The sequence below is a fragment of the Hyperolius riggenbachi genome, chromosome 1 (genome assembly GCF_040937935.1).
Source record: "Hyperolius riggenbachi isolate aHypRig1 chromosome 1, aHypRig1.pri, whole genome shotgun sequence".
Lineage (NCBI taxonomy): Eukaryota > Metazoa > Chordata > Amphibia > Anura > Hyperoliidae > Hyperolius > Hyperolius riggenbachi.
In genome coordinates this window covers 596,624,693-596,748,810 of record NC_090646.1, presented here as the reverse complement: position 1 = coordinate 596,748,810, position 124,118 = coordinate 596,624,693, and the positions used below count along the sequence as shown (strand labels likewise).

The following is a 124,118-nucleotide window of genomic DNA, read 5'->3' as shown; positions in this document are numbered from 1 at the left end:
ATCTCAATGCTTCCCTGTGAGGAATAATTGTGTATAATGAAGTCACGTCTGCCGTAACTAGCAAACTGTTTTCATCAATTCGGAGCCCATTGGTGGTCTGGAGAAAATGCTTCGTGTCTTTCAACAAGTGGAGTAATGTCTGCACTACCGGCTGTAGGAACATATCTATATATTCTCCTATCCTTTGATTCAGAGATCCTATGCCGCTAATGATGGGCCTGCCAGGAGGGGACTGAAGATTCTTATGGATCTTTGGATTAATGTACATAACTGGGATCCTGGGGGCATCAATCATCAAATACCTAAACTCCGCATCTTTCAATATTCCCTGTACAAGGCCCCCCCCTCAGAATTTTTCTCAAGGTTTCTTTATACTCTCTGGTCGGATCTCCCCTTAATTTCCTATATGTAGTGCTGTCATCGATAATTCTTTGAATTTCCTGCTTGTATTGTTCTACATGTAAGACAACCACCCCTCCCCCCTTATCCGCCGGTCTAACAAGAATTTCCTTTTTCTTACTCAACTGCCTAACCTGCTCCAATTCCGTATTCTTTTTCTTACTTTGAATACCTTCAAGATCCTTGAGCACCATATTCTTAAAGTTTTGGATGGTTCCATCCCTAGTCTGATCAGGGGGATTGAATGTAGATTTATTCCTCAAAGACGTGTGTGTAAACTCATTAGGGATCCCACCCCTATTCATCCTGGTGGTGGGTCCTTCTTTGGATAGAAAATATCTTTTAATATTTAATTTTCTAGCAAATTTATGTACATTGATATATGCATCAAATTTATTCAAGCCTTGTGCAGGAGCGTATTTCAAGCCCTTGTCAAGGATCTTCATCTCTGCATTAGTCAGCCCAACCCCACTTATATTGAAAATACCTTTTCCCATCATTCTCTTCTTCTTTTCTGATCTACCTCCTCTTCTTCCTCGTCTATTTCCCTTTTTCGGGTGTTCCTTATATGATATTCCACGTCCTCCCAGTGATTTCTCCCCCCACCCCTCCCCCCTAAAAAATGATGTTGTACAGTCTCCTCTGCTTCCCTATTTAGAGGTTCATAACGATTATATGTGGGTGGGTAATATCCCCATCTCTCCCTCTCTTCCCAACTTCCCCTAGCTGGCTCCCTTTTAGGGGGACTGCGTCCTCTACTTGGCTGAAATTTCGGTTCATATGCAGTATGTTTGGGGTTAGTTCCTCTACCTCCCCTCACGACTCCCCTTCCCCTGGTGGGTCTCAGGCTTTCCCATCTTTCATCATTAGGGGCTCTGTGTTCCCTCCTTTTTGGTGAAAAAAACATGTTCCTCTCGTGATTGGGATTTCTATCAAGGATCTGCCATGAGTGGTGGTCCATCCCCCTACCACCATAATCTACAAAAGGATTTATGCGTTGCTCAACTCGATGTGTAGCCCCATTATTACTACCTCCTAAGTTCTTTCTCTTTTCCTCCTCTTCCTGTTCCTTCACCTGCCGTTTAGTCTGTTCCACCTGCCATTTGTAAGCTACCTTGTTTTTGTAATCCTGCCAGTCGTTCTGAAACCGGTTGACCCTTAGCTCACTAACCTCTTTCTCGTTTTTCTGTATGATTTTTCCCAGAGTACTGGCATTATCGATGAAACTCTCCTCAGTTTTGAAACCTTCCATCCTATCCTTAATTGCATCTATTTCTTTCCCTAATCTCTCCAATCTATTCTGTTTCCTTTTAGTCAGCAATTTTAGCAGATTAATACCACATGTGTTAAGAAATTCCCCCAGCTCTCTATCATTCTCATCATTTTCTTCACCATCATTTGGTAGAATATCCCATCGAAATCTTTTAGGGATAATACCTTCTGCTATGCCTTTTTTCAGGCTCGCTAAATCCCACCATGCATTGGTCTCTTTCAAAATGAGTCCTTGCAGTTGTTTAAACATACCATCCATGGTTACATGATTAGGATCTGGTTCCTTCACAAAAACCTTATCGAGGTCAATAATACCCCTATTTCTCATTTCAAACATTTCCATGACAAATCGAGTTTGCAGCACCACCCTAATACACTCAGACTAGTTAAAATTTTGGGGTTGGGGTGACTAGTGCGCTCCTCAGATAGTGAATTTTAGTTAATTGTAACCTTCGGTCCTGATTGCCTGGTGCGCTATGATCAACAGGGGTGTAGACCCTGAAACGATTTAATGTATACAAATGATAGTAGCGCTCAACAGGTCTTAGATATGTATCACCAATATGGGTCACTGAACCCCAGTTTCCCACTATGCAATTAAATTATATTACACATTTACCCAAGAACAGCACCAAAAATAGAATAAAATTGCATACATGTACTCTAATATCTTAAAAGGAAAACAGCCTCAACAAAAACCTCAAAAAGAGGTTCCACACTACCTATAGGGGGAAAGACACATTAATCCACTCTCCTATAAGTCTTTTCCTTAGGTTTTCAACATTCACAGTGATGCCTTTTCACACAGAACACCTATATCACATGAATTTTAGCAAAAGTCCTAGTTTACAAGTCCCAAATATAAAGGTTGCTTATAGTCGAGCGAAATTTCTACACCAACATGCTTTATCCTCATAGAGATAGTGGACGTGCTCACCAGATATAAATGCCAATCACAACAGTTTGCGACACCACAGCTCCAAACAGCTCAGAGCGGTTTTCTCAACTGCCACTCTGTACAGAGTGGCAGTTGAGAAAACTGGTCTGAGCTGGTTGGAGCTATGGTGTCGCAGTTTTTTGGCTGGCTATGAAGAAACTGATCTGTGAAAGAACATGGCGCTGGTAAGATGATGTGCCAAGCTGGCTGCAGTGATTAAGAGAGCAGTAGAGAGGTACAGTGAACCTGAAGACTGTGCAGAGAGAGAGGCAGGAAGAGTAATCAGCTGATTAAGAAGTATTCAGAGTAGAAAGCAGGAAGATAAGAGAGAAGATAGTAAAGCTGGAAAGATGATTTCCTGTATACAGTGAGACAGAATCTATAAAGAGAGAGCATGCAAGAGAGGAAAAGATAAACTTGTCACAGAAGCTACATTGTGGAAAAATGAATGTAAAGAAGGCTAATTGATCTAGGTATTAATGTAGGAACTGCTCCTAGCTCAAACCAAGTGTTCAGGTATTCTCTGGAGTTTATAAGCTGTGTAAAAGTATCCTAAAGACTTTTTATCTGTGAAGTGAATCAAACTGCAGCCAAGAGGCCTCAGGAGTCTATAAGAGAATTTAAAGAAAGTGTTCACAGTCTCTCTACTATATACACTGTCTATGTTATGAGAACCTTCCTGCAGTCATTTCTCTGAATTATATTTGTTCATATAAAGAAAAGTATACTTATCTGTAGAAGTGATGTTCTGAGTTCCTGAAAGAAAAATAAGTTTATTAGAGATTTTATTTGAAGCAGTTCAATGAATTTAAGTAGGAGTCTACCTGTATGGTAATCTGCAGTAACTTGGATGGGATCCTGTGGAGAAAAATAAGAAAATTGAAAGTTTTAATCAAATACTCATTCAATACCAGGTACTAAGGATTGCAGGTTTGAATCACACTTACTTACCTAAAAAAAAAACTCTTACACAGGATGTGTGGATTGTTATATTTCCTTGTGGTTTACAATTCTTGATCGGCCAACAGGAAAACAGAGCCTTTGTTCCTGGAAGCATTGAACATGGAAGATGTCTTCTCAGTTAGCGTGAATAAAAATGAATATATCTGCTTAGTTCTTACTATTTAAAGATGCATGCAGAAATAGAGAACTTAGTTAAACTAAAGCATGGACTGAGACTGAGCAGTGTGGAAAAGTGCTTAGTAAGGTGTTATTTATCTTTGCTGAAAAAGGAAATTTGTTAATGTGCTTTGTCACTGAACTTTTATTCTTTATAATTCAATACAAATATTCTTACAAAATGTAGATTTGTGTCCAGAAGACTTCTTTACAGTTCAAGCATTACAGAGGGGTTACAGGCCGTCTAACACCGCTCGGAGCCTGAAGTGGAAGCGGAGCTGCACCCCCGAGCAAGAGATGCACGCACATCCTGCGCGCGATCTCCTGCAAACTGCAGACCCAGGACTTGACGCCAATCGGCGTAAGGCGGTCCTGGGGCTGCCGCCGCGGCCTCGCCCATGGGCGTGGAGTGGCCTTGAGGTAGTTAAACAAAGCACTTTGTTCTGCTAGTCAGCTTCAAATCCGCATCCAAACTAGTGATCACAGTATCTTTTTTTACATTCCAATGTTGTTACAGTGTGTGTAAACAAAGTGTAACAAGTTAAAAGGAACTCTCTGTGCTTCAGATACACACACAGTTCAGAATAGCTCATTAAAAGATGTTAATATATAATAAAAAGCAGTTTAAATAAAATGCAATGACAGCTATTAGGGTACGATAAACTACACTTTGAAAACTTGTAATTTGGAAACAGACAATATTACTTATGCACAAAGCAAATATGATAACTGTATGAGTAATAAAAAGTAGAAAAACACATTTTTATTGAATGTTATGTCGGAGTTTCAGACCACTTTAAGTAATATTAGCCTGGGATCATGGCATTGGTTCAGGTTGCATGAGGGAGGTGAAGAAGAAGAAGAAGAAAAAAGGCACAGCTTTGTGGAACAGCCACACGGACAAGCCGGCTTTGCTTCACGAGAAGAGCAACAAATGAAAGCGTTCTCTTGTCTGATTAGTGTAAGCGGCATTTGGGGAAAAGCACTTGAAGCTGTCATCTCACAACTCTCACATGTAAAGTCATGTGGAAAATATCCGGCGTGCTGACATGGGGATGTAAAGGAAACAATGAAATTACATCTTACCTGCAAATTCCTTTTCCCTTACTCAACCGTGTTACAACATGGGGATTAAAAAAATATTTTCTTTCAGATTGTGTTGAAGTGTAAAAGGCTGGAAGCACTGAGAAGACATCAGGGGAACACATCCTAGACAGACAAGACAGGTTCCTATTCCAGAATTCTCAGAATATCTTCCGCCAGGCAGGGCTCACACTTGCACTCTTCGCGTGCGGTTTGCTGCTATGTGGGCAGTATGTAAGTTGCGTTGCACGATAATGTAATGTGTTACTGCATGCAAACACTCTGCCTGTTCAGCTGTAGGGGCGTATTCCCATTTCTGCCTTTTAAGTGAGTGTTATTAACCTATTGGGGGCGCGTTTGGGGGGTCAGGCAGCCGGATCCCCACTTTTGGTAGCTGGGCTGTGTGTCCCCCCCCCACCCCTGTAGCCAGATGTCCCACCTGTAGCCAGTAGCATTTACTCACCTCCCAGGCAATGAGCCGCAGTGGACCCCTCCGCTGCGGCCGACATCGCCGCTCGTACTGCCACTCAGTTCCGGGTTGCGGCTTGATGATGTCATCAAGTCGGGACCCGGCACTGATGTCAGAGCGATCGGGGATGCCGGCCAGAGCGGAGGGGAGCGCCGATTGCCATGGGAAAGGCAGGAAGGTGAGTGGATCCTCTCCTCCCCCCCCCCCCCCCCCCCCACCGCTGCATCAGTAACAGGGATCACTACGATATGCCGGCGATCGTAGTGATCACGTGACCAGGTGCCATACGCAATGGCTTCTGATCACTGAGGGGAGATGTCAGCTGTCAAATGACAGCTTACTCTCCCCTCTCGGGTGTGCACGATCGCGTTGGGAGTGGAAACGGCAGGCGGCGTAAATCCTACACCGCATCAGAGTTAGGTGGCCCAAGGGCGGCGTAGGATTTACACCAGCGGTCCCCAAAAGGTTAAACTTTATTTATAAAACATGTTATTCAGCACTGTTCAGTGGATAGGGGACTCAATACAACATTGATGTAACAATGTAGGGATAAATATAGCAGATGAGTCACTGAGTCCATATGGTGGCACAGAAGAGCACATGGGAATTAGGGCCCTGTCAAACAAGCTTACAATCTAAGGGGTGAAGGGACACTTAAGAGGGTTGGGTTGTATGTCTAATAGAGGGGGTGGAGCTATGGAACATGGCAGATAAGCAGTGGTGGACAGATGGGGCTTTAAAGGGAACCAGAGAGGAATGGGGGGTGAAAAAAGGAAAAGATTTCATACATACCAGGGGCTTCTTCCAGCCCCATAAGCCTGAATCGCTCCCACGCCGCCGTCCTCCGCTTCCTGGATCCACCGGTACCGGGCCCTTCACTTCCGGCGGACGCGGCCAATTGTCCGCATCACAGGGGCTCCCTCCATACCCGTACGCATGCGGCTGCGCAGTAGGCAGCCGCACGCGTACCTGTATGGAGGGAGCCAGTGCAGTTTCTAGGCTAAAATGCACCCAGGGCGAGTGTGTAAAAATTGTGCCCCCCTCCCCCAAGCAAGGTATGGGTGCCCGCAGTATAGGTTAGCCAGGTCTAGTTGCACTTAGTATAGGTCCCCCCAGTATAGGTAGCCAAGAATAGGTACCCCAGTATAGGTAGCCAAGCATAGGTGAGCCAGTATAGTTGCCCCCGCTATAGGTTAGCCAGGTAGGTGCCTCCAGTATAGGTAGCCAGTATAGTTGCCCCCAGTATAGGTTAGATAAGCAGGCGCCCCCCAGTATAGGTTAGATGGGTAGCTGCCCCCCAGTATAGGTTAGATTAGGTAGGTGCCCCCCAGTATAGGTTAGATTAGGTAGCTGCCCCCCAGTATAGGTTAGATTAGGTAGCTGCCCCCCAGTATAGGTTAGATTAGGTAGCTGCCCCCCAGCGTAGGTTAGATTAAGTAGGTGCCCCCCAGTGTAGATTAGATTAAGTAGGTGCCCCCCAGAGTAGGTTAGATTAGGTAGGTGCCCCCCAGTATAGGTTAGATAGGTAGGTGCCCCCCAGCGTAGGTTAGATTAGGTAGCTGCCCCCCAGTATAGGTTAGATTAGGTAGCTGCCCCCCAGCATAGGTTAGATTAGGTAGCTGCCCCCCAGTATAGGTTAGATTAGGTAGCTGCTCCCCAGCGTAGGTTAGATTAGGTAGGTGCCCCCCAGGATAGGTTAGATTAGGTAGCTGCCCCCCAGCGTAGGTTAGATTAGGTAGCTGCCCCCCAGCATAGGTTAGATTAGGTAGCTGCCCCCCAGCATAGGTTAGATTAGGTAGCTGCCCCCCAGTATAGGTTAGATTAGGTAGCTGCTCCCCAGCGTAGGTTAGATTAGGTAGGTGCCCCCCAGGATAGGTTAGATAGGTAGCTGCCCCCCAGCGTAGGTTAGATTAGGTAGGTGCCCCCCAGCGTAGGTTAGATTAGGTAGGTGCCCCCCAGGGTAGGTTAGATAGGTAGCTGTCCACCATAATGGAGGGGGGAGCCGGAGCCGCGGGGAGGGCAGCCTGACCTCTCCCTCCCTCTCCTGGGCCGCCCTCCGTGCTCCCCCCTCAGATGCAGAGCGCAGCAGCAGCCAGGGAGGGAGCGCTGTATACAACATACCTTCCTGCGTTCCAAGCGCTGCTCTCTCGCCGCCGGTCTCTTCCTCTCTGCCTATACGATGATACACACGCTAGTTCCGGCTAAACAGGAAGCAGCGTGTGTATCATCGTATAGGCAGAGAGGAAGAGACCGGCGGCGAGAGAGCAGCGCTTGGAACGCAGGAAGGTATGTTGTATACAGCGCTCCCTCCCTGGCTGCTGCTGCGCTCTGCATCTGAGGGGGGAGCACGGAGGGCAGCCCAGGAGAGGGAGGGAGAGGTCGGGCTGCCCTCCCCGCGGCTCCGGCTCCCCTATCCATTTCAGCGCCCACCTCCCAACAGCGCCCCGGGCGGCGGCACGGGCCGCACGGCCCTAGAAACGGGCCTGGAGGGAGCCCACTGTGATGCGGAGAATTGGACGCGTCCGCCGGCCGACTGGCCGACTCGCGGTAATGGCGGGACCCGGTATCGGCAGGTCCAGGCAGCGGAGGACGGCGGCGTGGGAGCGATCCGTGCGTATGGGGCTGGAGGAAGCCCCAGGTATGTATATTTGATCCTCTCTGGTTTGCTTTAACCACTTGAGGACCCACCCTTTACCCCCCCTTAAGGACCAGCGCTGGTTTGATTGATCTGTGCTGGGTGGGCTCTGCAGCCCCCAGCACAGATCAGGGTGCAGGCAGGGAGATCAGATTGCCCCCCTTTTTTCCCCCCTATGGGGATGATGTGCTGGGGGGGTCTGATCTCTCCTGCCTGCTGTGGGTGGCGGGGGGGGCACCTCAAAGCCCCCCTCCGCGGCGAAATTCCCCCCTCCCTCTCCTACCTGCTCCCCCCCCCTGAGATCCGGGCTGCACAGGACGCTATCCGTCCTGTGCAGCCAGTGACAGGACGTCCCCTGTCACATGGCGGCGATCCCCGGCCGCTGATTGGCCGGGGATCGCCGATCTGCCTTACGGCGCTGCTGCGCAGCAGCGCCGTACAAATGTAAACAAAGCGGATTATTTCCGCTTGTGTTTACATCTAGCCTGCGAGCCGCCATCGGCGGCCCGCAGGCTATTCACGGAGCCCCCCGCCGTGATTTGACAGGAAGCAGCCGCTCGTACGAGCGGCTGCTTCCTGATTAATTAGGCTGCAGCTGGCGACGCAGTACTGCGTCGCTGGTCCTGCAGCTGCCACTTTGCCGACGCACGTTATGAGTGTGCGGTCGGCAAGTGGTTAAAGGACAAATGAAGTGAGAGGGATATGAAGGCTCCCATATTTATGTCCTTTTCCTGGCTGTCCTGCTGATCCTCCTGTCTCTAATACATTTAGCCTTATGCTACATACACATTTGAAAGATAAATGAAAGATATCAGACCAATTTTACCACCTTCCATGTAGTATGAGAGCCATACTCTACACAGTCTATTCTATGGAGCTGAACTCCCCAACAGATAGAAATCTTTGCAAGATGCTGCACTCAAAGATGCTGTACACATGCAACAGATCAGTATCTGCAAAAGATCTGTTCCTGCAAAAGATCCATCCTTGCAAAATACATTCATAGTGTATGATATCTTCAGATCCCCATACACACCTTGTTTAACAGACAATCATCTGCAGATCAGATCCACCAGGATGGATTTTCAGATATGCAGATGAAGTCTGTTAAACAAAGTGTGTATGGGGATCTGCAGATATCATAGACTATGAATGCATTTTACAAGGACGGATCTTTTGCAGGAACAGATCTTTTGCAGATACTGATCTTTTGAATGTGTACAGCATCTTTGTGTGCAGCATCTTGCAAAGATTTTTACCTGATGGGGAGTTCAGCTCCATAGAATAGACTGTGTAGAGTATGGCTCTCATACTACATGGAAGGTGGTAAAATTGGTCTGTGATCTTTCATTTATCTTTCAAGTGTGTACACACCATTATGCTTCGTACACACTTGCGAAAACTATCGTTTGCAAAGAACGATAGTTACCAGACGAACGATATTGGAAAGATTGGTATGCAACGATGGGATGCAGCGATCATCATACAAATTTTAACGATCGTTCTCGCAGAAAAGAACGATCAGAAGGAAATGTTGCGTACATATTTATATAAAATAATAAAAAAAAACACTGACATGGAGTTACAATAGATACAAATATATGATTGTTAACTTGAAAACAAAGTTTAATTGAAATGAGCAATGTAACAATCTTTACGGCCGCGCTACAAAAGAAGTACTGAAGCTGGTCAGAATTCAACGCAGATGCATTGGCCCTTGTAACGATCGTTCTCGGCCGATGTCTGTACACACTATAGTTTTGTAACGATTGTCGGTAGATATGATTCGTCAGGTTGGATATTTCCATCTTCCCGATGTCGTTCTTTTGTCGTTCGTGTTAATGATCGTTGGGTAAAGTTCTTTCCCCGATTCTCGGCGGAATGATCGTTAATGAGCTGTTTCAAACGACCATAGTCGCCAGTGTGTACGCAGCATTAGACTCTGAACAAGCATGCAGATCAAATGGTTGACTGGATTAGCCACGTGCTTGTTTCAGGTGTGTGGTTCATATATTAGGGCTGGAACCCACTAAAGCTATTTTTTGAGCGTTTAGGGAGCAATTAAAACACTAGCGACTTCCCTAAATGCTCAGCTAATGTTAATGGATGGGCCAAATTCCACTGGAGCGATTGCGATTACCAAAATCGCAAATGCAGGACATGCAGCATTTTTGAGCGTTATCAATTTGCATTACCGTTTCTGCAATGTAAAGTATATAAATGCTGGCATAATCGCTCATGAATCGCTATACAGAGCGATTTTGCTAGCGTTTTAAAGCTACTGCACACTGTAAAATAATTCAAATTAATTGAAAGGACCAATCAGAATTAAAAACTTTAATCGCAAATCGCTGCACAATCGCTGGCTAAAAGCTTACACTTTTTAAAATCGCTACCAAAATCGCTAGAAAACGCTCATTAAAAACGCTAGCAATTCCAATTAGCAATAGCACTTTGTTAGGTTTCCATGCCTTAGGCCTGGAACTTACTACAAAACGCTATCCCTAATCGCAATCGCTAGCATTTTGTGTGAGCGTTTTGTAAGCGATTTCATGAGCATTTTTTGCAGCGATTTTAAAAAGTGCAAGGTTTTTGCCAGCGATTGTTTAGCGATTAGCGGTTTTAATTCTGATTGGTTCTTTCAATTAATTTTAATTATTTTACAGTGTGCAGTAACTTCAAAACGCTAGCAAAATCACTCTGTGTAGGTTTTGATGAGCGATTATGCCAGCGTTTATATACTTTACATTGCAGAAACACTAAACGCTAAAAATGCTGCATGTCTTGCGTTTTGGTAATCGCAATCGCTCCATTGGAATTTGGCCATCCGTTAACATTAGCGGAGGATTTAGGGGAATCGCTAGCAGGGTTGCTCGTAAACTACGCCAGCGCGAATCTACGCATCGTAGTACGCAACTACGCATCGTAGTTCGTAGGCGGAGTTTAAGAACTACATGTACGCATTTCCGCGTAGTCGTAGTCCCGCTATGCGTAGCTTCGCCCGCTACGCGTAGTTGACGTATGTATTGCGAAGTCAACTACGTGTGCGGTAACTGCATTTATATGGGTCATTGCGCATGCACAGAAATTTTATTGCCCTTTATACGCATACAATTCCGCATTGGATGTTGGAATGTATGCTTATATTAGTTTGTGTATGCGCATAGTTAGCAGATTATTGCGGAAATTTTTCCGCATAAGGGCATAAGCGGTCGCATCAACTACGCTACGCAATACGTGAAGCTTGCGTATTTTAATGCGTAGTCTACGGTATGCTAACGTAGCGAAGTGGCTGATTTCGGAGCCGTAGATTGCGAAGCGTATTTGCGTAAAAATACGCGTAGTTCCAGCGTAGCGAAGTTGGCTGACTCCGACCATCCCTGATCGCTAGCGGTTTGGATCGCTCACAAAATCGCTCTAGTGGGTTCCAGGCCTTACTGCAATCAAAAAGCGATCAGAAGGACTGACAGGCAATTGTTATTCCTTAAAAGGAAATAAATATGGCAGCCTCCTTATCCCTCTGTCCTTTAAGGCCTGCTTGAATGGAGTTTATTCCTTTTTTTTTAAAATACTTAAATCAGGATGTGCATTCACTGTAGTCATAAGTATAAGACTTATATATAAATATTTAAATATTTATTTGTTATAAACAGCTCACATATGTGATTCATACAGATAATCCATTTATTTACACATACTGTATTCTCCTCCAAAATAATTCACGGGGAAGCATGTGACTGATTTCATCAGGTGATTACTTGAAAGTCTCTGATCACACTCACTAACTAAAATGGAGGCATTTTATTATATAATAACGTTCAACATAACACTCTCTAAAACACACAGTTCTTCTTAAAAATGCAGGTGATTTACTTACAGTGGCTTGCAAAAGTATTCGGCCCCCTTGAAGTTTTCCACATTTTGTCACATTACTGCCACAAACATGAATCAATTGTATTGGAATTCCACGTGAAAGACCAACACAAAGTGGTGTACATGTGAGAAGTGGAACAAAAATCATACATTATTCCAAACATTTTTTACAAATCAATAACTGCAAAGTGGGGTGTGCGTAATTATTCGGCCCCCTGAGTCAATATAGAACCACCGTTTGCTGCAATTACAGCTGCCAGTCTTTTAGGGTATGTCTCTACCAGCTTTGCACATCTAGAGACTGAAATCCTTGCCCATTCTTCTTTGCAAAATAGCTCCAGCCCAGTCAGAATAGATGGCCAGCGTTTGTGAACAGCAGTTTTCAGATCTTGCCACAGATTCTCGATTGGATTCGGATCTGGACTTTGACTGGGCCATTCTAAAGCATGGATATGTTTTGTTTTAAACCATTCCATTGTTGCCCTGGCTTGATGTTTAGGGTCATTGTCCTGCTGGAAGGTGAACCTCCGCCCCAGTCTCAAGTCTTTTGCAGACTCCAAGAAGTTTCCTTCCAAGATTGCCCTGTATTTGGCTCCATCCAGCTTCCCATCAACTCTGACTAGCTTCCCTGTCTCTGCTGAAGAGATGCACCCCCCCCCCCCCGAGCATGATGCTGCCACCACCATATTTGACAGTGGGGATGGTGTGTTCAGAGTGATGTGTAGTGTTAGTTTTCCGCCACACACAGCATTTTGCATTTTGGCCAAAAAGTTCAATTTTGTTCTCATCTGACCAGAGCACCTTCTTCCACATGTTTGCTGTGTCCCCCACATGGCTTGTGGCAAACTGCAAACGGGACTTATGCTTTTCTGTTAACAATGGCTTTCTTCTTGTCACTCTTCCATAAGAGCCAACTTTGTGCAGTGCATGACTAATAGTTGTCCTATGGACAGATTCCCCCACCTGAGCATCTCTGCAGCTCGTCCAGAGTCACCATGGGCCTCTTGACTGCATTTCTGATTAGCACTCATCTTGTTCGGCCTGTGAGTTTAGGTGGACGGCCTTGTCTTGGTAGGTTTACAGTTGTGCCATACTCCTTCCATTTCTGAATGATCCCTTTAACAGTGCTCCGTCAGATGTTCAAGGCTTTGGAAATCTTTTTGTAGCCTAAGCCTGCTTTAAATTTCTCAATAACCTTATGCCTGACCTGTCTGGTGTGTTCTTTGGACTTCATAGTGTTGTTGCTCCCAAGATTCTCTTAGACAACCTCTGAGGCCGTCACAGAGCAGCTGTATTTGTACTGACATTAGATTACACACAGGTGCACTCTATTTAGTCGTTAGCACTCATCAGGCAATGTCTATGGGCAACTGACTGCACTCAGACCAAAGGGGGCTGAATAATTACTCACACCCCACTTTGCAGTTAATGATTTGTAAAAATGTTTGGAATTGTATGATTTTTGTTCCACTTCTCACGTGTACACCACTTTGTACTATTCTTTCACGTGAAATTCCAATAAAATTGATTCATGTTTGTGGCAGTAATTAGAGATCCCGAACCGTTCGCCGGCGAACATCTCTGAATCTATGGGCCTTGTACTACTTCCGGGTCGCTATGACCCGGTGTAGTATGCCTGCGCTGGCCCGGCAGTGCACGTCCTAGATCGTGCTCCTGTTGCCGGGGACTTTCTGCACATGTGCGTGACGTCATGAGTGACGTCACGCTCATGTGCAGAGAGTGCCAAGCAACAGGAGCGTGATATAGGACACGCACCGCCGGGCCAGCGCAGGCGTACTACTCCGGGTCATAGCGACCCAGAAGTAGTACAAGGCCCAGAGAGATTCGCCCAGCGGACGGTTCGGGCCATTTCTAGCCATAGCAGTAATGTGACAAAATGTGGAAAACTTCAAGGGGGCCAAATACTTTTGCAAGCCACTGTAACTCAATTAGCCTGTCCCTTCTGCAACTACTATAGATAGGGGCTCTTCTATAGAAATTCCCCTCAAGCAGAGTTCATTGACAAGCATGTTAATTAGGTGACTGATTTTCATAATCCTAAGAACACCCCACCGATGCCCAACCCTACTATCCCCTACAGCCGATGCCTAACCCTCTCCGCCAATAATATGGGTGTCGCTTGCTATATGTAGCTGCAGTTTGCATAGTAGGTGGCCCAGGCACTGGCTTTTTTATTGGGTGTCTACTGCGCCCACCAAATAACTTGTAGTAGCCACTAATCGTGGTGTACCTTAGATGGAAAAAATATATACATACCTGGGGCTTGCTCCAGACCCCTTTAGGATGATCACTCCCTCGCCGTCCTCCGCCGCTTGAATCATTCTCAGTTCGGCCCTGAAAGTCGTTCAGTCGGGGCCAATCAGTGCAGGAGCAGTCTGGCCGTGCGCTCCCCCGTCCCGCTCGCAATGAGTACTTTGAGGGCCAAACTGCGGACGATCCAGGTGGAGGATGACGGCGAGGGAGCAATCAGCCTGGAGGAGGCTGGAGAAAGCCCAAAATATGTATATATTTTTTTTAAATCCCCCCATCTCAGGTTCCCTTTAACCACTTAATTCTATCTGGCTGGATATATCCACCCAGATAGCCTGCCCTGCTGCCGCTGAGCTGGTAATGTGATCACGTGCGATTCCACCACCTTCCGTTAGTCTGGAGATCAATGAATGGGAGCACAGTTCCCATTCATTGATCTAAGTCCCCGTATGAAAGACCGACGCTGTCAACGAGATGGCCCTATCTTTCATAAATCCCCTTCTGCCCCATCCACGCTTTGCTTCCGCCTGCGAACTTTTCTAATATGTTTGTAGTAAAGTATATTACTGTTATTTTTTAAATAATGGGCTTGTAATAATTGATGGATGAAAAACTGAAAAAAATGCACCTTTATTTCCAAATAAAATATTGGCACCATACATTGTGATAGGGACATAATTTAAACGGTGTAATAACCGGGACAAATGGGCAAATAAAATACATGAGTTTTAATTACGGTAGCATGTATTAATTTCAAACTATAAGGGCCAAAATCTGAGAAATAATGATTTTTTTTTCCATTTCTTTCTCAATCTTCCTGTTAAAATGGATTTAGAATAAAATAATTCTTAGCAAAATGTACTCACCCAAAGAAAGCCTAAATAGCGGAAAAAAACAAGATATAGATCATTTCAGTGTGCTAAGTAGTGATAAAGTTATTGGCGAATGATTGGGAGGTGAAAGTTGCTCGGATGCATAAGGTGAAACAACACTGAACACTGTAGGCTGAAGTGGTTAACATACTGTAGGTACCTGTGGCGATGCCTATTTTACCCAGGCACCCAATTAACTGCTTCGAAGCAGCTTACGCAGATTTAGTTTTAAAGCCTGGATGTTATCCCTTGCTTAATGGAAAGTGCTAAAGCAAGAATATAAATTAAAGCAACCCATAAGCTATGTGAATAGCTATTTACATCTATCTCCATTACATTTTCCAAATCCCTGTCAGAAGTTCGATTGACCCTCGTTGTTCAGATCCCTTCAATACGTTTATATGGCATGGCTGTCTTTCTCCTCTAACCTGTCTGTGTGCTGGAGACAAACAAGCAAGAACACAGACAGAATGCTCAATAAGTATTTCCTGCATAATCCACATGCCTCCTGGAGCTGTGTTTATTTAGGTGGAGTCTGTGTTGACTGTTTTGCTTAATATCTTATTAAAAAGAACATATTTCCAGACAGTTTCTGGTTTCTCCTTCTCTGCCCCTTAAACAAAGCCTGAGAGGTGTCTCCATCTTTACTGGCCAGGTGCAGGAGTGAACATGTGCGGCGCTGGGATGGTCCTGTGCCTGGGCCGCAACACCTGCTTCACCCTTTCATATGGCATGGGCAGTCATGCTTATATACATTAAACACTGAGCACTACTGTGCATTGCTTTACATGTGCAAAGGATAAGTGTACTGACAACATAAATATGCCAGATTTACTGCAAACTGCCCCTTGATCAGTAATGGAGCAGCACAGTGGCGTAGTGGTTAGCGCTCTCGCCTTGCAGCACTGTGTCCCAGGTTCGAATCCCAGCCAGGGCACTATCTGCGCGTCCTGCAGCTGCTGTGAAGAGGTAGAAGCACGACAACGGTTCCCCTGGTAACAGCGATATACATTGACGCTACAGAAAGCCACTGTACTGCTTCTGCCTCTTCACAGCAGCCGCAGAACGCGATGTTATGACGAGGCTCACATGGAGTAGAGGGTGCCGGCGGGAAGTCTAATATATGAAGCGGCAGCCAGCGAGTGGCAGCCACGGGGAGGGGGGGGCGAGAGGCAGGGCAGCTATATTATCTATACCGGGGCAACTATACTAGCTATACTGCTGCAACTATAATAGCTATACTGGGGCAACCATACTAGCTATACTGGGGCAACTATAATATCTATACTGGAGCAACTATATTAGCTAACTATACTGAGGCATCTATAATATCTATACTGGGGCAACTATATTAGCTAATTGTACTGGGGACAACTATACTACCTATACTGTGGCAACTATGCTACCTATATTGTGGCAACTATGCTACCTATATTGTGGAAACTATTCTATCTATACTTTGGGGGCTACTATATTACCTATACTGGGGGCAACTATACTAGCCAGTGGCGTAGCAATTGGGGATGCAGAGGTAGCCACCGCATCGGGGCCCTTGAGCCAGAGGGGTTGATTTTTTATTTTAAGGCTTAGAACATCTCCTCACTTGTACCATCCTCAGTTCTATTTAATGCTTACCACACCAAAATGCATACAACCACCCCTGAGAATAGTGATGCTACAAAGCAAATTATGACATATTAGGAGAGTGGACGTTTCACAAAAGTAATATATAAAGCAGGATAACACCATGTATTGGTTAACTTAAAAGAAAAAGAATATTGTATATACTTGCATATAAGCCAAATATCCCCCCCCCCCCACACACTCCATACACTCCTCAAAAAGCCAAATGCAGAGAGCCTCCTGTGTGTGATGCAGAGTGCCTCCTGTGCATGTGTGTGATGCAGAGTGTATGTGACACAGAGTGCCGTGCTTGAGTACTGTGCATATACTGTAGTTACATCTCCTCATTCCAGATGGCCACCTTCCCAACTCCTGTGCAGCTCTTGTCGCTAGAGGTCCAGAATTCACTCTTTTGTGGTCTCCGGGAGCTATCTTCCCATTTCTCTTGCAGTTTTGTACTTGCAGTTCTGCATCCTACATGGCGCGTCCACAAGCGCACTGCCAAAGCATATGAAGTCGTGAAGTCATGCGCATTACACTCCTGGCCACAAGCCTACGATGTGGGACACGGGCAGCTGGGCCTGCGCACTGATGCCTGACTCTGGCAATCCGAAAGAGGCTGCCGGGGGCATTTAGGTAGGATCAGTGGGGCAGAGAAGAGAATCGGGGAGCAGTGGGGCATCAGGATAGCTTCCACTACATGCCTACTCCCCCCATTTTTTCTATTTAGTATCAGAATCGCCAAGTACAACGGGGGTTGTGCCCGGAATTGTTTTTGGCTCATACAGGGTCGGTGATGGTACAAACACATATGTGCGATGGTTCAGACACATACAATCAGGTACAGTATAGTATATAAGTAAGCATATACAAATATATATATGGCACATGACTATAGTGAAGGACGCATGGGGAGGTCTGGAGTGCTATGCGAGGGGAGCAGCCACATCTACCTGCAGCGCTCGCTCTGCTCTGCAGCAGTTCAAGATGCCCCGCAGTGTCCTGGAAATAGCTAAACGATAGAATGAGGAAAGAAAGAAAAGAAAGAGAGAGACAGAGCAAGAGGAGAGAGACAGAGGCAGAGTCCCTCTAGGGCTGCAGATTGAAGCTTAACTTGGTATCCTTTAAAGAGAAGATGAAAAATTTATCTCTTAGGAAAAACTCGGAGATAAACTTAATTGCATATTGGCCACTGTATCATTTTGAGTTAGCCATGTTTGAGTAAGCCCCAAGAAGGTAAAGATATTGGTGATGAACAGATCATGGGTGTGGGACAATAGGTTTACTACGGAGAGAGCATTCCACACATTTGGCATGTGTAAATTCCACACCTATTGTAGGGTTAGGTTGTAGTAAAATACCGGTAAAGCTTACCCATATTTTACTATCAGAACTACTGGTAACTAGTAGAGTATCAGAGATTTTACAGATATTCTAATAGTGGCTCTAACTAGTAGACTATTGTTAACTTTCCTGATACTGTAATAGCGGCTGTATCTGGGCGCCCTTTTTGCCAGGCGCCTTTTTTACATGTACACATTATAATAGCATGGCAAATCTGTTGGCAAAAACAAGGAAGTTCTGATGGTAATTCTTCTTCAAGTGATCTTCTGGATCTCTACAACAATTGACAGGAAGAGCAGAATGCTGCTGGTCCTGTACAACGTGCAATATCAGTAATGTTATTATAAAATTAACATTCTTGCCACCTTGAAGGTGAGAAAACTATTCTTGCAAATTCACGCTCTGAAACCTAATAAATCAGGGATGTCTAAAGTTCAGCCCAAGGGTCAAAGCCCACCAAGCCTTTTCTGGTGACTCTCAAAGCTTTCTACAGTTGTTAATTCCATGTGGGTGAAGGCCTAAACTGCAGTGCCGCATGCAGGGGACCCCTTGTGTTGCCACTCTGCCTCCCCGTTGGCTCTTCTGTAGATTATTAACCACTGTAGTAACAGCCACTGATTAGCAGCCACCACTGTGCCAGCAGCAGTAACAGCCACTGATTATCAGCTGCCACTGTGCCAGCAGCAGTAACAGCCACTGATTAGCAGCTGTATACAATGAACAGAGGCGCCAAAAGTATAAGATTAGATTAAATGAGCTTAAAAACCAACTTAAATGGCAAAATTGAAGGAGGAAGTGGTGGTCTTACCTCCCTCAAGCAGACACGACAACGACTGCGATTCAGACAGTCAAACACATTTATTAGGAACTCCAAAAAGAAATGCAACGCGTTTCGCAGGTTCAACCCCGCTTCATCAGGCAATATAGGGAGGAGTATCAAACAATCTGCACAAGGATTCAAATTAACACAGAGGCGCTTAATATGAATCCTTGTGCAGATTGTTTGATACTCCTCCCTATATTGCCTGATGAAGCGGGGTTGAACCTGCGAAACGCGTTGCATTTCTTTTTGGAGTTCCTAATAAATGTGTTTGACTGTCTGAATCGCAGTCGTTGTCGTGTCTGCTTGAGGGAGGCAAGACCACCACTTCCTCCTTCAATTTTGCCATTTAAGTTGGTTTTTAAGCTCATTTAATCTAATCTTATACTTTTGGCGCCTCTGTTCATTGTATACAATTTTGAGTCCACCCTTGGTGGAGGGTTGCTACCCTTTCTTCCTGTATACAGAGAGCGACTTCTTAATCCTGAGTGGGGTCAGGACAATCTCCCCACCTGCCTTTACAGTGGTTGCCTGCTGGTGACCCTGACTTGTGAGTATCTAGCAATACAAACTTATTGCCACCTTGTCCAGTACGAATTACACTATTGGGGCTCTTGGTGTTCCCTGTTTTTTCTTCACTGATTAGCAGCTGCCACTGTGCCAGCAGCAATAACAGCCACTGATTAGCAGCTGCCACTGCGCCAGCAGCAGCAACTGCCATTGATAAGCAGCCACCACTGTGCCAGCAGCAGTAACAGCCACTGATTAGCAGCCGCCACTGTGCCAGCAGCAGTAACAGCCACTGATTAGCAGCCGCCACTGTGTCAGCAGCACTAACAGCCACTGATAAGCAGCTGCCACTATGCCAGCAGCAGCAACAGCCATTGATAAGCAGCCACCACTGTGCCAGCAGCAGTAACAGCCACTGATTAGCAGCCGCCACTGTGCCAGCAGCAGTAACAGCCACTGATTAGCAGCCACCACTAGAGTTGGGCCGAACCTCCGATTTTAGGTTCGCGAACCGGGTTCGCGAACTTCCGCGGAAGGTTCGGTTCGCGTTAAAGTTCGCGAACCGCAATAGACTTCAATGGGGATGCGAACTTTGAAAAAAAAATTTATGCTGGCCACAAAAGTGATGGAAAAGATGTTTCAAGGGGTCTAACACCTGGAGGGGGGCATGGCGGAGTGGGATACACGCCAAAAGTCCCCGGGAAAAATCTGGATTTGACGCAAAGCAACGTTTTAAGGGAAGAAATCATATTGAATGCTAAATGACAGGCCTAAAGTGCTTTAAAACATCTTGCATGTGTATACATCAATCAGGTAGTGTAATTAAGGTACTGCTTCACACTGACACACCAAACTGTTCACTGAACAGAACAGGTATGCAGTGGCGGGTTCACTGAACAGAACAGGTATGCAGTGGCGGGTTCACTGAACAGAACAGGTATACAGTGGCGGGTTCACTGAACAGAACAGGTATGCAGTGGCGGGTTCACTGAACAGAACAGGTATACAGTGGCGGGTTCACTGAACAGAACAGGTATGCAGTGGCGGGTTCACTGAACAGAACAAGTATACAGTGGTGGGTTCACAGAACAGGTATGCAGTGGTGGGTTCACAGTACAGGTATGCAGTGGTGGGTTCACAGAACAGGTATGCAGTGGTGGGTTCACAGAACAGGTATGCAGTGGTGGGTTCACAGAACAGGTATGCAGTGGTGGGTTCACAGAACAGGTATGCAGTGGTGGGTTCACTGAACAGGTATGCAGTGGTGGGTTCACAGTACAGGTATGCAGTGGTGGGTTCACAGAACAGGTATGCAGCCAGGGACAAGCTAAGCCTAACTAATCTTTCCCTATGAGAGAGTGTGCAGCAGCTCGCCCTACTCTCACTAATGCAGGCACACGAGTGACCGTAATGGTCGCCGCTGCCTGCCTTTTAGTAGGCAGGGAGTGGCTCCAGGGGCTAGTGTAGCCTAATTGGCTACACTGGGCCTGCTGACTGTGATGTAGAGGGTCAAAGTTGACCCTCATGGTGCATTATGGGGCGAACCGAACTTCCGCAATACTTCGCCTGCGGGAGGCGAACGCGAACCACGGAAGTTCGCATGGAACCGTTCGCAGGCGAACCGTTCGGCCCAACTCTAGCCACCACTATGCCAGCAGCAGTAACAGCCACAGATTTGCAGCGGCCACTGTGCACTGCATCCGCTATATGGGTTTTTATCGTATTGAAATATTTTATTTGACAAAATGTCACAGGCATAGTGTACCTAACGGCAATCAGCATAAATTGTGTTTAATTTCGGTAGTTCGGCCCCCTAGCAGCGATATGGCCCTTGGGATAAAAAGTTTGTACACCTCTGTTATAAATGGTTCAATGAGGAAAAATAAATAGATCTTGTATGTGGAGGGAACTGAATCCAGCTCCTCATTGCTCCAGGCCCCACTGCTCCCTGTAATGCTGCATGTTCCACAAAGGAAGTTACAATTTATGTTCACTGGCACAATCTCCATTTTAGAAACCTGTTTCTAGCATTCTCACAAGTACAGAACACGGCAATTATCTTAGTTTATTGGTTGCTGCTTGTTTCTGTGTCACTTTTATTTCATTGCAACAGAAGTGTCTCTACCAAATTGTGACATTAACGATAGGTTTGCTGCTTGCTCGCTCCAGCTGTCTGAGACCACCAGGATTAGGCGGAATTTGGAGCAGACTCCAGCGCTAGCTAACCTTCTTATGTTTTTTTTTATGATTTATTACAAAATCTTGCACCTTCACACCATACGCTAAGACAGCCGTATCCAAATCACGTACTGGAGCAGAAAGTCAGACCAACCAGGCCCATGTCAGTGCTAATCGACTGCACATTTGGCATGTGTAAATTCCACACCTGTTGTCTGGACAAATCTAGAGACATTTTATTATACAACCAATAAAAAGGGGCCTAGCCTGATGCATTTAGCAGTGCATAGTGTATAAAGCTCTATATAAGAAAAAAAATAAATAGAAAAAAAAAGTAGACTCTCAGGGCAGGTCTGACAAGTGCATGGACTGGGGGAGGGAAGGGGTATTTTCAGGTGCAGTGACATGGCTGAGGTATTTGTGCAGGGATATAAAGGGTGGAGGAAAAGGAAAATTAATTAAAAGCAGTTTACATTTCCTCCTTCAGTATTTCTTTTACTGGACTGAATCTTTTTACAGGCAAACACTGTGTGAAACTAACAGAAGTAGGTAGTGTTAGTGAAGTAACTGATTGCAGGCCTAGGACTGGGTGGAACCCAAGTTACAGTTGCTGTTGCCTGCTCCGAGGGAGGTCTGCAGGCCTCTCTGCGCATCATTGCTTTCTACTACATTCACATAGGTGCTGGATGCAGTAAGGCTTCTATGTCTTGTATTACTTAGAGGGTATTTTGTCTAGGCACTGCACAATAACCCAAAAACACTCAGGAGGAAGCTGTATGAATAAATGGGACGGCATGGTATGCCAGTGTCCAACACTTATACTTAAAGCAGGAGGATTAGCCATACTATGCCATGGCAAAAAAACACACATATATGTATATAAGTAGGGATGCTCACCGACCTCAATCACGAGCAATCACAGGTGATTACTCTTGATTCAAATGAGGTTTAATTGGTGCAGGTGTGCGGCGGGGATAGAAGGTGTTATTTACCCATAATTCCGCTGTCCGCACTGCGTTCCAGCTTTCACGCGTCCTATTGATCTTGTTGCAAGCCTCACACCGCCGCACTTCCTCCTTCTGGATTAAAGAGAACCCGAGGTGGGGTTCTGACAATGAAATCCGCATACAGAGGCTGGGTCTGCCTATACTGCCCAGCCTCTGTTGCTATTTAAATCCCCCCTAAGCCCCCCCTACGTTCTGCTATCCCCCATAAATCACAGCCGCGCTGTGCAGGCTGTGTTTACCTCTGTATTGTCAGTCTCGGCTCTGCCTCCTGCATAGCTCCGGTCCCCGCCCGCGTCCCTCCCCTCCGATCAGCGGGGAGGGAAGGGACGCGGGCGGGGACCGGAGCTATGCAGGAGGCAGGGGGAGCGCCGAGACTGACAGTACAGAGGTAAACACAGCCCGCTGTGACACGCTGCGTGTCGGCAGCGTGGCTGTGATTTATGGGTGATCGCAGAGCGCAGGGGGGGCTTAGGGGGGATCTGGATATCAACAGAGGCTTGGCTGTATAGGCAGACTCAGCCTTTGTATGCAGATTTCATTGTCAGAACCCCACCTCGGGTTCTCTTTAAAGTGCGTGCAGTGAGGCTTGCAACACGACCAATAGGACGCGTGAAAGCTGGAAAGCAGGACGCACGGTGGAATTATGGGTAAATAACCCCTTCTATCCCCGCTGCACACCTGCATCAATTAAACCTCATTTGAATCATGAGTAATCACTCGTGATTACGCGTGATTGAGGTCGGTGAGCATCCCTATATATAAGTAGATAAATACTTGATCTACTTACTCTACATGTATTGTACTGTCCATGTTTTGATTTCAGTGAATTTTATATAGTAAATGAAAAGAATTCTGTTCCTGGTGGGAACCGTGTGTTTTGCCCACACTTTGAGGCTAAATACTAATGTCATTTCTTCCCTTAACTTTTTTTTTCTTTTCTCCTCCAATCCCTGAGTCACCTCAGCCTTGCTTGTAAACACATGGCATGTTTCAGCTAGGCAGCTTGGCAGGTAAATAAATAGAAGAGGAGGAATATATTATATATAAAAATAACCCCCAGCATGAGACTGAATGGCAATGGCAATTAAATGGCCAGTGCTCCTAAGGTATGTAGTAACACCAAACCATAACAGCAGAAAAAGTTTTGAAAGTTTTGAATGCAGGGTTAACATCCTTATCACTTAATACGCTCAGACCAGTTGCTGTTAAAATGTGATTTTTATGATGACAATCCTGTTTTAAAGGGAACCTGAGGTGAGAAGGATAAGGAGGCTGCCAAGTTAACTTCTTTTTAAACAATACCAGTTGCCGGGCTGTCCTCCTGACCCTGTGTCTCTAATTCTTTTAGCCATAGACCCTGAATGAGCATGCAGCAGATCAGGTACTCTGACTCAGGTTTTACTGGATTAGCCATATGCTTGTTCCAGGGTTTTGACTCTACTTATGCCAGAAGATCAACAGGGCTGCCAGGCAACTGGCATTGTTTACAAGGAAATACATATGCCAGCCTCCATATCCCTCTCACCTCGGGTTCCTTGTAAAGGACCACTCCAGTGAAAAAGTAAGCAGTTAAAATCTAACAGAACCAACAGGTTTTGGACTAGTCAAGTTCCTCATGGGGGATTCTCAGGGTTTTCTTTGAATTCAAAAGCATTTCTTGAACGGCAGTTTAATGCCAAAATAATAAGATACCAGCCAGCCTCCCTACTTACTTGAAATAAAGCAGGAAGCTGGTACACCCATTATATGTATCTTGATTTGTTTTGTGTATAAAAAGGTCTCATTATTAAACACTGTTGAGTATTAAAGGATCACTACTATCATGAAAATTGTAAAATGTAAAATACATGTAAACAGATGCAAATAAGAAGTATGTTTCTTCTAGAGTAAATTGAGCCATAAATTACTTTTCTCCTATGTTGCTGTCAGTAGGTAGTAGAAATCTGACAGAACTGACAGGCTTTGGACTAGCCCGTCTCTTCATGGGGGATTCTTAGGGGTTTGTTTATTTTCAAATGCACTAAGTGATTGACAGTTTCTCTGTCCAACTGTCAAAAAAAGTGAGCAGGGAGGCTGGCCAGCATCATTGTATAAATCCTTTTCATAATAAAAGCCTTGCTGAGAATCCCCCATAAAGAGATGCACTAGTCCAAAAACTGTCGGTTCTGTCAGATTTCTACTAGTTACTGTAAGTGACAGCCAAATAGGAGAAAAGTAATTTATGGCTCATTTTACTCTGGAAGAAACAAACTTCTTATTTGTATATGTTTACATGTATCTTAAATTTTTAATTTTTTCCCGATATTGTTCGTTTAATGTTTTCATACTTTGCTAAGTTGCATATTTTCTACTACTATTGAGTATCAATGTGTTCACACTTGGCTAAATTGCATATTTTCCATTGAATACTTCATGTTTTGGCGATGAGATGCTGACGCTTGCGGACTGACACACACTTGTAGATTTAATGCACAACAGAATGCCATATTGGCATAAATCCCATGGTATTAACCGTGCAAGTATGGTTAGGTGTCCCATGTATTTTTGGTTATGATTCTCTAATGAATGACCCGATTTAATTCAAACTTAATTATTTTTGTGTGTTTCATATGTGTGTTTCTGTCGAGTTGAGCGGCATCTCTCACGGTATCTCATGTCCAATTTCATTGCCAGGTGTTTTTATGCAGAAAAGGAAAAGAGACACATATTGGATGTACAAAGACTGAGAGAATATAATAACAGCAGAGAGATTCCTGAATAGATTGGAGAGCTTGTACTGCAGGGTGAGATTTCTGGCAGCATTTTAAACACACTGCAATGTTTAAATAGATTTTTGTTTTGTGGCTGGCAATCCTGCTTTAAGGTTTTATACAGTAGTGAGTGCGAAGCAACACTAACTTTTTGATCCCTACTCACTTGCATGCTATTTTGGCAGTTTTAGTGAGCAACTGCTGTTCAGAATCATTGTTTAGGGTTAGGAAGCTAAGATTTGGTGAAAGAATGTTGGACTTCGGTTAAGGAGGGCGTTAGTGGTTAGGTGTCATAAACAGGGGTTTTTTTTGAAAGAGGAAAATTAAGATAAGGTGCTAGTAACTGAGTTTCTGTTAATTAGAGAGGTTACGAGTAGGTGAAAAACCAGCATACTTTTAAAAGCGACACAAGGAAAAATGGATAAAATAACAGTAATAGAATATTTGTAATTTTACTAACATTCTATCCAATGTTCCCCAACTTTTACTCAAACCATCTGCTATCTACACCTAATCCTAACCACCCCCAACTACTCCTGACCCTATGATATGTATGCCTAACCACCCCCCACCTAATCCTAATACTAACCAGCCCCTATTTGTGCCTAACACTAACCCTCCCCTATCTATGCCTAACCACCACCCACTCCTAACCTTAACCCTACCATATCTAAAACACTACTGTGTGCTGCCATAGGCACACATTTAAAACGCAGCCAGGGTACCTGCTATTTATAACTCCAGTTTTTAAAATAGCGGGCACCTTATACCACTGAGTGGAGGGGGTTATTGGGCGGCGCCTAATACCGCTGATTGGGGGGTGTATGGGGGGCACTTAATACCATTATATTGGGGGTGGTCAGTAGGGCCTCAGAACAATAGTTTCCCAGGGCCCTTTTTTTTTCTAGAACTGACCATGGTAAAGACTCCAGACAAAAGTGCTTCATCTATGTGGGGACTAAAGGGTCAGAATACTCCGGTCAATGTGATAGTTTAACTTTTTTTTTTATTTTAAATTGCAAAAAATGTATGAAATTCTGTTCATACTTTGCCCTGTTAGGGTATTGAGCTTGTATATATACACAATTATGTGTTATTGTCTGTATGTGAATACTTCAGAAATAAATAAAAAAAAAGTCCTGTTATGTTCCAGACAGAGCCCGAGGGTTTGACTAGAATGTGTTGTTACTAAATCAGTGTAAGTGGATGGAATGCACCGACGGCTCCTGATTGATGGCTGATCAGAAGTTACAAAACTGTACGTCATTTTAAGAAGACATCTTAAGCTGGATCCTTCATTGGTCTTTTGAACACGCTCCAAACTAGCTTGTAGTGTAATTACTCGTATGATGGGTGCCTGTCATCCCAGCTGGGCTCTGCTACCAACAATGAATAGCGGTATTTAAGGCATTCTTTAGTCTGTTTGTATGTTTAGGCTACATGATCCTACTGTATGTAATAGCCAGTAACAACTTTTCTTGTTTAAAGAGTTTATCCATACTAGCATTGTGCTTTTTAAGCCCATCACTCAGCGACAAAGCAGCTGCTATGGACAGTCATGTTCCATTGATATTGATAGAGTTAAATGGGACACTTTGTCAATGGAATCTTCTCTAGCAACCCGACCATCTTACAGTCGCTTGATCTTAAGTAGGACTGTACAGGGTGGGAGGAGGCACCCCAGTGTGAGCGTAAGCTACCAACTCTGGAGCTAACAAGGAACAGTCCTACCTCGATACGGACGCCAAAGAATAACCTACCATACGCCAAAAACAAACAACGCTTTTCTGAAGTATCTAAAACCATCCTGCCAAAAACAAACAAGCTGAGGAATGCTTGAGATCACCTCTTAAGAACAATCTTAGATTGGAGTCAACTTTTAAAGGACATCCGAGGTGAAAATAAACTGGTGAGAAAAACAAGCGTATCTATCCTCCTCCTCCTAAAAAAGTTTTTTTTATAGATATCCCACAGTTTTATTTTATATTTAAATCTAGTTTTTAAGTTTTTACTGCTTCATTGTCTTTGCTCAATGACACCCTCATTGAAGTATGCCAGAGCTAAAATCTATGAATTATTGACCCTTTTTATCTCTTTCCTGTTCTCAGAAGCCATTTACTGACAGAAAAATATTTTATGGCTTTATTTACTTATCGGTGAGGGTTATGCTATGGTCTGACCCGGTCTGACCCAGACAGAAACTGTCACTTGCATACCTGATGTTTAACTCTTTCAGGCAGAAAAAGAAATAAAGGAACACAGCATAGTTATTTGTGTGCTTGGCGCTGCACATACACATGTCTATCTCATCATGCCACATGTCACCTCAGTTGTTGAGGTTGCTGAACTTCAAATGTAATGTCCAATTGAGACCTTCAACTCTCCACAGGCAGATTGGTTGGTTAACTAAGTCTCAACTTGTCCCAGTACTGTTTTTCCGTTCACTTAGATAATCTGTTTGTTTTATACGGGTATCTACATACCACATGGTTATATCCTCTTGATTGTTTCTTTATTCCTGTTATGTATTACGATCTTGCTCATGTTCTAACTGCTGGATATCTATTAACAAGGATAGGCCTCATGCACTGAGATTCAAGGTCTTACAGCAAAACGAATTCATCCATTCAAAGACTTCTTGCCTCCTTATCTAGAATTACCTTTCAGGTATGAGGTGGACAAATGTTTGCGTGCCCATTTCAATTTTAATGAAGGAAACAAAAACTTCTTCATATAGGCAGACGGCTTGTAGACTTTAAGGAGGAGTAATACTCTAAATATCCTAGGACGATTGACACCATCTAAATCTTGAGCTCCAAGGCTAATAGCAAACAAATGTCTGGATCAAACGCATAATTCATTCTTAGTAAAATTATGTTAAAGACAAACTCCGACCAAGAATTGAACTTTATCCCAATCTTAGCTGATACCCCCTTTTACATGATAAATCTATTCCTTTTCACAAACAGACCATCAGGGGGCGCTGTATGGCTGATATTGTGGTGAAACCCCTCCCACAAAGAAATTCTGAGTACGTACTCTTGTCAGTTTCCTGTCCGTGAACCTTGCTGCATTGTGGGAAATAGCTGTTTACAGCTGTTTCCAACTGCCAAAAAAACATGCAGCAGCTACATCACTTGCCAGCAGTAAAAATGTCACCATGTAATAAATATCAAAATATAAATCAGGGATTTAAAATATTTTACAATGGGTAAACACTGACTAAATCATTTATACATAATTAATGTAAAAATGAAGCACTTTTTTATTACATTATTTTCACTGAAGTTCCTCTTTAAATTCTCTCCTTGCTGATCATAGTGATAATGGTTACTGCCCACTGAATGTTGTCTAGTTCTTACATTTCTTTGCATCATCATTTTGTCTAATGTTTGAAACAAAATGTAAAATCTACTGCACTACTAAAATAAACTCTGTAATTGCAATTTGTCAAATGTTTGAAACGTTTCAATAAAACGATTTTTACAAAAAAACAAAACACAACAAGCTTATGAAAATATGCATGTGCATGGCATACTAATAACATCAGCTCCAGGAAAAGAAAAGCCAAGCAGAAGTGTTTGAATCCTTATGTGCAACCGATAAATAAAATAAAATAAATAAAAATTGTCCCTTATTCAATTCACATTTCTCCTTCAATTTTCTCCTAGGAGATATTTTTTTCATCTTCTGTTTAAAATAACTACTTTTCAGCATTCTGCAGTAGAAAAAGTATCAAAAAGTAGGTTAAAAAGTTCTGTCAAATTGTTTCTAAATATTTTCTTGATTGCTGGTGGCTTAAAGTGGACCCAAAAATACAAGAATTCAGAAATAAAATCTATTTTCTAAAGTATAATAATAGCAGCCTTTTTTCAGCTACATGATGACAAATATAAAATATTTTACATTTATTGGAGGAACCCCTCCCTTCCTTTCATATTGCCGGGACAGAATCCGGCAGACTGGTGGAGGAGATAAAAAACAAAAACAAAACACAGGCTGCTACTGATGATGTCACAGGGGAGGTGATCTCAGCTTGTGTGAGATTTCACATAGACGACCCTGTGAGGGAGGGTAGCTGATGACAAACACCCCCATGATCTAAAACCTCCTACTAAGCTCAGAACAGAAATAATGGCTGCTACCTGTGTAACCATAGTTATGAAAAGGGAAGGGTGAAAAGCATGCACTGAAATGCTCATAGGCTTGAAGAAGTGTTTATTTATCTTTGTATGTGTCAGAGTGGTGCAACTAAATATTTTGAATTAAAAAAAATGTTTGGTTTGGGTCCACTTTAAATGACATTTTATTGATACCATATGCAATTCACTTTTCTCCCTGAGTTTTCTATTAGGTGATGTTTTCATCACCTTGTCATAAAACGCTTTTTAAGCTAACAGCAAGCAAGAAAACAGGAGTGTTAACTAGGGGGGGGGGGAGGGGCAGAGCTGTGGAGAACCCAACTACTAACCTTCTCTTCCTCCAATACAGAGGACTATACTTCAGATCAGATGTTTTTGTGGCTACACTTGTTATGGGTGTGAAGATCATGATGGGCCCCAAGGCCATGAAGGGCACCAAGCAGGGGAAAGGGAATGGGTGTGCACATTGAGGGGATCCCATCAAAGTTTCGTTGGGGGACCCTACGAGTTGTAGTTACGCCACTGCAAGAAAATTCTCAAAATAATTTTGATAGTACTTTTTTTTAACCAACTTTCGGGTACTTTTGAAATTGTAAAATGCTTAAAAAGTTATTTTAACCACTTAAGCCTATCTGGATGAATATGTTTATCCAGTTAGGCTGTGCCACTGTCAGTGTGCTCCCGCCGCCCGCCATTAGCGCCTCCCCCCCCCCCCCCCCCCCCCCGATTAATGAAAGGGAATATGCTTCCCATTCATCGACCCCTGTCCCCCGCAGAAAAAACGACGATCTCTTATCAGAGACCGCGGTATTTCTGCGAAAAAAAGTTCCCCGTCCTCTGTCTACCTTTTTGACTGTGGCCATCTTGTGGCCAAATAGTAAACTTCACTCACATGTATTTTTTAATAAATAAATACATTGTATTACATTTAAAAATTAGCTGTTTACTTCCCACACCAAAAATTACCCCCCAAAATGTTTTAATTAATTAAAAAAAATTGCAATTAAAAAAAAAACAACCTAAATAGTTACCTAAGGGTCTGAACTTTTTAAATATGCATGACCAGAGAGTATGTTAATATAATTTTTTAAATTATAGGCTTGTAAATAGTGATGGACGCAAATTGAAAAAATGCACCTTTATTTCCAAATAAAATATGGGCGCCATAAATTGTGACAGGGACATAATTTAAATGGTGCAATAACCGGGACAAATAGGCAAATAAAATACATGGGTTTTTATTACGGTAGCATGTATTAATGTAAAACTATAATGGCTAAAATCTGAGAAATAATGATTTTTTCCCATTTCTTTCTTAAACTTCCTGTTAAAATGGATTTAGAATAAAATAATTATTAGCAAAATGTACCCTCCAATTAAAGCCTAAATGGTGGTGGGAAAAACAAGATATAGATCATTTCATTGCGATAAGTAGTGATAAAGTTATTGGCGAATGAATGGGAGGTGAAAGTTGCTCAGATGCAAAAAATGAACAACCCTGTGGGCTTAAGTGGTTAAAGAGAGTATGAAAATTATCTCCTAGGAGAAGACTCAGGAGAAAAAGTTGATCGCATGTGGGTTGGTGTGAAAATATCACCTAAGAGTAACTTGAATTGAATAGGGGACATTGTGTTGCAGGTATAGAAGTAGCTGGATGTTGACCATCGCACCAACATCTGCCCAAAAATAAAACCATGCGGTAGGCTGACCTTTTCCATTTCCATGTAATAATGGTTGCAGCCTCACTTTAAAGGGAACCAGAGATGAACGTTTCACACAAAATAAACATATCAGTTGATAGCTTGTAAAGAATAAATGCTCTACCTGATAATTTTGCCGCTCTGGTGTGCCTTTTTTAGTGTTTTTTATCCATTATTGCTCCAGGAAAAATCAAATATGGCCGCCGGCTCATATCCCTTCTCCTTCTGGGTTATCAGTTGTTCTGGATGTGCTGTCTAGGCTATATGAGACTATGCTGCTATCTAGGCTAAATGCAGCCTTTCATCTATGTGCTTTCATTTTGGTATGATGTACAGCTGCCTGTAGGACGTCTCTCTCATAGAAATGAAACTGCCGTTATTATCAGTATCTAGTGTACACAGAGCACACAGGGATCATATTACAGCCACAGAGCTTCTCTCTCAGGAGCAGCAGCCTCTCCCATATCATCACAGCTCTCAGTATGCAAAGCAGGAAATCTAAGCCAGGAGAGGGGAAGGCTTGGGCTTGAAAAGACTACACAGAAGAGTGACTCAGCTATAATGATTCCAGGTCAAACCTCGACTGAATAGTCGGTGGATTCTTATCACAGTTGCTAATAGACTAATTAAGCAGATAACAATGAAACTAAAAGCAGGGTAGGTGTTTACTGTCATGTTCTCACTGATAAATGTAATAAAATACATGAGGGTGCTTCATCTCTGGTTCTCTTTAAATAATGTAACATGTTCATTACCTTAGGGCTCACATGTTCCCTACCTCCGTCATGCAGTTTATATTAGCTTCCCGAAAATAATTCTTCATTCCAGTCAGTCCAGAGAATAAATAGCAGCGCAGTAAACAGACAGACGCGCACCATACACAGAAGTATTGGTAACAGAAGAAATCTTCAAAGGATCAATCCTGTCTTTTTTACGCAGTGACGTCAATGAGCATTTGTTGTTTTCCCGACACGCCGGCCTTTTTATGGACTGAACCAGCATTATTTATGAATTACCTGCCACATCTATGGAATAAAATATTATCTCCAGTTTCGAACCACTTATTAATCTCATGTGTAGGACTTATAGTCCTATCTGCGATGATGTAACTTATTCCTGAAAATATTTTTGCTACTTAAAAGTCTAAGGAGGTCAAGTGTGAGTGTACGTTTGACGTACGTTTGATGAGTTTTGAATGTACCAAAAGGGTACCAGATGTAGAAAAAAAAAGTTCCTAAGTAATGACACACTGCAAACCAGCAACTCTGGATGTGTGTTTGGTTTTTTTTAGGGATGTAAAGGAATAATTTACATATTCACTCAGTGATGCATAATGGGAATACCTTCTAGCCCACAAAGAGCTTAATAATTGCAAATACCTTCTGTTTTAAGAAGGCAAATTTATATTTAGCATACCTTTTTTTAAACAAGGAGGCTTTTTGGTTCCAATTAGTCCCTTACAATCTTAAAGAGACACTGAAGCGAGAATAAATCTCGCTTCAGTGCTTATATTCAGCAGGGGCAAGTGTGCCCCTGCTAAAACGCCGCTATCCCGCGGCTAAACGAGGGTCCCTTACCTCCCAAATCCCCTCCGTTCTTTGCGGGAATCTCTTCCGCATTCAGGCAGGGCTAATGGCCGCAGCCCTGCCTCACGAGCGTCTGTCAGCGCGTATCTCCGCCTCTCCCCCGCCCCTCTCAGTCTTCCTTCGCTGAGAGGGGCGGGGGAGAGGCGACGATGTGCCGCTGATAGACGGCGCTGAGAGGCAGGGCTGCAGCCGTTAGCCCTGCCTCAAGAGCAGCAAAATCTACGACCAAGTTGGTCGTTGATTTTGCAGGGGGGATTTGGGGGTGAAGGGACCCCGTTCAGCCGCGGGATAGCAGCGTTTTAGCAGGGGCACACATGCCCCTGCTGAATATAAGCACTGAAGCGAGATTTATTCTCGCTTCAGTGTCTCTTTAAAGTGGTATGAAAGTAATGAAACTCATCATCTTTTCTCTAGTGTACAAGATGAATTACAACATAACGCCTACTAGGGAAAAAAATGGAGCAGAATGACATTCAAACAGTTAAACACAGCACTTTCTTCTTCTGGAGGAAGCAAAGTAACCTATGCCAAGGAAGTTATAACATTGTCTTTTGTTTATGTTGCCTTATCAGCCACAATTAGCAAACATTTCTGGCCGTGCTTTATCTCAGATGCATGCTTCACAAAAGCTGAAAATGGAGAGAAATGGTTTTAGATACTTTTTAACATATTAATACAGCAGTTATGCAAAAAAAATGCAATGGCAGCTTTCAGAGCAGATAAACTGTACGTTGGGAACTTGTAATTTGCGAACAAGAAATTACTTGTGCAAAAAAAAAAAGCAAATATGATAACGGTACAGGTATTAAAAAGTAGGAAAACACATTTTTATTAAATGTTTTGTCAGAGTTTCATCCCAGTTTAAGAAGCATACACATGCGCAATGGTTGTTGCTGGAAGGTATCGGAACTCAATCCCTCAGGTGACCATTTTGTGCTCTACTGAACCTGTTTTGGAGATTCAAAGGGGAAATTTCAAGTATTAGTATAGTGTTTCTAATAAAATGCTCAGAGAGTGTATATTACAGTCAGTGCATTGCAGTTATATTAAAGGGACTTGTTGCTTTTTAGACTTTACCATCACTTTGCAGTTCTTACACACCAACAATACTGGCTTGGATGGTTAATCTATATGGCACAATGGTTTATATCAGTTGTCACTTAATGTTATAAATTTGAGCAAGGTTACCTGGAAATCTTTGCCGCAGGAGGGACCTTTTACTGTCACATGACCTTGGTGCAGTTGAGTAAGGAGTAGCTGCAACACTATGCAAGAAAAGCATGTGCTTAGCAACTGTTGCCTTGGTTGTGGTATCATAGGGATGCGTTGCGATGTTGTCTGTTCGTTGACACAAGGTTTATAATTAGCTGACACCAGAAACAAGCATTGTAGCCTCCCCAACTTTGGGGGAGAGGGGGAGAGGGGTTAAGTAAAAATAATTGTATTGTTTATTACATTTATCAAACGTTATTTGCAAGTTTTTTGCTTTTGTTCTGTTTGAAATGTGTCCTGGTCATTTGTAGCTATTTTCAACACAAGCGCATATATCAACAATTGAGGCCATTTATAAATTGTGTGCTACAATGTGCATGGCACCCCACTGGTCAAAGCAGGTAAAAAGGGCACAAAGCACAACCAGTATTTTGGGCACCATAATAGACTGCTATGTAATTAGCATTGTTGTCCCGAATGGTTCGCACACGAACGGTTTCGCACACGAACTTATTCGCGATCGACCGCGAACTTTATGCGAGTTAAACCTGCCCCCTATACTACATCATTGGGCTAAACTTTGACCCTCTGCATCAAGGTCAGCAGACATATGGCAGCCAATAAGGCTGCACTCCCTCCTGGAGCCCCCCCCCCCCCCTTATATAAGGCAGCAGCGTCAGCCATGATCTCACTCTGTCTGCTGCTGTAGTGAGAGAAGGGAGAGGAACCTGCTGCAGAGATAGGGAAAGCTTAGTTAGGCTCTTGTAGCTTGCTCCTAGCTGATATTTGTTGTTGAAAAGCACCACAAAAAGAGCTCTTTGCAGAGCTAATGTTCTTGTGAAGTGTTTTGTTTTTGTGTGCCACTGACACTGCATTATACAGACCTGTGTTTTGCAGCTGGCCCTTGCTAATTGCTATACTGTGCCAGGCCAAGATCATTCAGTGTATACCTTTCACTGGCACTGGACCTGTGTTTGTGACAGCTGCACATTGTATTGTGTAATACCAGTGTAATACCTACCTGTAGTAACTACACCTGTGACCGCACATTGTATTATATACCAACAGTCAGTGCATTCATTTTCACTGGACCTGTGTGTGTGAGACAGCTGCACATTGTATTGTGTAATACCAGTCCGTGCATACCTGTAACTGCACCTGTGACTGCACATTGTATTATATACCAGCAATCAGTGCATTCATTTTCACTGGACCTGTGTGTGTGACAGCTGCACATTGTATTGTGTAATACCAGTCTGTGTATACCTGTAACTACACCTGTGACTGCACATTGTATTATATACCAGCAGTCATTGCATACCTTTTACTGCACCTGTGTGACTGCACATTGTTCTACCAGCAGTCACTGCATACCTTTTACTGCACCTGTGTGACTGCACATTGTTCTACCAGCAGTCACTGCATACCTTTTACTGCACCTGTCTGTGTGACTGCACATTGTTCTACCAGCAGTCACTGCATATCTTTTCACTGCACCTGTGTGAGTGTGACTGCACATTGTATTAGTCAAGTCAGTAAATACCTTTCACTTCATCCCCCAATATGGACAAAACAACAGACAGAGGCAGAGCCAGAGGCAGGCCATCTGGCAGGTCTGTTCGAGGTCGTGCTGTTGTGATTTCGTGCGGCCCTCAACCAAAGTACAGTGTTCAGAAGAAGGCACGTGCCATCTACCCCCAATATTGTCAGGACGTAGTTGACTATTTAACACAGAACACTGTTCATCTTCCTCTGCTTCCGCATGGAAGCGTGACATTTCTTCCTCCTCCTGCTCTGATTCTGGCACCCCACTTAACACTCCGTCAGCAGCCATCACCAAAGTGCCATCATCCCAGGGCTCAGCGGTGTGGAAATTTTTGTGTGTGTCTGCCTCAGATGAGAGCAATGCCATCTGTACTCTCTGCCACCGAAAATTGAGCCATGGCAAGACCAAGATCCGCGTAGGGACAACTACCTTACGAAAGGCACATGATGAAAAAGCACAAATTGCAATGGGATGACCACCTGAGGAAAGTCACACACCACAGTGGAAGATACCAAGCCTCAATTATTTCTCAAAAAAGGCGATACCCAAACTGTACCGTGATGTTGAAAGGCAAGTGGTGTCATCTCTGGCACACAGCGTTGGGTCAAGGGTCCATCTGACCACGGATGCCTGGTCTGCAAAGCACGGTCAGGCCTGCCCGAAGACTAAGTCAGTACCCACACACAGCATCTCTGCCTGCACGCCGTGTGACTGCTTTCCCCAAGACTGAGTCGCTCCCCACACCGCATCTCTGCCTGCAGGCTGCTTGACTGCCTTCTCCGCCACCACCAACAGGGTCCAGGACTCCAGGTGTATTCCTGAATTTTTAACGCTGCTTAAAAAAACCAATAATAATTTTTTCTGGTGTGTATACATGCCTGCCTAATTTTTCTGGTTGTACTGCAGCTGCAACAACAAAACAAAAGGCATGTACATGTATCAATTCCCCTTCGTGATCGTTACCTTGCTGCGGTGAAGGGGCTTGCGTATCACAATGAAGCAATGACCTATATGAGTGTGTTGGGGGGCACATCTGACCCAAGATAATAAGGTTGTTGCTTCATTGTGGACAGACCAAATTCGATCAGCTGGACACTCAGTCACTGTTGTTCTGTCATTGAGCTACCTCAGCCTGACCATATGGGTTTGAAAACCTACATCACCTGTACTCTGGCCATGGTGCACACCAGTCCAGCACGGCCATCACTACACAAACAGCTGTTTGCGATGCATTACACAATGAGTTTTGTCTGTCAGTGTGAAGCAATACACTACTTACACTACCTGATCCATGTCTACACATGCAAGATGTTTTCAAGCACTTTAGGCCTCCAATTTAGTAATGCAATGTGATTCCTTCCGTTAAATCCTGCTGTGCCTCAAATCCGGATTTTTTAATAGGCGTCTATCCCACTCCGCCATGCCCCCCTACAGGTGTTAGACCCCTTGAAACATCTTTTCCATCACTTTTGTGGCCACAATTAGTGTTTGTAGTTTTGAAAGTTCGCCTGCCTATTGAAGTCTATGGTGGTTGGTGAAGTTCGCCGATTCTTAAACTTTTGCGGAAGTTCGCGTTCGAGGTTCATGAACCTGAAATCGGAGGTTCGAGACAACTCTATTCACCTATAGTATCAGCAAACTCCAGCTATCTACGGAGCGACAGGGGTTATTCAGAGCAAGGTTTTCATGTGCAGTGGGATGTAAAAGTTTGGGCAACCTTGTTAATCGTCAAGATTTTCCTGTATAAATTGTTGGTTGTTACGATAAATGTCAGTTAAATATATCATATAGGAGACACACACAGTGATATTTTAGAAGTGAAATTAAGTTTATTGGATTTACAGAAAGTGTGCAATAATTGTTTAAATAAAATTAGGCAGGTGCATACATTTGGGCACTGTTGTCATTTTATTGATTCCAAAACCTTTAGAACTAATTATTGGAACTCAAATTGGCTTGGTAAGCTCAGTGACTCCTGACCTACATACACAGGTGAATCCATTTATGAGAAAGAGTATTTAAGGGGGTCAATTGTAAGTTTCCCTCATCTTTTAATTTTCTCTGAAGAGTAGCAACATGGGGGTCTCAAAACAACTCTCAAATGACCTGAAGACAAAAATTGTTCACCGTCATGGTTTAGGGGAAGGATACAGAAAGCAGTCTCAGAGATTTCAGCTGTCTGTTTCCACAGTTAGGAACATATTCAGGAAATGGAAGACCACAGGCTCAGTTCAAGTTAACCGGTTCAGCACCGCAGTCCGAAAATCTCATGCATCCGAGCAACGTTCACCTCCCATTCATTCGCCTATAACTTTATTGCTACTTATCACAATGAATTGATCTATATCTTGTTTTTTCCGCCACAAATTAGGCTTTCTTTGGGTGCTACATTTTGCTAAGAATAATTTTTTTCTAAATCTATTTTAACAGGAAGATTAAGAAAGAAATGAAAAAAAATTCATTATTTCTCAGTTTTTGGCCATTATAGTTTAAAATTAATATACGCTAGCGTAATTAAAACTCATGTATTTTATTTGCCCATCTGTCCCGCTTATTACACCATTTAAACGATGTCCCTATCACAATTTATGGTGCCCATATTTCATTTAGAAATAAAGGTGCATTTTTTTTAATTTGCGTCCATCACTATTTATAAGCTTATAATTTTAAATAATATAATAACATATTCTCTTGACATGCATATTTAAAAAGTTCAGACCCTTGGGTAACTATTTATGTTTTTTTTTTTTTTTATTGTATTTATTATTTTTATTTTTAATTAAAAAAAAGTGTATGTGGGTAATTTTTGGTGTGGGAGGGAAACTGTTAATTTTAAATGTAAAATATATTTTTTTTTTTATTAAAAATGAATTGTGGTGCAGTTTACTATTCGGCCAGAAGATGGCCACAGTGAAAAAAGTCCTAGATGCGAACGATTTCGCATCTAGGAACTTAAAAGCAGGGGAAATGTTTCCTGGGGGCAGAAATACCGCGCTCTCTGGAGAGAAAGCGTCGGTATTTCTGCGGGGAAGATAGATCGGTGAATGGGAATTATATTCCCATTCACTGATCGGGGGGCTAGCGGCGGGCGGCGGGCAGCGGGAGCGCGCGGGGGGGCGCGCCCGATCGCGCGCACAAGGCGGCGGCAGCAGCAGTGCCTATTTGGACGAGGAAGCTCGTCCAGATAGGCCGAACTGGTTAAGGCTCGAAGTGGCAAACCAAGAAAAATCTCGGATAGACAGAATCAACAAATGGTGAGAACAGTCAGAGTCAACTCACAGACCAGCACCAAGGACCTAAAACATCATCTTGCTGCAGATGGAGTCACTGTGCATCGCTCAACCATTCAGCACACTTTGCACATAGAGATGCTGTATGTGAGAGTGATACAGAGGAAGCCTTTTCTCCACCCACAGCACAAACAGAGCCGCTTGAGGTATGCTAAAGCACATTTGGACAAGCCAGCTTCATTTTGGAATAAGCTGCTGTGGACTGATGAAACTAAAATTGAGTCATTTGGGCATAACAAGGGGCGTTATGCATGGAGGAAAAACAACACAGCATTCTAAGAAAAATAACTGCTACCTACAGCAAAATATGGTGGTTCCATCATGCTGTAGGGCTGTGTGGCCAGTGCAAGGACTGGAAATCTTGTCAAAGTTGAGGGACGCATGGATTCCACTCAGTATCAGCAGAATCTGGAGACCAATGTCCCAGTGGCGTCCCTACCATAGAGCGCAGGGGGGTGGGGCGCACCGGGTGACAGACACCCAGGGGGTGTCGCCACGACCCCCCACAGCAGCACAGCAGGAGGGGGAAGCAGGGCTAGAAGGAGAGGCTGTGGACGCAGCGGTGGGAAGGGGGGACATATCCCCCCCCCCTCCCTCACCTGGGACCTCTCCTTCTGCCTTGGAGGCGGAGACCTGTAACGTCATGACGCTGCCAGCGCTTGGAACGCGGAAATCAGGTGAGTAATTCTCTGTACGCCTCCGGCCGCCCCGCACTTGTCGCCCCTATGCTGGAGAGGGGAGAGAGAGGCAGAAGGAGAGGTCCCAGGTGAGGGACTGGGGGCAACTATACTAGCTTACTGGGGGCAACTTATACTAGCTTACTGGGGGCAGCTATACTAGCTTACTGGGGGCAACTATACTAGCTATACTGGGGGCAACTATACTAGCCATATTGGGGGCAACTATACTAGCCATACTGGGGGCAACTATACTAGCCATACTGGGGGCAACTATACTAGCCATACTGGGGGCAACTATACTAACCATACTGGGGACAACTATACTAGCTTACTGGGGGCAACTATACTAGCCATACTGGGGGCAACTATACTAGCCATACTGGGGGCAACTATACTAACCATACTGGGGACAACTATACTAGCTTACTGGGGGCAACTATACTAGCCATACTGGGGGCAACTATACTAGCTTACTGGGGGCAACTATACTAGCTTACTGGGGGCAACTATACTAGCCATACTGGGGGCAACTATACTAGTCATACTAGGGGGAAACTACACTAGCTTACTGGGGGCAACTATACTAGCTATACTGGGGACAACTAAACTTACTGGGGGCAACTATACTAGCTATACTGGGGGCAACTAAACTATACTAGCTATACTGGGGGCAACTAAACTATACTAGCTATACTGGGGGCAACTATACTGGCTGGGGCAACTAAACTAGCTATACTGGGGGCAGCTATCTTGGCTGGGGGCAACTATACTAGCTATACTGTCTGGGGCAACTATACTAGCTATACTGGGGGCAGCTATCCTGGCTGGGGGCAACTATACTAGCTATACTGGCTGGGGGCAACTATACTAACTGTACTGGCTGGGGGCAACTATACTTGCTATACTGTCTGGGGGCAACTATACTAGCTATATTGGCTGGGGGCGACCATACTAGCTATACTGGGGCAACTATACTAACTATACTGGGGCAACTATACTAACTATACTGGGGCAACTATACTAACTATACTGGGGCAACTATACTAGCTATACTGTGGGCAACTGTACTAGCTATACTGTGGGCAACTGTACTAGCTATACTGTGGGCAACTGTACTAGCTATACTGTGGGCAACTGTACTAGCTATACTGGGGGCAACTATACTAGCTATACTGGGGCAACTATATTACCTACACTAAGGGCAACTATACTAGCTATATTGGGGGCAACTATACTAGCTATACTGGGGCAATGGCAGCGACATTATCCAAGCACCCCTAAAGCACCCCCCAGCGTGAACAGACTTTCGGCGTCTAATAGACGCTGTGTCAGTTCACTGACAGCAGCAGCCCACAGCTGCGGCAGAGCAGTGCTACAGTAAAATGGCGTCTGAAGCCCTGCTCTGGAGACTTTGAGTCTGCAGTGCAGGGCTTCGGGCGCCATTTTCCCATAGCCCTGCTCTAAGCCCGGGAGTTTCAGTTGCTGGCTGGCTGCAGAGGATTGTGGGAGCTGCGCCGGACGGAGGCCGGGACAGGAGGCCTGCTGCTGCTTCAGGTGAGTAAATGTTTTTTTTTATTTATATTAGCAGGTGTATCGACTGTTCTGGCCAGGTCTGCTACATGATTGAAGTGTTTTCTGGCCAGGTCGGCCACATGATTGCATGTATTTTCTGGTCAAATCTTCCACATGATTGCATGTATTTTCTGGTCAGGTTTGCCACATGATTGCACGTATTTTCTGGTCAAATCTTCCACATGCTTGCATTTGTTTTCTGGTCAAATCTTCCACATAATTGCATGTATTTTCTAGTCAAATCTTTCACATGCTTGCATGTATTTTCTGGCCAGGCCTGCTACATGATTGAAGTGTTTTCTGGCCACGTCTGCCACATAATTGCATGTATTTTCTGGTCAAATCTTCCACATGATTGCATGTATTTTCTGGTCAAATCTGCCGACATGATTGCATGTATTTTCTGGCCAGGTCTGCTACATGATTGAAGTGTTTTCTGGCCAGGTTTGCTATGTTATTGTATGCATTTTCTGGTCAGGTCTGCTACATGATTGAAGCAGTTTCTGGCCAGGTCTGCCACGATTACATGTATTTTCTGGTCAAATCTTCCAGATGATTGCATGTATTTTCTGGGCAAATCTGCCGCCATGATTACATGTATTTTCTAGGCAAATCTACCGCCATGATTGCATTTATTTTCTGGGCAAATCTACTCACTTTACGTGTATTTTCTTGAGAAAACCTGAATTAAGGCTCACCAAAACTTGGGCCCACTGTCTTTGCGTTGCACTTTTAAAGGGAACCCGAGGTGAGAATAATATTGAGGCTGCCATATTTATCTCCTTTTACGCAATGCCAGTTGCCTGGCTGCTGTGCTGGTCCTCTGCCTCTAATTCTTTCAACCATAGATCCTGAACAAGCATACAGCAGGTCAGGGGTTTCTGACAGTATTGTCAGAACTGACGAGATTAGTTGCATGCTTGTTTCTGGTGTAATTCAGTTCACTACTGCAACCAAATAGATCAGCAGGGCTCCCTATTGTTTAAAAGGAAATAAATATGGCAGCCTCCATATCACTCTTATCCCGGGTTCACTTTAAATTAGTTAGCTCCGCCCTCATCTGGTCATGGCCATGCCCATTTTTTCACTGCAGTGCGCTTCGCGTGCCGTAGGTTATAGCCACACCCATTATTTTTTTTTTGGGGGGGGTGTCTTTTAATACCCAGCACCGGGTGTCAAATGCCCTAGGTACGCCACTGCAATGTCCAGGATTCAGTGACAAACCTAAAGCTGGGCCGGGGCTGGATCTTTCAACAAGACAACGACCCTAAACACTGCTCAAAATCCACTAAGGCATTCATGCAGAGGAACAAGTACAATGTTCTGGAATGGCCATCTCAGTCCCCAGACCTGAATATAATTGAAAATCTGTGGTGTGAGTTAAAGAGGGCTGTCCATGCTCGGAAGCCATCAAACCTGAATGTACTAGAGATGTTTTGTAAAGAGGAATGGTCAAAAATACCTTCAACCAGAATCCAGACTCTCATTGGAACCTACAGGAAGCGTTTAGAGGCTGTAATTTATGCAATAGGAGAATATACTAAATACTGATTTCATTTATTTTTTGTGGTGCCCAAATTTATGCACCTGCCTAATTTTGTTTAAACAATTATTGCACACTTTCTGCAAATCCAATAAACGTCATTTCACTTCTCAAATATCACTGTGTGTGTCTCCTATATGATATATCTAACTGACATTTTTTTATTGTTACAAACAACAATTTATACAGGAAAATCATGACGATTAACAAAGTTGCCCAAACTTTCGCATCCCACTGTATGTGCCAGGTTATCATATTAATGTTAGGCATATTCAGGGGGAGGTTAGAGTAAGAGCAGGTAAGGAAGGTTAGTGTTAGGCGTATGTAGGGGGGAGGTTAGTGTGAGTACAGAAAGAATATAAAATGGCCCCATACCTTGAAAATCTCCGAAACTCTCAAGAGAGGAAAATCCTAAGTGTCTACAGACGTAGTGCTCACAACCTCGAAATCGGGTCTGGGAGACACAGACAGACTTACACACCCAGAGATAATAGACTATGCCAACACTGTGAGCCGAAGACCCTAGAGGACGAGAATCACTTCCTGCTGCACTGCCCCAAATATACTGCAACCAGGGAGACCTTCTTTACAAAGTCAATGGAATTATTTCCACACTTTCACACATTACAGGATGAGTGAAAACTCTACGTGGGAGAAAAGGAATCCACAGTGACAATCGCTGTACGCTAGCGAACGTTTGATAATATACCTCATGAGTAAAATCTAATTTTGAATTCACTAAGGTGTTTATAGATTTATTGAACATTTTATTGATAAAACATTCGATAAATCTGTAACACCTTAGTGAATTCAAAATAAGATTTTACTCATGAGATAAATTATCAAACGTTTGATAAAGTGGTTGATAAAGCTTAGTGAATTGAGGCCATAGTATGTCAGTTTGCCACAGACTAAACCTAAAAATGTCCATGAACTGCTAACCCACTGTACCCCTACCTCACCCTGTTCCATGACCCCCATTCCCTCCCTGCTTTGGCAATGCCTCTATGAATATTGGTTATGCCAATAAAGCTATCTTTGATTTGATTTGTGAAAAGTAGGTGGGGGGAGGTTAGTGTTAGGTGTATATCTCATGCCCTTTTTACTTACCTTAATTGTATGCACACTGGTGCTGTCCATCTGCATCACCCCTTTGCTGCGCAAACCTGAGATATTTAAACATAAAAGGTTGGCTTTCAAAAGTAATCAAACCTCCAATCAGTTAGTTTGATGATGACAAATGCACTAGTTATACAGAAAGACCTGACCAATCAGGGTCCTTGAGATCTTGAAAATGACGGCCTTTCATCCACCTCCCCAGAAATGGGGAAAGCAAATACAGTAGAGTCCCGGTTATCCAGAATTTACCAGCAGTTTTGAACCAACTGGCAAATTTCACTGGTAGTACTCACAGTGGTGAAAGCCAACTTCTTAAACTGTTTTCTTAAAGTGGATCCGAGGTGAACTTTTACTCATTGCATAATTGTGTTCCTTTCCTATTGTTTATAGGGCATTCTTCAAGCCAAATACTTTTTTGTTTTTGTTTTAATATTCTTATTCCCTATCAACTAAATAAACCACGCCCACAGGTTTTCAGAGTGCCTAGGCAGTAGCAAGGGCTCATGGGAGCTCAGTTTCAGAGGCAGAGGGGAAGAGGGGGGATTAGTGATCAAGATACAGATAAGCCTTTGTGTAATGTTTACAAACAACATTGCTGCTGTCATTGTATCACAGGAAGAAATAATCATTTTCTATTATATCTGTTTTCACCTATATTTGCTAAACTTTAGATAACTTTAAGATAAAATATATAGACAAGTTACTTGTTATAGTTAGTTTTTCATCTCGGATCCGCTTTAAAGAGGAACTATTGCGAAAATCTTAAAATTTAAAACACATACAAATAAGAAGTAAATTTCTCCCAGAGTAAAATGAGTTATATATTATTTTTCTCCTATGTTGCTGTCACTTGCGGTACGTAGTAGAAATCTGACAATACCGACAGATTTTGGACTAGCCCATTTTCTCATAGGGGGTTCTCAGGGTTTTCTTTTTTTTTTAAAAGCACTTAGTGAATGGTAGTTGCTCTGTCCAACTGCCAAAATAGTGTGCAGCGAGCAGGGAGGCTGGCCAGCATCCTTATGTAAATATTTTTCAGGGAATGTCTTTATAAAGAATAAAGGCCATGCTGAGAATCCCCTATAGAGAGATGGACCAGCCCAAAACCTGTCGGTAATGTCAGTTTTCTACTACCTACTGCAAGTGACAGCAACATAGGTGAAAAGTCATTTATGGCTCATTTTACTCTGAGAGAAATGTACTTCTTATTAGTATGTGTTTTAAGATTTTCGCAACACTTCCTCTTTAAGCACTGGGTTCCATGGCTTCCCAAGTTTAGTATACTTCCAATTACTGTATTTTTACATTCAGTTCATGTATGCATAGAGTGTAGTATAATATTGTATTAGCTAGGCCTATTTTTACCATGGAGTCTCAAGCAACCAGAAAGCACAACTATCCAGCATCAGCCATTCCTCATCTGTGCCGGATAACCAAGACTTTACTGTATGTACAGTCATCATCGGTCTATAGGTAAATATATCATTGCTAGTCTTCCTGGGCCCCAGTCTAATCAAAGTCTCCCAAATGAGTTATAAGTCACAGATCCCAATCTATAATAATTGTTCTGTTCCATCTTATAAAAGAAAGACAAAAGAAAGACACCCCGTGTTATCATTACAGCCTGGTCTGTATTAGGAAAGTGCAGTTTGCTATCATCGGAGATGAGGTTTGGTTATGTAACAACAGGATGTAGTCTTTCAATGATCACTCATCATGCATTCCCTGGTAATTGCATATAAGATTGCTGTCACTATATTTTCAGGCATCACATCTCTGATGTTCAAGTAAACTGAGTTTTATGTGAATGAAGGGAAATGTTAGTTTTATTCTACAGTAATCTCTTCCAGGCATGCATATATTTAGCAAACTTCTTTACATATGTTGACCAGGTTCTCTTTTTGTCTATGGATATCTACGTTGCCCTTGTGAAGTGAGCAGGCCCCCCCCTATCCCCCACTGGGCGTGCCCAGTTCACTTCACACATGCTCAGTTTACTTCACACTTATTAACCTCTTAAGGACCACAAGCTTTAGCCCCCTCCCCCCTCCGTGACCAGGCTATTTTTTGCAAATTAGGGCTCTGCAGCTTTAATGGCTTGCTTCAGAGCCACAGATCCATGCGTTCAAATGACCCCCCCCCCCTTTTCTGCCCACCAACAGAGATTTCTGTTGGTGGGCTCTGATCGCTGCTGCGGGCAGTGTTTTTTTTTTAATTTAAATTAATTTAATTATCTTTTTTTTAATAAAATGTACTATTTTTTATTTATTTTCGTACCCAGCTTTCCCTCCCTACCCCCCCTCCACCCGCCAGCCAATGACAGCGATAGGCTGCCATAGGCATCAGCCTATGAGAGCCGATCGCTCCTGAGCCTCCAGAGGGGACAGCCGAGTGACACGGCTGTCCCCGGTACAGCATTGCCGTAGATCGCAGTGCTGTACAGTGTAAATATTGCCGCTCAGAGACTGATGACCGAGCGGAGCGGAAGCGGGGATGCGCGTGCATCGCCTCGTGCGATACCCAGCAAAATGCCCCAGGACTTGATGCCAACCGGCGTTACGCAGTCATAAAGAGGTTAAAAAGGAACTGTAGTGGAAAATACATCATGAATAAAATTGCGTATTTTTTACAATATTCATTTATACATAATTTAGTCAGTGTATCCCCATTGTAACATCTTTCCTCTCCCTGATTTACATTCTGATTTTTATTGCAGGTGGCAACATCTTCAGTCATGTCAGGTGCATCTCTGTGGAATGTTTGTTTACTGAGAGCTCTAAAGCCAGTAGAAGATATACCTGGCCTTCCAGAATGTTTTTGTTTTGGGAGGGGGGTTAATTATGCATATCTCATCAGCCTAGGCTAAGCATCACTGGGAGGGCAGTGCTACATACCAATGTACAGAAACATACAGATAAAGTGTTTCTAATGCTGAAACCAGGAAAATTACTGTGAGTATCCTGAATATTTAACTGCATTGTTCTATACGTCCCAACAGTTCCTCTGTAATCCTGATTTTTTTTCCCTTTAACCTAAAAAGATAACTCTAATAAAATCACTTTACCTATTCACTTCTAACTGTGTCCCTATGGCTAATGTCCACTTTGTTATTTTTACAACAGAGGGGATAGAATGACAGTAACAAACTCCTTTTGTCATCTCAACACTCGAAGGACAACCATATTGAATTTTGAATAGCGCTCTCGCCTTGCCGCACTGGGTCCCTGGTTTGAGTCCCAGCCAAGGCACTATCTGCACGGAGTTAGTATGTCCTCCAATTGTCTGTGTGGCAGGGACGTTGCTAGGATCCTAAGAGATCCAGGGCACTTTTTGTGCACTCCAGCCAAAAAATGGGTGTGGGTAAGCACCAGAATGTGGGTGTGGTCATGGGTAGAGCCAAATTTACATGACCTTAAAGGGACACTGTAGGGGGTCGGGGAAAAATTAGTTGAACTTACCCGAGGCTTCTAATGGTCCCCCGCAGACATCCTGTGCCCAAGCAGCCACTCACCGATGCTCCGGCCCCGCCTCCGATTTACTTCTGGAATTTCAGACTTTAAAGTCTGAAAACCACTGCGCCTGCGTTGCCGTGTCCTCGATCCTGCTGATGTCACCAGGAGCATACTGCGCAGGCCCAGTATGGTCTGTGTCTGTGTATGGCAACGCAGGCGCAGTGGCTATCAGACTTTAAAGTCTGAAATTCCAGAAGTGAACCGGAGGCGGTGCCGGAGCATCGGTGAGTTGCTGCGCGGGCACAGGATGCCTACGGGGGACCATTAGAAGCCCTGGGTAAGTTCAACTCATTTTCCCTTGACCCCCCCTACAGTATCCCTTTAACTCCATAGGGAATATGCAATGTTGTGTGTGTCCTCATTGTTCCTACCCCCAGTAGAGTAGTACAATGGGAGGAGCTACTCCTCTCCTCCATTCACTCTGCAAGTCTGGAGACATACTCTGTAGCTGGCAATTCTCCCCCTAGCATCCAAGAATCAGACTCTAGGAGCTCTAGAGTCAGATTCCTTCTCAGACACTAGGGGGAGAAGCCTGGAAGAGAAGATGTCTGCAGAATCTTGAGACCAAGCAGACGGAATTGAGTACTGCCTGACTCTGGGGGACATCCGAGGCACCCCATAATAGATCCGGGGCACGTGCCACTGATCTTTGGGGCTAGCAACGCCCCTGCTGTGTGGGTTTCCTCCACTAGCACCTTGTCTCTAAGCACTTTGTCCCCTGACAAAGCCCCCCTTTGAGGGGGTGAAACATGTAAGGTTTGTGGAGGGGTTAATTTATATGTAGTCATTCAACCAGTTTATATCTGAATCAGAATCAGAATCAGAAACTTTATTTCGCCAAGCACGACTGGGTCGTGCCCGGAATTGGGCTTGGCACGTACAGGGTACTGATACACGATATACAGTGTTTACAGATACAGGACAGGGCATGCAGTAGGAACAGAACATTATACAGAATACAGAACATTTTATAACTTTTATGCAGAGGGAGACAATGTGGCATAATTACAATACAAAAAAACATCCGAAAGGTACGCTTGAGCTGAAGCGGCGTCTATGTGCAGGGTGCTTCAGTGCGTCATGGTATTGTGGGGTGGGGATGGGCATTTCCACGGAGAGAGTTCAGGAGGTTGACAGCCGAGGGAAAGAAACTGTTCTTATGTCTAGAGGTCCTGGTGTAGATGGATCGGAACCGGAGCTTCCGGCACGAGGGGAGCCGATTAAAGAAGCGGTAGCCTGGGTGCGAGGGGTCGTTGGCGATCTTTAATGCTCTGGTGTTCAGCCTGGAGTGGTAGAGGAGGTCCAGAGTTGGAAGGGATCTCCCGATGATCCTCTCTGCAGATTTGATGACCCTCTGCAGTTTGAGCTTGTCGCTGGCGGAGGAGCTGGCGTACCAGACCAGGATGGACGAGCATAGGACGGATTCGATCGTGGCGGAGTAAAAATTTGTCAGGAGTTTTTGGGCCATACCGAACTTTTTCAGTTGGCGGAGAAAGAAAAGTCTCTGCTGGGCTTTCCTCTGTGTTGAGGCAGTGTTGGTGTTCCACCTCAGGTCATTGGAGATAGTTGTGCCCAGGAGGCGGACACTGGGGACTCTTTCCACCTCCATGCCATCAATGTGGATTGGAGGCGGGGAAGAGGCGCGCCTCCTGAAATCAACGATCATCTCCACCGTTTTTGCTGTGTTTAGGACCAAACCGTTCTCTCTGCACCAGCGGCATATGCTTTCGACCTGGTGGCGGTACGCCTTCTCATCGTTTTTGGTGATGAGACCTACAATGGTCGTGTCATCGGCAAATTTGATTACTTTTACCGAGTCTGACGTGGATTTGCAGTTGTTCGTATACAGAGAGAACAGAAACGGCGACAGGACGCAGCCTTGTGGGGCCCCTGTGTTGGTGATCCTAGGTTGTGAGGAGATGGTGCCTAACCTGACAACCTGGGACCTGTTGGTGAGGAAGTCCGTGATCCACAGGCGAAGGATGGGGTGGACTCCTAGCGCAGCGAGATTGTCTTGAAGTATTTTAGAGCTGATGGTATTGAATGCTGAGCTGAAGTCCAGTAGGAGGATCCTGGCGTAGGAGTCCGGCCCATCCAGGTGATCATAGACGTGCTCCAAGCAGATGTTGATGGCGTCATCTGTGGACCTGTTCGCTCTGTACGCGAATTGGTGCGGGTCCAGCAGTCCCTCAGTAGAGTGCTTAAGGAGGGGTAGCACCATGCTTTCAAAAGCTTTCATGATCACGGATGTAAGTGCCACGGGCCTGAAGTTGTTGAGGTCGAGGATGCCCTGCTTTTTGGGGACAGGGATAATGGCAGACCTCTTGAAGCACGCGGGAACTTTGCCTTCCTGGAGGGACCTTGTGAAGATGGAAGAGAGGGTGGTAGCGAGCTGGCGAGCACAGGTTTTCAGGCAGGCTGGTGACACTCCGTCCGGGCCTGAGGCTTTCCTAGCATTTAACCTTAGCAAGTGTTTCAGTACATCCGCCTCCCTCACTGACGGTGGGGGTGAGTGAGGGCTCAGGGCTACAGTGGCAGATTGTGCAGGGGGCTGTGGGAGTCCTGCAAGTGCTGGCTGGTTCTCGAATCTGCAGTAGAAGTCGCTGAGACTCTCGGCAAGCTCAGTGCTCGGTGTGGCATGCTGAGGGGGGGGCTTGTAGTTGGTGGCAGCCTTCAGTCCTTTCCACACGGCTCGTGGGTCGTTTGAGGAGAGGTTCTGTTCCAGCTTTTCTGCGTAGCACTTCTTTGCGGACCTCAGCTCTCTGTTCAGGTCGTTTCTTGCCTTCTTGTATTCCTCCTGGTTGCCGGACTTATGTGCGGCTTCTTTGCTGCGCCGTAGTTGTCGTAGTCTTTTTGAGAACCACGGTTTATCATTTGGATACAGTTTGAAGGTTTTAGTTGGGATACAGGAGTCCTCGCAGAAGCTAATGTACGAGGATACGTTGTCTGCCCACTCGTCCAGGTTAGGCGATTCCAGGGCCTTCCAGTCTGTGCAGTCAAAGCAGGCCTGAAGTTGAAGTTTGGCCTCACTTGACCACACTTTGGAGGACTTAGTGACAGGTTTTGAGGTTTCCAGGCGCCTTTTATAAGTAGGTACCAGGTGGATGATGCAGTGGTCAGATGAGCCTAGGGCTGCCCACGGTGTCGCTTTATATGCTTCTTTCAGGGCCGTGTAGCAGTGGTCGAGGGTGTTGGCACTCCTGGTGGGGCAGGTGATGTGCTGATGGAAGCGGGGCAGCTCTTTGCGGAGGTTGGCCTTGTTAAAATCCCCTAAGATAATGAACAGCGAGTCCGGGAGTGCTGTCTCCCACTGCATGATGGTATCACTGAGATCACGCAGGGCAGCATTTACCTCTGCATCAGGAGGGATATACACACCCGCGAGGACGTAGGAGGAGAACTCCCTGGGCGAGTAGGTTGGCCTGCAATTGATGAGGAGGAGTTCAAGTTCTGGTGTGCATTTCTTGGCCAGTACAGAGGTGTTTGAGCACCAGGCGGAGCTGATGTAGAAGCAGATGCCGCCCCCTTTCTTTTTCCCAGAGAGGGTGCTGTGCCGGTCTGCACGGATGAGGCTGAAGCCTGGGAGCTGGAGGGCACTCTCAGGGATGTCGTCATGGAGCCACGTTTCAGTAAAGCAAAAGACTGGGGTGTTGTGACCGAGTTCCCTCTTTTCGCTGAGGAGTCTCAGCTCATCTAGCTTGTTAGGGAGGGAGCGGACATTTGCGAGGAGGACTGCGGGGATGGCTGACCGCAGGCCCCTCCTCTCCAGCCTCGCCCGGACACCTGATCGACAGCCCCTGCGGCGCTGGCTACCAGGAGGCCAGGGCGCAGAAGCAGTGATTACTTGGACCTGGCTCCAAACAGAGTTGTACAGGAGCCCATCCTCCGGGTGTGCGGCTGTGATATGTTCCCATTTGAGGAGCTGTGCTCTGGAGTAGGTGGTACGAGGGGGGAGGGGTAGCATTTGGGGCATGGATGGTAAGCCAGCACAGTGCGACTGGAATGTACAACAATACTCGTAATAGTACTAGTAATAGTACAATAACAGTCTATCAGCAGTGTGACACAGATGTAAGAGGCGAGTACAATAACAGTCCATCCGCAGCAGTGTGACACGGATGTGAGGGGCATGTGCAATAACAGTCCATCCGCAGCAGTCTGACACGAATGTAAGGGGCATGTGCAAAACAGTCCATCAGTAGCAGTGTGACCCAGATGTAAGGGGCATGTGCAATAACAGTCCATCCGCAGCAGTGTGACACAGATGTAAGAGGCGAGTGCAATAACAATAACAGTCCATCAGCAGCAGTGTGCCAGATGTAAGGGGCATGTACAATGACAGTCCATCAGCAGCAGTGTGGCACAGATGTAAGAGGCGAGTGCAATAACAGTCCATCCGCAGCAGTGTGACACAGATGTAAGAGGCGAGTGCAATAACAATAACAGTCCATCAGCAGCAGTGTGACCCAGATGTAAGGGGCATGTGCAATAACAGTCCATCAGCAGCAGTGTGGCACAGATGTAAGAGGCGAGTGCAATAACAATAACAGTCCATCAGCAGCAGTGTGACCCAGATGTAAGGGGCATGTGCAATAACAGTCCATCAGCAGTGTGGCACAGATGCAGGAGGCGGGTGCAATAACAGACCCTCAGCGGTGTGACACAGGTGTAAGGGGCATGTGCAATAACAGTCCATCAGCGGTGTAACACAGATGTAGGGGCATGTGCAATAACAGTCCATCAGCAGTGCGACACAGATGTAAGGGGCATGTGCAATAACAGTCCATCGGCGGTGTGACACAGATGTAAGGGGCATGTGCAAGAACAGTCCAACAGCAGTGTGACACAGATGTAAGAGGCGAGTGCAATAACAAGTCCATCAACAAAACCATCCGCCGTGCGACGCAGATGTAGTGGCGAGTGCAATAACAGACCATCAGCAGCAGTGTGACCCAGATGTAGGGGGCAAGTGCAACGACAGCCCATCCGCAGAGTGCCCCAAGTGCAAGGCATGTACCCTACGGACCGTCAGCAGTGCGACACATGTGCAAAACAGAGAACATGTGCAACACAGTCACTCATCAGTGGGACGCGCGTGCCCACCTGGCAGCGACAAAAAAACATTTGATGCACAGACAGACACCAGCTGGTTTCACTCAGCTGAACCCCGTGCCCAATACCGGTCCCAGACCCCAGCAGTACCCCCAGAGGCTCACGGACCGGGGCCCAGAGAACAGAAGTCTCACCTGGTGGCACCTGTGGAAAACTGGATCCGCCGTGAGGTAGCCTCCTGGATCCGCCGTGAGGTAGCCTCCTAGGATGTTCAGCTACCTCTGAGCCGTGCCGTTGGAGGTGCAGGAGGCGGAGGGCCGCAAGTACAGCCGGATGACGGCTGAGGAGCGGTCCTGGACTGGAGCACTGCGTCCGCGGCTGGAGGCTTCCGTCAGGCTGCAAACCGGGAGGCTGCCTGGCAGCGGGGGCTGTGCTCTGCGCTGTGGATCTGGCAGAGGCAGTCCCGGAGCTGTGGGTCTGGCAGAGGCTGTGGATCTGCTAGTGGCGTCCGGCCACTGGAGGTGAGCTGGGCTGGTGCGGGTGAGCCTGGGCTTATGCACGGCCGTGGATGGAGAGATGTGAACATTCACTTGAGCCTCCTCGTGCGGGACCTGGGGGGCACCGGGTGCGGGGAAGCAGATCCGCGGTGCCGGCAGGGGAAAACACACGTGCTCGGGTCGCTCCACGTGGGTGGCCTTTCCGTTCCGAGCCGCTGGAGGTGAGCTTGGGCTGGTGCGGGTGAGCCTGGGCTGGTGTACGGCCGTGGTTGGGGGGATGCGGACATCCACTTGAGCCTCCTCGTGCGGGACCTGGGGGGCACGGGTGCGAGGGAGCAGATCCGCGAAGCCGGCAAGGGAGAAACACACGTGCTCGGGTCGCTCCACGTGGGTGGCCTTTCCGTTCCGAGCCAGCCTCGAGAGCTGGGGCACTGCACGCTGGGGGATAATATGATCCTCACCCCTAAAACTTAGCCAGTTTGACTAACTAAAGTAGAAAAAACAAAAAGGGAGAGGGAAAAAAACAGGAAAACAGGAAAAAAAAACAAATGTATCGGAGCCCTATGTGCCGTGGCAGCCTATCCAGCGCTATCTAGTAGCAGTTAAAGCAGTAGGATTAGCCATACTATGCCAGGGAAAAAACACATATATAAGTAGATACATACTTGATCTACTTACATAACACATGTATTGTACTTCCCACCTTTTGATTTTAGTGAATGTTATGTAGTAAATTAAGAGAATTCTGTTCCTGGTGGGGGCCATGTCTTTTGCCCACAGTTTAGGGCTAACTCGTGATGTCATTTCTGCCCTTTACTTTTTTCTTTTCTCCTCCAATCGCTGAGTCACCTCAGCCTTGCTTGTAAACACAAGTCAGCAGGGGATCAGGTTTCAGATAAGCAGCTGGCAGGGAAATAAAGGGAAGAGGAGGAATATATTATAGATAAAAAGAACCCCAGCATGCAACTGTTTGGCACTGACTACGAAAGGGCCAGTGCTCCTTAAGTATGTGATAACTCCAATCATAACAGCAGAAAAAGTTTTGAAAGTTTTGAATGCAGGACTAGCATCTTTATCACTTAATACACTCAAACCAGTTCCTGTCGAAATTTGATTTTTATGGTGACACTAAGGGGTATTGATCCATATGCCTGAAGCAATCAGTAGGCCTCTGAATCTATTGCTTACACGTACCCCACTTGCTTTAGTATTTTCAACAACAATCATCAGTCAAGGATTCTATTGATACATTATCAGCAAGGAGTTGGGGCATCTGTAATTGTTGTGCTTATACAGTTTGCTGTTAGACCCTTGTTCTATTCTTCATAATCCTTTTTCTTTATCTTCTTTACCCTTTTTTTTTCATTTAGAGAGATTTAGAGATCATGTTTCTTATTAATTTATCTTCCTGTTATTTCACATAATTCCCTGATTGCACATAATTGCCACAATATTAAAAATGATGTTATCCTTTAATAAATACTTATATTCGCTTACACGCCATTCAAAACATTTTACTGATTGCGCAAGCTGTCTGCAGTGGAGTCACTCTGCAGTTCTGCTACAAGATGAACTGAGACATTTAAGACTAAAAACCACTTTCGGTAAACAATCAAGAGTCATTTCAGCGTAAACAAAATGTAATCTATGTAATTATCGACCTTGTTTTTGCTGCTATGCATGGATCTCGATTCCTGAGATGCTGTTCCATGTCTCTTCTGTCTGTTCCGTGTCTCTTCTGTCTGTAAAAAATACTGTCTTTGGGAATATTTTTTGCCCATCTTTAAAGAGGGTTGTAACACCCCAAAAATAGTTTGCGCCCCCAAAAAATATGTAAATCCCATTTTTTTCTAAAATAGGTCCCTATATAATAATAATAAGAAGAAGAATCCTAAAATTTGTATAGCGTTTTCTCCTGTTGGACACAAAGCGCTCAAGAGCTGCAGCCACTAAGGGCGCGCTCAAGGGACCACCCTGCAATGTTCGGAAGTCTTGCCTTGGACTCCTTATAGGGATTTGGATGTGTGCCGTGGAAAACTGCAGCATGCCGTCCAGAATTGCAGCAGCATGGGATTCAGGTGGGGAGCTCATTGTCTGAATAGGCAGTGTTTACCCCATCCAGGTCGCATGTGGGGAAATGCTGCATATTCGGACTTAGTGTAAACAGGCCCTTATAACTTTTGTAGCTTAGTTGTTTTGGTTTCTGCATCACAATGGGGCTGATTTACAAAACCTATGCCATGAATTAACTATTTTGTCACCTAATCTGAGAAAGCAAAAATAAATCGCTCAAAATAATTGTGCCTGTTCGGTATGATTTTTTCTTGCTTTTTGTCTAGTAAAAAATGTACTTGTTTGATACGTTAAAGCTTTTCATAGATAAGGTGATTGCCAGGCATTTAAATTTCGGGCGCCATGGGAAATTGGGCGCAGGAACAGTGCCAATGGTAAAATATCGGTAAATTTACAGATACTTTTTGAAGTAAAGATAATTTTTGTTAGTAAAATATTGTTAAAAATATTATTACTGATATTTTAGTATCGCTAAACCTAACCCTACTCTCACACAGAACCCTCCACTACCTATGCCTAACCCCCCTGGTGGTGCCTAACCCTAACGACTGCTTGTGGTGCCTAACCCCCCCTAAGACCCCCTGATGGGATCTAACCCTAAAACTCCCTGGTGGTGCCTAACCCTAAGACCTCCCATTGGTGCCTAACCTTAAGACTCCCCTGGTGGTGCCTAACCCTAAGACCTCCCCCTGGCGGTGCCTAACCCTAAGACCCCCCCTGGCGGTGCCTAACCCTAAGACCCCCCCAATTTGGTGCCTAACCCCAAGACCTCCCTCTGGCGGTGCCTAACCCTAAGACCCCCCCTCATTGGTGCCTAACCCCAAGACCATCCATGGTGGTGCAAAAATAAAAAACTGTTATAAGAAAAAAAACTATGATTATCTGGTGCCACCTGGTGCCCAAATTTCCCCTTTCTTGCCGGATTAAAAAAAAAGAAAAACCCACAAAAAAAGAACAAAAACAATAATTATCAGGTGTCATCTGGTGCCTGAATTCCCCTTTTGGCGCAGGCTTGCCGATATTCTCAATTAAAATCTTTGGCGGCGCCCAATTTCTCCAGTTACCACATGCCCCCGAATTGCCCGATACTGAATACCAGAGAGGTGAGATGATTCATGAAAAGTTTTGTGACGTAATCCATTCCGAACACTTCATGCATTAGTGATTTTGTTCTTTTATTTTCAGATCCATGACAAGGTGCCCTGGTTGTGGCCAATGGGAGCATAAGTTTACCATAAGCTTTAACAGTAGTTGCTCCACATCCTCCACAACTTATACCAAATGAGTACCGGTAGTTCTCACGCTAAACATCTCATTCAGGTCATGTCATAAATACTACACCACCTCCCACAGATGAAAAAGATCCCTGTGCTCCTCTAAATGAGACCTGAATGATATGATAATGTTTTCTACAATGCCAGCTGGAAGGGAACACAAATCATTGATTGGCCTTGAATTTACTCTACAATCGCTGAAGAGGAAAGGTTACAGTTGAACGGCGATGCCCATAAACCATTTTAATTTTGCGCATAATCTATGGCAAAATGTATATATTACTATCTGTAAATGGGTGTAGGAGCCAGAAACTGCTGCTTTACCTACCAAAATCAATCAGTTCAGGCAGTTAAAATGGCTTTAGGGGCTGTGGGAAAACACTGAAGTCAATATTCATGTAAATTGTATAAAAAGTTCGAGAAAGTGGAAAACACCAACAAAGCAGCTGTACACTATATTGTGATAGTTTAAGTTACATCAGAGGCTAGATAAGAGCTAAGCACAATAAGACATTTATTTTATTACCATTATTGTTATTTTAATCTATATATTTATTTTACAGTGTTATCACTAAGGGTCTAATTGTCACTAGCATATTATATTTTACATACCTTTTTCTGTATGCAGATTTCCCTGTTTTTCATGTGAATTTTAATGCAACTTTTCATATGTGGCTATTAACAATGGCCTCAATTGACTAAGCTTATCTCCTGTCTTTAATAACGTTTCTGAGCTGTTTCTAGTATTATCACCATGGTGATAAGGTATGTAGTATTCACTAAACAATTTACGTCAGGCAAACCTAAAGTTAACTCATCTGTCTTTAAAGAGAAACTCCGACCAAGAATTTAACTTTATCCCAATCAATAAGTTTTAAATCAGGATGATACCATTTATTGGCTAACTAAAAATGAATAAGAATAAGCAAGCTTTCGGCCTTACATTCTGTAAGCCCGACGCAGGCTGCAAGGCCGAAAGCTTGCTTATTCTTATTAATTTTTAGTTAGCCAATAAATGGTATCATCCTGATTTAAAACTTCTTGCTTTTACTGATAATTAACACGGTACAATACCCTACTGCTACTACTTATCCCAAGCAGTAGCTGATACCCCCTTTTACATGAGAAATCTATTCCTATTCACAAACAGACCATCAGGGGGCGCTGTATGACTGATATTGTGGTGAAACCCCTCCCACAAAAAGCTCTGAGGACCGTGGTACTCCTGGCAGTTTCCTGTCTGGGAACCTTGTTACATTGTGGGAAATAGCTGTTTATAGCTGTTTCCAACTGCCAAAAAAGCATGCAGCAGCTACACCACCTGCCAACAGTAAAAATGTCACCATGTAATAAATGTCAGAATGTAAATTAGGGATTTAAAAGATTTTACAATGGACAAACACTGACTAAATCATTTATACATAATTATTGTAAAAATGAAGCACTTTTTTATGACATTATTTTCACTGGAGTTCCTCTTTAAGTTAAGGAGAGATCTCTAAAGTTAATGTTTCAATCCTTAAAATAACTACAGAATTCTAACGTTAAAGACAGGCTGTTAACTGCATGTGAAAATAACTACAGAGGAGGTAACTTAAAGAGAGCCTGAGGTGGGCTCAAAAAAAAGTAGGCTACCTGTTCCGCGGGGCTGAGTAGATCAGGTAGCCACAAAAAACGCCATTCCTCGCTGCTCATGTGGCCTGCAATGGCCCACTTTCACTTGCGTGACCTATAGTTCGTGACGCTGCACTGAGAGACTGTGAGTCTCTCATAGCGTGCAGGGAGGCGGGGAGCAGCAGGGGGCGTGGTCAAGGAGAGAGAGCTGCCTGATGGCAGCTCTGTAAACCTTGTAGGAACGCCCATGGCAGGCAATTAAACAGCAAATTTCTCTGCTTAATGTTTACCTCTGAGATAGCGACAAATATTGTTGCTAGTCTCGGGGGGTTATAGCTCGGCACTGGTGGCGGGGGGAGGGGCAGTGAGCAGCAGTGTGGGGGACTCAAAGGCATTTCAGGAGGTAAAGCACATGCCTCTGTGACCCATCTGCCCCTCGAAGATCCACCTCGGGTTCTCTTTAAAGGACACATCCAAGCAAATTAAAAATAAAAAAATCCACTTACCGGGTCCTTACTCCAGCCCCTGCAAGCCGTTCTTTGCCTTTGCTCTGCTCACTGCTGGTGGTCCTGGGTCCCCTCCGGTGCAGAATTCCTACTGTGCCTGCGTGAGAGGTTCTCAGAGTTGTGCTGACATCATCTGGACTGTACAGCACAGGCGCAGAACTACTGCACCTGCGCTGTACAGTCCAGATGGCATCAGCGCAACCAGTGAACCGCACGCTGGAGCGCAGAGGAAGCCACCGCGGAAGCTGAACTGGCGAGGTCTTCACCAGAGGAGACCATGAGCCACTGGAGCTGTGATGAGGGCACAGGACGGATGCCAGGGGCTGGAAGAAGCCCCAGGTAAGTGGATTTTTTATTTTTAAATTCCTCGGACCTTCCCTTTAAAGAGAACCTGTACTGAGTAAAAATATTTAAAATAAACACATGAGGTAACTTCAAATGAACATTACATAGTTACCTTGCCATCAGTTCCTCTCAGAAGCTCACCATTTTCTTCTGACAATAATCCCTTCCAGTTCTGACAATATTTTGTCAGATCTGAAATATATCAGTTGCTGTCAGTAAAATATCAGTTGCTATTAGTTATAGCTGAGAGGAAAACTGATGTACCAAGTAATGTCCATGTTTCCCTATGGCTCAAGTGGGCAATGTTACAGTTTAACTGTGTGCTGACCAGAAAGCTGTTATGGGGTAATGGCCATTTTCAAAATGGAGGACGGAGAATTCCCTTGATCACAGTGAACAAACAGGACGCGGGACAGGAGAAAGAAACTGAGGAGTAGACTACACGGGAGGTAAGTATGACTTGTGTATGCTTATATTTTAATTTTAATTTTCAGTTCAGGTTTTCTTTAAGGACTTAAATGATAAGATATCTCTCTTACTGTAAAAACATATCTCTCCACCTTAATAAAGCAAGATCAACGTGTGGTGGTAAGTTTTCTCTTGCCTTATTATCAACAGCATGATTTTAGTGAATTGAGGCCATTATCAATAAATGACGGCGAAAGGAATTCAAATCAATGGTGATGCATTTTTTTTTAGATGTTGGCGGCGGTGGTGCCCATGCGCTGACGCCAATTTACTTGTGACGTGCATTTTGTCTGATAGCTATAAACAGGCCTTTTGCGGTTAAAATCATGGCTGCAGAATGGAGTGCAATAATAAAGCAGAAATATAGCTTCAAATGTGTGTAAATAAGGCATCAGCTGTTCCTGTGTCTCACTCTTTGCCTCACACAGTTTAAAGTACACAGAGTTTACAGCCAGGAAGAGCTCATTCTGAATGGGGGGAGGGGGGCATACAGGTCCCTCTCTTCAGATCCTTCTCAGTAGCTAAAGAATCTCTTAGCTGTTCTCATATGCTCTGTGAGGTAGCAGTGTGTGTGTGTAAGCAGGGCAGAAACACAATGTATATGAAAATCATTCTAAGAAATGTCTTTCAAGCTCATGTAAAACCGATATCTCAGTATGAGTATCTGCTCCAAGAACAGTGTAGCCATGTTAAAAGGAAGTCTATTGCTTGGAGTTATGTACTTTATACTTTAGAGATTGATTAGATCTGTAAATTCATCTGTAGTTCCTAATTTTGGTAAAGTTCTTTTTTTTCCTTCCTACTAGAATAATCTGATAACATAGCTGCAGAGAACACAGCTGTACTGACAGTGAAGATAAATAGGAAGTATTCGGTTTCATTAGATTTCATGTTGTGCTACACCAGATCTACAATGATCTCAGTTGCTGAAATGTGTGATGTAACTCCCTTCCAAATGTGTCCTTGATTAGGTACAGTAAACTATGATGCTTATGGGGTGAGAAGTAGTGTTGGGCGAACATCTAGATGTTCGGGTTCGGGCCGAACAGGCCGAACATGGCCGCGATGTTCGGGTGTTCGACCCGAACTCCGAACATAATGGAAGTCAATGGGGACCCGAACTTTTGTGCTTTGTAAAGCCTCCTTATATGCTACATACCCCAAATTTACAGGGTATGTGCACCTTGGGAGTGGGTACAAGAGGAAAAAAAAATTTAGCAAAAAGAGCTTATAGTTTTTGAGAAAATCGATTTTAAAGTTTCAAAGGGAAAACTGTCTTTTAAATGCGGGAAATGTCTGTTTTCTTTGCACAGGTAACATGCTTTTTGTCGGCATGCAGTCATAAATGTAATACATATAAGAGGTTCCAGGAAAAGGGACCGGTAATGCTAACCCAGCAGCAGCACACGTGATGGAACAGGAGGAGGGTGGCGCAGGAGGAGAAGGCCACGCTTTGAGACACAACAACCCAGGCCTTGCATGAGGACAAGAAGCGTGCGGATAGCATGCTTTGTACCACCATGCAGTCATAAATGTAATAAAGATAAGTGGTTCAATAAACAGTGACCACGCGGCAACGCTAACCCAGCAGCAGCACACGTGATGGAACAGGAGGAGGCGCAGGAGGAGAAGGCCACGCTTTGTGAGACACAACAACCCAGGCCTTGCATGAGGACAAAAAGCGTGCGGATAGCATGCTTTGTACCGCCATGTAGTCATAAATGTAATAAAGATAAGAGGTTCAATAAACAGGGACCACGCGGCAACGCTAACCCAGCAGCAGCAGCAGCAGCAGCACACGTGATGGAACAGGAGGAGGCGCAGGAGGAGAAGGCCACGCTTTGTGAGACACAACAACCCAGGCCTTGCATGAGGACAAAAAGCGTGCGGATATAGCAGCAATGCTTTTTGCCGCCATGCAGTCATAAATGTAATACAGATGAGAGGTTCAATAAACAGGGACCGGAAACGCTAAACCATCCCAGATGTTCATCGGTCATGTTACTTGGTTGGGGTCCAGGAGTGTTGCGTAGTCGTTTCCAATCCAGGATTGATTCATTTTAATTTGAGTCAGACGGTCTGCATTTTCTGTGGAGAGGCGGATACGCCGATCTGTGATGATGCCTCCGGCAGCACTGAAACAGCGTTCCGACATAACGCTGGCTGCCGGGCAAGCCAGCACCTCTATTGCGTACATTGCCAGTTCGTGCCAGGTGTCTAGCTTCATGCCCGGTTTCAGGTCCAGCGGTGCCAGCCACAAATCCGTCTGTTCCTTTATTCCCCTCCAAATTTCCTCCCCTGTGTGCTGCTTATCCCCAAGGCAGATCAGCTTCAGCAACGCTTGCTGACGCATGCCAACAGCTGTGCTGCACTGCTTCCACGATCCTACTGCTGCTGGTGCTGGGTTAGCATTTCCGGATGAGGTACAGCTTTGAGATGCGTTGGAGGAGAAGGAGTCAGAGAGGTAGGTGCTGCTGTTGTTATCCAGCTGTTTGCGGCGTGGGCAACACCCGCGCCGTAGCAGGTGAGGAATCGCTGCCAGGCTCCACAAGGTTCACCCAGTGCGCGGTAAGGGAGATGTATCGACCCTGGCCGAACGCACTCGTCCAGGTGTCAGTGGTGAGGTGAACCTTGCAGGCAACGGCATTCTTCAAGCTTCGGGTTATTTAGCTGACCACGTGCTCATGCAACTCAGGCACTGCAGAGCGCGCAAAGTGGTAGCGGCTGGGAACCACGTAACGTGGGATGGCCACTGACATCATGCCCTTGAAGCTGTTTGTCTCCACCACTCGATATGGCAGCATTTCGCAGGCCAGAAGCTTGGCTATGCTGGCTGGCTGTTACTGCCACGGCCCGGGGGTCATTTGCTGGCAATTTCCTCTTGTGCTCAAACATCTCAGAAACAGACAACTCAACCGTAGCGCTGCACACCGAAGGGCTGTTGGTTGTTGTGTTTGATGAACACTGGGAGACCTCAAGAGCACTAGTCCGGAAAGTGACAGTGTCAGCATCGTCTGATGTTTGTGAATGTTGTGAACCACGCAATGGCTGGGCTACTGCTGCTGCTGAGGCGGGTCTGGTGGTGAGTCTGGTGAACCCAAGGGAGGCAGTGTTGCTGGTGGTACCCTGTCCTGCCGCGTTTGCCCACAGAGTGGGATGTTTGGATAGAATGTGGCGGCTCATGCTGGTGGTGGAGAGGTTGTTAATACTTTTCCCCCTGCTCAGGCGGGTCTTGCACACCTTGCAAATCGCCATGGTAACATCCTCAGTGCAGTCTTCAAAGAAAGCCCAGACTTTAACTGGCTGAGGACTCGGACCTCGTGCGTGATGTGCTGGTGCTGCTTAACCCACTGCTGGACGCTTGAGAGGTCATCCAAGTAATTATCTGGTCCTGTTCTTTTGGATCTGTGAGGGTTGTTGTCCTGGACAACATGGGCAGTATTGAGTGGGTTTTCTTGGGTGCTCCCCTGTGGCCTGTACGTGAACCGTCAGGGGAAACACCTCTTCCCTTGCCCCTCCCTCTTTCACCGGATTTCTTCCTCATTTCACTTATCCTTAAAGTACACGCTGACTGGCAGCAGTACAGTGGCAGTACAGAAATGCTATACAGTGGTGGGTGAGCGGTGTACCACTATTGTCAGCAGTGACACAGAGCACAATGCTATACAGTGGCGGGTGAGCGGTGTACTACTGTTCCCAGCAGACACAGAGTGGAAGTAAACACAATGCTATATAGTGTGGCTGAGCCGTGTACACAGAGTGGCATTAAACACAATGCTATATAGTCTGCTATATAGTCACCCCGAACAGGGTGATGTTCTGCAGAACCCGAACAGTGGCAAACACTGTTCGCCCAACACTACTGGGAGGGAACGCAGATTTTAGTACCTAAACACACGATACAACATGTTTTCCGGGGTCGGACTCTGAGGCACATACAGATGGTCCCGATCATCATCCTCATCATACAACTCTTCTCCTGAGTCTGACCCACCCACCACCTCTGCCACCCCAACATCCCCAGACACAGACCCCTCATCGTCCTCAACATTAACTTGGGATGCTGGCCTGAGCCAGACCTCCTCCTCCACATCAGGCCCCATCATCTCCTCAATGGCAGCCCTCATTAATCGCTCTGGCGACGGACTGATGGACACAACGTTCTCCTCCGGGGAGGGCTGCTGCTGACCACTGGCTGCTGGGGTGGATGTTATAGCTTGCGTGGGGCGTTGGCTGTTGCTGTTGTTGGGAGTGCTGCTCACAGCGGAGGTCTCTGGGGAACTCATGTTGAGCTCATATAGTGGTTGACGGTGAGTGGAGTATTACTGATCCCAGCAATATACACACTGACTGGCAGAGTACGCAATGCTATATAGTGTGGCTGAGCGAGCGGTGTACCACTATTCCCAGCAGACACAGAACAGTGAACAGAATGCTATATAGTGTGGATGAGCGAGCGGTGTACCACTATTCCCAGCAGACACAGAACAGTAAACAGAATGCTATATAGTGTGGCTGAGCGAGCGGTGTACCACTATTCCCAGCAGACACAGAACAGTGAACAGAATGCTATATAGTGTGGCTGAGCGAGCGGTGTACCACTATTCCCAGCAGACACAGAACAGTGAACAGAATGCTATATAGTGTGGCTGAGCGAGCGGTGTACTACTGTTCCCAGCAGACACAGAACAGTACACAGAATGCTATATAGTGTGGCTGAACGAGCGGTGTACTACTGTTCCCAGCAGACACAGAACAGTACACAGAATGCTATATAGTGTGGCTGAACGAGCGGTGTACCACTATTCCAAGCAGACACAGAACAGTGAACAGAATGCTATATAGTGTGGCTGAGCGAGCGGTGTACCACTATTCCCAGCAGACACAGAGTGGCAGTAAACAGAATGCTATATAGTGTGGCTGAGCGAGGTACACAGAGTGGCAGTAAACAGAATGCTATATAGTGTGGCTGTGCAAGCGGTGTACTACTATTCCCAGCAGACACAGAGTGGCAGTAAACAGAATGCTATATAGTGTGGCTGAGCGAGGTACACAGAGTGGCAGTAAACAGAATGCTGAGCGAGCGGTGTACTACTATTCCCAGCAGCGACACACAATGACTGGGGGGGACCCTGGCTAGCGTGGCTGGAGCGCGAACTACCCTGCCTGCCTACCCAAAGCTAAACCCACAGACAAATGGCGGAGATATGACGTGGTTCGGGTATTTATTTACCCGAACCACGTGACAGTTCGGCCAATCAGAGCGCGTTCGGGTCCGAACCACGTGACCCGTTCGGCCAATCACAGCGCTAGCCGAACGTTCGGGGAACGTTCGGCCATGCGCTCTTAGTTCGGCCATATGGCCGAACGGTTTGGCCGAGCACCGTCAGGTGTTCGGCCGAACTCGAACATCACCCGAACAGGGTGATGTTCTGCAGAACCCGAACAGTGGCGAACACTGTTCGCCCAACACTAGTGAGAAGAACATTGCAGGGCTTATTGTGTGGGTGTTTAATGGTGATGTTCTGTGCTTGCGGTTATTGCTTTGTTTAATAAAATCCTACCCAGCGTTCAATTTTCACAGGATTTCTGTGCAAACAGTGATAAAATTTATTTTTTAAACTTTTTTTTTTCCTGTAACTTGCCAAAATGTGTCAAGCAAGGGTCTAGTATACAGTGCATGAGAGTATTGATGTGTATGCATGTTTATACTGTTCACAGCATGTTTTTTTGAACGGACATTTCTGTCCATACCGCTAGGGAGGTTAAAGGGAAATTCCAATTTTACTGAGAAAAACTCAGTTGTTTCATTTGGGTTCGATATTTCAAGGCTCGTACCCACTACCTGATTTTATTGGCAATTTTTTTAGACCAGCGATTTTTTGAGTGACGATCGATCGTTTCCATGATCGTGTGACGTGCGTACAGGCACACAACTAGGTGAATAACACTTTGTGTTGTGTGGCAATAACAACCGTCATGGCGGATCGGATCTTTAACCACGTCAGGACCACAGGCTTTACCCCCCCCCCTAAAGACCAGGCTATTTTTCACAAAAATGGCCACTGCAGCTTTAAGGGCTCGCTGCAGGACCGCACAACTCAGCACACAAGTAACCCCCCCTCCCTCCTTTTCTCCCCACCAACATAGTTCTCTATTGGTGGGGTCTGATCGCACCCCAGGTGTTTGTTTGTTTTTTAGTAAATATTTATTAGTTTATTTTGTTAATATTTTTTACAATTTTTTTTTAATTTTACCCCTCCCTCCCCCCCCCCCCCCCCCGCCCGCCAATCAGCGTGATCGGCTGTCATAGGCTTCAGCGGATCACTTCCGCAGCAACAGAGTGACACGGCTGTCCCCAATACAGCGCTGCCTTAGATCACAGCGCTGTACATGGTAATTAGACAATGGTTTTGCCGCCTAACAGACTCCAAGCAGCGATCGCCGCTGTGAGACTGAAGGCGGAGCTCCGCCCAGAGGCATGTCATGTGCATAATCACATGCCTCTGTTTCTCTCTATTGCCACCGCTAGTCCTCCCGGGGTCTGCTGAGCCCTTCTGAAACTATTGCCAGGCTAGCAACAATCTGCTTGTCTCTAGCCGTCTGTTTACCTGAAGCTTGTCAATCAGCCTCCTCCACATTGCCACCTACATGACAGGCTCCCCCCACCGCTCCCTGCCTCTGCTAGCTTCCTCCAATCGGAAGCTAAGCCACGACCCATAAGTACGTCCCGTGTGGAGGGAGCCTGCCAATGCGGAAGAGGCTGATTGACAAGCCTCAGGTAAACAGATGGCTAGTGACAAGCAGATTGTCGATAGCCTGGCAATAGTTTCAGGGGGGCTCAGCAGACCCCGGGGGGACGAGCGGTGGCAATAGAGAGAAACAGAGGCAAGTCATTATGCACATGACATGCCTCTGGGCGGAGGTCCGCCTTCAGTCTCAGATCACCGCTTGGAGTCTGTTAGACGTCATCTAATTACCATGTACAGCGCTGTAATCTAAGGCAGCGCTGTACTGGGGACAGCCGTGTGACACGGTTGTCCCCTCTGTTGCTGCGGAAGTTATCCGCTGTCATAGGCTGAAGCCTATGACAGCCAATCACGCTGATTGGCTGGCGGGGTGAGGGAGGGAGGGGGGAGTGTAAAATTAAACAAAAAATAGTAAAAAATATTAGGACAGCAGACCCCGGGGGACTAGCGGCAGCAATATACACAGAGGCATGTCATTGTGCACATGACATGCCTCTGGGTCCTATTAAGATTTAAATATTCCACCTCAGGTTCTCTTTAAGATCCCCAACAACTCCTATCAAAATACTGAGATAATTTAAATACTCGTTCGCGCCCATCGCATGCCGTTGTTTGTTCCCGCAGGCAGGAAATAGATCAGGGAACCTCGTGATGAGGAGACGTCACTGTGAGGTTCCCTGATCCATCGTCAGGGGAGTATTTAGCTTTATGAGGATTAATGGGACACACAGACCTTTTTTCTTTTAGGGGATAGTTTTATACCTTACCAGTAAAATGCCTTTCAAAGAGGTATAAAACCCTGACATAATATTCAATAAAAACACGTTTTTCTACTTTTTATTTGCCATATGGTTATCATATTTGCTTTTGTGCATAAGTATTATTATTCATTTAAAAATTATACATTCCCAAAGTACACTTTTTTTGCTCTGGAAGCTGACTTTGCATTTTATTTAGAACTGCTTTATTCATGTTCTAACAAACCGAAATGCTTTCTAAATTGTCTGACTTTGTTCAGGGGACCCGGCAGTTTAGGAGAAGTGTTTATTTACATTCCTCACTTGATACAATTAACCAACAGCCTACAGTGCCGAAAATCGTATGCATCCGAGCAAAGTTCACCTCCCATTCGCCAATAACTTTATTGTTACTTATCACAATTAATTGATCTATATCTTGTTTTTTCCGCCACTAATTAGGCTTTCTTTGGGTAGTACAGTTTGCTAAGAATAATTTTTTTCTAAATCCATTTTAACAGGAAGATTAAGAAATAAATGGAAAAAATGCATTATTTCTCAGTTTTTGGGCATTATAGTTTAAAATTAATACATGCTACCATAATTAAAACTCATGTATTTTATTTGCCCATTTGTCCCGGTTATTACACCATTTAAATTATGTCCCTATCACAATTTATGGCGCCAATATTTTATTTAGAATTAAAGGTGCACTTTTTCCATTTGCGTCCATCACTATTTACAAGATTATAATTTAAAAAAATATAATAAGATACTCTCTTGACATTTATATTTAAAAAGTTCAGATCCTTAGGTAACTATTTATGTTTTTTTTTTTAATTGTAAATTTTTTTATTTATCTTTGTTGTTAAAAAATGAGTTTGGGTTATTTTTGTTGTGGGAGGGAAACAAATAATTTTAAATGTAAAATAATGTAATGTAATGTAAAAAATGTATGTGGGTGTAGTTTACTAGTCAAAAAAGTCCTGGAGCGTACGATCACGCTACCAGGAACTACAAGGAGGCTGTGATATTTATTTTTTGCACAAATACCGCGGTCTCTGATTAGAGAGGGTCGGTTTTTCTGCGTGGGACTTCGATCGGTGAATGGGAATTATATTCCCATTCACTGATCGGGGTTGTAATGGCAGGCAGTGGGAGCACACATGATCGCGTGCCTCAGGCAGCGGCAGCTGCACAGTCTATCTGGACGGATATATCCGTCCAGATAGACTCAAGTGGTTAACACAAGATAACATTATCTACAACTTCGGATGCGTCCAGATTTCTCTGCACTGAACTTTGAAGTCCTGTGTGTAACCCTTTGAATGCTGTTCTAGTAAAAAAAATGCTGGTTGTATATAGTATGCTATTATCTATTAGAGCAAAGAAGACATGCAGGGTTTCATTCCGCTTTAAGCCACGGGCAAGCAAGAAAATACTTTTTATAATTTTGACAGTAGTTTTTCGCCTACTTTTTGGTACTTTTTCTATTGCAGAGTTCTGAAAAGTTATTTTAACCCGTTCCCTGACAACTGATTTGTCCTAAACACAAACCTCTACTGCCAAGCAGTTTTTAGACTTTTTTTTTTTTTTGCACTCATTAGGTTTCCCTAAAATTTTTGACAAGAAAACCTTCATGAAATTAAACATATTATATATTTTTTTCCATAATGAATTGGGCTTGAATACTAAAACAACATTTTGTACTTTTTCTGGAGATATACCAACATTGTTGAGTGAAAAAAGTAAAATAAAAAATAAAATATTTTCCTGTTGTGTTTTTTTTTTTCAAAGACGGATTACATTTACTGACATAATGTTAATGTTTGTAAAAGCCCTAATTCTGTTGAATCCAACAATACCAGATATGTACTGGTATCCCACTTTTCCTGTACTGGAATAGGTGCCGTCAGTACAGGTAGCCAGATATAGGTGCAGCCAGTATAGGTAGCATGGAAAAGGTGTGCCAGTACAGGTAGCCAGATATAGGTGCAGCACGTATAGGTAGCCAGGAATAGATGCCCCAGGACAGCAAGACTGGAATAGGTGCAGCCAGTATAGCTAACAAGGTATAGGGGCAGCCAGTATAGCTAACCAGGTATAGGTGCTGCCAATACAGGTAACCACGTATAGTTGCAGCCAGTATAGGTAGCCAGGAATAGGTGTCCCAGTATAGGTAGAAGGCATAGACACCCCAGTATAGCTAGCAGGTATAGGTGCCCCAATATAGGTAGTAGGTATAGGTTACCCCAGTATAGGTAGCAGGTATAGGGGCCACTGCGGGGGGCACATCATCCTCCCTCCACATGGGCCCCCCTCCTTGGGCCCCCTGCATAGGTGGAGCACAGCAGTCGGTGTGTAATTACTCACCCAGTCGCTGGCTTCACGCTGTGCCCCCTCTGGCAGCAGGCTCCTCTCTCCTCTCCTGATCCTGTATGACACATATATAATCACGCATCATACAGGAAGTAGAGAGTGGAGATGGCTGCCGGCGTGGGACATGGGCATAAAGCCAGCGATCTGTTGAGCAATTATACTCTGACCGCTACTACAGCCATGCAGGGAGGTAGAGGAGGGGGGCCATGTGGAGGGAGAGAGGAATGATGTCGGCCCTCCTCTTCACTGCTTCCGGGGGGACAATTTTCCAGTTAATGTACCTAGTACGTTGTTGGCAGTTAAAGCCCTTTCCTGAAAAAACCTACCCAATCTTGGCAGGAGAATAAGTGAATTGAATAAGGGCCACTGAGAGTTTCAACCCACTATTTTCTCACTGTGGCCCTTATTAAATTCATATTGGTCTCAATCCAATTCACATTTTCTCCTACATTTTTTCATTAGCGATATTTCATATTTTATTAATTGAATGCCTTTTAGCCAACGGCAAGCAAGAAAATACTCAGAATAATTAGACAGTACTTTTTGAACTACTTTTTTGTACTTCTTCAGTTGCAGAGTGCTAACATTATTTTAAACAAAAAACATTTCTCCTAGGAGAAAATTTAGGAGAACAAGTGAATTGGATTGAGCCCTTCTTCTCAGTTTTCATCCTCTGTCTAAAGGTAGCCACTAACGGTCCAATTTCTAAAGAAAAATCATTAGAGCGATCAGAAATTCTGATCGGATTGATTGTAAATAATCTCCATTGATGGGCACAATCGATTACAAACGATTATAAAAATAGTCGTCTGATTGGATTTTGGTCAAACCAAAATTTGGATTTTCTTGTTGGTTGTGATAGATAGGAAGCAAAGATTGGTTCGTTGATGGTGTAGTGAACGATTTTTCTTCTGATCAGAATTATCTGATCGCTCGAACGATTTTTCGCTAGAAATTGGATCGTTAGTGGCCACCTTAACGCTGTATAACTCGAATGCAAAAGTACCAAAAAGTAGGGGGGAAACTATTGTCAAAAATGTTCTGAATATGTTTTTTCTTTCTGAAGTCAGACTACAGTCAGAACTGCGTAACTCTATGTGGCTGAGAAACACACTTAAAGCGGATCCGAGATGAAAAACTAACTATAACAAGTAACTTGTCTATATATCTTATCTAAAGTTTAGATAGTTTACAAAGCAAATCTTGCTGCATACAGCTTCAATAGTTTATGATGATTTATTCCTGTGATACAATAAGAGCGGCCATGTTCTGTTTGTCATCATTACACAGTTAATCTGCAACTGCATCTCCACCCCTCATCCTGTAAAAAATTCACTCCCCCTCCCTTTTGCCTCTGAAATCTCTGGCCAATATCCTCCTCCTCCTCCTGCCCAGACTGAGCTCCCATAAGCCCTTGCTACATGGGTCTGAGTGCCTTGGCGTTTTGGAGAAGCTGTGGGCGAGGCTTTAGTTTATAGGGAATTAGAGTATTATAACAACAACAAAAAAGTATTTGGCTTGAAGAATGCCCCTATAAACTGTATGTAAGGAACACAATTATGCAATGAATAAAAGTTCATCTCGGATCCCCTTCAAGAGAGCAGGAAACCGAAAAAGAATCCCACTAGTCCAAGATCTGTCTGTATGGGAACAAGATAAACAGGCCCATATGCAATTCACATTATCACCTCAGTTTTCACCTAGGTGATATTTTCACAAGTTGTAATAAAATGCATTTTAAATAACCAGCAAGCAAAAAATACTCAAAATTACTTTGATAGTCGTTTTTCAACTGTTTTTTTGTACTTTTCCAATTGCAAAATGCTGAAAAGTCATTTTAAATAGAAGATGAAAAATTCTCTCCTAGGAGAAAACTCAGGAGAAAAGGTGAATTGCATATAAGCTACATTATCTTTCATCTAAAGAAGACGCTTGGATTTTTAACCTTTGAAACCAAAATAAATCAACGGGATTCCAGGATGGAATAAGATTATAGATCTAATTATTTATCTTCTCAGTTTATTTTCATTTTGTTTGCTTGTATTGCAAACTTTTTTGTAGCTTGCATATTCTGTTTTTATGTGCATATAAAACATAAGAATTTCATGATGCTTTTCACAGAAGCTGGTACATAGAAATGTCTAACTTTTGCTGGTCACTGGAATGGTCCAGGTGTAGAAAATAGGCAACAAAGTGCCATATTCACGAAACAGCAGTCAAATTTGACCAGTATTTACACAAATGAGCCAGCGGGCATTGTGCAAGTAGCGCAACTTGTGTTACCTAGGTAACACACTCATCACTGCAAATTAAGCTACTTGTGTGTTATTTTCGGAAATTCTTAGCTGGCTGCAAAATTATAATAAAAAATGCAGAATCTCAAAGCTACCTTTTAAATCAAGTGGAGCCAAGATGTCCACACGGCCAGGTGAAATTGGTATAGGGGTACCGATGTACTACTTACCTATTCCCACAAAGGGCTAAGCAAACAAAAGAAAAACAGTTAAAAAATAAGAATGTATTATTCTAAATTATCTTTAATTAGATACCTTTAATTAATGACCCCCCCCCCCCCCCCACACACACACACACACACACACATACACACGTGTCCAGACACTTTGCACTGCTGTCAGTAGCTGCCGAAATCCACCACTTAGGGCTGGTTCAGACGGGCGTCTGCTAAGCGTTTACCGCCAGCGTTCGGGACTTGGCGTTAATTCAAGTGAATGGGAGCATTTGTACCAGGCTTTTACCAGCGTTTACGCGAACACAGCGTTTGGGTCCCGATTTTCCCTGGCATTCAAGGCGACCCTGGATGCTACATGTAGCGTTCTGGAGCAGTTAACCATCACGCGAAATGTTCCCCTAGGGGAAGAAAAACGCCGACCGCATCCAAAAGCTACGTGAAGGCTGCTGAAAGCCCAAACGTGTCGCCGCCGTAACGCCACCAAACGCGATGCCACAGAAAGCCGGGAAGACGCCGTGTGAACCAGCCCTTACACAGAGGATTTTGGCCGGCTAAGCCCATATATGGGCATTGACGTTATCAAGATGGGATAGCATTTAAAAAACTAGCATTAATTAGCATGAATGGCAGGGGGGGGAGGGGGGGGGCTACATCTTTGTTTATAACTATTATTATTATTATTGTAAAGAATACATATGTTTGCTTGGGATCCATATACAGCAGTATTGTGGCTGTACAGTGAATACTGCCCAAAGCATTGCAGAAAACCCCAGGGCATTGCAATTTGCCCTGGGGTTTTCTGTTGGCCATTATTGTCAGTGTATTGACCAACAGGAAACCCTGGCAGGCAGCAAATTCACTACTTTTGCCTGGGATATATGTACAGCTTCAATACCGATGGGTAGATACCGTAACTGTCCATAATAACCACATTCCAAAAAACATTTTTCCTATCATAACTTTAGAAATCAATTTTCATGAAAAACTACAAGGTCTTTTCTACAAATTTTATTTTAGTAAATTATAATTTTTTATTATTATTATTATTTAGTATTTATATAGCACCGGCATCTTGCGCTGCGCTGTACAGAGTATATATTGTCTTGTCACTAACTGTTCCTCAGAGAGGCTCACAATCTAGTCCCCACCATAGTCATGTGTCTATGTATGTATCGTGTAGTATATGTAATGTAGTATAGGGCCAATTTAGGGGGTAGCCAATTAACTTATCTATGTTTTTAGGATGTGGCGGGAAACCAGAGTGCCTGTAGGAAACCCACACAGACACGGGGAGAACATACCAACTCCTTGCAGATGATGACTTGGCTGGGATTCGAACCGGGGAGGGCAAGGCGAGAGCGCTAACCACTACATCTCTGTGCTGCAAATGGTAATTATAGCAAGTCCAACATGAAGAATCCACAGCCTCACGTCAGTGATGTATAGCTCTTTTATTGTTAAAATGACAAAGAGATTTCCATAACAGTGTCAGACGCTGTTTCGGACAAAATTCTTCCTCAAGCTGTGTCAGGCTCTCTCTGAAATGTAACACAAATGCTACCCCTATATATACTACCCATGTGTACAAAGTAACCAATCAGGATGCAGAGAGGACACGGAGGACCTGAGGGGGAACTGCAGAAAAGCCACATAAGTTCCGCCCCCTATGACACAAATCAAACTGACGAATCACACAATGACATAAAGATTTAAAATCCTCCTCACCTGCAGTTCCCCATCAGGTCCTCTTGTGTTAGACAGTTGGAGTTATGAGGTAAGGAGGATGGTTACTTTGTACTCATGGTTAGTATATATAGGGGTAGCATTTGTGTTACATTTTAGAGAAAGCCTGACACAGCTTGAGGAAGGACTTTGTCCGAAACAGCGTCTGTCGCTGTTATGGCTATCTCTGTCATTTTAACAATAAAAGAGCTATACATCACTGACGTGGTTTTGTGGATTCTTCGTGTTGGACTTCGTTTGACTCACTGAGGGCTATTGGGTCTATCCACTCAAGCACATGTCCCCATTTGGGTGCTTGTCTATCTGGTTTCTAGTGGTAATTATAGCACACATGGGGGCTTTCTAATTAATAACCACTAAAGTCTGACTTCAATGCAATTTCGCAAAACTAGTCCGCCGCAAATTTGCGGAAACAAGGAAATGTTTGCAAACACATCTGACATTCTCGATCATCCCTATTAGGAAGTATTTAATTTGGAGATCTTTATTACATTTTAGAGTCTTTTATATCCTATATTAGATACAGTAGTCCAAAAAATAAAAATGGCAAAAATAGATAACTGCTACCATGCAAAACAGGCCTCCCTTCCAAAACACGGTGCAGGTTCAGGACACCACCAGATACCCCCCAGCTCAGATTACATCACACAATCAGACTGCAGCATACCATGTCCTAAAACAGTATGTTTTATTACATCCTTGGACATAACATCAGTAGAACAGGTGCTGGTAGTTGTGCAACTAACATTATGTCCAAGAATATAATAAAACTGACTCTGTGTAGAATATAGCATGCTGTGATCTATTATTCTAACATATTCTTTGATAGATAAGACCGATTTTTCCAATATATTAGCACAGTGTGAAGTCACATGTGCATGCTAATATGCTTATCTGTCATAGGAAAGATTGATGGTAGCTGGCTTGTGCTTTGCATGTCTGAATACTGTGTTAGTATTGTATGTACCTATATATGAGGACAGGCTTATATTAGAGAACGTACTCATGCAGACATCCTGAAAACTCCTGTTGGTCCACACACATTGTCTCACAGCTGGGGTTTCCTACATTCGTCTCAGTGTCTGAGACGGCGGAGATCACTGCGTAGCCAGAAATGCTAACAAAAGTTGTTACATTATCCCTGATTAACCTAGATCTTTAATTTTCAGCTATAATTCCAAAGGTTTGCATACAGCATAGTTATTATAGTATAGGGCCTTCAAACTAACCATACCCAATGTATACTCAAAAGTCCAATGTGCTCTTCTGGTTGTCTTGCAGCTGGGCCAGATTGATGGCACCTCACTTTTCAGGTGGATCTGAGATGTTGTGTCTCACCAAGGCCCATCAGTGATTCACACCAAGTTGTCTTTCCCAATAAAACTTTTTTGAACCCTCATTAGAAACACAAGTATAAAACATCATCGCATAGCATGCGTAGAAATGTGGATATAACCAAATGGTTCAGCGCCAATTTAAAACTTACAAACTCCAGGAATCAAATGTATCAAAAGGCGATGTCCCCCTAGGGCCCTGGAGTGCTGCTAGATGTTGACCGGGTAGCATCCCGCTCCCTATGTCCCCTCCTCACGCTCTCCGGGTCACCATTGCACTCCACCATATAAATCTTTCATTGTCCATAACCTGCTTGCGTCAGCCGTACTGCTCCGTCCAGTTTAGAACTGACACAGCACCCTTGTTACATTGAAAATGAGTTTACATGCAAGAAAGACTTTAAGGCTGGGTGCACACATGGCAGAACCGCTTGTGGAGCGGGAACCACTGCGTTTTATGCAGCAATGTTAGTCTATGGGACGCAGAAGTACCAACATTGCATTTTGTGATTTACAGTAAGTGTTCTGCAGACACTTGTAGTGTTGCATAATATGCAGGCTAGCTGCCAAAATGCACATAATGAAAGTCTATGGCAACGCATTGCGTTTTCCATGTGTTTTTTTATGCGTTTTTCATTAAAAAGTAAAGATCTCTGATGTGTTTCCGCTTCCTGTTGTCTTCCTAATGATTTGCATACATTTAAAAAAAATGCATATGCGCATGCATAAAAAAACGCGAATGCACCGAAAACGCAGAAAAATGCATTACCCTAATGCAAATGCACCAATGTTTCTCCTCGCTCTTTACACACAGCCTGCAGTGAGTGAATGTGCAGGGCAGCAGGATGAGTAGAGAGAATGATTGCTGTGCTGCAGCTGGGACATTAGCAGGGAGAGGTGGCAGGATGTGTTTAGTGCTACAGAAGTTGCCTTTCGTTAGTAGCCATGAGCACTGACTTCTGTAATACCAGAGTGCCCTAGACAATTCATTATTTACCCTGATCAGAGTAATAAATTAATAATGCAGGGCAGTCTGCTGTTGCAGAAGCCAGCGATACAGGTGCTGACAACCTACTTCTGTAGTGAGCAGAGAAGCAGGTTCCAGGCAATTTAGATTAGCTTGACTGCAGGTAATCTTATCTCTTTTCCCAGCTCCCCCTCCCACCCTGTTGTCGTCCCTATAGCCCTTTCCTCTTTTCAGATTTTAGTGGCTTCTTTTATCAGCATGTCCCTACCAAACAGCACTGGTGATGTCTGCAGTCCTGGTGAGAGGTCTTCCTGCCATTTCCCCTCTCCCACCAGGCTTTCTATCTTATGCTTCTACCTCTTTATCCCCCCCCCCCTCCTCCTATGCATCCCCCTATTCTGACTGTCCTCAGAGCAGCTCACAGTTTAATCGTACCATAGTCATAGTCTAATGTCTTACCATATTATTATTGTGTATGTATATAGCTCTGACATCTTCTGAAGCACTGTATAGAGTACAGAGTTTGAGGCTAATACAGAGGCTAGCTCCGTCCACATCCTGGTGACTCCTTTCCCCCAAATCCTCCCAAATTTTCAGCGACACGCTCAACGCCCCAACCTTTTTTTTTTGGGGGGGGGGGAGGGGTGTCTGTAAATAATCAGCACCAAGTGTTAAATTCCCTAGGTACGCCACTGCAAATACGTGAGAGGTTTACTCACTTTAGTGAGAGGTCATATATATTATAGCATTTTTCACTAAATGTAGAACATCACTTCAAGTCAGCTCATTACGGAGATGCACAGAAAGATCCAGGGACTATGATTTTTAAAAGGCATGTTGAATAATACTTTTATGGGCATTGGACAAGATCTAAATAACAATTTAATTTTAAAAGCCAAGGCTTTAGCCATTGCTGCTATATTTGCCTTTGTATTTCACCCCTACATCTGCTTTAATACAGACTGACTTAAATGCGCCTTTCAAAACAATGCTGTTCATCCAAACGCTAAGAGCGTACATTGTAAAGCTGTGAAGGCATCTCAAAATAAAGCATAAAACGAAGCACAACAAAGACCAATATAGAAATTGCTGCTAAAATACGTTTTTAAAAGCCCTGTTCTAAATATGTCATTCTTTATGCTGTTGATTTTATTTGTGAACTCTGATACCAACTATTATTCTTACTAATGCTTCCTAATACAAGCTAGTTACTTTCATCCCCAACACAAAGTAGCCAGACAGATATTCAGACCCCTGGCTGTGTGTCACATTCTAGAAGTCACACAAACACTGAACTATATACAATGTGTAGCATGCCAACACAACCGCACTAATCCCTGCAGCAGACAAACACATGCTCGGAATGGTTATCAATGGCAGGATTCATCCTCAGAGAGAGAAGAATTTATGTTGAAATCTGCTTCGGCATTTATTTGTAGATCTTCTTCATAATATAAATGACCGTGCCTTTATGCCTTAAAGGGGAACTTCAGCCTAAACAAACATACAGTTATTAAGTTACATTAGTTATGTTAATTAGAATAGATAGGTAATATAATTTCTTACCCACCCTGTTTTAAAAGAACAGGCAAATGTTTGTGATTCATGGGGGCTGCCATCTTTGTCATGGGGGCAGCCATCTTTTTGGTTGAAAGGAGGTGACAAGGAGCAGGAGACAAAGTTCCAACTGTCCTGTGTCCTGATCACCACTCCCAGCTGCACACACTAGGCTTCAAATGTCAGATTCAAAATGTAAGAAAAAAAAATTGCACCAAAACAGCAGAACGAGAACAACAACAGCAGAAATCCCATCATGCTTTGCACAGCATAAGGGGAAAACTGCCCGGGCAGTTTTCTTCTGTGCAGCTAAAAATGAGGCTTGTATAAGAGAAACAAAGTTCTGATGCTGTGAAACTGTTAAAGAAACACCAAGCCTTTTCAGTGCTGCTGAGTCGATTTTTAGTCTGGAGGTTCACTTTAATACATAGTCAACTTTGAGAAGAGTATGAGAACTGAACACGGCATCTATAATCATAAAGGATAAACTCAGTCATCAGATTGTCAAAGGAGAACACTGTGATATGTTGAACCAACCTTCACTTCTGTACTTAAGAGGGAATATACTGAATATAACTTAAGGAATAAAATTTAATTTTTTACAGTATTACTTGATAAATTATTTAGTTAATGTTTTACCATTGCAAAATCTTTCCTCACTCTGATTTATAATCTCACATTTTTTACAGAGGCTGGTATCTTTACTGCTAGCAGGGTGCTTCACTGTGGAATGCTTATTTGTTGTTTGTTCAGAAGTGAGCAGAAACAACACTTGGGGACTTATGCAATCAATGTAGATTAGATATCACCCCAATAACCTCAACTCCAAAGCTCACTGCCTGGGGGTAATTTTGGACTCTGAGCTCTCATTTTGTTCCACCACATATCAACACATTAACTACCTCCTGCTACTTCCATCTCAAAAACATTTCCAGAATTTGTCCCTTCCTCTCACAATAGGCAAACAAAATCCTTGCACAGGCTCTAATCATCTCCCATATTGACTACTGTAACACCCTACTCTGTGGTCAACCAAAAAGCAGACTGGCACCTCTCCAGTCCCTACTAAACTCTGCTGCCCTTCTCATCCACCTCTCTTCCAGATCCTCTGAGGCAGCCCCTCTCTGCCAATTTCTCCATTGGTTACCAGTTGCCCAAAGGATCTAGTTTAAACTTCTTAAGTTTGCACACAAAGCACTACACAAGTTATCACCTCCATACATTTCCTCTATAATGCCCAGATACCTCCCTGCCCGGATCCTCTGTTCCTCACAGGAGACCCTTTTGTCCTCTACCCTGGTCACCTCCTCTCACTCTCACATTCAGGACTTCTTACAGGCTGTCCCCCTCCTTTGGAACTCTCTCCCTCAGCCGGTTCATCATGCTCCGAGCCTAGAAACCTTCAAACGTACTCTGAAAACACACCTGTTCGACAAGCCTATAATTTGCTATAGGCAGCACTAAATGTTCACTGCCTCACCCCTGTGTTTCCTCCCCACTACCCTCTAGATTGTAAGCTTGCAAGGGCAGGGACCTCCTCCTAGTGTTTCTCATACTGCTGTAAACTACCATATGAACATGTACCAACTTTAGAGACATCTCAAACTACACATTAACTATGTGTGTATTTATATTTCTACTATTGAATGTCAATCACTGTACAGTGTCTTGAATTTCTTATGTATATTTGTTCCCCATTATTTATTTTGTACTATGTACAGCGCTACGGAAGATTTTGGCACTATATAAATAATAATTTAAAAAAATAATAATAATAAGCAATTCAAATTTTCTCCTGAGTTTTCTCCTAGGAGATAATATTTTATCTTCAATTTTAAATAACTTTTTGGCACTATGCAATTGAAAAAGTACTAAAAAGTAGTAGAAAAAGTCATATAAAATATTTTGACTATTTTCCAGCTTGCTGGGGGTTTAGAAGGGATTTTTATAGATGAAGTATGAAAATATCACCCTGGACCCATATTCAATTCACTTTTTCTCTTAGCAGATATTTTTTAATCTTCTCGTTCCAATAACTTTTCAGCATTCTGCTATTGAAAAAGTTCCAAAAAGTAGGTGAAAATTACTATAAAAATTATTCTGAGTATGTTTTTGTTTGCTGAAGGCTGAGAGGCATTTTATTGATAAAGTATGGGCATAACATGCAATTAGTAAAATTAATGGTTATAATTAAAAAGAAAATTAAGGATTTCATATTAAAATGTAATGTTAATTATTGTGAAAGACATGATTTCTGATTTGAGTTTGCTTTAACAGCTTGAAGAGCACAGTGTTGGCCATATATATTTATGTAGTAGTGTGTGTGTGTGTGTGTGTGTGTGTGTGTGTGTGTGTGTGTGTGTGTGTGTGTGTGTGTGTGTGTGTGTGTGTGTGTGTGTGACTGTGTGCGTGTGTGTGTGTGTGTGTGTGTGTGTGTGTGTGACTGTGTGTGTGTGTGTGTGTGTGTGTGTGTGTGACTGTGTGTGTGTGTGTGTGTGTGTGACTGTGTGTGTGTGTGTGTGTGTGTGTGTGTGTGTGTGTGTGTGACTGTGTGTGTGTGTGTGTGACTGTGTGTGTGTGTGTGTGTGTGTGTGTGTGACTGTGTGTGTGTGTGTGTGTGTGTGTGACTGTGTGTGTGTGACTGTGTGTGTGTGTGTGTGTGTGTGTGTGTGTGTGTGTGTGTGTGTGTGTGACTGTGTGTGTGTGACTGTGTGTGTGTGTGTGTGTGTGTGTGTGTGTGTGTGTGTGTGTGTGTGTGTGTGTGTGTGTGTGTGTGTGTGTGTGTGTGTGTGTGTGTGTGTGTGTGTGTGTGTGTGTATGGAGTAAAACGCATGTGAGCACACAACTTAATTCACAACCTGTTAATTGCAAAAAAAAATCAGCAACCCTTCTGATTGTCTAATTTTTTTGTACATTTTTTAATTTCTATCACCTTACCACACAATTGTAACTAACTCTTTTTCCAGGCCAGTTTTATGCAATCTTTCATAAGTGACACTAGTTACCAACTTAGCAATGCTTTAGTAAATCAGGCAATAGGACATGCAAAAGTTTAATATAATTATGAAATAATATATTTCTTTTGACTCTTACACTAAAGTTGAAGGTGATGTAAAGTAGGTTGGGGATCAGCAGGAATTGCAAGTACATGCCTCTACGCAGTATTTATAAAAAAAAAAAAAAATTGAGCCACAAACACTACAAGACAGGAGCCTTTTTTAAAGGCTACAATGTTTGAAATACGTCACCATTAAAACGAAATAAATAAATGTTAAAATGATTTATTTCATGAGATTAAAATATTTCATTTGAGCCATGTTGGTCCTGATGCTGTAACGAAAGATGTTTTCATTGTGTCATTTTTGATCCCACTAAACAAATGGAAAGTTTAAGGAACATGGGGCCATATTCTATTGTTGAACTCGCCAGCGCTAAGCACTGGCGAGTTCTTAACTTAGGCGATGGGGGCATCGCCTAATCTAATTAAACTTTAGACCCCCCGGGCGGGAAAGAACTCGCTTGGGCGATATAATCGCCCAGCGATTTCTTAACACGAAATCCAAATCCCCTTATCATGTCTCCAGGAAGTGATGCTTCCCGGCAGACATGAGCGTTAGCTTAGACCTGCAAAAAGCAGGTCTAAACTAGCTAACGCATGTCGTCGCCGCAGCATCTGGGGGTCTCCTTCAATAAGGAGACCCCCAGAGCTCCCCGTCGGGTCGCCGCACAGTTTAGAAGCCCCCTCTGCAAAGGCTCCCCTGTCATACGTACCGCCGCCGATCACCCGCTGCCTCTCGCCGCAAAATCCGTCACGTAATTACAGTGTATCTAACACTGTAATTACTGTCCGCATAGAAGGAGCCCGGGCAAAGCATCTTTGAATCTGCAGCCGGGCTCCCCATTGGTCTGCTGTCTGAACCAATAAAATGGCTCAGACAGCGGACCAATGGGGAGCCCAGGCTGCAGATTCAAAGACTGTAACACTGTAATTACGTGATGGATTTTGCGGCGAGAGGCGTCGGGTGATCGGCGGTGGTACGTATGGCAGGGGAGCCTTTGCAGAGCTGCGCGGGGGCTTCTAAACTGTGCGGCGACCCGACAGGGAGCTCTGGGGGTCTCCTTATTAAAGGAGACCCCCAGATGCTGCGGCGGAAGATGTCGGCGATGTTCGGCGGGCGAGTGCGCATGTGTGGGGAGTGAGGCCGTGGTGCTGATGGACAGCACCACAGCGTAAACCTCACTCACCATCGCTCGGTAAAAGGGAGCATCGCTCAGGCTTTGCCCGAGTAATGCTCCCTAACGATCGGCCATCGCGCGAAGGATATGGGCAATAGGATTTGCTGGTAATCCTCGCGCGATGGCAAGGTGATAAGTAGCTCGCATCTGCAAGCTACTTATCACCTTGAATAGGATATGGCCCATAATGTGATGTGAGAAGGAAACTAGCATTAAGCCTGATATTTATTATTAACTAGCTGATGATGACCCGGCATTGCCCAGGTATGTATTTGGCCGCTATTGGCTCTGACCACTTTTTCTAACCCTAACACACAAACACTCAATGACTAAGTTTGTGAGCTTTGGGGTCCTTGACATCAGTAAATTGTATTTTCCCATTGAAATGAAACAAATTTGATTGGCTGTTTGGGGCGCTACCCCCTTTTCTGAATTTAAACCCCAGTCACCCAATGACCAACTGTATCAGGTTGGAGGCTTGTGCCATTAAGAGTGCAAGAATGACAGCAATTTAAATATTCCCCTTAAAAATCAATAGGTGAATTTTGATTGGCTTTTGTAGGCTCCACCCACTTTTCTGACTATTTACCCCAGTCATCCAGTGACCAACTGTGCAAAGCTTGGCTTGAGAACCCTGCCATTAAGTGTAAGAATGACTGCAGTTTACATTTTCCTAGTGAAATTTTTTATTTGGCTCCGGCCACTTATTGTAATTTGTTCACATCTAATTGTGAAAATATTGTTATTTGTTCACATCTAAAATCAAACTTGCAGACGGCTGCGTTTTGTGATTTTGTGAGTGATCTTTTTCCCCCTCCTGGCACTTACCTGCACATTTACGATTTTGTGTACATCGCTTTTCAAAGTGCTTTTGCAGCGCGATTCTATGTTTTCACTTCCTGACCCAAGTCAGGAAGTGAACTCTTTGACCCAGAAAAGAATAATTACAATGTATTTATTCTTAAAAGCGCGAATGCAATCGCCGCACAAAGCTATTTTCTGTGAGCGGTCTGCGCTTTTCCTATATCTTCCATTGTAGCGAAATCGACCTAAAAATGGTGCAGGCAGCACTTTGCGGAGCGGAAAACTAATGAAACGCTCAGCTATGAACTATCTCATAAGTATTCATTGCACAAGCACTTTTAGGACGATTTTGAAAATCGCTGGTGCTTAAAAAAACCACAAAATGCCCTAGGTGCGAACAAGCCCTCAGTGAATTTGAACCCCAGTCATTTAACCGGTTCAGCGCCGCAGTCCGAAAATCTCATGCATCCGAGCAACGTTCACCTCCCATTCATTCGCCTATAACTTTATTACTACTTATCACAATGAATTTATCTAGATCTTGTTTTTTCCGCCACTAATTAGGCTTTCTTTGGGTGCTACATTTTGCTAAGAATTATTTTTTTCTAAATCCATTTTAACAGGAAGATTAAGAAAGAAATGAAAAAAAATTCATTATTTCTCAGTTTTAGGCCATTATAGTTTGAAATTAATATAGGCTACCGTAATTAAAACTCATGTATTTCATATGCCCATCTGTCCCGGTTATTACACTATTTAAACGATGTCCCTATCACAATTTATGGTGCCGATATTTCATTTAGAAATAAAGGTTCATTTTTTCAATTTGCGTCCATCACTATTTATAAGCTTATAATTTTAAATAATATAATAACATACTCTCTTGACGTGCATATTTAAAAAGTTCAGACCCTTGGGTAACTATTTATGTTGTTTTTGGTTTTTTTTTATTGTATTTTTTTTATTTATTTTTTTATAAAAAATGTATGTGGGTAATTTTTGGTGTGGGAGGGAAACTGTTTGTTTTACATGTAAAATAATAGTTTTCTTTAATTAAAAATGTATGTGGGTGCAGTTTACTATTTGGCCACAAGATGGCCACAGTGAAAAAAATCCTAGATGCGAACGATTTTGCATCCAGGAACTAAAGATCAGAGGAGTTGTTTCCTGGGGGCAGAAATACCACGCTCTCTGGAGAGAAAGCATCTGTATTTCTGCGGGGAGGTTAGATCGGTGAATGGGAATTATATTCCCATTCACTGATCGGGGGGCTAGCGGGGGGCGGCGGGTACGCGCGCGGGCGCGCGCCCGATCGCGCGCACCACGCAGGGGAAGATGCAGTGCCTATCTGGACGAGAAAGCTCGTCCAGATAGGCCGAACTGGTTAATGACCGACTGTAGCATATTTGAGGCTTCTGCCATTAACAGTGTAAGAATGGCAGCAGTTTAAACTTTACCTTTGAGAATCAATAGGGGAATTTTGATTGGCTTTTGTAGGCTTCACCCACTTTTCTGAATATTAATCCCAGTCGCCCAGTGGCCCACTGTGTCAAGTTTGAGAACCCTGCCATTAACAGTGTAAGAATGGCTGCAGTTTACATTTTCCCATGCAAAAAGTTAGTTGTTTTTGGCTCTGCCCACGGTTTCTAACCTTGACATACAGTCACTCAGTGACCAAGTTTATGAGCTTTGGGGTCCTTGGCATCAATAATTTGCATTTTACCATTGAAATTAAACAAATCTGGCTGTTTCTGGCCCCACCCCCTTTTCAGAATTTGAACCCCAGTCACCCAGATTTGAGGCTTCTGCTATTAAGAATGGCAGCAATCTAAATATGACCCTTGAAAACCAATTTTGATTGGCTATTGTAAGCTCCACCCACTTTCCTGAATATTAATCCCAGTCACCCAGTGACCAACTGTGTAAAGTTTTAGAACCCTGCCATTAACAGTGTAAGAATGGCTGCAGTTTATATTTTCCCATGTAAAAAATTTAGTTGTTGGCTCTGTCCACTTTTCCTGACCTTGACATGCAAGCTTTGGGGTCCTTGGTATCAATAATTTGTATATTCCCATAGAAATTAATAAAATATGATTGGCTGTTTGTGGCTCCGCCCCTTTCCAGAATTTGAACCCCAGTCACCCAATGACCAACTGTACCAGGTTTGAGGCCTCCGCCATTAAGAGTATAAGAATAGCAGTAGCTTAAAAATTCCCCTTGAAAATCAATAAGGGAATTTTGATTGGCTGTTGTAGGCTCTACCCGCTTTCCTGAATATTAATCCAATTCACCCAGTGACCAACTGTGCAAAGTTTGAGAACCCTGTCATTAACAGTATAAGAATGGCTGCAGTTTATATTTTCCCATTTAAAATTAATTGCTGAAATGTGATTGGCTGTTTTATGCTCCGCCCACTTTTCATGAATTTGTAATCTCAGTCACCAAGTGGCCAATTGTGTTAAGTTTGGGGGGCGCTGGCTTGATTACTGTGAGAATGGCAGCCTTCTACATTTTTTCCATTGACATGAATGGGTGAAATCTAATTGGCTGTTTGTAGCATCGCCCAAGTGTGCAGGTGGGACACAAGACCCCCAGAACATATCATTCGAGGTAGTAAAGGATCTGAATACCAAGTTTCATTGAAATCAGTCAAGGTGTTTTTGAGTGATCGCGACACATACATACACACACACATACAACCGATTTTATGTATACAGTATAGATGTTGTATATAACTTCCGGCTAAGAAGGGTATGAATATAGTATTTGAAAGCAATTACATGATGAAACTTTTCTCTTCACTTTTTACTTTAAATATTTCTGGTACTATCATATTAAAATGTTATGGTAATATACTGTATTTATTTATTTATTTATTTATTTATTTATTTTGCTGGAATTCTTTTTTTTTTTTATAAGGGTTCTGGTTTTCTTTCATTCTATTTCTAAAGTCTTTATATGAATTTAAGCATGAGAAAAAAATGTATGTTTCTAAAAACATAATTTGTAACAAACTCTAAAAACTGAATAATAATTTCCCAGTGTACAATCCTTTTTAACAGTTCCTCAGAAACATCTGGGAGCAGCACACATAAACATTAGGGGTAAAAACAGGGTAAAAACATTTTTATTAACATTTACACTTAATGACACACTTTACTGAATATTAATTGATTTATAAAATTGCCAATTTTTTTGTGCTAGTAATTTATTAGTTATTTAGTCAATGTTTGCTCACAGTAAAATCCTACCTCACCCTGAGTCACATTCTCAGATATATTTGTGATGCCAGCATCTTTACTGTTGGCAAAGTGGATCACTTTAGGATTTTTTCTTTAATTGTTTTTTTTTTTTGTAGAATCTTTGGACATCCTATAGATCAAGTGTGTATATAGTTAAGAACAGCTCCACAGCTTACTTTGCCGTTCGTCATTTACTGCTCTTTTTTTTCTAAATATATGAGAAAAACATTGTAGTGATGTCAACCTAGTCTGGTGATCATGCATGAGCACTGCAGAAATCTGGTGTAAGCAGTCAGTGGTCACTCCTTACATTGTAAAACTGTACTCATGAATGTAATATCAAAAGAAGCTGTCAAGTCTTTTTGGGCTCGATCTAATTCACTTTTTCAAAATGCCTTTTAAGCGACCTGCAAGCAAGACAATACTCAGAATAATTTTGACAGCATTTTTTTCGTCTACATTTTGGTACATTTTCAATAACAGAGTGCTGAAAAGTTATTTTAAACAGAAGATGAAAAACTATCTCCTAGGAAATAATGTGAATTGGATTGGGCCCATTTTCTATTATTAACAGTTATGTAGTGCAAAGCTGTTTGGTACTAAAAAGAGACCATTGACAAGCAGTATAGAAAAAGTCCCAAAAAGAATTAATGATTTAGCATCATACAGTAATATCAATGTACAATTTTTAAACATGATAGTATTGAAAAAAAAAAGATACATATCATTTTGTTGTGATAAGTAGTGATAAAGTTATTGGAGAATGAAAGGGAGGGGCACTGAAATGTGAAAATTGCTCTGGTCCATAGGGGGAAAAACCCTTTGGTGGTGAATTGGTTAAGATAAAACTAGAACTAGAGGTTTTTTTTAAATATCTTATGGGGGTTGGGAATTGGGATACCTAATCTATAGCTTAGTAAAGATGTTACTCATGATTGGATGTGCTGTTTATATGACTGGCACATGGATTGGCTACATTTGTATGAGTAGAAGAAGAAAGAATAATTTCTTACAGGGGTTTGCCAATATATTTTTTTTTTAATGTTTGACCTTCTTTATTTCACAGTGGATTGCCATAGCTCAGTGTGGCAGTATATATAGGTTATCTTTATTGAGACACCAGGGACCTGACTAGACCTGTATTGACCCATCTGCAGTGATGTGAGACAAGAAGTATTTAGGAGAGTACTTCAAGTTCGCTCGGTTGCATAGATTGCAGATGAGTAAACATTTACATTGATGTTCACTCATCTCCACCCCCTTGCCATCCAGATACACTGTAATGACTATCCTAGCACCTAGGTTCTCAACGTGTGGTACGCGTACCCCAGGGGGTACTTCTGATGGTCTCAGGAGGTACTCGGGCTTGATATACTTAACCAATAAACAACAAATGTAGGGTTTTAGAAAATGATAACTCTTAGTTAAACAACACCAACTTAGTGTTTTAGCTAATTAAAATCAATAGTGAGTGCTTGTACATTGTTTAGAACCAATTATCATGTACTATGATTAAATATACTTTTGTCAAGGGGTGCTTGTGATAATGTTTACTATTCTGGGGGTACTTGGTAAGTACAGGGTCTTAAAAGGGGTGCATACCAATAAAATGTTGAGAAACACTGTCCTAGCACACTGTTCTGCATCCTAAAAGTGACAGAAAGGTGGAAGAAATGTAGAGAGGTGTGCAATTATTGGGGGAAGAGATGATAACTGTGGTAGGTGGTTGGATGCATACGTATACATATGCCCCCGGGGAGCTGGCCGCAGGGTAAGCCGAATGATAGCTCACCTTGCTGCTGCTCAAATTCCCTGCGGCGCTAAATACTATTCCCCTTCTGAGCCATAGCAACTCAGAGGGAGAAGTAATTTGGGGCCGCGTAGTACAGAACAAGTGCTATAGCGGCACCAAGTTTTGGAGCTTTGCGCTACAAAAACCAACCTGCATTCTGATTGGATGGCTGCCAATCCACCTAAACTCACATACCTTTAAAGTCAATGGGAACGGTGATGAAAAAAAAAGCCATATACTTACCTTGGGAGAGGGAAGGCTCTGGGTCCTAATGAGCCTTCCCTCTCCTCTCCCAGTTTCCGTTCCAGCACAGGATCCCCTGTAGCAGCATTTGACCAACTCGGTCAAATGCTCCTGTCTCCGCCGACCAAGGGAGGCTTAGGAAGTCTTCGGGAGCCCGAGTGCTCCCAAAGACAGGCCGCTCCATACTGCACAGGTGCAAGCGCCCGCACTCGCGCACTCACGCGTGTATAGTATGGAGCCACCTGTCTTCGGGAGATTCGGCTCCCGAACACTTCCAAAGTCCCCTGCGGCGGGGGTTTCAAACGGAGAATCTATCGCATCACGACTCTCAATTGCATTAATTATTGGGGATAAAATACAGAAAATGTTTTAATCAACCCTGTGGTATTCCCACCTACGCTTGCCTAAATCACTGGCTGTACCTGTCTTTGACAGCATTGGCTGTCAATGATGGGTACAGTCATGCTGCATACTACACAAATTAAAAAACAAAATAGTGCCCACAAATACTAAAGGCAAAAGCCTTTATCCAATTTACTTTTTCTCACAATTTTTCTACCAGGGAATTATTTTTCATCTTAAAACTTTTCAGCACTTAGCAATTGAAAAAGTACTAAAAAGTAAATATAAAATAAATATCAAACTTATTTTGTTAACAATAATAATAAAATGTAGAAGAGAAAGAAAGGGAAAAATTAAGAAACACATTTCATTTAGGAAGAAAAAAAAGAACCCAACAACCTATACAAAACTCTTGAAGGAGATGCACCCTGGCAGCAGTGAAACTCTTGTAGACTAATGTTGAAAAGCCACTATGTGACAGCCTTTGCCTGATTCCAGAATTCCTGGGTGGGCCCGGTCCCTTTAATGTCAGTTGCTACTTAATCTTATGTATCTGAAACAGACTGATGTGTTTGTGGTGCCCCTCATTCTCTGTATAGACATCAAATGGACAGACACATAAAAAGGAACTGTCCTGAATTACCTCTTTACGCCTCTTATAGAAAACTTTCAAGCTACAAAATAATTACTGGTCCCATTAAGCACAAGCATGAGCATTATGACGGTTTTCAAGAGGCAGCGCTGATGAGTATTGCATGCATGCAGCTCCGAGCCTCCTCTGTCTCAGCTCAAGTGGGGCACTTCGAACTTGCACATGTCTGGCCATTGTGACAAAGCGTTTGACCATATTTTTGCTTCCTCTAGAACATTTGCAGGTCTTGTATTCTGCCTCTGTAAATTGAAGCTCACACTCTCAGGATGTGAGGATGAATATGTATAGTTAGTACACATAGGGCCATTTTTTCTCCTAGGAGATAATTTTTCATCTTCGATTTAAAATAACTTTCCAGCACTTTAACTAAAAAAACTACCAAAAAGTAAGTGAAATAGGACTATAAAAATCATTTTGAGTTTTTTTTCTTGCTTTTTGTTGGCTTTAAAGGCATTGTATTGACAAGTTTAAAAATATCACCTAGGAGAAAAATCAGGAGAAAATGGGCCATAGAGTTTGTTACATTTTTTCACTAAATAAGAATAAGAACGATAACATAGCTATAACAAATACATTTTTTTAAAATGGGGTTTTATGGACTAAATCGCAGACTGTATCAGTAGTATACACCTTACCATTTAATATTCCCAGTAATGTGTGCAGTGCATCAATCCATATTGTATACTACCCCATCTCTTGTTTCCAGGGGCGTAGGAATAGGCCCTGCAGCCCCTGCGCCCGCGGGGGGGCCCGGCCCCCCCCTGGGGCCCGCTTGGGGCCGTTTTGTGGGTGCTGGAGGGGTGGCAGCATGAGGGGAAAGCCTTGCCCACAGTCGGCGGGGAGAGGGGTAGTTCCCCCCTCTCCCTCACCTCGGGGCTCTCCCCTCTGTGCTCCCCTCCAGCTCGTAAGTGTCTGTGGGGCTGTGGTGGTGGGCAGCGAGCGGCGGGCAGATACATACCTGCTTCCGTGCGTTCCATCGGAGACTTCTCCCTCTAGCGGCTGACGTCACTTCCGGAAGTGACGTCAGCCGCTAGAGGGAGAAGTCTCCAATGGAACGCACGGAAGCAGGTATGTATCTGCCCGCCGCTCGCTGCCCACCACAGCCCCACATTACTGCTGCCCTCATTACGATTTTCAGGTGTCTGCTGCCCTCATTACGATTTTCAGGTGTCTGCTGCCCACATTACGATTTTCAGGTGTCTGCTGCCCTCATTACGATTTTCAGGTGTCTGCTGCCCACATTACGATTTTCAGGTGTCTGCTGCCCACATTACGATTTTCAGGTGTCTGCTGCCCTCATTACGATTTTCTGGTGTCTGCTGCCCACATTACGATTTTCAGGTGTCTGCTGCCCACATTACGATTTTCAGGTGTCTGCTGCCCTCATTACGATTTTCAGGTGTCTGCTGCCCACATTGTGATTTTCAGGTGTCTGCTGCCCACATTACGATTTTCAGGTGTCTGCTGCCCACATTACGATTTTCAGGTGTCTGCTGCCCTCATTACGATTTTCAGGTGTCTGCTGCCCACATTGTGATTTTCAGGTGTCTGCTGCCCACATTACGATTTTCTGGTGTCTGCTGCCCTCATTACGATTTTCTGGTGTCTGCTGCCCTCATTATGATTTTCTGGTGTCTGCTGCCCACATTACGATTTTCAGGTGTCTGCTGCCCACATTACGATTTTCAGGTGTCTGCTGCCCTCATTACGATTTTCAGGTGTCTGCTGCCCTCATTACGATTTTCAGGTGTCTGCTGCCCACATTACGATTTTCAGGTGTCTGCTGCCCACATTGCGATTTTCAGGTGTCTGCTGCCCACATTGCGATTTTCTGGTGTCTGCTGCCCACATTACGATTTTCTGGTGTATGCTTCCCACATTAGGATTTTCTGGTGACTGCTGCCCACATTGCGATTTTCTGGTGACTGCTGCCCACATTGCGATTTTCTGGTGACTGCTGCCCACATTGCGATTTTCTGGTGACTGCTGCCCACATTAGGATTTTCTGGTGTCTGCTGCCCACATTACGACATTCTGGTGACTGACTGCTGCCCACATTAGGATTTTCTGGTGACTGCTGCCCACATTACGATATTCTGGTGACTGCTGCCCACATTAGGATTTTCTGGTGACTGATGCCCACATTGCAATTTTCTGGTGACTGCTGCCCAGATGGCGATTTTCTGGTGACTGCTGCCCACATTGCGATTTTCTGGCCCACATTACGATTTTCTGGTGAACACTGCCCACGTTACGATTGTCTGGTGAATGCTGTCCACGTTACGATTTTCTGGTGAACGCTGCCCACATTACGATTTTCTGGCCCACATTATGATTTTCTGGTGAACACTGCCCAAGTTACGATTGTCTGGTGAATGCTGTCCATGTTACAATTTTCTGGTGAACTCTGCCCACATTACGATTTTCTGTCCCACATTACGATATTCTGGTGAACGCTGCCCACATTACGATTGTCTGGTAAATGCTGCCCACGTTACAATTTTCTGGTGACTGCTGCTCACGTTACTATTTTCTGGTGACTGGTGCCCACATTACGATTTTCTGGTGAACTCTGCCCACATTATGATTTTCTAAAGGCCCACATTACGATTTTCTGGTGAACTCTGCCCACATTACGATTTTCTGGCCCACATTACGATTGTCTGGTAAAATGCTGCCCACTTTACAATTAATTTACAGTGAAACGCTGCCCCATTACGATTATTTGGCACCTATGGGGGGGGCCCCATCCAAATATTCGCAGGGGGGCCCAGTGATTTCTAGTTACGCCCCTGCTTGTTTCCCTCCTATTCCTTTAGATTGTAAGCTCTCAAGGGCAGGGCTCTCGCACTCTTTCATGTCTTGAATTTTTCTGAACATCCTTGTTATAACTGTACCATAATTACTATGTCTACCCATTCTGTATTACGTACCGGTGTTAATATTTTGTGTATACCATTGTCTGTATTATTATGTACCCCTTACTCTGTACAGCACCATGGAGTGCAGTATATTGGTGCTTTGTAAATCAATAATGATTATCCATTGAGATGATAATAAAATGAACTGCAGCAGACTCTTTAAAATATCACTGGATAAATATCAAAACGTGATAAATAATTGTGATATGATACACTTTTTCGTTTTGTTTTGTTTTTTCTTAGTCAAAATACTTATGCAAATTAGAAAAGTATTAAAGATGGTTTCCAGGAATTCAGTTAAAGGCAATAATGTGTTTGCAGCGCCTCTAGTAAGGTCACTGCACCCCCTCCCCCCTTCCTCCAGGAATTTCCCATTTTACTCTGTATGAGCGGCTATATCTCACACTATCATGATGTTGGATTTGCATTGTCAGCCTCGGATAAAGTGATGAATAATGTGATCACATGACCACTTTTTGTGGCAAAATATATTTATTGTTTTATTTTGTAAAATGTACATCTACTGTATAGTCTAGTGATGTGGGAAGCTGCAGATGAGATTTTAAGATATTACTTTAGTACCTATTGTTAGGTGTTGCAATTTTATTAGAAGCAGATATTGACTAAAAAAAACATGTCCTGACCTATTCTCAGCCTGCTCCCAACCTTAACTCACTTCTGACACTCCAACACTTTCGAAATGCAACACGACTGAATAATTGTACCCCAATCATTTTGCCTAATCTTAACATTAACCAGCCTCAACTTCATAAACATAAATATATGTTCTTCTCTCTTTTCAATTTAAACCAACTTTAAATGATAAATATTTCCAAAATATGTGAAGGCTCTCAGTGGCTGAACTTGCTTTTTTACTCCTTGATTAGCTGAAGTCATGATCCCAGACACTGGACACTTCCTGCACCACAGAATGTCAGTGCTATAGGCTGTAGTCATCTCAGGCAGATTCCGTCTGTAAATTCCTTCTTGTAGAATATGAAAAAAAACAAACAAAAACAAAGCAGCAATAGGCTCAGCCATGGAGCCTTTGGCTAACTTCACAGTAGGGAGCTGCTTTGCGACTTCCCTGTAAAAGGTAACAGGATAGTCACGCTGCACATTATCTGTGTTTTGCATTGCATACAGTGAAGCTTACAGTCAATGACAAGTATGCTTCACTGTCACTGTTAACACACACATTTTGAGGTGATGCACTGCACTAAATATACAGTGAATGTCACGTTAGTGTAGCATGGCAGTGCAACGTTCCTCATTACAATCTGGCCGTTATGTTTCACCGCACACACGTAGCCTTAAACATTCTCTCATTCAAGGAAAGATTTTTAGAAGCAGAAGCCTTTTTTAGGAACAGAAGTTTACATTTTCTAACTAAAAGTAAACATCTAAATGCTCTAATTATTTGGTGATATTTTTTGATCTGTTTCTGGAGATGGTAGTGATGAGAGAAAATGAAGATATTCTTTTTGTATTCATTTAATAAAAAATAATGTTAAATTTGACTTTAGAACGAAAATGCCATAGAAAATCATTTTGAAATCAGTTTGTGATTTTTTTTTTTTTTTGCATTTTTCATGTTTTTTTTGCTTTTTGCGAATTTTCATGGTAAAAAAAAAAAGGATTTTTGCTTTTCCACAGATATTTGCCATATTGAAAAAATACAATATATTTTAGCAAACATTTTTTTTAAATTTAAAAATAGCATTTTCGATGCAAAAAAATTTGCAAGCAACAATGGAGATGGGTTTACAAAAGTCTGTTTTTTTAAAACTAAATTTAAAAAAGAAAAGTTTACAGTAGAAAATAGTAAACAAATATCAATGGTTCGCACTACTATTATGATAACAATATCATCATACAGGGTCAATGTGACATGTAAAAATGTGCCCCCTTTAAATATATCAAGTTGATGGGTAATAACCCAATATAAGATCATTACAATTTAAAAACAAAAATATTTTTACCTTCTGTCGGAGAAAAGGGTTATTTCTTGCCTTTGTCATCATAACTATTAACCCATGAGACGTGTTATTTTAAATCTCCATCAGCGATGTTTAGACCCCACAAGAATTGTGCGTAAGCCCTGTTATGTATGATGTATGGCAAAGGATAGACACTTCCAAGCAGGAAATGCCATTATGTGAAACAGCAATAGCCCATAATATGTCACACAGACACCTGCCACTTACATCAGTGTGCAGACATCAAACATTTAATGCCTGTGTCACTCCGCACCCCTAGAAGATACGGCCAAATGATGAATCACCTCAGGGTGTTGTGTCACTGTCCAACTTTTGCTTTCCTTTCTTTTTTTTTTTTTCTTCAAATAGAGGAATTCCCAGACATATTACTATTTTTAAAAGAACAGCTGCTTGGATCTGGCCGACTGTGTCTGTTTTCAAAGCTCTTGTCAAGCTTTTCATATTATCATACAATAAAGACACACGGGGTTAGCACAGAACATAATAGTTGGTTATAAAGTACTAGACTGAAACTGACATTGTTTTCGACTTTAGAGCAAACTTAAAAAAAATGTAAGATTAAAAATTTTAACTCGTTGCGCTACGTCTAAATCACTTTGGAAAGGGATGAAAATGAAAGGATTTCTTCATACATTTTCCTGACTATCAGTTGATAATATTGGGTAGTGTTATTCTAATTTTATTATTTACTGATTTTTTAAATGTATGTTCATGTGTGGCAAAACACTGGAATATGTCATTCAAAGTGGAATTTCTGCTACAGACTCAGGCCGGGTGCACACATAGCAGAAACGCTAGCGTAGCGGGAAACGCTGCGTTTTATGCAGCAATGTTAATCTATGGGACGCAGAAGAAGCTGCTTTTCACTGCGTTTGTACAGTATTCATTCCGCAAATGCTGGTAGTGTTGCATAATATGCAGGCTGGCTGCCAAAACGCACATAATGAAAGTCTATGGTAACACATATGCATTGCATTTTGTTAGTCTGTTTTTAATTAAAAAGTAAAGATCTCTGATGTGTTTCCACTTCCTGTGGTCTTCCTAGTGATTTGCATGAATAAAAAAAACGCATACAAAACGTATATGCGTTTTCCATTAGCGAACCCGAAACGCATTAAAACGCACGCAAAATGCATGAAAAACACATCTGTGTAAAAAGCCCCAAACGCACCTAAAAATGCGGTACAAACGCAATAACAAATCGCAAACGCACCATCCGAAAACGCTACTTTTTCACGCTATGTCATATGTGGACCCAGCCTCAGGTGTGGCATGCTATCACTTACTCCTTGCTTCTTACTGATTTTTGTTTTATTTTGTTTTTAAAGGGGAACTTCAACCTAAACAAACATACTGTCATCAAGTTACATTAGTTATGTTAATTAGAATAGATTGGTAATATAATCTCTTACCCACCCTGATTTAAAAGAACAGGCAAATGTTTGTGATTCATGGGGGGTGCCATCTTTGTCATGGGGGCAGCCATCTTTTTGGTTGAAAGGAGGTGACAAGGAGCAGGAGACACATTTCCAACTGTCCTGTGTCCTGATTACCCCTCCCAGCTGCACACGCTAGGCTTCAAATGTCAAATTCAAAATGTAAAAAAAATTGCACCAAAACAGCAGAACGAGAACAACAACATCAGAAATCCCATCATGCTTTGCACAGCATCAGGGGAAAAAAGCCCGGGCAGTTTTCTTCTGTGCAGCTAAAAATAAGGCTTGTATAAGAGAAACAAAGTTCTGATGCTGTGATACTGTTAAAGAAACACCAAGCCTTTTCAGTGCTGCTGAGTCGATTTTTAGTCCGGAGGTTCACTTTAATTTCAACAATTTGAGTACCTTATTGTGAGATCAGAAATGGTGGTCATGTCACCTCCATCATCCTCTGCAGAATCCATGCACCAAATGTAGCAGTCCCTTTGAAGTCAGAGGAACTATCTTTGACCTCTGCAGTGGGGCTCCCTTGTATGGACTACCAAAACCTGGAGAAAAATGTGCTGGATTTCTAGATGAATCATTTGATTAGCGCTTTTTCTTCAAAAATAAGGTATCAGAATGTACGAGCAATATTTTATTTTAGAAACCAGTGAAGTGCAAACAGTGACGTTTACACTGTTTACACTTTTTCTGTGTGCTTATAATTCTACCAAACGTATTGCAATGAATTGTGGAGAAACAAAAAAGGACAAAGCGCAGAGAGCCCAATCTAGTGTAATAATTATTAAAGGCTGTAAAATAAAGGTAAAGGTCGATAAAATAAAGAAATACAAAAATAAAGAAATCTGCCCAACATGCAACCAGTATGAATGTTTGCAGAGAAGTACTGTCCTCAATCGGCCTTTAAAGTGCTAGTGCAGTTGCTTCGCCCCGCACCCCCAACCCCCACCCAAAGAAAAAAAATTCTTACATTTTAAAACAATAAAATCTAAAAATTTCAGACTGGGGAGGAAACACAAGTATATGGCAATTGGAGGTGCCCAAAAAATATATAAAATAATTAAAAATTGTCTAAAAACAGAGGGTAGACGTTGGCTTACCTTAAATGATGACAGCTGTTCGGTATACAGTATTTAACAGATTATTGAAAGGACATTGAAGGTAAACCAACTCCTACCTTCAACTTAAACAGTTTTTAATTATTTTATATATTTTTTGGGTACCTCCAGTTACCAGATACTTATTGCAATGGAGCAAGGAGACATTGCAACTGCACATCTGCAGCAGACTTTACATCACAATTGTTCAGTATTTATATGCATAATCGACACTGCAAAATTGCTCAGTATTTTGTAATTTAAGATTTTTGCTTTTGTGGCTTGTTCTATGTAGTCATCCTCCTATTGAGGGTTGTTTACTATGGTATCATATTGAGGTTGTATGAGGTTGTAACGATAGGTGTCAGCAACCAGAGAGAATCTGATTATTGGTGATCTGCAGTTTCACCAAAAATACAGATCTATACCTGATTATGGATGATCTGCAGAATCACCAATAATACAGATATAGTACTAACCTCTAGACACCTGAAGCGTGTAAGTGTTTGGTGTAACAGTAGGAATTGAACCACCGGGGTAGCAGGTGGCCCAATAAGTAGAGAAGACTCTACTGCAGTCAAGGGCTCCAGGAGGGAGAGTCCCAGACTGGTTTTGCAGCAGGGCCCCCCTCTGAGGAGCAGGGGACCCCTGCAGGAGGACTGAGCACCCAAAGGTTGGGTGACAGCCAGAAGGGTCGGGCAGGCTGGGTCGGCAACACACAGGCAGATAAAGTACAGAGACAGGAGACAGATTCGGTAACCAGGGACAGGCAGGGTCGGCAACAGTAGATCAGATGTGCAAAGGTACTGAATCAGAAAACAGAAGAGAAGTCAGGAGAGATACAATTCATAAACAGATATCCAATAATGCCTAGTCTTGACTGTGAGGTCCGTGGTCTCACACCCAGGGGCTGGTCTTAAGAATAACACAGATGATATACAATATTCCTAGTCTGGGGTGTGAGGTCCGTGGTCTCTACACCCTGGAACTGGTCTAAGGAATAACACAGATGATATACAATATTCCTAGTCTGGGGTGTGAGGTCCGTGGACTCTACACCCTGGAACTGGTCTAAGGAATAACACAGATGATGTACAATATTCCTAGTCTGGAGTGTGAGGTCCGTGGTCTCTACACCCTGGAACTGGTCTAAGGAATAACACAGATGAGATACAATATTCCTAGTCTGGGGTGTGAGGTCCGTGGTCTCTACACCCTGGAACTATGCTAGAGAATAACACAGATAATAATACAGTGAACTGGCTAAGGGCTCTTTTCCACTATGAAATGCTTTCGCGATTGCGATCGCGATTCCGATCGCAATCGCAATTGCGTTTCAATTTCCACCATGCGATTGCAATTGCGATTGAGCTACTATATTCATTATAGTCCAGCTCAATCGCATACAAAACGCGGCAGGACGACGATTGCGCTTTGACCAAAATCGCATCGCAATCGGATCGCACTAATGGAAATTGCTGCTGCAGTTTCCATTAGTTTAATGTACCTTGCGATTTGCGATCAGAGGCAAATCGCAAATCGCAGGCTAGTGGGAAAAGGCCCTAAGTGTGGATTCCCAGGTACTCCTGGTTCCACCACACTGAAGGATCTGACTAAGGTCTGAGTGCTAACACATAGGTATTCGCAACGCCAGACAACCAGCAACTGAACAGCAAGAGATATATATATAGTAAAGCGCTCCACAGCGCCGCCCAGCTCCCATCAACAAATCACCTGCTGAGCTGGGATCAGCTGACCGCCTCGATCAGCTGACCCTTCTCCTATTGGCATAAAGAGCCTGTCTTGCGGCACGCGCGCGTAGCTCTCCATCTGTGTGCACTATGTGAAGGATTGCGGAGAAGCCGCCGCTTGTGCTGACAGTGAGGCGGTGGTTTCCGCGCACAGAGCGGCGGTTTCCTCACAGCAACATACGTCTGGGTTATCTGGACCTAGTAGTACACACAGCTGGAGAGCTACGCGCGCGCGCCGCAAGACAGGCTCTTTATGCCAATAGGAGAAGGGTCAGCTGATCGGGACGGTCAGCTGATCCCAGCTCAGCAGATGATTGGTTGATGGGAGCTGGGCGGCGCTGAGGAGCGCTTCACTATATATGTCTCTTGCTGTTCAGTTGCTGGTTGTCTGGCGTTGCGAATACCTATGTGTTAGCACTCAGACCTTAGTCAGATCCTTCAGTGTGGTGGAACCAGGAGGACCTGGGAATCCACACTTAGCCAGTTTACTGTGTATCATCTGTGTTATTCATTAGACCAGTTCCAGGGTGTAGAGACCACGGACCTCACACCCCAGACTAGGAATACTGTGTATCATCTGTGTTGTTCATTAGACCAGTTCCAGGGTGTAGAGACCACGGACCTCACACCCCAGACTAGGAATACTGTGTATCATCTGTGTTATTCATTAGACCAGTTCCAGGGTGTAGAGACCACGGACCTCACACCCCAGACTAGGAATACTGTGTATCATGTGTGTTATTCATTAGACCAGTTCCAGGGTGTAGAGACCACAGACCTCACACCCCAGAATAGGAATACTGTTATCATTCTGTTATACATCAGACTAGTTCCAGGGTGTAGAGACCACGGACCTCACACCCAGACTAGGGAACTTGTGTTATCATTCTGTTATACATCAGACTAGTTCCAGGGTGTAGAGACCACGGACCTCACACCCAGACTAGGGAACTTGTGTTATCATTCTGTTATAAATCAGACTAGTTCCAGGGTGTAGAGACCACGGACCTCACACCCAGACTAGGCATTGTTTGATATCAATTATGACTTTGCTTTCCTGATTATTCCTCTGATCTCTGATTCGGTACCTTGCACTTCTGATATTCCGTTGCCAATCCTGCTTGCCTTGGATACCGAATCAGCCTTCTGTCTTTGTACTTTATCTGTCTGTGTGTTGTCGACCCGGCCTGCCTGACCTGTCTGACTGTCACCCACCCCTTGGGTGCTCAGTCCTCCTGCAGGGGTCCCCTGCTTCTCAGAGGGGGCACTGCTGCAAACCAGTCAAGATCTGCTCCCTCCTGGAGCCCTTGACTGCAGTAGAGTCTGTTTCTACTTATTGGATCACCTGCTACCCCGGTGGTCCGATCCATACTGTTACACCAAACACTTACACGTTTCAGGTGCCCAGAGGTTAGCGATATATCTGCATTATCGGTGATTCTGCAGATCATCAATAATCAGGTATATATCTGTATTCTTGGTGATACTGCAGATCGCCAATAATCAGATTCTCTCTGCGTGCTGACACCCATCGTTACACACTACTAGGTCCAGACAAACCAGAAGCATGTTGCTGCGGGGAAACCGCCGCTCTGTGCGCGGATTCCGCCGACTCACTGCTAGAACACGCGGCGGTTTCTCCGCAATCCGTCACAGAGGTATTTTAATTTTTTTATTAGTGGAATATTGAATTATTATGAACACCGCTGCTGTCACCTTTGGTGATTTTTAATGGTTTTACATATGTTTACTATTTACCAATAAAGTTTTGTAATCTTTGGAAATACCTTGAGTGGTCTAGTGCTGCATATTGGTCGCTTTCTCTTTGTTTTTTTCATGCTATTTTTGCCCAATTAGCACATTCCTCTTAGTAGTATTAACTCATAATATTTTAGATGGTGCTTGTCCATAAATGTTGTTTAAAGTAACTTTGGTACTCTCTGTCAAAATTATCAAATTTGCAGACGATTCCACAATTGTTGGCCTTATCAGTAAGTGCGACGAGTGGGCATACCACCAGGAGGTGGACAGAGTCTGCAATTGGTTCAGAGAGAACTAGTTAGTCCTAAACACAACCAAAACCATCAAGATGGTCATTGATTTCAGAAATAATGCCACTAACTCGCCCCCAATCTATATTGATACCACCTAAGTCGCAAGGGTACCCAGTGTCCGCCTCCTGGGAAACCATCTCGGTGACCTGACCTGGAGGGCCAACACCATCTCAAGAAGAAGGCACAGCAAAGACTCTTCTTTCTTTGCCAACTACAGAAGTTTGGTATGGCCCAGGAACTTCTGAAGTCCTTCTACTCCGCCACCAATGAGTCAGTTTTTTTGCTCATCCATCCTGATCTGGTACGCTGGCTCATCCGCAAGCGACAGATACAAAATTCAGAGGGTCATCAATTCAGCAGAGAGAACTATTGGAAGACCCCTTCCCCCTCTAGACCTCATCTACAATACCAGATTGCACTCTAGAGCAATGTAAATTGCTGGTGACCACTCCCACCCAGGCCATAGCTTCTTCAGACGGCTCAAAATGGGCCGGAGGTTCCGGGCCATCCCCACCAGGACCATAAGGTGTATGAACATTTTTTTCCCTGCAGCGGTCAGACTCTTGAACTCTGTTTTGTCCACTCTCCCCCCTGCGGTCAAGTCACCACACCCTAGGCCACAGCCATCTGCTGTCTGCCACCTGTTTACAAGTGCTGCTGCTCTGTTCACTGTTAAGGTGGCCATACACTTATAGATTTACAGCAGATTCGACCATCAGATAGATTTCTGTCAGATGCTTGTCAAGTCGAATCTGACAGGAATCTATCTGATGTGTGCCACACTCTAGGAACATATTTCCAATAGATTTCAGAATGAAATCTATTGGAAATCTATTGAAAATCGATATAAATGCATTATTGGACCATTAGATCCAATGCAACTTTATGGGCCATCAATCTGCTGCCAGCAGCACATCAACCTAGATCTTCCATCCTGTCAGATAGATCAAATCGATCGAAATCGGCCACAAATAGATTCTATCCGATCGAATGAGGAATTTGATAGAATAGAATCGATTTCTGATTGAAATCGATCGAACGATGGCTAAAATCGACCAGTGTATGGGCCCCTTTACTGTCTTGCTATTGGTTGTACTACTGTCACTGTCTCAGCTCTGCAATACTTTGTTGTTTCTGTATATTGGTGTTTTTTTTTATTTTGTTTCCAATGTTGTATTACTTTCACTTTGCCTAATCATTGTGCCAAACCCAATTCCGACCATGGCCAGCTGTGCTTGGCGAAATAAACCAATTCTGATTCTAATTATACACTGTTTCTCGTAGTCTTTGAATTGGCGCAACAAAATTATTCATGCTGCAGGAAAATTTAAGCCAATGATCAGTTTGGGGCCACTTATGACTCATTCTCAAGGGATGAAGTCTTGATGAAAGGGTTTTGCATGGCCCTCAAAAATCAACTGATGTACCAGTACGGTGACATGTAAATGTATAACTTGATGTCAGTCGTCTGCTACATTACTTAGAAGAGGCAGTCCCAGGCTTAGCTAACATAAATGTCATTATTGAGTGTAAGTGCAAGTGTCTGAAAAATGTTCCTGGTCCTTGCGGGAATGTTTTCCTTGTGAGTTAAAGCAAACCTGTAAAGGCGAAAAGGAGATAAAAGTTAAAGACCACAGTTATTGGAAGCCTCTGGTGGTCCAGAGTCTTCCAGAATCCTTATCAAGCTCACTGTTCAAGTACAATGTCCCTCCTTGTCTTCTGGCCACACTTCTGGCCGTGGACAAGTGCCTCAGATTGGGCATGTGCAAGTAAGGTTGGTCCAATGATGCCCAGCAGAACAAAGCCACTTCTTATGCTTCGGACTGGTGGGCTGTAGGGGAAGCCAGAAAGCCTCAGAAAGTGTCGAACTTTTTTCATATTAGTTAGGTTTTAAGTTGGAAAATGCATGGTAAATATGTTCAACAGACAATGTTAATGTTATTCTGCATTCAGACACATCATCACCCATTTACCTGCTCTTTAACTTTTTTTTTTGTTTAATGCCCCCAAATTTTGCACGTCAGCATTCACACTAATGACAGGGATGGCAAATCAACATGATCTCATGTATATTGCACCATTTACATGAATATGGGTCTCACACAAGAGCATAACGCTTGATGAAACAACAGTCAGAGGTTATATTTAGCGGCTCTCCTCAGGCGGCAAAAAAAATATATATATACATACAGTATATATATATATATATATATATATATATATATATATATATATATATATATATATATATATATATATATATATATATTGTGTGTATATACATATATATATATATATATATATATATATATATATATATATATATATATGCATGTTTCTTTTCCTTATGATGATAATTGAGTAGAGAACCTGTGTTTAATTTAAACTGTATGCAGAAGTTACCATGCTGAAGAATAAGGCCTTATCCAGATGCTTGGTGGGATTTGCCTTCTTAAAACAGAAGGTAATTGCGATAATTCAGCTTTAAGTATCATCAACGGTTACCCACAATGCACCGCTACTGAATATGCAAATTATCTTTTTATGCCCCTGGAGCCAGGCTTGCATGTATACATTCAGTAGCAGTGCTTTGTGGGTAACCACAGATGCTTTATATGTCCAATATTGCTGAGCTTGCAATCCTCATAGGCGTCCAATAGCACCAGGTGCTATTGGACGCCTATGAGGATTGCAAGCGCAGCAGTATTGGACATATAAAGTTTATACCACCTATCCAGAGGACATTGCTTGCAGCTCTGACCACAAACAAGTATTGTTTGTGTATTGTACTAATATTGAGCGCAGCGTTATCATATTGACTAAGCACAGATGTTCACTTATAGCTGAATTATTGCAAGTACCTTCTGTTTTAAGAATCCAAATCACACCGAGCAGTGCTTTTTAGTAGGAGGGCTTTGCAGTCTCTTTTAGACCCCTATACTTTCCCGGTGGTTTGGGTCATCCCAAGCTGCTTGGTTACTCTGTTGTCCAGACGTACATACGTTGTCCAGACGTATATGAGATAAATGTCCGGGTCAGAGCTGGTTTGTAATTTTATGGGGTTTTTTTCCAGTAATATGAATGACAACTTTCATAGAGTGATTTCCATGCTATTTACGGAGAGCCCATGTAAATGTTAGTTTAGCCTCACTTGGAGCAAATGTCACATGATACCAGAGGATGGAATAAGCATAAGTCTGGATTTAGTATAGAACCTGCTGCTTTGTATATACAAAGCTTTGTCCCTTCTAAGGATTTATCTGATCCTTGGGCCTGTTTAAATAAGGCACAGTGTGAATTTCATTTATAGAATGTTCATACATGTGACCATTTTTGTACAACTGCTAATTCAGTCAACTTTAGCAAATCTTGCTGTGGTCTTCTTGATATGATCCAGGTGAAGGTTCCAAACTATTACTGCTTAAAGGACAACTGAAGCAAAAGTGATAAGGAGGCTGCCATATTTGATTTCCTTTTAAGCAATACCAGTTGCCTGGCAACTGGTATTGTTTAATAGGAAATAAATATGGCATATAACCATATTCTTTTAAATTCACTTGTCCTGTAGAGCTACATACTCAGGAAGAAGGATCCAGCGATGTCCTCCAATGACGAGCGCTGCCTGATCCATCCTCCTGTGGATGACGTCACGTGACACTACACGAGATTACCCGATGGGCGTGAAGGAGAAGTCAAGTGATAGCATTACTTTGTGCATGTTGCAAGATTGTGAAAAAGATCGCTAAAAAAAAAATCGCCAGTCATCAGAAAAATAATTAGGGAAATCGCTTGGTGGTACCACCTTAATAGCACATCCATGTCAGAGGCAGTGCCCTCAAAGTAATATACACAGTATATATATATATATATATATATATATATATATATATATATATATATATATATATACAGGATCTTCTCAAAAAATTAGCATATTGTGATAAAGTTCATTACTTTTTGTAATGTACTGATAAACATTAGACTTTCATATATTTTAGATTCATTACACACAACTGAAGTAGTTCCAAGCCTTTTATTGTTTTAATATTGATGATTTTGGCATACAGCTCATGAAAACCCAAAATTCCTATCTCAAAAAATTAGCATATTTCATCCGACCAATAAAAGAAAAGTGTTTTTAAAACAAAAAAAGTCAACCTTCAAATAATGATGTTCAGTTATGCACTCAATACTTGGTCGGGAATCCTTTTGCAGAAATGACTGCTTCAATGCAGCGCGGCATGGAGGCAATCAGCCTGTGGCACTGCTCAGGTGTTATGGAGGCCCAGGATGCTTCGATAGCGGCCTTAAGCTCGTCCAGAGTGTTGGGTCTTGCGTCTCTTTACTTTCTGTTCACAATATCCCACAGATTCTCTATGGGGTTCAGGTCAGGAGAGTTGGCAGGCCAATTGAGCACAATAATACCATGGTCAGTAAACCATTTACCAGTGGTTTTGGCACTGTGAGCAGGTGCCAGGTCGTGCTGAAAAATGAAATCTTCATCTCCATAAAGCTTTTCAGCAGATGGAAGCATGAAGTGCTCCAAAATCTCCTGATAGCTAGCTGCATTGACCCTGCCCTTGATAAAACACAGTGGACCAACACCAGAAGCTGACATGGCACCCCAGACCATCACTGACTGTGGGTACTTGACACTGGACTTCAGGCATTTTGGCATTTCCCTCTCCCCAGTCTTCCTCCAGACTCTGGCACCTTGATTTCCAAATGACATGCAAAAGTTGCTTTCATCCGAAAAAAGTACTTTGGACCACTGAGCAACAGTCCAGTGCTGTTTCTCTGTAGCCCAGGTCAGGCGCTTCTGCCGCTGTTTCTGGTTCAAAAGTGGGTTTGTGCTTCCATCTGCTGAAAAGCTTTATGGAGATGAAGATTTCATTTTTCAGCACGACCTGGCACCTGCTCACAGTGCCAAAACCACTGGTAAATGGTTTACTGACCATGGTATTACTGTGCTCAATTGTCCTGCCAACTCTCCTGACCTGAACCCCATAGAGAATCTGTGGGATATTGTGAAGAGAAAGTTGAGACGGAAGACCCAACACTCTGGATGAGCTTAAGGCTGCTATCGAAGCATCCTGGGCCTCCATAACACCTGAGCAGTGCCACAGGCTGATTACCTCCATGCCACACCGCATTGAAGCAGTCATTTCTGCAAAAGGATTCCCGACCAAGTATTGAGTGCATTACTGAACATAATTATTTGAAGGTTGACTTTTTTTGTTTTAACCACTTGCCGACCGCACACTCATAACGTGCGTCGGCAAAGTGGCAGCTGCAGGACCAGCGACACAGTACTGCGTCGCCAGCTGCAGCCTAATTAATCAGGAAGCAGCCGCTCGTACGAGCGGCTGCTTCCTGTCAAATCACGGCGGGGGGCTCCGTGAATAGCCTGCGGGCCGCCGATGGCGGCTCGCAGGCTAGATGTAAACACAAGCGGAAATAATCCGCTTTGTTTACATTTGTACGGCGCTGCTGCGCAGCAGCGCCGTAAGGCAGATCGGCGATCCCCGGCCAATCAGCGGCCGGGGATCGCCGCCATGTGACAGACCACATCCTGTCACTGGCTGCACAGGACGGATAGCGTCCTGTGCAGCCCGGAACACCAGGGGGGGGCAGCAGGTAGGAGAGGGAGGGGGAATTTCGCCGCGGAGGGGGGCTTTGAGGTGCCCCCCCGCCACCCACAGCAGGCAGGAGAGATCAGACCCCCCCAGCACATCATCCCCATAGGGGGGAAAAAAGGGGGGCAATCTGATCTCCCTGCCTGCACCCTGATCTGTGCTGGGGGCTGCAGAGCCCACCCAGCACAGATCAATCAAACCAGCGCTGGTCCTTAAGGGGGGGTAAAGGGTGGGTCATCAAGTGGTTAAAAACACTTTTATTTTATTGGTCGGATGAAATATGCTAATTTTTTGAGATAGGAATTTTGGTTTTTCATGAGCTGTATGCCAAAATCTTCAATATTAAAACAATAAAAGGCTTCAACTACTTCAGTTGTGTGTATTTGAATCTAAAATATATGAAAGTCTAATGTTTATCAGTACATTACAGAAAATAATGAACTTTATCACAATATGCTAATTTTTTGAGAAGATCCTGTATATATATATATCAAGAATATATGATATTTTTTTCGCATTAATGTTTGAAAAAATAATGCACATTTTTTGCAAATGTTCGAGTTTAAAATGAAGCAGTTTTCACTAATATCATACATTTTCATGGTAAAATTACAGATTTTTGCAATTTTCGCTAATTTTTGCATTGGGATGAAACATCTGCTTCCTTTGTCCATATTGTGAAAATACAAAGTATTACTGTTTATCCGTTGAGGATCACATGAAATCTGTTGCGAGCCAATAGAAGTGCTTGTATTGAGATATATATATATATATATATATATATATATATATATATATATTCTAATGAGTCAGTAACAGTACAAACTGATGGATTTTTTTATAATTCCTATGTAATACTTCCCATGATGCAAAGTCATGTGATCTCACTCTGCTCCCTTAGTGCCCACCAAAGATGGCAAAAAAGTAATGTAACTCTCATCCCCACAGACAAACATAGTCACTCTGTACTTCAGTGTTTTCCCGTCTTAGTATATGACCTGACCTTTGACCTTCCTTCCGTTTGTTCTTAATTCCTCATCCCTTGGTACCACCAGATACTCTTCACAATTCTGACCAATCTACAGAACTTGAATCGCTGTGACATTTGGATTTCTCTGTGTAAACAAACCAGCAAGCAAGTCATCGTCACCCTGACCTGGACTTGTAAAACAAAACTCCTGCTGAAGGAAATGTCTACTTAAATACGAAGTAAGTGCAGAATGCCTCCTGATCAGAGATGGGAGAAAATCTTGCTACCACCTCTGCAAAATCGGACACGATTTATTAAAATCAGCAAACTAAAACATTTTTATTACAATTAAAATAATTTAGAAATTATTTTAAAGATCAGTGTTTTTAAATTCTGGTAGCAGTATTGTCCTCTTTTAGCCATCAGTAATGATGATACCTTTATCGGGATGATACCGTTTATTGGATAACTTAAAAGAACAAGAGCTGAATGCTTATTCTTTTTCTTTTAAATAAGCCAATAAATTATATAATCCTGATTGAAAACTTGCTTTTAACTTCCGGAGGCCCTATATCCACAGCGTGCTTCCAACACGATTGGCTGCTGTGCTTACAAGGATATCTCCCATCAGATGGCCATCATGTCATTATAGCTAGGAAGCCCCTGGTCTGTAATTTATGTGGCGCTAGTTAATTGGAGATTATACCGTGCATATAAAGGTGGCTATTAACGATACAATTCTTCCGACATAATATTGATTGAATCAATCTGGTTTTTGGGTCAATTCCATTAATTTGATTGAATTGGATTGCAGCTTTACTTCTGTTAGCGGGCCTGAATGATCAATATTATCAATCATCTGAAGAATCATATCATCAATGGCCACCTTTAGTGAGATGTATGAAAAATAATGAATTGGGGAGGACACTAATTCTGTCAGTAAGAGGGGTTTGTGGAAAGTCACACAGCTTCATACAGTTGTCAATGATAGTGACTTTGGACCTCTATACCAAGTGCACAAAAAGCTTGCTTCTGTGTGAAAAACGACCACACATATTGCATACAGCTATAAACTCCATTCAGTAAAATTGTTATTACTTGTTTTTGTTAGGTGTATGAGTAGGCAATTTTTTCCTATTTTTGGTGACATTTTTTGCAATATACATTACTTTTCATTTATGGCATGGTGAAATCTACAGTGTCAATATAAAAATGGATGTGTGTGTGTGTATGTATGTGTGTATGTATGTGTGTATGTATGTATGTCCGCCATCACTCATAAATGCCTTGACTGATATCAATAAATCTTGGTGTACAGATCCCTTACTACCTGGGATGAAATGTTCTGGGGGTCTCACGCACCCCCTGCACACCTGGGCGAAACCACAGACAGCTAATCAAATTTCACCCATTCACATCAATGGGCACATTTAAAAGGCTACCATTCTCACAGTAATAAAGCCAGAGTCCTTAAACCTGGCACAGTTGGTAACTTGGTGACCAAGGTTAAAAATTCATGGAAAGTGGGAGGAGCATAAAACAGCCAATCAAATTTGAGCCATTTATTTTAAATGGGAAAATGAAAACCACAGCCATTCTTAGACTGTTAAACTTGGGTTCTCAAACTTAGCACAGTTGGTCACCGTGTGACTGAGATTAATATTCAGGAAAGTGGGTGGAGCCTACAACAGCCCATCAAAATTCACCAAATGATTTTCAAAGGGGAATATTTCAATGGGTGCAAGAAAATAGAGCACCAGGAAAAAGGGGCCCAGCTGGATAACAAATTGGTGCCGGTGGATAAGCACCGGTGGTTTATCGCAATAACGATAAACATCGATAACAAAATTGGTTAACAATTAATACCATTTTAAGACAGATGGGAGATGAAAACGAAAAGATATTAACTTTAAAAATCATTACATAATTCAACATTACAGCTTAACCTAACCCTACTCTCTCACAGAACTCTCCCCTTGTGGTGCCTAACCCTAACCACACCCCTGGTGGTGCCTAACCCTAACAATGCCCCCCGGTGGTGCCTAACCCTAACCACCCCCCCCCAGTGGTGCCTAAACTTAACCACCCCCCACATATATACCACAGCAACACTGGCTATAACAATAATGCTAATAATCACCAATACTGTTGTTATTACTGCTTGTGTTATTATTTTTTGTTGCTATGACCTTTTATTTTCATCAATATATAATGTTTATCTCACACTCCAGGGCCCTTTCATGCCCCCATTTCTCCTTTTCCATCGCTTTGGCAATGACTGTATATATCATTGTTTTGTCAATAAAGCTGATTTTGATTTGATTTGAAATAGTATATGTATGTATGTCTGTGACCAGTAAGCATTACTTTTCTTATTTTATTTATTTATTTAGCAGAGACACCAGTTGAACTGGTGTCTATATCTTCTGGGGAGATAAGCAATTACCTTGTATTTTTTATTTATATTTTAAAACAATAAAATAGAACACACATTGGGCCCCTCCATCCTACCCATTATCATCACTTCACATGCAACTTAAGGTTCTCTTTAACCAGTTCAGGACCATAGGCTTACACCCCATAGTGACCCCCCCCCATTTTCTACCCACCAACAGAACTTTCTGTTGGTGGGCTGCGATCATTCCCAGGATGTCTGTTTATTTTTTTATAAATATATATTGGTTTTATTTTTTAATACATTTTTGCATTTTGTTTTATTTTTACTACTCTCCCTCCCTTTCCACGCCAGCCAATCAGCGCGATCAGCTGTCATTGGCTTCAGCCTATGACAGCCGATCGTCCTCTTGCCTCCCAGGGGGACAGCTGTGTCACACGGCTGTCCCCAGTACAGCTCTGCCATAGATCGCAGCACTGTACAAAGTAAATAGATGGTGGATTCACCGTCTAACAGTCTCCTAGCGGCAATCGCCACTGGGAGACTGATGACAGAGCGGAGCTCCATCAATCAAGCGGAGATGCGCGTGCATCGGCGTGAGCGATATCCTACAAAACCCTGCCCGAGGACTTGGCGCCCATCAGCGTGACGCGGTCGTCTAGAGGTTAAAATTGAAATGTCTAAATCGCAGAAGCTGTGTATAAGTATGTACAGTGGGGTGCGAAAGTTTGGGCAACCTTGTTAATTGTCATGATTTTCCTGTATAAATCATTGGGTGTTGCAATAAATTATGTGAGTTAAATATATCATATAGGAGACACACAGTGATATTTGAGAAGTGAAATAAAGTTTATTGGATTTACAGAAAGTGTGCAATAATTGTTTAAACAAAACTAGGCAGGTGCATACATTTGGGCACTACAAAAAAGAAATTAAATCATTATTTAATAGATCCTCCTTTTTGCAGAAATGACAGCCTTTAAACGCTTCCTGTAAGTTCCAATGAGAGTCTGGATTCTGGTTGAAGGTATTTTGGACCATTCCTCTTTACAAAAAATCTCTATTTCATTCAGGTTTGATGGCTTCCAAACATGGACAGCTCTCTCTAACGCACACCACAGATTTCCAATTATATTCAGGTCTGGGGACTGAGATGGCCATTCCGGAATGTTGTACTTGTTCCTCTGCATGAATGCCTTAGTGGATTTTGAGCAGTGTTTAAGCTCGTTGTCTTGTTGAAATATCCAGCCCTGACGCAGCTTTAGCTTTGTCACTGATTCCTGGACATTGGTCTCCAGAATCTACTGATAAAGAGTGGAATCCATGTGTCCCTCAACTTTGACAAGATTCCCAGTCCTTGCACTGGCCACACAGCTCCACAGCATGACGGTACCACCACCATATTTAAAGAGGAGCTGTAACGTCAAAACGTCCCCTGGGGGGTACTCACCTCGGGTGAGGGAAGCCTCCGGATCCTAATGAGGCTTCCCACGCTGTCCTCAGTCCCTCAGGGGTCTCGCTGCAGCCCTCCGTACAGCAGCGACGTAAATATTTACCTTCCCGCCTCCTGCGCAGGCGCACTGGTGGCTGTCGGCTCTGAAGTAGGCGGAAATACCCGATCGCCATCGGGTCTGCTCTACTGCGCAGGCGCAAGTCTCCGGCGCCTGCGCAGTAGAGCGGACCCGACAAAGATCGAGTATTTCTGTCTATTTCCAAGCCGAAAGAAGCCACAGCGCCGCCGCTGGAGCCTCCAAAGGTTAATATTGATTTGACAGTCGGGTCTGTCGCCGGCTGTTCGGAGGACTGCAGCGAGACCTCCATGGGACAGAGGACGGCATGGGAAGCCTCATTAGGATCCGGAGGCTTCCCCCACCCGAGGTGAGTACCCCCCAGGGGATGTTTCTGATGTTACAGAGTCTCTTTAAGTGTAGGTAGCAGGTGTTTTTCTTGGAATGCTTTGTTGTTTTTGCTACATGCATAACGCCTCTTGTTATGCTGAAATAACTCAATTTCAGTTTCATTAGTCCACAGCACCTTATTCCAAAATGAAGCTGGCTTGTCCAAATGTGCTTTAGCATACCTCAAGCGGCTCTGTTTGTGCTGTGGGTGGAGAAAAGGCTTCCTTAGCATCACTCTTGCATACAGCATCTCCCTGTGTAAAGTGCACCGAATAGTTGAACGATGCACAGTGACTCCATCTGCAGCAATGTGATGCTGTAGGTCTTTGGTGCTGGTCTGTGGGTTGACTCTACCTGTTCTCAACATTCGTTGCATCTAAATATCCAAGATTTTTCTTGGTCTGCCACTTCGAGCCTTAACTTGAACTGAGCCTGTAGTCTTCAAATTTCCTCAATATGTTCCTAACTGTGGAAACAAACAGCTGAAACCATGATGGTGAACCATGTTTGACTTCAGGTCTTTTTAGAGTTGTTTTGTGACCCCCATGTTGCTACTCTTCAGAGAAAATTAAACAATTATTGCACACTTTCTGTGAATCCAGTAAACTTCATTTCACTTCTCAAATATCACCGTGTGTGATATTTGTGATTTATACAAGAAAATTTGTGATTTATACAAGGAAATCATGACAATTAACAAAGTTGCCCAAACTTTGGGCAGAGAGAGTGAAGAAGCTTCTGAAAGCTCATTTAACCGATTCCTGACAAGCCGATGCATTAAAACATCCTGCTGGAGCCTGTTAATGGCTCCAGGACATTTTAATGCGTTTCTCGCTCACCGCCGCTATGCACACGCGCTCGTCTGCCTGCCGTTTCTACCCGCCGGGACATAGAGATCCACGATTGGGGCAGAGAAACAAATATTCCCCTAACCATTTACAATGCCTGTAATGAATTAACATGACCCCAATCGCGGGCCATGGCCATTCATAAAGAAGAAAGTAGTAAAACTATATAGGTACTGTAAAATAAAAAGACAAGAACACTTCCTGGAAATAAGGATAGTGTTTCCAGCACCATCTACTGTAGTAGAGAAAAAGTTAAAGAGACACTGAAGCGAAAAAAAATTATGATATTATGATTTGTATGTGTAGTACAGCTAAGAAATAAAACATTAAGATCAGATACATCAGTCTAATTGTTTCCAGTACAGGAAGAGTTAAGAAACTCCAGTTGTTATCTCTATGCAAACAAGCCATTAACTCTCCGACTAAGTCTTATGCTGGGAATACACGGTTCGTTTTTGCCTTCGTTTAAACCTTCGATTCGTTCGGTAAACGAATCGAGTGTTGAAAACGTATGTGAAAATAGTCATAATCTCATTATAGTTTCGATTAATAGACCCCAAAAACGAACGACTAGTGATCGAACATGTTTGATATTATCTCTCTTTATCCATCTAATCGAGCCATCGGTAGGCTTGATGGCTGTTCAGATCGATTATATATTCGTTTATGCTAGTCCGTCCCTGTAAAAAGGGATTTTCGTTTCGTTTCTTTGCAGCCTTCGATCATTGGAAAAACGAAACCATCAGAATCGGAAAAAAAACCGAAACCGTGGGTGGTGATATTAACCGTATGACCGATTATTTCGGGATCGAAAAGGACAAAAGGCACAATCGAAACGAAGGTTTAAACGAAGGCAAAAACGAACCGTGTATTCCCAGCATTAGTCATGGAGAGGGCTGTTATTTGACTTTTATTATCTCAACTGTAAGTGAACTGTTTACTTTTTCTCTGCTAGAGGAGAGGTCATTACTTCACAGACTGCTCTGAAAGACTCATTTTGAATGCTGAGTGTTGTGTAATCTGCACATATTATATAATGATGCAATGTCAGAAAAAACACTATATACCTGAAAATAAAAGTATGAGAATATTTTCTTTGCTGGTAATCTTCTAGTAATTATTCATAGTACACAACCAATTCACTATATCATATATTTTTTTCGCTTCAGTGTCTCTTTAAATTACACTCACACAATAAATATATAATTAAAAATTATTATAAATTATTATAAATGAATCCCTTACAAAGGCCCCCCTCCCCTCCAAACATTTGTAAAAAATAAATAAATAAAAATTATACATAAATAGTTGCCTCAGGGAATTATTTATTTATATTTATTTATTTATTGTATTTATAAAGCTCCAACATATTACACAGCGCTGGACCTTAGTTTAGGTTACAGACAATATTTAGGGGTGACATACAGAAATAAGACAAGCACAGTATGAGTCAGATTTATTAATATGTATTTTATGATAGTATATTACTGTCATTTTATTACATAATGGCTTACAATTATGGACTGGACTTAAAAAACAAAAACAAAAACAAAAAAACATCAACAAAAAAACAACAGAAAAATGACACCTATATTTTCGAATAATATATTGTCACCTTACAGTGTGATAGGGAAATAATTTAAATGGTTTAATAAAATGGGCAAATAAACGGACAAATGGGCAAATAAAATGTGTGGGTGTTATCCACAGAAGAACGTTTTATTGTAAAACTATAATGGCCGAAAACTGAGAAATAATGAATTTCCTTTTTTCTTATTTTTCCTGTTAAAATGCATTTGGAATAAAATATTTCTTAGCAAAATATACTACCCACAGAAGGCCTAATTGGTGACGAAAAAAACAATCTATCTCTCTGTTGTGACCAAGGACCTCACACCCAAGCTTAGGATTACTGTGTCATTGCTGTGTTATACTTTAGACCAGTTCCGGGGTGTTGTGACCAAGGACCTCACACCCAAGCTTAGGATTACTGTGTCATTGCTGTCTTATATGTTAGACTAGTTCCTGGGTGTCGAGACCACGGACCTCACACCCCAGACTAGGACTCTGCTCTATTTCTGTTATGACTATTTGCTCTGTTGACCCCTCTATTGCCTTCTGATTCGGTACCCCTGCATATCTGCCTTCCTGTTGCCAGACCCTGCCTGTACCTGGTTACCGAATCAGCCTTCTGTCTCTGTACCTTAACTGCTCGTGTGTTGCCGACCCGGCCAGCCCGACCTTCCAGGCTGTCACTCACTCCTTGAGTGCTCAGTTTATCTGTACTAGCAGTGACACAATTCCACCAAGTGTCAGTTGCACTAGGACTCCTGCTCTGCAGGGAGTCCAGCCTGTTAGCAGCCAGTGGCCTCTTCTCCTGGAGTCCCCTGGCTGCAGTACAGTCTATATCTAATCTCCAGATATCCCTGGTTGCCGGGTCCTCTCTATTCCCTCTCTCTAGGGGATAGTTCCTGCACTTCCCAGAGCCACCTGCCCCTCAGGTGGTTCTTGGCTAAGCTGCCTGTATCTCCTGCCTCACAGGAGATAGCCTACAGTTACACCAAACACTTACACATTATTAGGTGTCCAGAGGTTAGTCATACCTGTATTATTGGTGATTCTGCAGATCATCCATAATCAGGTATACATCTGTATTGTTGATGATTCTGCAGATCATCAATAATCAGATTCTCTCTGTGTGCTGACACCGATCGTTACACTAAATATTTTTTATTCCAATTACCGTTTAAACATAACACTTTTTGTGATAAATGGTTAGGCAGCTAAAAAACAGTGCTTTACCTAACTACTTTCGGGTGTGGCTGAGTCCCTTGTCCAGTTTTTGTACGTGTTTCAGCCAGAACCCGAAGTCTGGCCACTTCAGGTTCTGGACGGTCAAAACGTGAAGTGGCCGTGCACCTGTGGCCAATGTTAGAAATGAACAGGATTCCCGGCTCCCAGCTGTATTAAATTATTAAATCCCCCCCCCCCCCCGGCAGCAATGTAACAGATTAAGCCGACGCTTCGGCTCTGCCTCCTCTCCTCCCCCTGCCTCTCTCTCCCATGCAGCTGCGGCAGCCGGGGGCCACGCGCATCCCCAGGATCGTTCACAGCGGCAGGGGAGCAGAGCGGGAATGCTGCAGACATTACTTCTGCCAGCACCCACACTGCAGGAACAAACGGTAAGTTTCCCTATCACTGCAAACGACCCTGGTGTTCCCAGCTGCCGGCTAGGAGAGAGGCAGGGGGAGGAGAGGAGGCAGAGCCGAAGCGGCGGCTTAATCTGTTACATTGCCGCCCGGGGGTGGGGGGAATTCATTAATTTAACACTGCTGGGAGCCAGGAATTCTGTTCATTTCTAACATTGGCCGCAGGTGCATGGCCACTTCGAGTTTTGACCGCCCAGGACTCGAAGTGGACAGACTTCGGGTTCTGGCCGTAAAATATGCATTAAATACAAAATGCTTTTAATTTAATTACTGTATATATAATTACTGTATATACTCGAGTATAAGTCTAGAAACTTAGGTCTGATTCACTTCGTAAAAGTATAGGGGTCGACTTATAAATGAATCACTGGCAACACTGAACACACTGAGTAATGTGTGTACTAATAGTTCCCATTTGCAGCAATTTACCCAGTGTTAAGTGATACTTTGAGGAAAGGAAATGCCAAGAAAACACAGGTCTGAAAGTCCTGGCCACAGCAATTAACAAGGAAAGGGTCAGGGGGGAAATACTGGGCTGCATAAAAAGGAGTGAATAATTGCAGCACTTGGGGGCCTGGAGGAGATATTGGCTGCGCTTAAAGAACAGGAGGTGTTAATGGCTGCACTACTGTATGCAGTGCAGTCATTAACCCCTCCTGAGCCCCAAGTGCAGCCATTAACTTTGCTGGGTAGACTTATACTTGAAGCAATAAAAAATTCCAGCTTAAGAGGATTACATTTTGGAGGTCAACTTCTATTTGATTATATACGGTAGGTATAAAACATATTGCTAAAAATACATTCTTCAAAATAAAAAAATAAGATACAAGTTTTCATAGAACCTCATCTCTTCCTCAGTAGCCTTTTAGCCCAATAAATCTGAAGTCACACCTCCTTACCAACAGTCATGAAAGAATAGGTGCACAAGGAGGTGTGGCTTTAGTTGACAGAGCAATCACGCAACCCCCTGCATGCCCATGTGACTAAATGGGGAGTTTTCCAAGCTGACAGGGAGTGAGCAAGCAGCTGCAGCACATAGAGGAGCAGATGGCACTATATAAAATCGACCTGAAGGTATTCTCTATTTTTTTTTTTATACAAAAATACAAAAACAGGATCTTTAAAAACATATTTTCCATGCATAATCAATTAGGAATAATGTTATTTTAAGTGCATACGAAAACCTATTTTTCCCTAAAAAGCCTGCTTTTATCAGTTATCAAGTTCAGCTTTAAATGAAAATGATTAAAAATGTTATACTTTCCAATTCACTGTTAAAGAAAGCTTCTAGCCATAATATAAAGACATACTATATTAAGTTGTAATAGTGACATCAAATTTAATTACTAAAAGAACATGCTGAAGACTTTCCCAACTTCTACATTTCTTGTTACGCTGATACAATCATTAAACAGAAAATATCAGATGAAATCTAAATTAAAAACATAGAACGTTTCTTTGGAGGCAAAAAAAAAAATGTTTTTGGAAAGATTCAAATGTACAAAAGTAAACATGTAGAGCATTTGTTTTGTTTTGACAAATTTTTTTTCTTTTACTTTTTGTTGTTGTTTTGTTTTATTCTTTCTCCCGTGCTCTTAGCTGTTAATTACTGAAATCTCATCCCCTTGATTTGCACCTCTAATCCCTGCCAGGGCACACATGAGGGACATGTAATGGGGGAACTCAGGTGTCTTGTTCTCAGGAGTTGACTCGATGCTTGGAGGCAAAGTCCAAAAGGCTGAAATAACAGACCAAACAGTCTGATTGTTTTGCCCGAGCCTATTAATCGTCAGCAGATCAGTGCTGACAAGTTATGACTGGCAGGGTTGGCGAAAGTCAAATTACTCTTGGCGGCAAGTTTGTCACAGTTTTAAAGTTCTCCAGATGTAAGACTCCAAGAGGACAGCATGGTTTTGATTTAAAGCTGAGACACTCGACCTTGTAAAGGAAGTTTTCTTTCTTCTTATGTTTTGTCATTTCAGAAATTCTTCTGTTCAATAAAATATTGTGGGTTTTTAGCCTCTCTCCAAATGTTTTGACTGAAGGAATTTTGTAAGAAGAAATTTACATTTTTTTGCTGAGTTTTGAAATGGAGAATGGGGGGGGGGGGGGGGGGAGTTTTACATTTTAATGAACTGTAACTAAAGTTGCATTTTGCTTATCTTAATAATACAGCATTTATGCTGAAACCTGGAGAATTGGTTTCAAAATGTGTATCCTGAATACTCTTTTATGTTCTGCTATGACTCGTTGCAGATGCTCTTTAAATAAAAATCCAGGAAGCAATTCAGTCCTGTATACAGATAGTAGAAAGTACCTCCGTCAATAGTTTGAGCAGTAAAATATGCAATTCATTTAGCAGGAAAGCTGAATCTCCACTTCAGATTTTGATCACATTTTTCTTAGCTTCTCATTAGTGATGAGATAGTACTATTGCATTTCTCTGTTTGTGACATTCCACAGCCCACTGACACCCAGAGCTGTGCATAATGTGATTCCTGCCCTTTAGGGATTAAAACTCGACTTTGCATCAACTATTGGCATGGATCCCCCTCCGGCATGCCCCTGTCCAGGTGTTAGACCCCTTGAAACAACGCTTTCATCACTTCTGTAGCCAGAAACAGTCTTTGTAGGTTTTAAAATCGCCTGCCCATTGAAATCTATGGCGGTTCGCCAGATTCGCCTGTTCGCCAAGTTTTTGGAAGTTTGCGGTCGCAAACAGAAAATTCTATGTTCGTGACATCTCTACCTACTACATGTATGTATTGCAGTCCCGTCGCATGAGTTAGGCACCCGGTGGCGCCACTAGTAAAAAAATGTTGATAGATTACCAATATGTTACTATGTACTTACCTGGCCCTCCCCTCCTAGCACCTAAAAAGAAACCCCCACCCAATGCTTAACCCACCTCTAAATGCCTAAAATTAAACCTCCTACCTAATGCCCCCCCCCCCCCCCACCACACACACACACACACAAGCACCTATTCCTAATCCTAACCCTAATCCCCTCTCTAAATGCATACAATTAACATGCTGCCGAATGCCTAAGCCTACCCTCAAGTGCCTAAAGAAAACACCCACTTAATTCCTAACACCCCTCCCCCCAAGTTCCTAAAACAACCCCCCACACACTTATGCCTACCCCCCCCCTCCCCCCAGTACCTAAAATAAACTTTCTAACTCCTGCGCCCATAAAACTGTCGACTGGCTGCAGCCTTTAATTCCTACGTCCCAATTATCGATAATTAACACATGTCTGTTAGATGCCTGCCGATCCCCGCTCTAAAATGACCTGATCCATATACTTCTGTATACATTTATAAACTACTAATGTATTTTTGCATAATTCTTTCCAAAACAAAACGAGAAATATTGCAAAAACTGTAGATGTTAAAATGCGTGTATACTCATATTCACAAGAAGTACATCTCTCCCAGATTTAAATGCACTAGAAATTGCTTTTCTCCCATGGTGTTGATTCACTTAACAGTAGTAATATCACCATTACAGTTACTACGGTAATGCTTGTTAGCTACAAGCCTTATCATAGCGAAGCTCACACTACTCGAGTGCCGCGAGTCACGCTAATAGCAGAAATAGTGGTACTTCCTGGCATTAGTAAGGGTAAAATTGCTGTGTGCTGAAAGTGCATGGTAATATTACCGCTGTTAAGTGAATCAACCCCAAGTTTCTGTAGCTTACTGTAAGCAGTAAAAATCTGACAGGTTTTGGACTAGTCCATCTTCTCATGGTGTATTCTCAGGGTTTTTTTTATTTCAAAAGCACCCCACTGCACCCCACCCCAGTTGCTCAGTCTAACTGCCAAAATAGTGCAGAAATAAGTATGGAGGCTGGCCAACAAGTTTGTATAGATCCTTTCCAGCGATTACTTTTGTAAAGAATAAAGGAAATACTGAGAATCCCCTGATAGGAGAATGGACTCTTCCAAAACCTGTCAGATTTTTACTAGCTACTGTAAGCGACAGGAATATAGGAGAAAAGTAATTTACAGTGCATTTTTATCTGAGATAAATTTATATCTTATATGTGTCTTTAACTAGTTAAAATTTTTCGCAATAGTGCTCCTTTAAATTTAAACGACTGTGTAATTTGTTTATTAAAGTATACCTGAGATGGTATAAAACAAAAAATATATACATACCTGTGGTTTCCTCCAGCCCCCTCCAGGCTGTTCGCTCCAACACCATCCTTCTCTGACTCCCCGTTTGTCGGCAACTGGCCCTGGAAAATCCTCCAGTTGGTAACTATATATTCTTCCAGTTTCTCCAAACAACATAAAACAACATATTGATATTAATTCTTTTTTCCGGGTCTGGACTGGCTACTTTGATGTTACTGTGCGTGAAATGACCACTGATGCTCTCCATGTGCTGGAGTGGCAAGAGACAAGGGAGGGGACCTTCTACACATAAAAGAGCAATTCTGGTTAGAGGTAGAGGATCACAAAAATCAATAAAGGGCAAGAAGGGGATCTATACTGTGTAAATAGGAGGAATATACCAAATTAGAATAAGAATAAAGGAAACTGCAGGGTAAATGGGGATAAAACAACAAAATATACATACCTGGGACTTCCTTCAGCCCCCTCCCGGGTGATTTCTCCCATGCCATCCTCCTCCGACTTCCTGATCATCCTCACCCCGGAAAGTCCTCTGGTCCAGGGCCGCACAGGGGCAGTTGGCCCCAGACCGAAGGACTTTCCAAGGTCAATTGCGGATAAACAGGTAGTCAGAGGAGGATGGCATTGGAGCAATCAGCCTGGAGGAGGCTGGAGGAAGCCCCAGGTATGTACTGTATATTTTGTTGTTTTATCCCCATTTACCCTGCAGTTTCCTTCATTCTTATTCTAATTTGATGTATTCCTTCTATTTACACAGTAGAGATCCCCTTTCTTGCCCTTTATTGATTTTTGTGATCCTCTACTAGAGATGGCCCGGATGGTTCGCCGGCGAACAGTTCCCGGCGAACTTCCGGGGCTTTGCGTTCGCAGAGAACCGCTAACTTTACCCCCATAATGCACCATTAGGGGTAACTTTGACCCTCTACATCACAGTCAGCAGGTACATTGTAGCCAATCAGGCTACAATCCCTCCTGGAGCCACTCCCCCCCTTATAAAAGGCAGGCATCGCCAGCCATTTTACTCACTCGTGTGCCTGCAGTAAATAGAGAAGGGACAGCTGCTGCTGCTGCAGACTCTCATAGGGAAAGACTAGTTAGGTTCTTGTAGGCATCTTAGCTTGCTCCTGGCTGATTTTTATTGCTAAAATAGCACACCACAACAGCTCTTTTGAGAGCTAATCTTGTTCTTGTGATCTATTTTTTTTCTGTGTGTCCCACTGACACTTGTGTTGCATAGACAGCCTTGATAATTCATCCTGTGTGTGTGCCACTGCCAGGCCCAGCACAGTCAGTGACTACCTGTGTGTGTGACAGGTGCATCACTGCATATACCTACCTACCTACCTGTTGTTCACAGTGCACCCACCTACCTACGTGAGTTGAGCGCACGCAGTGTCACTGTACCTGTCCGCTACCTGTCTGTGTGTGACAGGTGCACATTGTAATACCCATCACTGCATATACCTACCTGTTGTGCTCAATGCACCCACCTCATCACTGCATATACCTACCTGTTGTGTTTAGTGCACCAACCTACCTACGTGAGTGCACACAGTGTGATATACCACTCTGTGCATACCTGTTAACTGCACCTGTGTGACTGCACATTGTATTAGTCAAGTCAAGCATACTTTTCACTTCATCCCCCCCGATATGGAAACAACGGACAAAACAGGTAGAGGCAGAGGTAGACCCAGAGGAAGGCCACCCGGCAGGTCTGTGCAAGGTCATGTTGTTGTGATTTCGTGTGGCCCTGGCCCAAAGTACAGTGCTCAGAAGAAGGCACGTCCCATCCACTCCCACGATTGTCAGGACGTGGTTGACTATTTAACACAGAACACCTCATCTTCCGCAGCCACCAGCGCTACTACAAGCACCACATGCGTTGCATTTGACACTTCGCAGGAGTTAATTGGTGGGGAATTAACTAATTCACAGCCATTATTGTTACAACCAGATTAAGGCGCTAAGCAAGTTACACCACCTCATATGTCTATGTTAGACAGCGACACTATGGACGTAATGTGTGAGGAGGAGGATGATGAAGTACCTGCTGTTGGTGCATTTTTGGAGGTGTCTGAGGCAAGCGAAGCTTGGCAGGATGATTATGATGATTATGATGATACGGATCCCACATGGGTTCCTAAGAGACACAATGACCAAGGGGACAGTTCAGAGGGGGAGTCAGAGAGAAGCAGGAGGAGACAAGTTCCTGAAAGAAGCAGGGGGAGCTTGTTTTCAGAAACAGCTGGTGGCAGTGTCCGGCACCATGTATCACCACCTATGTACAGCCAGCCAACATGCCTTTCAATGTCAGCTGCTGATGCCACCATAGTGCCATCACCCCAGGAGGGCTTAGCGGTTTGGAAATTTTTTAATGTGTCTGCCTCAGATCGGAGCAATGCCATCTGTTCTCTCTGCCTCCAAAAATTGAGCCGTGGAAAGGCCAACACTCACGTAGGGACAAGTGCCTTACGAAGGCACATGGAGAAAAGGCACAAACTGCAATGGGAAGAGCACCTGATCAAAAGCAGCACACAAAAGAAAAGCCACCCTCCTTCTCCTCTTCCTTCTTCAGGTACAGCATCTTCAGCCGCTTTCTCCCTTGCACCTTCACAGCCACCCTCCTCCACTCCGCCTCTGCCCTTGAGCGGTTCCTGCTCCTCTGCCCACAGCAGCCAGGTGTCCGTGAAGGAAATCTTTGAGCGGAAGAAGCCAATTTCTGCCAGTCACCCTCTTGCCCCGCATCTGACAGGTGGCGTGGTGGAACTGTTAGCTCGCCAGCTGTTACCATACAAGCTGGTGGACTCTGAGGCCTTCCGTAAATTGTTGGCCATTGGGACACTGCAGTGGAAGATACCAGGTCGCAATTATTTCTCTAAAAAGGCGATACCCAAACTGTACCGTGAAGTGGAGAGGCAAGTGGTGTCATCTCTGGCACACAGCGTTGGGTCAAGGGTCCACCTGACCATGGATGCCTAGTCTGCCAAGCACGGTCAGGGCAGGTACATAACTTACACAGCCCATTGGGTCAACCTGGTGACCGATGGCAAGCAGGGAGTACATGGCTGTGCAGCAGACCAACTTGTGACACCTCCTCTTCTCCTGCTACATCCTCTTCGCTGTCGTCGTCCTCCTCCTGCTTGGCTGAGTGGCAGTTTAACTCTACTGGTGCTGCAGTCTCCTCTCCAGCTACACAGCCCCACCTCCCCAGGGCCTATGCTGCATGCCAGGTATGACGGTGTCACGCCATCTTAGACATGTCTTGCCTCAAAGCGGAGAGTCACTCTGGACCAGCTCTCCTGGCTGCTCTTAACAAACAGGTGGATCAGTGGCTGACCCCGCACCAGCTGGAGATCGGCAACGTGGTGTGTGACAATGGCAGCAATCTCCTTTCCGCCTTGAATTTGGGAAAGCTGACACATGTACCCTGCATGGCACATGTGCTCAATATAGTCATTCAAAGATTTGTGTCAAAGTACCCAGGCTTAGAGGACGTCCTGAAGCAGGCCAGGAAGTTGTGTGGGCATTTCAAGCGTTCTTACACGACCATGGCATGCTTTGCGGACATTCAGCAGAGAAAATACTTGCCGGTGAGATGCTTAATATGTGATAGCCCGACTCGCTGGAATTCAACCCTGGTCATGTTCTTTCACCTGCTAGAACAAGAGAAAGCTGTCACCCAATATCTGTACAATTACAGTAAAAGGACACAATCTGTGAAGATGGGGATGTTCTGGCCCAACAACTGGACACTGATGCGAAATGCATGCAGGCCAATGTGGCCGTTTGAGGAGGTGACCAACCTGGTGAGTCGCAGTGAAGGCACCATCAGCGACTTGATCTCGTACGCTTACTTACTGGAGCGTGCCGTGCGTAGAGTAGTCGATCAAGCTGTGGAGGAGCATGAACAGGAACAGTTATGGCAGCAACAGTTGTGGGAGCAATTTTCATCAGAATCAGATGTTTCCTCAACACCTGCGGCAGCACAGAGGGGGGAGGAGGAGGAAGAGTCGTGTGGGGAAGAGGAGTCAGACTTGGATGATGAGGAAGGTGTTTCTTTGGAGGAGGAGGCGACGGCAGAAGAACAACGGCAGGCATCGCAGGGGGGCTTGTGCTGCTCGACGTTCCCATGGTATTGTTCGTGGCTGGAGGGAGGAGGAGGACTTACCTGACGTCACTGAGGAAGAGCAAGAGGAGATGGATAATACATCTGGATCTAACTTTGTGCAGATGGCGTCTTTTATGCTGCCCAGCCTGTTGAGGGACCCCCGTATAAAAAACTCAAGGGAATTGAGCTCTACTGGGTGGCCACGCTACTAGACCCTCGGTATAGGCACAAAGTGGCGGACATGTTACCAACTCACCAGAAGGCAGAAAGAATGCAGCACATGCAGAACAAGCTGGCAACTATGCTTTACAATGCATTTAAGGGTGATGTCACAGCACAACGCAATAAAGGTACCACTGCCAGTAATCCTTCTCCCATGTCCACGCAGGCAAGGACAGGACGCTCCAGCGATCTCATGGTGATGTCGGACATGCGGACATTCTTTAGTCCAATGCCTCGCCTTAGCGCTTCCGGATCCACCCTCCACCAACGCCTGGATCAGCAGGTAGTCAACTACATGGTCTTAAGTGTAAATGTAGACACCGTGAGCAGCGATGAACCCTTGGACTACTGGATGTGCAGGCTTGACCTGTGACCAGAGCTGTCCCAATTTGCCATCCAACTTCTGTCTTGCCCTGCCTCAAGTGTCCTGTGAGAAAGGACCTTCAGCGCAGCCGGAGGCATTGTCACTGAGAAGAGAAGTCGCCTAGGTCACAAAAGTGTTCAGTACCTCACCTTTATCAAAATGAATGAGGCATGGATCCCGGAGGGCTACTGCCCGCCTGAAGACTAAGTCAGTCCCCACCCACAGCATCTCTGCCTGCACGCGGTGTGACTGGCTGCCTGCCCCAAGACTAAGTCGCTCCCCACACAGCATCTCTGCCCGCAGGTCCAGGACTCCAGGCGGATTCCTGAATTTTTAAGGCCGCTGCTAGCAGCGGCCACTATAATAATTTTTCTGGTGCGTGTACATGCCTACCTAATTTTTCTGGCTGCACTGCAGCTGCAATAACAAAACAAAAGGCATGTACATGTGCCCATTCCCCTTTGTGATCATTACTTTGCGCAGTGAAGGGGCTTGCGTATCACAATGAAGCAATGACCGCCGGCTATATGAGTGTCTCGGGGGATGGCACACCAAAGATAATAAGGTTGTTGCTTCATTGTGGACAGACCAAATTTGATCAGCTGGACAGTCACTGTTGTTCTATCATTGAGCTACCACAGCCCGGCGACCATATGGGCTTGAAAACCGCCACGGCCTGCACTCTGGCCATGTGCGCACCAGTCCAGCACGGCCGTCACTACACAAACAGGTCTGTCAGTGTGAAGCAGTACTCTAATTACACTCCCTGATTGATGTATACCCATGCAAGATGTTTTAAAGCACTTTAGGCCTGCAATTTAGCATTCAATGTGATTTCTGCCCTTAAAACGCTGCTTTTCGTCAAATCCAGATTTTTTCCCGGGACTTTTGGCATCTATCCCACTCCGCCATGCCCCCCT

At 43.5% G+C, this 124,118-nt stretch overlaps 1 long non-coding RNA gene across 3 annotated transcripts; it reads left to right on the top strand.

Moving 5' to 3' along the window:
• Nucleotides 1-2,704: 2,704 nt before the first annotated feature.
• On the top strand, nt 2,705-59,845 carry LOC137528137 (uncharacterized). 3 transcript variants are annotated; one of them, XR_011023288.1, is made up of 4 exons: nt 2,705-2,793; nt 25,086-25,195; nt 26,316-26,560; nt 59,700-59,845. It is a non-coding gene; the product is annotated as an uncharacterized lncRNA (long non-coding RNA). The 3 variants fall into 3 exon arrangements; XR_011023285.1 differs by lacking the exon at nt 59,700-59,845 and having other exon boundaries at nt 26,316-26,570; XR_011023293.1 differs by lacking the exons at nt 25,086-25,195; nt 59,700-59,845 and having other exon boundaries at nt 26,316-26,570.
• The last annotated feature ends 64,273 nt before the right edge of the window (nt 59,846-124,118 follow it).